Genomic DNA, 137599 nt, shown 5'->3' with positions numbered 1-137599 from the left:
TCTTCTCTTTGAGTTTGTAGGGCCGGGAAGAGGGAAGGGGGGCTGGTATTCGGGTCATACGGGGTAGGGGGGTGAGGGTGATATACGCCGTATTTATTGCATTAGTAGACCTAAACTGTATTCCACCACCATGTCGGGACTTCACCTTTATCAAATGCTTGGCCCAGCTTTTTATACATTTATTTAAAAAGTTATTGAAATTCCTATTCTCTTTCTCTGTGCAAGTGAATTCAATAAGCTAAGCATTTAACCGTATAATGTATTGGGGGGGGGGGGGGGGGGGTAGAATCAGAACCATTACTCGTTCAATCCATTCAAGATTTATTATTGGAGATTAATCGATGTTTAGCAGGTTGTAGGGAGAAGCGTATACACCTCGTGTCAATAAAATGGGAAAATGATACGTGTTTAATCGTGTTGCACCAAAACAGGCCAAATGGTGGGCGAGTTTATGTATTGCTCGAAAAGGGGTCGACATTTTTGGAAGAGTTTGTTCGAGGCTATGTTTTTGTTGGAGACTAACAACACCAGAATAAGTATGCTTGGGGAACGCCTGATTTTTGCTAAGACCAACAGTAAAAAAAAAAAAGGTTTGTATAGTGTAGGTTAGTACAGTAAAAACAGCACACACAACACACGCAGGGATGTACTTGATGTACCCAAGCGGCCAGGAAATATAAATAAAAGCCCCCCCCCCTCCCCCCCCCCCCCCCCCTCGCGATTTTAAATTATGTGCATTTTTATTCATCCACTACTGATGTTCGATGTCTAAAAAGTTACATACCGCTTTACAGATTGCCATGTTTGCAATAATAACAACCCAACAAATCGGGTTTAATTAAATAAACACATTTTAAACAATCAAAGCAGTAATAGCAGGCCCCTTACACTACCCACCGAGACGATTCCGGTGGGTACTGGGTGCTCATTTTTCCGTTGCGCATTTTTTGGTGCGCATTTTTTTTTTTTTTTGGCATTTTTTTATTGTGAACCATGTTTAAAATTTTTAAACATGGTTATAAAAACTCCCCATGTCCCAATCCAGCCCTACACCCATGCATATATTATGTATGTATGTTAAAAACGAGTTTCCGCTTCTGATGTGTGTGTGGGGGGGGGGCGCACGTGAAGGGTGGGCCACGAATGAGCGGACGGAAGGGGATTGCCACAGATTACAGTTCCACGCTACGGGACAATTGGATTACCATGGAGATTACTTTCAGGGGCGTGTCAGCCTAGGCTTGTTTGGGTGGGTATCAACGCCGCGTGTTGACTGTGTGCACAACGGATTAGTGCTGGGAATTATTTTTATCTGAGCTCGCTCGGTTCAGTGATACACTAAAGGATCTTGTGGCTCTTTGGTTAAACTTTCAAAGTTTGGAGTGGGGAGATATTTTAAAGAAATTACAAGAAACTTGACAATGAAAACGCGAAAAAGTATGTGAATTCTTAATTGAAGTTGGAATAACGGTATAAAAACGTTGTAAGAATTCCCATCTGAAGTCTAATCAAATATTCATCTCTATCGACATCGAGGGGAACTAACTGTTGATGTTTGGTGCCAGACGTAAGCTTTTTTGCAAGTCCTCAAAACGAAGTGTCTTTTCCTGACAGTGTGGTACATCACCCTCTCAACAGTGCCCTGCCCTCACAACAGTGCCCCGCCCTCATCTCGATGTGCCCCGCCCTCATCTCGATGTGCCCCGCCCTCATCTCGATGTGCCCCACACTCACAACAGTGCCCCCCTCACAACAGTGCCCCCCTCACAACAGTGCCCCCCTCACAACAGTGCCCGACCCTCACAACAGTGCCCCCCTCACAACAGTGCCCCGCCCTCATCTCGATGTGCCCCGCCCTCATCTCGATGTGCCCCACACTCACAACAGTGCCCCCACCCTCACAACAGTGCCCCACCCTCACAACAGTGCCCGACCCTCACAACAGTGCCCCCACCCTCACAACAGTGCCCCACCCTCACAACAGTGCCCCACCCTCACACCAGTGCCCCACCCTCACAACAGTGCCACACCCTCACACCAGTGCCCCCACCCTCACAACAGTGCCACACCCTCACACCAGTGCCACACCCTCACAACAGTGCCACACCCTCACAACAGTGCCCCCACCCTCACAACAGTGCCCCACCCTCACAACAGTGCCCCACCCTAACACCAGTGCCCCACCCTCACACCAGTGCCCCACCCTCACACCAGTGCCCCACCCTCACAACAGTGCCCCCACCCTACAACAGTGCCACACCCTCACAACAGTGCCACACCCTCACAACAGTGCCCCACCCTCACAACAGTGCCCGGCCCTCACAACAGTGCCCCCACCCTCACAACAGTGCCCCACCCTCACAACAGTGCCACACCCTCACAACAGTGCCACACCCTCACACCAGTGCCCACACCCTCACACCAGTGCCCCCACCCTCACAACAGTGCCACACCCTCACACCAGTGCCACACCCTCACAACAGTGCCCCCACCCTCACAACAGTGCCCCACCCTCACAACAGTGCCCCACCCTCACACCAGTGCCCCACCCTCACACCAGTGCCCCATTCTCACACCAGTGCCCCACCCTCACAACAGTGCCCCCACCCTCACAACAGTGCCCCCACCCTCACAACAGTGCCCGACCCTCACAACAGTGCCCGACCCTCACAACAGTGCCCGACCCTCACAACAGTGCCCGACCCTCACAACAGTGCCCGACCCTCACAACAGTGCCCCCACCCTCACAACAGTGCCCCCACCCTCACAACAGTGCCCACACCCTCACAACAGTGCCCGACCCTCACAACAGTGCCCGACCCTCACAACAGTGCCCCCACCCTCACAACAGTGCCCCCACCCTCACAACAGTGCCCCCACCCTCACAACAGTGCCCCCACCCTCACAACAGTGCCCCCACCCTCACAACAGTGCCCCCACCCTCACAACAGTGCCCCCACCCTCACAACAGTGCCCGACCCTCACAACAGTGCCCCCACCCTCACAACAGTGCCCCCACCCTCACAACAGTGCCCCCACCCTCACAACAGTGCCCCCACCCTCACAACAGTGCCCCCACCCTCACAACAGTGCTTCACCCTCACAACAGTGCCCCCACCCTCACAACAGTGCCCCCACCCTCACAACAGTGCCCCCACCCTCACAACAGTGCCCCCACCCTCACAACAGTGCCCCCACCCTCACAACAGTGCCCCCACCCTCACAACAGTGCCCCCACCCTCACAACAGTGCCCCCACCCTCACAACAGTGCCCCCACCCTCACAACAGTGCCCCCACCCTCACAACAGTGCCCCCACCCTCACAACAGTGCCCCCACCCTCACAACAGTGCCCGACCCTCACAACAGTGCCCGACCCTCACAACAGTGCCCGACCTTCATATTGACTTGCTCCGTCCCCATATTGACTTGCTCCGTCCTCATATTGACTTGCTCCGTCCCCATATTGACTTGCTCCGCCCTCATACTGACTTGCTCCGTCCTCATATTGACTTGCTCCGTCCCCATATTGACTTGCTCCGTCCCCATATTGACTTGCTCCGTCCCCATATTGACTTGCTCCGTCCTCATATTGACTTGCTCCGTCCCCATATTGACTTGCTCCGCCCTCATACTGACTTGCTCCGTCCCCATATCGACTTGCTCCGTCCTCATATTGACTTGCTCCGTCCCCATATTGACTTGCTCCGTCCCCATATTGACTTGCTCCGTCCCCATATTGACTTGCTCCGTCCCCATATTGACTTGCTCCGTCCCCATATTGACTTGCTCCGTCCTCATATTGACTTGCTCCGTCCCCATATTGACTTGCTCCGTCCTCATATTGACTTGCTCCGTCCCCATATTGACTTGCTCCGTCCCCATATTGACTTGCTCCGTCCCCATATTGACTTGCTCCGTCCCCATATTGACTTGCTCCGTCCCCATATTGACTTGCTCCGTCCCCATATTGACTTGCTCCGTCCTCATATTGACTTGCTCCGTCCCCATATTGACTTGTTCCATCCACATAGTGAATTGCTCCGCCCTCATTGACTTGCTCCGTCCCCATATTGACTTGCTCCGTCCCCATATTGACTTGCTCCGTCCCCATATTGACTTGCTCCGTCCTCATATTGACTTGCTCCGTCCCCATATTGACTTGCTCCGTCCTCATATTGACTTGCTCCGTCCCCATATTGACTTGCTCCGTCCTCATATTGACTTGCTCCGTCCCCATATTGACTTGCTCCGTCCCCATATTGACTTGCTCCGTCCTCATATTGACTTGCTCCGTCCCCATATTGACTTGCTCCGTCCCCATATTGACTTGCTCCGTCCCCATATTGACTTGCTCCGTCCTCATATTGACTTGCTCCGTCCCCATATTGACTTGTTCCATCCACATAGTGAATTGCTCCGCCCTCATTGACTTGCTCCGCCCTCACAATAAGTAATCCCACTCGCACAACCTACACGCATATTCCCTCTAAACGCCCCACCACCAAAGTAATAACAAAGCGTATTATAATTTATCTCGATCGTATCCTTAGCTATCTTGTACCCAAAAACCCAGAATAAACCGTAAATAAACATGCAAGCTAAAAGAACCGATCATACATTTTACTCTTTAGATTGCCAACCACGCTTAGTGGCTGTTATTCCTTCTAACAAATACATCGAGAGTTGGGCCGCTGGCGTGTTTAGTAGATCTCTATGAAATGAGACTAAGATAGACTTCAGCGATCGCCTAGATAAAACCTGTGTGTCATTGAGTCAGCGCTAAAATTACCGTGTGTTCACGTGAATCGTGCAGGTGGTGGTCTCTTGACCGATTAGTAGCAGGTCGCACCGGAGCTCTGAGGTGGCCCGGTGGGTTTCTGAAGTCCCCGGATGTCGCGTTGCATGCTTCTACATGACGTACAATACCTGTTGTGTTCGCGAGTTGTCGTATTTTGCGACACTGGTTGGCTGTGGCGTCACATTTATTTCACATACTGAACTTTGTTGCAACTAGCTAAATTTGAGGCGCTGAGTTAAATTCATGTTCGTATTGCATTCGCGAGTTGTTGTAGTTTTTCACACTTCCGTTTGTCCTCGGCTGAGGTACCACATCTAACTATGTATTCAGTGCGTGTTGTATTCGCGAGATGTCGTAGTTTCTGACATCATGGGTTTCAGTATGTCCACTCTATAGTGTGACGCCATGTCGACTTCGTATAAAGTGCTTGTATTTGCGAGTTTCGAATGCACGTGTTTAATTCGCGAGATATCGTAGGTTTTATGGCCCAGTCGGCACTTCTAATGCAACTTGCTACAATTGTGGCGCTACATTAAATGTATATAGCCTACGTGTCTAATTCGTGAGATACCGTAGGTTTTATGGACCAGTCAGCCCACTAGTGAAACTTGCTAAAGCTGGTGCCTACAGCTGCGACGCCCCATTAAAACTACATGATATAGACCTACTACAGTACGTGTTGTGTGGTTACCGTCGATACAGCAGAAATAAAACTATTCAAAGTCTCTGTATATCCCGACCCGAGCGTGTTTTGTAGTGTGATGACGTCACATTTAAATTAACATTTGATTTAGACCTCAATGGGGGGAGTGTGGTGTTATATTATGAGGTCCGTTTTTTTCCTTTTATATGTGATACTCTTTCCTGTGGATAATCAGATAGGAGTGTATCTAAACCGTATCTGTGCAGATTAGTATTTCTTTTTTTAAATATCTTTGATATCGTGTCGACTGGTCTTACGTTATCTTACTGTATGTGTATTCGTTTTATATGTGCCAATATGTCTATTGGCGCAATGTGTTGGCGTTATGTGCGTTGGCGTTATGTGTGTTGGCGTCATGTGTGTTGGCGTCGTGTGTGTTGGCGTTGTGTGTGTTGGCGTTGTGTGTGTAGGCGTTGTGTGTGTTGGCGTTATGTGTGTTGGCGTCATGTGTGTTGGCGTCATGTGTGTTGGCGTTATGTGTGTTGGCGTTATGTGTGTTGGCGTTATGTGTGTTGGCGTTATGTGTGTTGGCGAAGTGTGTGTTGGCGTTATGCGTGTTGGCGATATGTGTGTTGGCGTTGTGTGTGTTGGCGAAGTGTGTGTTGGCGTTATGTGTGTTGGCGTCATGTGTGTTGGCGTCATGTGTGTTGGCGTTATGTGTGTTGGCGTTATGTGTGTTGGCGTTATGTGTGTTGGCGTTATGTGTGTTGGCGTTATGTGTGTTGGCGTTATGTGTGTTGGCGTTATGTGTGTTGGCGTTATGTGTGTTGGCGATATGTGTGTTGGCGTTGTGTGTGTTGGCGAAGTGTGTGTTGGCGAAGTGTGTGTTGGCGTTATGTGTGTTGGCGTTATGTGTGTTGGCGTCATGTGTGTTGGCATGTAGTCCTGTCACCCCCAGCAGCAAGTGTTGTATACAAGAACCCCCAGAGAGTCACCTGACGCTCGGCTCTGACGCATTGGCACGTGCTGACACTTATCGATGCCCGTCGTTTGATTGACAGCTGTTTATTTGTTTAATTTCTGCAACAGTGGAATTTGACGTTTTTTTAATGGAGTTGGGCATTTATTACAATTAATACAAGTGATATTAGTATTACTTTAGTGTGAACGAATGGCGAGGATATTTTACATAAATAGTGTCGCGAAAGTTAGCTGACTTTCACCCCTACAAAAAAGTAAAAATTCAACCGAATTCCTAACAACGCAGCGGAATTTATATAGAAAACATATACTTTTACCAGTGTCCACCCCTGGGAAATTTTATCCGCCCCCCCCCCCCCCCCCCCCCCGAGAATAAAGTCTGCTGCAAGAAACACTCACCGTATTCCTAACAATCCGACCGTAATCCTAACAACCTAACCACACCGAAATTGCAATTAGTTTTATCAAAATAGCGTAATAATAGCAGTACAGGTTTTAAAAAGTTAAAAACATACGCACGCTCATTTATCTGTGCACCCGCCGCTACCCCTATCCCGAAAACCTGTATACGCCACTGATCCTAACTCCTAGCACTAAACCTACTAATCCTTACTCTAAGATAACCAACAACCATGGTATGGAAAATCCTCCACACAATTTCGTTTTATCATCACAGTGGGTTTATTTTTTTTTTATTCTCTTTTATTCAATGTTATCGCCGTAAAGAGAAGGACAACATAGCTTGTGTGAAGACTAAGTCGCGTCAGATACCAGCCTCCACCATCCATCTCTACTCGACCAATCGACCAGCCACTCCATCAACTTACCCACCCGCCGACCAATTTGTCGACTTTTAAACACCCCCAATCACAGCCCGCACCCCGAAGCCCCGGGTCTGTTAGTGTATGCCGTCTCTCAAGTCTGACAAAGGGTCCGCTATGTTGTGCCTGCTCCCCCCTTGGGTTAACGAGATCTCTCACCGGAAGTCAAACAGCCGCCATGATGGTTTTGCCATTTGTGAAGGACCAAATTCGGGTTGTTATGCAATGGTTATTTTTTTTTTACAATAACAAGCAAAAAAAAAAATATTATTTTTTATTTCCAAACTATGAATATTTTTTTTCTATAAAAAGCGATATGAAAATAGTTGCTTTGTAAATTAATGAATCTAAGACCAAATATAGCCCCTTCGGCCTTGATATATGAGATTCGACTTTCAAGAACAAAACAAGTGACAAATATAGCTTTGAGCACACGAACTTTTATACTCTTTTGAAAGTGTACTTTTCGGTTGTTGTTTTTTTGTGTTCTTTACAGAACGTTGTTAGCTAGAATTTAAAATACGGATGTTTGTTTTCTTAAATAACTTGACCTCTGATATCAGATTAGGGTTTTTATGCCTCGTTTATTTTTTAAAATTGATGTTTGCTTGTACCTTTAGAAAGGATAAAATGAAAGCTGCGCTAGAAATAAAAATGTTTACAAATTGAACTGCAAGACGAAGAGGGGGGAGGGGGACATTTTTAAATTCTTTAAAGGTGGATGAGCGGGGAGGGTGAGGGGAGGTAGACATTCGGATTCTTGCTGAGAAGTTAACGTGCACTTTCTGTATCCCATGTCTGATGAGGAGTAGCCGAACTATGCCAGCATTAATTATAGTCCCGCCCCCCCCCCCCCCCCCCCCCCACATACTTTCTGACACTAACCCTAGCCTTAACCTTGAGAGACTTTAACCTTCATCGTTTCTATGTCACTTGATAACCGAGCGTACCGTGTAACACACAACCACATCTATACTTCAACACAAGCTCCAGATTTCACATTTCATTTCAACAATTGCGTTCCGTAACAAAATACACGCGCTTTCCTTTTACAGCTGTCGTCCCCCACTGTCTCACCCCCTCCTCCATCCCCCTTTTCTCTCTCTCTCTCTCTCTCTCTCTCTCTCTCTCTCTCTCTCTCTCTCTCTCTCTCTCTCAGAGAATACAAAATTGACGGTTGACGCTTTTATTACTGAAGACTTTCCGTTCACTGTAGCAACACATTATCCCAGTTCGTTGTTTTATGTCATAGAGCGTTTTATCTTTCACCCACACGCCACAACACTCACACGCCACAACACCCACACGCCACAACACTCACACGCCACAACACCCACACGCCACAACACCCACACGCCACAACACTCACACGCCACAACACCCACACGCCACAACACCCACACGCCACAACACCCACACGCCACAACACCCACACGCCACAACACTCACACGCCACAACACCCACACGCCACAACACCCACACGCCACAACACCCACACGCCACAACACTCACACGCCACAACACCCACACGCCACAACACTCACACGCCACAACACCCACACGCCACAACACCCACACGCCACAACACCCACACGAAAACAAAACCCACACGCCACAACACCCACACGAAAACAAAACCCACACTCACCCACTCACCACAACACCCACTCACCTATACACCACAACACCCCACTCACTACATCACCCCCACTCACCACATCACCCCCACTCACCACATCACCCCCACTCACCACATCACCCCCACTCACCACATCACCCCCACTCACCACATCACCCCCACTCACATCACTCACACTCACACCCCCACTCACACTCACACCCCCACTCACACTCACACCCCCACTCACACTCACACACCCACTCACGCTCACACCCCCACCCAAACACCACAACACCCCACTCACCACATCACCCCCACTCACACCTCACCCAAACACCACAACACCCCACTCACTCTCGCCACAATACTCCCACTCACACCCCTACTCACTCAGACACCACAACACCCCCACGCCAGAACCTCCCCCCCCCCCCAAACGAAACAACACCTTGATCATTAGTGTTGTGTTCACTACCGGGTTTAATTTGCTGAAAACGAGTTTCACTTGTCTGAATAGTGGTCGGTTGCCCGATTCCGTGGTTCGGTTGTCTGATTCCGTGGTTCGGTTGTCTGATTCCGTGGTTCGGTTGCCTGATTCCGTGGTTCGGTTGCCTGATTCCGTGGTTCGGTTGCCTGATTCCGTGGTTCGGTTGCCTGATTCCGTGGTTCGGTTGCCTGATTCCGTGGTTCGGTTGCCTGATTCCGTGGTTCGGTTGCCTGATTCCGTGGTTCGGTTGCCTGATTCCGTGGTTCGGTTGCCTGATTGCGTGGTTCGGTTGCCTGATTCCGTGGTTCGGTTGCCTGATTCCGTGGTTCGGTGTCTAAATACGAAGTTATCAGAATACAGGTTCTATTTCCCTTAATCTGGCTTTAATCCCCCAAAACTTGATAACCATATCCCTGTTCAGTGTTAGTACATAAAGGCTTACAGTCCATTTGGGTCGTGTGATTTTAATGTACCTGAGTGATCGATTGGAAAATTTTCATTACGTTTTTTAGATGTGTCAGAGTCGTAATCGAACCGTTCAACTCGCCTTGTTGTAGTAATCGACTATTTAGTCTTGTGTTCTGTCGTCTGCTCCGGTCGTTGCTGTGTGCTCTTCGGCTTGACGAGAAACTAAACCCGATCGTATCAGTTAAGTTCTAGAACAATGTATTAGGGGAATTAGGTCATGTGATCAAATCCCACCCACTCCCACCCCTCTACTTGGTGTCTTTGTTGGCAAGGGGCGTTTCTAGTGGTGTTTCTGTGGGGTTTTTTTTCATTGGTAAAGGGGTGGGGGAGGGGGGATTAGTTAAATCGGTTGATATTTATTGAAGATAAGTTTAAATTAGGTTTCTGTTTCTCTCTTTTAAATAAGTAACAAGGTATTTTTAAAGCGAAAAATCAGTTCTTTAATATTGAAACACAATCGTGTCCTTTTCCTTTTTAAAAATGATAAATTGTACTAGTAAGAATAAAAACTATATGCCAGTGTCAACTTCTGAACATAGGGCAAAATATGCAAGAGCTCATTAGCACAGATTTGTTTTTAAAGTGCTCCATTACAACACACCAAAGTACTAATTATTGATGCAGTGACCTTCAACTTATGTAACCATTTCTGACGTCACAAAGAAAACAGGCCTAAGTAAGTTAAATCTTCGTTTCATTTTTTTACCCTAAACCCGGCAGACTTAATTTACATAATGCTCAATGTGTCAGTGCGTTTTTTAACTTACGCAATCTCCATATTCCATGTCTCTGCTTTAAACGTCACAACTGACTTCTTTATTAGAATAAGCGACGATCTTTAACAAAAAAACCAGCGCGCGCCACCTTTGCAGACTGCTGTGTCTTGTATCGTTGATTCGGCTTGTCATCGCGCTGAATCAGGGCTAAAAGTAGCCTGGCCTCTTAGTGCGATTGCGCGACGTCTTTATGACCTCATTTCTGTAGTGTTGGTCTCTAGTTTTGTCATCGTATATTTCTTCTATCGTGTCAATCTTTCTTTCAATTGAACCCATATATCTTTCTAAAAGTCACAAGACAATTGCTGTCACCCCCCCCCTTCCCCGATTAGTGTAATCTTTTAAGCTTCGCTTAAAAGTCGATAATTTATTTCCTATTTTCGTCTACAAAATATAGGCTTATATTAAATATAGAACTACTAGAATAAACCAACTAGATGCTATTTTTGTTCCGACTCTTTTTTTTTTTTTTTACAATCCAGTTTTTTTAATGTTTTGTACAAACCGGCTTTTTAATTTAGCAGACGAAATCTTAGTCACAGCACGATTTGTCTTGCCGTTTTTTTTCCCTCTCCCCCTTTCTCTTTCAAGTTCGATGTAGGCATTACAGAGGATGTAAGTGGTTGTTGTCCCAGGGGGTTGTCAATTAGGCCACTCCGGCTCCCGCGTTTTATTCTGAGTCACTGTTGATGATTTTAGTCATTCGTCTCTTGTTTTTAATGCGTCGTTAAAGTTAAAATTATAAACATTGTTGTCTTTGTAGCTCATTTGTTAAAAATAAATTCTCAAAAAAAAAAAAATAATATTTCAATAGATTATTTGTTCGAATCAGTCACTTCTTTTGTCAGCCTGTAAAAATCACGTTTCTATTTATATCAATCCTAAATCTGCTTTAAAAAAACGATAGTGAAAAGACGCCTGCACCGGGTTGACCTATGACACGCGAGTTTATGACAGAACGAGAGGCGGGTTGATTGAAAAGTTGAACACTTAGCATGTGCGTTGAAAGGAAAGGATCAAACTTTTGACTGTAATGGTCTATTCAAACAGAAAGCTGGTGGATATTTTTAATGTTATGGCGTAGGATTAGTTTGGGAAGGAGAGGTGACTTGTGAAGGGCGGTAAGTGCGTTATATTTTCTGGAACAAAGTGTCGTGACGTCATTGGAGAAAATAGGTCAGTGTGATTACATAAGTATCACAGCGTGTTGATAGGCGTGGCTTAACACGTGTAGCTTGATATGTAACTTTTGTGTTATTTCGATGACGAAATATTTGTTTTTTTTTATTAAACAAATACTTTTTTAAACATAAATTGTGCATTTTTTAAAGATCTTAATTATCCCTGATTGTATACAAGCAGAGTTTCTTCCAGGCATCTCTTCGAACGAAATAAAATGTATATAATTTATACAGAAAATATATACTTTTAACAGTGTCCGACCCCCCTCCCCAGAAGAAAGTCTACCGCCCCCCCCCCCCCCGGAGAAAAAAGTCTGGAAGAAACACGGTATACACGTGTGGGTGTTATTGTCTATCTCGTGAGAGCGCGAAAATATTGCGTCCATGATTGATAGTGAGTTTGTTTATGGAATGTTTGTGAGCTGGTGGTCATTGAACAGCTGGTGATGTAAGTTGATTTGTTACTGAGAGGATGGATGAATTTTGAAGTTAATCGTTGAGGCCATGAACTGATCTTGCTAGTCAGTTGTTGTTGTTGTTGTTGTTGTTGTTGTTGTTAATGTGTTGCTGCTGTAATGGTCGCCGTTGTTATAAAACAGTGGTTTGCTGGCTAGAGAGATGTAGTGCTGATGTGTGCTTAGGCTTGTTTCACGGAACTCCAACTACTAGATTGGAGGCACATCGTTGGATGGGTCTGTAGACACGAGATACTATTGGTCAGTGGCGTAGCGAGGTCGGGTGTCACCCGGTGCGGCACTTAATGGTGTCACCCCCCCCCCCCCCAGAGGCATAGAGACCCTTCCCAGGGACAAACTTTCAAATTTTCGATTTGCACCCCCCCCCCAAACTTTCGATTTGCACCCCCCCCCCCCTCAAACTTTCGATTTGCACCACCCCCCTCGAGTTTTTCTCTATATATTTTGCTATTTTTTGCCTTGGTGTCACCCCCCTAAATGGTGTCACCCGGTGCGGTCCGCACCCCCCCGCCCCCCCCCCCCCCCCTCGCTACGCCCCTTCCATTGACTTGCCCATATCATACGGGAAGATGTAAATCCTAACTAATCATATTGCTCGACGATTAGTGTTCTTTCATACATATCTCCTAGGGACACATTAACCCCCCCCCCCCACCCTCTCCCCTAGTCGGAGCTCGTCTAACAGACGAAATGGAAAACATAATTTGTTTTTAAAATACCTACTCTAATCAGTGTCCCTGTCTCAGTAGTTTCAAGTGTCCCCCTCCCTTAACCGGAGAAAAAAATTGCTGAAAGAAACACTGCTGGTGATGAGGGGCAGGTTCTAAATTTATAAGAGCATTCTGTTGGTCTTCTTCATCGACCCTTACCCTATTACACAGTCCACCAAATCACCTTGGTAATTGTATAATGACACGTGACTATGTCACATCTGTGGGTACACAGACACGTTTCCATAACCCCCGAGAGACGAGGTACCCATGTGGGTAGAGTACACAAACCACATGTGGGTAGAGTACACAAACCCCATGTGGGTAGAGTACACAAACCCCATGTGGGTAGAGTACACAAACCACATGTGGGTAGAGTACACAAACCCCATGTGGGTAGAGTACACAAACCCCATGTGGGTAGAGTACACAAACCCCATGTGGGTAGAGTACACAAATCCCATGTGGGTAGAGTACACAAACCCCATGTGGGTAGAGTACACAAATCCCATGTGGGTAGAGTACACAAACCCCGTGTGGGTAGAGTACACGAACCCCATGTGGGTAGAGTACACAAACCCCATGTGGGTAGAGTACACAAATCCCATGTGGGTAGAGTACACAAATCCCATGTGGGTAGAGTACACAAACCCCGTGTGGTTAGAGTACACAAACCCCGTGTGGGTAGAGTACACAAACCCCATGTGGGTAGAGTACACAAACCCCATGTGGGTAGAGTACACAAACCCCATGTGGGTAGAGTACACAAACCCCATGTGGGTAGAGTACACAAACCCCATGTGGGTAGAGTACACAAACCCCATGTGGGTAGAGTACACAAACCCCATGTGGGTAGAGTACACAAACCCCATGTGGGTAGAGTACACAAACCCCATGTGGGTAGAGTACACAAACCCCATGTGGGTAGAGTACACAAACCCCATGTGGGTAGAGTACACAAACCCCATGTGGGTAGAGTACACAAACCCCATGTGGGTAGAGTACACAAATCCCATGTGGGTAGAGTACACAAATCCCATGTGGGTAGAGTACACAAACCCCATGTGGGTAGAGTACACAAACCCCATGTGGGTAGAGTACACAAACCCCATGTGGGTAGAGTACACAAACCCCATGTGGGTAGAGTACACAAACCCCATGTGGGTAGAGTACACAAACCCCATGTGGGTAGAGTACACAAACCCCATGTGGGTAGAGTACACAAACCCCATGTGGGTAGAGTACACAAACCCTATGTGGGTACCCATGTGGGTAGAGTACACAAACCCCATGTGGGTAGAGTACACAAACCCCATGTGGGTAGAGTACACAAACCCCATGTGGGTAGAGTACACAAACCCCATGTGGGTAGAGTACACAAACCCCATGTGGGTAGAGTACACAAACCCTATGTGGGTACCCATGTGGGTAGAGTACACAAACCCCATGTGGGTAGAGTACACAAACCCCATGTGGGTAGAGTACACAAACCCCATGTGGGTAGAGTACACAAACCCCATGTGGGTAGAGTACACAAACCCCATGTGGGTAGAGTACACAAACCCCATGTGGGTAGAGTACACAAACCCTATGTGGGTACCCATGTGGGTAGAGTACACAAACCCCATGTGGGTAGAGTACACAAACCCCATGTGGGTAGAGTACACAAACCCCATGTGGGTAGAGTACACAAACCCCATGTTGGTAGAGTACACAAACCCCATGTGGGTAGAGTACACAAACCCCATGTGGGTAGAGTACACAAACCCCATGTGGGTAGAGTACACAAACCCCATGTGGGTAGAGTACACAAACCCCATGTGGGTAGAGTACACAAACCCCATGTGGGTAGAGTACACAAACCCCATGTGGGTAGAGTACACAAACCCCATGTGGGTAGAGTACACAAACCCCATGTGGGTAGAGTACACAAACCCCATGTGGGTAGAGTACACAAACCCCATGTGGGTAGAGTACACAAACCCCATGTGGGTAGAGTACACAAACCCCATGTGGGTAGAGTACACAAACCCCATGTGGGTAGAGTACACAAACCCCATGTGGGTAGAGTACACAAACCCCATGTGGGTAGAGTACACAAACCCCATGTGGGTAGAGTACACAAACCCCATGTGGGTAGAGTACACAAACCCCATGTGGGTAGAGTACACAAACCCCATGTGGGTAGAGTACACAAACCCCATGTGGGTAGAGTACACAAACCCCATGTGGGTAGAGTACACAAACCCCATGTGGGTACCCATGTGGGTAGAGTACACAAACCCCATGTGGGTACCCATGTGGGTAGAGTACACAAACCCCATGTGGGTACCCATGTGGGTAGAGTACACAAACCCCATGTGGGTACCCATGTGGGTAGAGTACACAAACTCATGTGGGTACCCATGTGGGTAGAGTACACAAACCCCATGTGGGTACCCATGTGGGTAGAGTACACAAACCCCATGTGGGTACCCATGTGGGTAGAGTACACAAACCCCATGTGGGTACCCATGTGGGTAGAGTACACAAACCCCATGTGGGTACCCATGTGGGTAGAGTACACAAACCCCATGTGGGTACCCATGTGGGTAGAGTACACAAACCCCATGTGGGTACCCATGTGGGTAGAGTACACAAACCCCATGTGGGTACCCATGTGGGTAGAGTACACAAACCCCATGTGGGTACCCATGTGGGTAGAGTACACAAACCCCATGTGGGTAGAGTACACAAACCCTATGTGGGTAGAGTACACAAACCCTATGTGGGTAGAGTACACAAACCCTATGTGGGTAGAGTACACAAACCCTATGTGGGTACCCATGTGGGTAGAGTACAAAAACCCCATGTGGGTAGAGTACACAAACCCTATGTGGGTACCCATGTGGGTAGAGTACACAAACCCCATGTGGGTAGAGTACACAAACCCCATGTGGGTAGAGTACACAAACCCCATGTGGGTAGAGTACACAAACCCCATGTGGGTAGAGTACACAAACCCCATGTGGGTAGAGTACACAAACCCCATGTTGGTAGAGTACACAAACCCCATGTTGGTAGAGTACACAAACCCCATGTTGGTAGAGTACACGAACCCAGCTAGAACAACAACAGTTTCACGTGAAGAAAACAATAGCATTCCCTCGCCCGTTGGAAGCAAGGAAATAAAATCTGCGCTAACACGTGTAGAAATATACACATAAGTAAATATACTACACACAGGCGTAGCTGGGGGGGTGGGGGGGGGGCTATCACGTTACAGCTCTTGGTGACGGTACGTTCTTGTTACTTTTAATACTTCATCATTTCCTGTTCGTGTATAAGATGCACAAGGCAGATGAAGCAGAGTTAATCTGTTTCATTGACATCGGTATACAGGGGATAGTTTGATCAGCATTATGCCCAGCCGTCTTAATTTCCCTAACGTGAATCAGGTACCCATTAGAGCTGGGTGGACTCAGGGACCTCCTACATATTTAACTTTTAATACCTGCAATTTCAAAGTTGTATCGCCATAAAACCACCATTTTCCGCTCTTAAAACCCTAATGTAAAATATGTGTATTAAAAAAAAAAAATTGACCCTCTTTCCTCCCCCCCCCCATCGAATGTAGTCTACGCCACTGAAAGAACGTGTTGTTGTACGTGGGTAATGTTTTCACACGGACAACTGTCTCTCCTGCATGTTTGTTTATTATGTTCTTATTGATAATCCGAAACTTGATACTCGATAAACCAGGTATCGCCGATAACGATACTTTAACCCTCAGTATTAAGTATTTGGTTGAAGAATAGTCCGTACGATTACTGTGGTATTGGTAATCAATCATCATCGTTCACGTGAACCCCTTGTGGAGCATAGGGACACAACCACACCTCTGCATTGTACTCGGTTCTGGACGATTCCTCCAAGTTGGGCCTACGATATTCCGTCTGCTTCAGCTGACCTGTTCCATGTTTGTTTTAGCCTACCTACTTTCCTATTTCCTTGAGGATTCCAATCTAGTGCCTGTTTGGTGATGTTGGTTTATGCAGGGTCTGTCCAATCCATCCCCATTTGCGCTATTGTATTTTTTGGTATTCAATGCGTATCCTTCATTATAGAGTCCGGTAGTGAAATTATAGCTGTGTTATTGTCATTTAATCATTGGTTAGTCATTGAAGATCTTTACATGAGGTACAATCATGTAGTGTTAATGTAACATTGCGCAATTTTCCCGGGTTGAAGAACATGCTTATGAGTAGAGATGTAAACAAAAGCAGATCTCGTCAGACGACGGGAGCCAAGCGAGAGTTAGACGTATAAATGTATGTTTAGGATGGCAGCACATGGCCGTTATCAATTAATATGGGATGGGGGGAGGGTAGATAAATTTAAACAATCTGGAAGCTATTTGTTTGTGTAATTGGCTTTAAAAGGTATATTTTAGTAGCATTATCACTTCATCATTGGGATTAACTTGAGTCGAAACCTTTGAATTCAGGTTCACTGCTCTAAAATTGATTTCAACATTTCTACATCTAATTTTACTTTAATCCGCTTAAACAAATTAATGTTTGATGTACATTTTATTACGGTTTACTTAGAACGGACTGCCATGGCCGTCTAAAATATCCGTGTACAAGCTGCACAAGCCTGTGTTAGTTTGATGATTTAGGACCCAAAGTCTAAAATACCGTCTGCAATTTCACGTGAGCTAGATTACTAAGTACCCTATCTAGTAGAGTATGCGTAGAGGGTCCTAAATAAGGCTCCTAACTTTAGTCGTTAGATCCAAAAAAGGGCCCTAATTGATGCGATCCTAAATAAGGACCCCAAACTCCTATCGGTATGTGTGCAGGAATACAGCGTTGTTTGTGCACACCACTGCCTCTTGGTGTCGGCGTGCACCGTGCAGCTGCTCGTAAAAGTGCACGCCACTGCGCACGATGCCTAGGTGTTGTGGCGCTGAAGGTTAAAGTTCACGTGGAACTTTAGAGTGGAATCTAATTGCTGCGATGACAAGACTGGGCTAACACACACGGCTAAAGATCCCCTCCCCCTACAGCTGTTTAGTTTTGAACAGCCCTGTTTGTTTTTTGCCAGCATCCGAGGTTTTGATGGTTCAAAAAAAAAATTTGGTCGATATAGACATCTCGCTGTGTAATTTTGAATGTACGTATAGATTAGTGTGTAGAATAGTTTAAAATAGTTTGTGTACAAATGTATTCTACTTGTTTAACGTTGTGTACAGCAGTACATATTTGTACACGCATGGTAAATAAGTAAATAACCTTTCGACCTTAGGTCTTCATCAGAAATACTGTAAACCTCTTGTTGTTAGCTTACAAATTCTCATTTCGACCCCGTCAGCTGATGTTGTTGACTGGTGACCCGACACGTATTTACAACCTTTCATCTTCCCCCACCCCCACCCTCTCATCACCTCTACACCCCTCATCCCACCCCCCTTCTTCATTTGACCTCCACACGTACCACCGCCGCCCCCGTGACAACTTATCTAGGTCATGTATTGACCGCGTCAGCTCGATCTGCATGCCTGTGTTGTTTACATGTGTTGTTGGTAGACGCGTGCTGTTTACATGTGTTGTCGGTGGACGCGTGCTGTTTACATGTGTTGTCGGTGGACGCGTGTTGTTTACATGTGTTGTCGGTAGACGCGTGTTGTTTGCATGTGTTGTCGGTAGACGCGTGTTGTTTACATGTGTTGTCGGTAGACGCGTGCTGTTTACATGTGTTGTCGGTAGACGCGTGTTGTTTACATGTGTTGTATGGAGACGCGTGCTGTTTACATGTGTTGTATGGAGACGCGTGCCGTTTGTTTACATGTTACATGGAGAAAGGTGCTGTTCGTTTATGATATACGGAGAAGCGTGCGGTTTGTTTACATGTGTTGTATGGAGACGCGTGATGTGTACATATGCTGTCTGTAGAAGTGTGCGGTTTGTTTATATGTGTTGTATGGAGACGCGTGCAGTTTGTTTACATGTGTTGTATGGAGACGCGTGATGTGTACATGTGCCGTCGGTAGAAGTGTGCGGTTTGTTTACATGTGTTGTCGGTAGACGCGTGATGTTTGTTTACATGTGCTGTCTGTAGAAGTGTGCGGTTTGTTTACATGTGTTGTCGGTAGACGCGTGCTGTTTACATGTGTTGTATGGAGACGCGTGCAGTTTGTTTACATGTTACATGTAGACAGGTGCTGTTCGTTTATATGATATACGGAGAAGCGTGCGATTTGTTTACATGTGTTCCAATGAGACGCGTGTCGTGTGTTCCACTCGTGTCATCACTCGCTGACTTATCTATTCTCTTAAACAAGTGGTAAACTCTGTCTATAATGGTCTAGTGATGTTTCTTCGTATGTCTTTTACACATGTTAGTTTACATGAGGGATACACATTAAAGTGGTATTTTTTGTGTGTATGTACTCTAAAACTCTGGTGACCCCGCGCGCATGTGCGGGGGGGGGGGGGTACTTTTAAAGTGTTAAAAAACAATGCCTGTACATGTTATCGTAATTGTGAATAGTGTTGTGTATCAGTTAACAATCTCAGGCACAGACGAACAATAAGCTTCATGTAACGCTGACTAAAAGAAAACGTCTCTGTGTAGAAATGCGTGGCAGTATCGATAGGGGAGGTGGGATTAGGCTCTAGTGTGTGCTCTCCTAACTCATGGAGGTGTGTGTATGACATTTATCTCTTATGGGATTAGGCCCTAGTGTGTGCTCTCCTAAATCATGGAGGTGTGTGTATGACATTTATCTCTTACCCCTAGTTGTTTTATTTTTTTTAAACCGTTATGCTGGGTCACGTGATTAGATTATCTTGTTTACGGTGGTTTGTCTTCAACGAATCTGATTGAAAACAGCTAAATTTGTTCGAATGGAGAGGTGGGGGAGGGGTGGGGAGAGCTTCGGTTAGCGATAATGAGAGCAGATGTGTTTTTGATTCCTTGTTGACGTCTGCTGCTAGCAGTACGACGTTGTTGTTTTTTTAAACTCAAAGAAAAACATCCACATCCAACAAGGCGTATTACTTACGATTGTCATGGGGGGGGGGGGGGGCTCAGAACACCTAAGGGGTGGGAGGGATTAAACCCCACGGGGTGGAGTGAGTGACGGAACGCTTATTAACGGTGGGGGTTAACCCTCCCCCCCCCCCCCCCCACACACAATACCCTCCCCCTTTCGTCCGACTATTTCAAAAACGTGTCAAGAAGTCAGCCGAGGCAATACATCGTAAAATCTGTACATCAGTATGCGATTACTAATTATATGACATTCATATGGGCTTAATTTACTTCATCGCTCAATTGGTGGGGAGGGGGCTCTACAAATGATTGTTTCCTTAGCCCAGCTCTGAGAACATAAGCTTACAAGGCTACTTAATAAGCCCTTTTACCGCAATATTTAGGGGCTTCTTAATACGTGGAGTTTGTCTCGAAGCCCATCATGACTTGACTGATCTTACCAAAAGGGGAATTTTTTTAGGCCTCTAATCCAATACTGCGGTCTGCGTCAGTGGTTGTCACTTAATGTGACGCTTTTACAGTCAGCTAGTGACACTGTAAGTCAGCTAGTGACACTGTCACAGTCAGCTAGTGACACTGTCACAGTCAGCCAGTGACCCTGTCAGTCAGCTAGTGACACTGTCACAGTCAACTAGTGACACTGTCACAGTCAGCTAGTGACACTGTCACAGTCAACTAGTGACACTGTAAGTCAGCCAGTGCTCTGTCAGTCAGCTAGTGACACTGTCAGTCAACTAGTGACACTGTCACAGTCAGCTAGTGACACTGTCACAGTCAGCTAGTGACACTGTCACAGTCAGCCAGTGACCCTGTCAGTCAGCTAGTGACACTGTCACAGTCAGCCAGTGACCCTGTCACAGTCAGCTAGTGACACTGTCACAGTCAGCCAGTGACACTGTCACAGTCAGCTAGTGACACTGTCACAGTCAGCTAGTGACACTGTCACAGTCAGCTAGTGACACTGTCTCAGTCAGCTAGTGACACTGTCAGTCAGCTAGTGACACTGTCACAGTCAGCTAGTGACACTGTCACAGTCAGCTAGTGACACTGTAAGTCAGCCAGTGACCCTGTCAGTCAGCTAGTGACACTGTCACAGTCAACTAGTGACACTGTCACAGTCAGCTAGTGACACTGTCACAGTCAGCTAGTGACACTGTCACAGTCAACTAGTGACACTGTCACTGTCAGCCAGTGACACAGTGACACTGTCAGTGTCAGCCAATAATGCTGTCACTACTGGTGTCGCACTAAGCAAACATTGAGTGTTGCCAGTCACGGTTCAGCTGTCCTCACCTAGATACGCCCCAGTACTCAACACTACAGGTGTGCTGGGTTACCTGAGTGGGGGGTGGGGGGGTAAGTCTGGTACAGGAGGTGTCTGAGAATTAGAGCAGAGTTTACCTGTGACATAGATTTGTGTTGTATGACCTAGATTGTGTGTGGGTATGTGTGTACCTTATGAACATAGGGTTTATCTCTACAGGCATGGACTCTGTTTTACTGTGGTTAATGTGTACTTGTATGTGTGTTCACTATTTGTATTTGAGGACGCTATTTGTGTGTCAGGTCACTAGTTGTGTGTCAGGTCACCAGTTGTGTGTCAGGTCACTAGTTGTGTGTCAGGTCACCAGTTGTGTGTCAGGTCACTAGTTGTGTGTCAGGTCACTAGTTGTGTGTCAGGTCACTAGTTGTGTGTCAGGTCACTAGTTGTGTGTCAGGTCACTAGTTGTGTGTCAGGTCACTAGTTGTGTGTCAGGTCACTAGTTGTGTGTCAGGTCACTAGTTGTGTGTCAGGCCACTAGTTGTGTCTCAGGTCACTAGTTGTGTCTCAGGTCACTAGTTGTGTTTCAGGTCACTAGTTGTGTCTCAGGTCACCAGTTGTGTGTCAGGTCACCAGTTGTGTGTCAGGTCACCACTTGTGTAGGGGTCACTAGTTGTGTGTCAGGTCACTAGTGGTGTGTTTCAGGTCACTAGTGGTGTGTTTCAGGTCAATAGTGGTGTGTTTCAGGTCACTAGTTGTGTGTCAGGTCACTATGAATGTCACTATTAGTGTGTAGGGGTCACTATTTGCCTGTTCACTTGTAAGTTGCCTGATCTTGAAAAGGGTTAAGTTCACTGTGTTTGATCAGTGTGAAAAAGTAGTTAATGTCTCCTTGATTGATCTAAAACTTTGATAGTTTTCTTTATATTCAGTCTAGTTTTTTTATAACTATTCTCTTATTCTGTCCATTGTTTTCATGATAGTTCTTTCCCTTTTTATTATAACATACTCTCCCTTTTTTAAAAGGGAGATAATGCTCTTTTACTTGACCATTCTCCCCATTTTTAATTAAATCTAAAATATTTTCCTCATAAAATACTCACTAAAAATGAGAGGCACTAAAAATAGGAACTATCAAGAAGAAAAAAGCATTTCATAAATAAAACCACAGATTCAGATTCCTAAAAACAATTTTAAAAGTTGTTTGGAAGAGTGTATATTCTGGAGTTACTGTATTAGATGTGTGCTTCTATAATTTCACCTTAGTTTATTGAAATTTTTACATTCATTTTTCATAAGATACTCCCCTTCCCCCCCCCCCTCCCCCTTATTTAAATAGCCTGGTTTGTTTATATTTTATGCTGGATAATACAATGCAGTCGTGGCTTCCCTCCCCTTTGTCTATCATTACTACTGCATACAACTACAGGCTCACAAGATCCATTATTCTGTTTACACTTTGTCTGGTTGTATAAAAACCTAAAGAAAGTTTAATTGATTTTTGAATTAGTCTGTAGAATGTAGTCAATAATGGTAATAGAAAAGTCTTTGACTGGGTTGTAGGTTTACTGTGGGTTTACTCTGGGCTTACAGGAGATAAGGTGGATTTTTAAGTTGTACTGTAGACTTATGGTCCATTAATGGAACAGATTAAATAAAAAAAATTAGCTGAATAGACTATGTGATCATAAAATGATTTTTACCAAACAAAAAAAAGGTAGAAAATTACCACAAATGAATAATGACTGAAGTGAATGAAAATATTGGCAAAACAATGTCATTATCTCTAAACAAGGAGAAATGGTGTAGGACTGATTTCATGAGGAACTATCACATTCTTCTTTTATTGTAATGGCTAGTCATCATAGAGATACTTTGGGACATTTTGATGTCAATTTTTTATGCTAATTTTGTGTAAATAATGTATGCTGATGTGGTGCCAATTCTTATGCTGATGTGATGCAAATTATGTGGTGTGAATTGTTTATGAAAATGTGGTGTAAATTGTTTATGCAAATGTGGTGTAAATTGTTTTTGCTAATATACAGTAAATTACTTTTTCTGAAGTGGTGTAAATTGTTGATGCTAATGTGGTGTAAATTGTTGATGCTAATGTGGTGTAAATTGTTGATGCTAATGTGCTGTAATTTGTTGATGCTAATGTGGTGTAAATCTTGAATCTCCCAGGAGAGGCCAGTGTGGAAATGGAAGAAGACTTGAAGGATCCCCTCCAGCTGGTCAAGGAGTTGGTCCTGCTGATTGTGGAGGCCAGGACCCCAGACCTGTCCATCAAAGGGAGGGTGGAGGGCCCACACTGTCCCGTCATTAGAGGACGTCCCGCACACAAGTGTAACGCAGAAAAGTTTGAGGTGAGTACACTGGTAGTCCATTCATTAACTTGGTTATTGATTTTTGTACTCAGTTGTTGGTAGTACACTGGTAGTCCATTCATTAACTTGGTTATTGATTTTTGTACTCAGTTGTTGGTAGTACAGTGGTAGCCCATTCATTAACTTGGTTATTGATTTTTGTACTCAGTTGTTGGTAGTACAGTGGTAGCCCATTCATTAACTTGGTTATTGATTTTTGTACTCAGTTGTTGGTAGTACAGTGGTAGTCCATTCATTAACTTGGTTATTGATTTTTGTACTCAGTTGTTGGTAGTACAGTGGTAGCCCATTCATTAACTTGGTTATTGATTTTTGTACTCAGTTGTTGGTAGTACAGTGGTAGCCCATTCATTAACTTGGTTATTGATTTTTGTACTCAGTTGTTGGTAGTACAGTGGTAGCCCATTCATTAACTTGGTTATTGATTTTTGTTGTTGGTAGTACAGTGGTAGCCCATTCATTAACTTGGTTATTGATTTTTGTTGTTGGTAGTACAGTGGTAGCCCATTCATTAACTTGGTTATTGATTTTTGTACTCAGTTGTTGGTAGTACAGTGGTAGCCCATTCATTAACTTGGTTATTGATTTTTGTACTCAGTTGTTGGTAGTACAGTGGTAGCCCATTCGTTAACTTAATTATTGATTTTTGTACTGAGTTTGTTGGTAGTACACTGGTAGCCCATTCATTAACTTGGTTATTGATTTTTGTACTCAGTTGTTGGTAGTACATTGGTAGTCCATTCATTAACTTGGTTATTGATTTTTGTACTCAGTTGTTGGTAGTACAGTGGTAGCCCATTCATTAACTTGGTTATTGATTTTTGTACTCAGTTGTTGGTAGTACATTGGTAGTCCATTCATTAACTTGGTTATTGATTTTTGTTGTTGGTAGTACAGCAGTAGTCCATTCATTAACTTGGTTATTGATTTTTGTACTGAGTTTGTTGATGGTGAATGATGCAACAGTTGGTTGTGTGCACCCAATGGCCTGTGTTCAATTTGTAAATAAATCATTCAGTAGGGCAAGATTTGTATTGGTTTGTGTACCAGCTGAATACACAAAGTTATGGGGATAGGGGATTTATGGAACAGCCATATACATAAGTTATGGGGATAGGGGATTTATGGAACAGCCATATACATAAGTTATGGGGATAGGGGATTTATGGAACAGCCAAATATATAAGTTATGGGGATAGGGGATTTATGGAACAGCCAAATACATAAGTTATGGGGATAGGGGATTTATGGAACAGCCAAATACATAAGTTATGGGGATAGGGGATTTATGGAACAGCCATATACATAAGTTATGGGGATAGGGGATTTATGGAACAGCCAAATATATAAGTTATGGGGATAGGGGATTTATGGAACAGCCATATACATAAGTTATGGGGATAGGGGATTTATGGAACAGCCAAATATATAAGTTATGGGGATAGGGGATTTATGTAAAGTTCCTCTTTAGACCTTTAGTGGTCCATTGGGCAGATTAAGTTGAGTTGATGTTTCTTGGCCAAGGCATGTGAAAGGATGGTTTGGTTTGGTCAGCACTATGCTGAGCCGCCTTTACTTATCCCAACTTAAGTCAGGTACCCATCAGAGCTGAGTTGACTCAGGGATATCCTACCGTCACAACGTTCTATGCTCTACCATTCAACCTTGCAGTCGCAGACTGAGCATTTAGTGGCCTCACAAGTCTAATATCAGCTAAACCTATAGGAAAAATATTTTCATTCTTACTCTTAAATGTACACAAAATTGCAATGGAAAAAATTAACAATATCAGAGTTAGTTTTTCCTTGACCAATGTATATAATAGAGCTGGCCAATTTAACTGTAGAGCTGGCCGTTATTTAAAGTGATGATGATGTGTGTCCCTCCCCAGTGTTTTGATGTTTGTCTCCCTCCCCAGTGCTTGCGAGCCAGTGAGTTCTGTTACCTAGCAACCAGACTCTGGCAGAACAACATCCCCATCTGCCTGGACATCCTCCTGTTCCCAGACTGCCCACACGGCAGGCAGGAGGCTCTGGTCATAGATGGCGCCGTGACCAGGTCCAGTACAGAGAGCTCCCTACTGGTGGAGAAGTGGATCATTGATGGCTCGAAAAGACGGTAGGAAAATAATTTATTAGCTCGTTTTTGTTTAACTATCTCAGTACTGGGCTGCCATTTGCTTTAGTTATTTTTAGCTACTAAAACTATTTATAGTTAACCTTTCAGATCTGGGGTTCGGCCGTGCAGTTGAAGTAGAGTTCACCTGTTTGTGTGATCTTTGTATTTGAAGGGATAGTGTGGACAGCACTATGATTAACCCTTTTTTTCCCTTACGTGGGTCAGGTACCCATAAGATCTGAGTGGACTCAGGGACTCTTATAGACTCTAGCCCAGAATCTGTACTCTGCACTACCATCCAACCAAGCCAAATGGGTCAGGTACCCATAAGAGCTGGGTGAACTCAGGGACTCTTATAGACTCTAGCCCAGAATCTGTACTCTGCACTACCATCCAACCAAGCCAAATGGGTCAGGTACCCATAAGAGCTGGGTGAACTCAGGGACATCTTTTAGACTAGCCCAGGATCTGTACTCTGCACTACCATCCAACCAAGCCAAATGGGTCAGGTACCCATAAGAGCTGGGTGGACTCAGGGACATCTTATAGACTCTAGCCCAGGATCTGCACTACCATCCAACCAAGCCAAATGGGTCAGGTACCCATAAGAGCTGGGTGAACTCAGGGACTCTTATAGACTCTAGCCCAGGATCTGTACTCTGCACTACCATCCAACCAAGCCAAATGGGTCAGGTACCCATAAGAGCTGGGTGGACTCAGGGACTCTTATAGACTCTAGCCCAGGATTAGTACTCTGCACTACCATCCAACCAAGCCAAATGGGTCAGGTACCCATAAGAGCTGGGTGGACTCAGGGACATCTTATAGACTCTAGCCCAGGATCTGCACTACCATCCAACCAAGCCAAATGGGTCAGGTACCCATAAGAGCTGGGTGGACTCAGGGACTCTTATAGACTCTAGCCCAGGATCTGTACTCTGCACTACCATCCAACCAAGCCAAATGGGTCAGGTACCCATAAGAGCTGGGTGAACTCAGGGACATCTTATAGACTCTAGCCCAGGATCTGTACTCTGCACTACCATCCAACCAAGCCAAATGGTTCAGGTACCCATAAGAGCTGGGTGAACTCAGGGACATCTTTTAGACTAGCCCAGGATCTGTACTCTGCACTACCATCCAACCAAGCCAAATGGGTCAGGTACCCATAAGAGCTGGGTGGACTCAGGGACATCTTATAGACTCTAGCCCAGGATCTGCACTACCATCCAACCAAGCCAAATGGGTCAGGTACCCATAAGAGCTGGGTGGACTCAGGGACATCTTATAGACTCTAGCCCAGGATCTGTACTACCATCCAACCAAGCCAAATGGGTCAGGTACCCATAAGAGCTGGGTGAACTCAGGGACTCTTATAGACTCTAGCCCAGAATCTGTACTCTGCACTACCATCCAACCAAGTCAAATGGGTCAGGTACCCATAAGAGCTGGGTGAACTCAGGGACTCTTATAGACTCTAGCCCAGGATCTGTACTCTACACTACCATCCAACCAAGCCGTCCCATTCCATTGTAAAAGTTAAATTAATATTATTTTTAAACCATTGACCATCCACTATACTGTAGTTCTGTGTCATCTGTTAAGGTAAAAAGTGTTTACACCTACAGTTTATGATGTACATCAGGGGTCTCCAAACTACGGCCCGCGGCCTGCGAGGTCCTCTCATCCGGCCCGCTGCGAACGTTTTGTCCACGGAATAAATGTTTATCAGAGGTGGCTGAGAAACTATGGCCAGAAAATTGAAAACAATTTGAAAATGTAGCTTTGGGTGCAAATACCATTGCCCGCCGTGTTGCAGACATTGGTGAAAATATTGTGACTCAAATAGCGAAAAATGCAAGCAAGTTTCGCCATTTTTTAATTGTAATGGATCAGTTGCTGGACAGCTGTTCAACTGCTTATGTTCATTAGAGGTGTGGATGCAGACATAAATATAACATAAGAGCTGGCTTCCCTACATAGAATGTGTGGCACTGTTACTGGAGAGAATATAGATAGTTCAAAGACATGTTAAAAGATAGAAACACAGAATCGCAAGATTTACCCTATTTCAGAGCAGTAAGATGGCTAAATTTTTCTGAGCAGAGTATTTAAGTTAAGAAAGGAAATAGGTGACTTCCTTGAAAGTAAAGGCAAGCCACAAGCTGATGTACTTACTGTCTGATGAAGAGTGGGTATAGAAATTGGCCTCTGCTGCAAACATAACTAGTCATTTAAATTTTCTGAACCCAAAACTACAAGAGATGGAAATTCAGTTTCTGATCTATACACCCACCTAAAGGCTTTCAGATCCAAACTTGTCATGTTTTTGGAACAAGTTCAAGCCAACAACTTACGCACTCTCAGTAGTGCAAGGTCTTTAGGCTGAAGCAACCACTGAGTTCCCCATGTCATTTGTATACGAGATCATCAAAGACTTCAAGCGGTTTTTTGACTTGGATTCAAGGGCAGAAAAAAGTGAGACTGTTTCAGAACCCATTTGAAGCAAATGTGGCTAGTTGCAAAGATGAACTGCAGCTGGAGGTCACTAGAGACACGTTCAAAGAAGGGCGGGTGGGTTTTTATAGGTTTTTTCAAAAGGAAGATTTTCCTAATATTAAAACTTTTGCATCAAAGTACCTTTCAAATTTTCAAAACAAGATACCTGTGTGAACAAATATTTTCAAGATTGAAATACGTGAAGAACAATTTGAGAGCAAACTTGGACCTCGAGGTGCTTTTGGCCACCGACAGTGTTTCTTTCAGAGTTTTTCCTCCGGGGGGGGGGGGGGGGGGGGGACGACGACGACAATTGAAATTTGTTTATATTTCTAGATAAATTATATTTCTTTAAGGGGGTGGGGGGAACTGCACACGTTCTTCGAAGAGATGTCTTGAAGAAACTCTGGCCCTTAAACTGATATGCGGCCCTCGGGCTGAAAAGTTTGGAGACCCCTTCTCTATACTGTAGTTCTGTTTACACATAGTTTATGATGGCTATGTAAATAGAACAGTACACATAAATGTTTTAATATTTTCAACTTGCAATCCTTTTATTTTAAATCAGAGTTATGTCCCATATGTTATTACCCAAAGCAATAATGTTTAGGTGAAAAATGTACACTTTTAGAATGGCCGTGTAAATATAAGATTGAACATAAATTAAAGTGCTGTTATCTTTGAACCTGCAGGCAAGATGAAGGCCTGTCGTCCAATATGCTGCTACAGGCTGTCAGGTCCTACCTGCATTTCTCACAGATCAGCTCCTGGCTCTACTCCATTGGTGGCAAGTTGCCTGGTACCTTAGCCTACAGGTGGGTTCACTATTGGTGGCAGGTTGCCTGGTACCTTAGCCTACAGGTGGGTTCTCTATTGGTGGCAAGTTGCCTGGTACCTTAGCCTACAGGTGGGTTCTCTATTGGTGGCAAGTTGCCTGGTACCTTAGCCTACAGGTGGGTTCTCTATTGGTGGCAAGTTGCCTGGTACCTTAGCCTACAGGTGGGTTCTCTATTGGTGGCAAGTTGCCTGGTACCTTAGCCTACAGGTGGGTTCACTATTGGTGGCAAGTTGCCTGGTACCTTAGCCTACAGGTGGGTTCTCTATTGGTGGCAAGTTGCCTGGTACCTTAGCCTACAGGTGGGTTCTCTATTGGTGGCAAGTTGCCTGGTACCTTAGCCTACAGGTGGGTTCTCTATTGGTGGCAAGTTGCCTGGTACCTTAGCCTACAGGTGGGTTCTCTATTGGTGGCAAGTTGCCTGGTACCTTAGCCTACAGGTGGGTTCTCTATTGGTGGCAAGTTGCCTGGTACCTTAGCCTACAGGTGGGTTCTCTATTGGTGGCAAGTTGCCTGGTACCTTAGCCTACAGGTGGGTTCTCTATTGGTGGCAAGTTGCCTTGTACCTTAGCCTACAGGTGGGTTCACTATTGGTGGCAAGTTGCCTGGTACCTTAGCCTACAGGTGGGTTCTCTATTGGTGGCAAGTTGCCTGGTACCTTAGCCTACAGGTGGGTTCTCTATTGGTGGCAAGTTGCCTGGTACCTTAGCCTACAGGTGGGTTCTCTATTGGTGGCAAGTTGCCTGGTACCTTAGCCTACAGGTGGGTTCTCTATTGGTGGCGATTTGCCTGGTACCTTAGCCTACAGGTGGGTTCTCTATTGGTGGCAGGTTGCCTGGTACCTTAGCCTACAGGTGGGTTCTCTATAGGTGGCAAGTTGCCTGGTACCTTAGCCTACAGGTGGGTTCTCTATTGGCGGCGAGTTGCCTGGTACCTTAGCCTACAGGTGGGTTCTCTAGTGGGCCCAGGTGGTTTATTCTGGATACTTTTTAGGATATACAGTTGGGGGTTCATGTTCTATCATGCAAAGAATGTTCGGTATATAAAGTAAGGGGTTTGGTGTTGGGTCATGTAAAAAATATTTTGGTATTTACAGAAAAGGGATTGGTGTTCTTTAATGTAATGAACATTTCAGTTTGTGAAGTAAGGGGCTGGTGTTCTTTTGTGTAAAGAAAGATACAGCAAAGGGGTTGGTGTTCTGTAATGTAAAGAACTTTTTAGTATATAAAATCGGGGGTTGGAAATCTTTTTATCTAAAGAATATTTGGGTATTTACAGTTAGGAGGTGGGTGTTGATTCATATAAGAACAGTTTAGTATGTAAAGTAGGGGTTTGGTGTTATTTTGTGTAAAGAATATTTTAAGCACCTACCTATTTGCCATTCTCATTTGACATATTTTAGAGTTACCTTGAGTTAAGTATAAAAAGTTAGTCAAGTAAAGTTCCCTTTTTGACCCTGATGGTCCATGGGGCAAGTGAAGTAGAGTTCACCTGTTTATGTGACCTCCACATATGAAGGTCAGCACTATGGTTAGCCACCTTTACTTTCCCTAACTTGAGTTAGGTACCCATCAGAGTTGTCAGTTGATCATAGACACTTTAAATCTGGATAAGAATTTTATCCTAACATCTCGCCTTTTTACGGTTAAGCTACAGGTTTTTTTCTAACTAAAAATAATTGAGGAAACTGACTAAAAAATGTGATCCTCCCTAACACAGGGTGTATGCACCAGGTGAAGACGCCAGCCTTGAATTCCCCCAGCCACCAGACCTGCACAAATTCCCCATATGCCACGCCCACCACAACGCCATCACTGTCAGTGTCACATCCTTGAGACGTCAGCAGAACGTACCCCAGATTGTCTGCGGGATAGAAGACCCAGCCCCCAGCCCCACCCAGGCTTGGGGCCCTGAAGACATGGGAGACCCCCACTCCAAGGGAGGCTGGACACACAACGGCACCCAAGCTTCAAGCGTCACGCCTAAAGGAGGAAAAGTAAAAATGAAATCAGTCGCTTCAGGAGACAGCACTGCTCTGCCTTCAAAAAAAAGTCCCGAATCTTTCAAAAATCTGGATAAGAAAAATATTTCTAAAACCTGCAGTGGGGATGTGTCTAAAGGAAGTTTGTTGCTTCAAGCTAGAACTAATGTCACAGGTTCCTTCATGTCTTTAGGGCAGCAGCCCAGGAAAGATAAGCCAAGGAGCCAGCAGGCGGCATCTGGCGCCAGTGTGGCTGGGAAGTTCTCCAGTCTGGGTGCCGGGGACGGAGGCGACTGCTGGCACTTGACCAGCATGAGAGAGTTTGTCAGGAAATCTTTTGGTCAGTCTGTCGAAGCGGCGCCGGAGAGTCCACGCTGGGCGGACGCTTCCGGACAGGAAGTGGTGTGTGGGCACGAGTGTGTGGGGTCGGACAGGTCAGTCCAGTGTGGGGGATCACCCCAGGCCAGGCAGCAGTTCGGTGATAAAGTTGATCTGAATAAAAAGTTTGCGGCAAGCTTGAAGAACGAGGAAGTGGGTTTTAATCTGGATGGCAACAGGCGAAAGGGGGCTAGGGTTAAGAAAAAGGATGGGGACAAAGACCTGCGGATTGAGCAGAGGAAGCAGAGTAGATCATATGACGACGGACATGTCACGAAAGAAAGTGCTGTATGTTTAGCGTGTGAAGCAGGGCAGAAGAGTCCTGATGATTCTCAAGCTTTCATTCACAAAAAGAAAAAAGAGCTCTACAAATTGCGGGATAACTCTGAGAGAGCTATGTTTCTGCCATACAGTTCTGGGAAAGACAAGAGCTCATGGCGCAGCAGACAAAGTGCCGGGAATATTTCCTCTGTCTACAACTGCCATGAAGACAATGGGTTTTTGCATACCAAGAAAGGCAGACCTGGTCATTTCAGGTCTAAGACAGAACCACAGACTTGCTATAATTTCTTGAAGAAGACTCCGAGCGACGGCTCTGACAAACAGAAAAAGCTGACCATCTCACAGAGAGAAGCAAACGAAGAAGAATTTATCCGGAAACTTTCCGACCGCCTGTCTCTTGTTAACCTGTCGCCTGAGGATCCGTGGCACCCTCGGACAGCCAAACAGCAGCACGTCCAGGAGCTGCTGGACTGTTCGGCTGTGTTGAGGAGTTCCAAAGACAGAAACCAGTGGTCAGTCCCGAAGAAAATTCCCCAAACAAAACCCGGTGCCGGTAGATTAAGTTCTAGCTCAGCCCTGGACATGAACCCAGGATACAAGACACCCCCTGCTGGGTCATCTGTTCTGTCAGAGCTGTCCATCTGTGTGACGTCGGATTTGGCAGAGGATTCTGACACGACGCCAGTGCCGTCACCCAATGAGACGCCGCGCTCAAAGTCTGTCAGTGAGAGCCTGGTGAAGTCTGTGGCGGAGAAGACTGTCAGACAGAACTGGCACGACTACCAGCAGTCGCTCGCAGACAACCAACCCTCTCTATACCTCTCTGACCAGGCTTCGAGAAGCCACGCCAACCATGACGCCAACCAAACAACACAGACGACTTACAGACAAGAAACATCTTGCCAACCTTCTTCCAGTCCAACTTTTCATGGACAAGCATTTCACCCATCCCAACACATCCCCAGCACATCCTATCATAACACATTTCAAGACAAGCATCCCACAGACTTCTTTGACCATCAGGACTACAACAAACATTCACTCTTCAAATCTAGCTTCACCCAGACATCCAATCACACAGATCCTGAAGATTTTGAGCCGTATCTTTCTAATCCAAGTTTTGATCCCACCCCACACAGCACCACCTCCGGCGTCAAACAAACCTCCAGAAAAATATTTGAGGAGAATCTGCTTCCCTTGGTCTCCTACGATGCAGACAGCGACTCGTTTCAAAAAGTGGAGCAGAATTCAAACAAGAACATTCTCCACAGCCCTAAAGTTCTGTTCTCCTGTGACGTACCCAGCAGGAGTTCTGTCCCATCTGGCAAGTGTATTGATTTCACTGAAACCTTGGAGTCGGATTTTTTTAAGTCTAGAATCTGTGACGTGGTCAGTCCGGAAGCGATCGGCAGCTACTTGTCAAATTTGTCAGCGTTGACAGTAGACGTTGATGTGGTTGATGATGTGACGGACACGGAAATTGTAAAAAATGGCGCTCAAGCTTCAGACGGCTTTGACAATGATCAGGTGATTAAAGCCAGCAACAGAACTCATACGAATGGAGAAATTAAAAACTATGACCATGACTCCAATCATGATATAAATAAAGAAACTAAAAACTATGATCATGACTCAAATCATGATGATAGATTTAGCAAAGTTTATAAAGAACATAGAAAACACGGGACTGGTGAACATGATGTGAAGGCTCGGCGACAGCTGAGTTATTGCCCCTTCTTTGATGAGAGTTCACCCCCTTTCTTTGACCAGTACCAAAAGTTCAAATCACCAGACGGCAGTGACCAAACAGTAAATGGAACCGACATTCATCAGTCCGAAACAGCCACACCATCCCCAACGATTTCATCCTTATCTTCTTCATCGTCATCATCCTCTTCGTCATCCAATTCATCTTTTCATGCTGCACCTCATTTGAACTGCTCCATGCAGAATGAGAATTCTAAGAAATACCAGACACTGAATGAAACTGAAATGAACAACAGACACATAGCTAAAAGTAAATCTCCACAAACAAAACATCTGCATCTTCAAATCTCTTCCTTGGAGACCAGTGGTCTAGACCGAACCAGGGAATCTCTTCACACGACTGTTCAAGATACTCTAGCCACTCCAAGTGAAGCACTCACCATTCCCCCACCACCCTCAACTTCGTCCATTGCAAACAACAAAACGTGCCATAATCCCACTAGTCTTTCACTGGCTGGCCAAGTGCAGCCTTTAACTCAGGACAAAATCAAACCTCAAGAAATATCTTACTCTGACCTTGACACCGCTACCTTGTGTGTGAGTAACATTGAAGCACCTGCACCTCATGACACCTACATCAGCACAGACGAAAGTGCCGAGACTGTTCCAGAATCTTCGCAGCTACCCGCTATCAAACCAGACGTGTCTGATACAGTGTTGTCTGAACCAGGAACATCACCATACCATGAGCTCCTTTCACAAGCTGGTACATCTTCAAAGGCAGCATCCAACTGTGCAGTACTGACGCACGTCGTATCACTGACACAGCATGTCTCTTTGACAGCTTCACAGCCAGATACATCACCACCATCATTGACAGGACGCTTGTCAGATCCACCATCACTGGCAGGATGCCTGCCAGATCCACAGTTCCAATCTAGTCTTTCAAATATCTGTGATAACCAGGACAGATCTTCCCCTGGTACCAAAACTCTTCCATCTACTGACTCAAACAGTGACTCAACCCCAGAAACTGGTGTCTACACGGATGATGTAGCTGCAGCACTTCATACCAGCTATGTTACCACCACCTTGACCACAGCAAGCCTCTCTGGGGTTCCAGAAACCCAAGTCAGGTCAAAGGTCACCATCTCAGACAAAGGTCACCCCCTGCCCAAACGTCCCAGCTCGTTAACTAATGGCTACAATTTAAACGACTGCTCTGACGCAAGCCCATCCGGCCTTAACTCCAGCCTTGATGGTGCAGACATAACTAATGAAAAAACACTGACCTTCACCTTGAGAGATGGACTTGACCAGTGTCCCAGTGAAATTGCCCCTGTGATAAAAATAACTGAATCTCAGACCAAATCCCCTGACCTGACTTCCTTTGCTCCGACCACAAATCCTGACCTGACTTCCTTTACCCACAATGCAATAACCGAACAGACCGATTTGAAGACAGAACCAATCTTAGTGCCTTCTGAGCAGAAAACTGGTCCACTATTGCTCATACCTGACCAGCTGACCACCACAGATCCCAAGGGTCAGTTAAACGCCTGCGACGGCTCAACCAAGGGTCAGTTAAACGCCTGCGACGGCTCAAGCAAGAGTCAGTTAAACGCATGTGACGGCTCAACTCTCCAGCATGGGAGGAGCCTGCAGAATGAAAGCCTGATCAGCATGGTCAGCGATGATGAAACTTTTAACGACAACGAAGACGACCTTGCAGACCACGACGTGGTCTTCTATTTGTCCGAGTCCAAAGAGAACAACGCGCAGGTCCACCCAGCGTTGTCCCAGTCATCCATGCTGTTATCTGTACTCAGCTCACACCCACAGTCACTCAACCCGCCCAGGTCGACCAGCCTCTCTCTGGAATACGACCTTGAGATAAGGTCACGGACAACTCTGGGGACCTTCAGGGCTAAGGGCAAGAATGTGGCCGAGCCCTTGTCTGGGTCGCCCCCACTGCATGGCGACCCCCCGGGGTGGAGCTCAGTCCCACCCCACCGCACTGTATCAACCCCCAGCTGTATGGATAGAGAGTCCCAAGTTCAGAGGTCACCATCAAAGACATCTGTGATTACTACAGTAAGGGTTTTAGCTTTAACTTTCAGATCTCATTCTCTGCACTATTTTCACAATACTTTTAGGCCTACTTTATTAAAAAAAATACTAAAGAAAAACAAATTCTGAAGACTGTATTTATAGTCTATCAATTTTATTTAAAAGATCTTTTCAACTATGAGTTCTTAAGAATAATTTTTAATTTTAAACACTTCTGGATTTTGTTAATTACTTTTCCCACTTCTATATCTCATATTATTTTTAAAAAAACAAATTGTTTATATAAAACTGACCAAATTTTTGACACAAGTTTTTCCAAATTACTTTTTTCTTTTCTTTAAGTTGGCCCCACTGGCAACAGCACAGTTAAGTAAACTACCGCCCTACAATTTTGATTCTTTCTCAAGCTCTTTAAAAGCTCAGCACAAAAAGATTTCAGGGAACATTTGAGATTTTTCAGAGTATCTAAATACCACTGGGACGACTAAAGCAATGTATTTCTCATGTATAATTATTTTTGTCTCCACTGTACTTAGTACTGAATAAATCTTGTTTGTTCTATAACACATCTTTTTCTCTCTGTTTCAACACATCTTTTCTGATCATCACACCTCTATTCCTATTTATTTCTTGTTCTATCAGTATGTCTATAAAAAATACTTAATTCTTCAAATCTTGGTTTTTGTTTCATATAGATTCTACGTCATTTTTTTTATGTTACTTAGGACAAATTTTTTAATGATTTTTTTTCTTCACATTTTGGATGTAATAAAATAAATTTTAAATAGTTATTGGAGATTATTGGTCTCTTTTTAAAAAAAAACTTTTAAAAAATATGATTTTTGCTGTACCTTACGTGTGAAGTTTAATCCCCAGCCTAACTGTGATATGGCCAGTCAGCTTGGCTTACGTAAGTTGGCGGCCAGAAGTGCCTCCATGATCTTTAACAGCCGCACTGGTCTGCCAACCCAGTCTAGTCCAGTAAGTCAAAACTTGTGTTAGTTTCAAGCAGTAAATCAGTTCTTGTGTTTGTTGTAAGGTGCTGTTTTATCACATGACTCAGGGTCCAGTAAGTCAGTTCTTGTGTTTGTTTTAAGGTGCTATTTTATCACATGACTCAGGGTCCAGTAAGTCAGTTCTTGTGTTTGTTTTAAGGTGCTATTTTATCACATGACTCAGGGTCCAGTAAGTCAGTTCTTGTGTTTGTTTTAAGGTGCTATTTTATCACATGACTCAGGGTCCAGTAAGTCAGTTCTTGTGTTTGTTTTAAGGTGCTGTTTTATCACATGACTCAGGGTCCAGTAAGTCAGTTCTTGTGTTTGTTTTAAGGTGCTATTTTATCACATGACTCAGGGTCCAGTAAGTCAGTTCTTGTGTTTGTTTTAAGGTGCTATTTTATCACATGACTCAGGGTCCAGTAAGTCAGTTCTTGTGTTTGTTTTAAGGTGCTGTTTTATTACAGGACTCAGGGTCCAGTAAGTCAGTTCTTGTGTTTGTTTTAAGGTGCTATTTTATCACATGACTCAGGGTCCAGTAAGTCAGTTCTTGTGTTTGTTGTAAGGTGCTATTTTATCACATGACTCATTGAGTGAAGTCAATGCTTCTTTAAGTTGTGTAGTGTTTTTTTTTTGAGGTGCTATTTTATCACATGACTAATCCAGTAGGTCAGTTCTTGTATAAAGTTTGTAGTGTTTGTTTTACCTCAGGGTCCAGTAAGTCAGTTCTTAAGTTTGTTTTAAGGTGCTATCTTATCACATGAAAAGAGTTGTCTTTTTACCTCAAATCTATGAGTTGTATTAAATATCGGTCAAAGTAAAGTTACCCTTTCAAACCTGGCAGTCCATGGGGTAGATGAAGTAGAGTTCACCTGTTTCTGTGACCTCGGATAGTGTGGTCAGCATTATGCCCATCCACCTTTACTTTCCCTAATGTAAGTCAGGTACCCATAAGAGCGGAACTCAAATCCAGAATCTGAACTAGAGCCTTGGATTAGCAGTTGTACTCTCCTACTATGATGTCCCATTAAATGGTGGTGGGCTTGAGGATAATTTTTTTAAATCTAATGATTAAGCTGTTTAAATAAAACTTTCAGTTCTTATAATTACATTTGGAGATATTGAATGTAAAGGTTAAATATGTTTAGAAATTTTAAAAATGTTTTGTGTTTCAGGCGCCACTGAAAAGAAAACCAGGAGGAAGCTTTGACTATGACTCCAGTCTTATCAACACCAGAGCTTTGAAAAGGTTTGTTTTATTCTTTCAGTCTTGTCTAGTGGTTTGTGCCTTGTCTAAATTATAATATACCATACTGGTTTTTTATTCTATATTAAGCTATTTTTTAGCGCAATTTCCATACGGACAATTGCGATTATTAACTCGTCAAGGATGTGTGTCCATGTGTGTCCGCAGCTTTAAGTCGTATCTCCTCCTCAACAAAGCAATATTGAGGACTAGTTCCAAAGCAAATATGTTAAGCAAGTTCCGAGGATGATTGTGGGCCAAAAAAATTCCCGGAATTCCTTCCTGGATTTCCCGGAAAAGCCAAAAAACCTCGAAAAAATGCAGTTTTTGGCCCATATCTCGGCAACCAGACCACTTAGCGACTTGAAACATTTACCAATCGATTCCTGCCATAATTTAGAACAATATTGCCGAAGAAAGTTTTCAAAAATATCCTTTTGTTCAGTCACAAAAAATTAATTAAGGAAATTGCGCTTAAATTGTCACTAGACTTTTTATTAACTTGTTTTTTACTCTTTGAAGTTTTTTTTTAACATTTTGAAGTTTTTTTTATTCTTTTTCAAAGACATTTTATGATTTATATTTTTATTCTGCTCCATAAATAACCTAAGCTTCTTAAATTGTTTTTTCAGAATATTTTTCATTTAGTTAGGATGTTTTTATGTAACATTAAGGTAACATGGATTTTTAAACTTTTTTTGCAGTGCATTTTCATGTTCGAAACTGTTGATGAACTCTTCAGAAAAGAAGGATGAAAATGAGGAGGACAAGAAAAGAACACTAAGCACCAGTGCTCCGGCTTCAACCAACTGTTTGCTGGGGAACTTTGAGGTGGGTTTTTTAGTAGTGGATTTTTATTTTAACAACCAACTGTTTGTTGGGGAACTTTGAGGTGGGTTTTTTAGTAGTGGATTTTTATTTTAACAACCAACTGTTTGTTGGGGAACTTTGAGGTGGGTTTTTTAGTAGTGGATTTTTATTTTAACAACCAACTGTTTGTTGGGGAACTTTGAGGTGGGTTTTTTAGTAGTGGATTTTTATTTTAACAACCAACTGTTTGTTGGGGAACTTTGAGGTGGGTTTTTTAGTAGTGGATTTTTATTTTAACAACCAACTGTTTGTTGGGGAACTTTGAGGTGGGTTTTTTAGTAGTGGATTTTTATTTTAACAACCAACTGTTTGTTGGGGAACTTTGAGGTGGGTTTTTTAGTAGTGGATTTTTATTTTAACAACCAACTGTTTGTTGGGGAACTTTGAGGTGGGTTTTTTAGTAGTGGATTTTTATTTTAACAACCAACTGTTTGTTGGGGAACTTTGAGGTGGGTTTTTTAGTAGTGGATTTTTATTTAATAACCAACTGTTTGTTGGGGAACTTTGAGGTGGGTTTTTTTAGTAGTGAATTTTTATTTTTAATGGGTTATTAGTTTCATTAATTTTTTTTAGTAGCTTAAAATATGTACAAAAACTAACCTTCAAAGAAAAAACCTGGCAGCTGCCATGAATTTTTTTTTTAAATCTTGTATTTGAGATGAAAAACTTAATAGGATTTAGTTTTCTTTGATATTTTACACCATGAATACAGAAGTCTCCATGTGCAGGATCCTTTGTTCTAACCTAGCTATAGTTTTGATGTAAGTTTTTATTGTTTGATAACTCAGTAATGGAGGAGTCTATTCCCTTCTGACACTGGTTAAATTTGTACCCAAGACATTTTACCAAAGTTTTTCTAAGTATAAACACAAATAGTAATTTTGTTTTGAAAAGTGTGTTGAAAGCATTTTTACCACACAAAATGGAGTTCAAGTTACAAGGTCCTAATTGAGATTGTGTCAGAAAGGGCAATACTGATTTTTATATAAAAATCAAGGATTTCTAGATGTTTTTACCATTATATTTTGAATACTAGAATCTATACCTTTTAATCAATACTGTATAATACTGAATACAGTCATCTGCATTGTTTGATAGTAAACAGGAGTCCATATTTTTTTTTATTATATTTAACAAAAATCTATACTTTTTTAATACTTAAGTAATATTCAGTTTGATAATTTACCAGGATTTACAGTTTTATAATATACAGGATATATACTTTTTCTTAATAATATACAAGAATCTATACTTTTATATAATATACAGGAATCTATACTGTTTTATAATATACAGGAATCTATACTGTTTTATAAAATACAGGAATTTATACTGTTTTATAATATACAGGAATCTATACTGTTTTATAATATACAGGAATCTATACTTTTTATAAAATACAGGAATCTATACTGTTTTATAAAATACAGGAATCTATACTGAATGGACGTATCGACCCTGTGGGTACAGTCGAGGGATTCACTGCGGAGATTGGTGCCAGCGGTACCTTCTGTCCTAAACACCTGCATCTACCTGTGTCAGCTTTTTTCTTCGCTCTCTCAGAGGACAACGCCCCCTCCCCCTATTTGGTGAGATTTTGTAGCTGTGTGCCACTTGACCATTGTTCTGTATCCTTAGCTTGTCCAAGATATATAAAATTATAAATTAGGGGTGGGGTAGTGGCTAGGTTTAGTCTAATTTAGTATTAGGATTGAATTAAGGGTTAGTTTTAGTCTAGTTTAGTATAAGAATTGAATTAGCGGCTAGGATTAGACTGGCATGTGGTTAGAATTGCTTTGGGGGCTAGAATTAGTCTAGTTTAGAATTGGGTTTGAATTAAGGCAAGTTTAATGTTAGGGTTGCATTAGGGTTGGCAACCATATTAAAGCGTTAGTAAATTATATCCAGAAAGAAAAATGGCAAGGAGATGAAGTGGTAATGAGCTATTATGTCCCTTGAAAATGGGAGTATGAATGTGCTTAGAGATGTGTGCAGTTCATACCCAACACACTGACTTAGGCAAAGTGTGCTAAAACAACTAAACCCCCCCCCCCCCATTAAACCATCAGAATGAAAGCTGTCTCTTGTTAATTTCAGCCTTGCCAATAGTAGTCTCTTGTTGTTTTTGTAAACCTTTTTAAAGTTTTGTGGATGGGGGTCATCCATAAATGACGTCACGCTTTTTTTGACGATTTTTACCTCCCCCCCCCCTCCCCTCCGTCACACGTCACAAAAAGCCAGACCCCCCCCTAAAATGACGTCACACCTCAACCTACAACCCCCCTCAAAATTGCAGTTGCATTTTTTTAAAACATCGATATTTTTCCAAAATCTAAACTATTGAAATTTATTAAAACAATTATCTAAAACGCTAAATAACGTCAAAAATTCGTTTTCTAACATTGCTTTTTTTTTAATGCAAAATTGTGACGTCACAACATTTAACCCCCCCCCCCCCCCCTCCCCCATCACACATCGTCACAGAATTACGGACCCCCCTACCCCCTACGAGTGTAACGTCGTTTATGAATGACCCCATGTCATAAGATGATAAATAATTCCTTTCTGAAAATGTATGGACCTCTCTGTCACTTCTTAGTAAACACATAACTATACTAGCTCATAGCCAACTGTAACTAACTTTAGACAAAGTTTATCAGTTTTTTCACCAAGGTCATCATATTTAAATTCACAGGGTCACATAAACCTTGAAGCTGTCAGTAAAAAAGGTTATCACATCCCCAAGAAAGGAACTCTACAAGTGGTGAGTGGCCAGAAAAATGTTTAGTTTTTGTGTTAAATACTTAAAGCCTTAATCCTGCTAAGTGGACAACAAAGCTGAGTTCATTTATCCACATCTATTCAATGCTTTAAGAATTTACCCCCCTTTAAAAACATTTTTAATTTCTTTTTTTATATTTTGTCTAAGCCTTTTATCCTTGTAATATAATTCCAAAAATAACATCTCAATCATTTAACCCCAAATTTTAATCAAAATAATTTAATCCCTTTTTAATCCCAAAAATATAATCCCACATTTTAATCCCTACTTCACCCGATTCAGCATTTGACACAACTTGTACATACTTTCCTGCTCCTAAATGCCAGCTCTAATCCACAGACCCTGTTCAACCCCAACAAAACTGTCGTCAAGATGTTTGTCGTCATGTACGACCTGTCAGACATGCCAGCGTCGTCACAAACATTCATCCGGCAGCGCACGGTCTACAGCCCGACAGACGAGAACTCCAGCGCCCCCTCCTTCCTGCGGTACCTCATTCATCTCAGGTCAGTACCTCATTCATCTCAGGTCAGTACCTCATTCATCTCAGGTCAGTACCTCATTCTCCTCAGGTCAGTACCTCATTCATCTCAGGTCAGTTCCTCATTCATCTCAGGTCAGTACCTCATTCATCTCAGGTCAGTACCTCATTCATCTCAGGTCAGTACCTCATTCATCTCAGGTCAGTACCTCATTCATCTCAGGTCAGTACCTCATTCATCTCAGGTCAGTACCTCATTCATCTCAGGTCAGTACCTCATTCATCTCAGGTCAGTACCTCATTCATCTCAGGTCAGTTCCTCATTCATCTCAGGTCAGTACCTCATTCATCTCAGGTCAGTACCTCATTCATCTCAGGTCAGTACCTCATTCATCTCAGGTCAGTACCTCATTCACCTCAGGTCAGTACCTCATTCATCTCAGGTCAGTACCTCATCCATCTCAGGTCAGTACCTCATTCATCTCAGGTCAGTACCTCATCCATCTCAGGTCAGTACCTCATTCATCTCAGGTCAGTACCTCATTCATCTCAGGTCAGTTCCAGCCCTTTGACTGACCTCATCTTCTGAGGTTTAGTGACAGTATTTTTGACATTTACAAATCAATTAAATGTTTCAAAGTTATTTTAATATGATAGCTAAGCTGTAGCTACATTTCTTTGTCAAAACCATGTCAGGGCCTAACCAAGGGTTCAAACAATCTATTTTTAAGAAAAGTGCTATTTTGTAAAATTATTTCTGAAAACAAAAGTAAATAATTACTGCCTTAAATCATTTAGATCGTCTATTTTAAATTGCAGTAAAGTAAAGATTCCTCTTTAGACATAGCGATCCTTTGGACATATGAAGTAGAGTTCATATGTTTTTTGACCTCAGTGTATGAAGAGATAATGTGGTCAGCATTATGCCAAGCCACCTTTATTTCCCTTACGTGAATTAGTTACCCATCAGAGTTGGGGGGACTCAGGGGCTTTCGTGTTAGCAGTCTAGCATTCTACCGCTAGACCGCGCTGTCCAGTACTTGAAATTGTAGGAACTAACAGAAATGCTAGTGTGAAACTTCTTGTAACCAATTAGTGGTAAAAATTAAATCAATATGCTAATCACAATTACCCTGCTTTAGAATTCACCCCCATCCCACCCTTTGTTCTCTTTTCTTCATCCATACAATAAGTTACTACACACAAGCTTGAAATCATGACATATTGTTTAAAGCAAAGACCAGCAAAACAACAGCTTAGCTCTCAGAGTTATGTTGCTTTACATATGTGTATGTGTTAGACATTGATATAATGTTTGTTGCTACATGTATGTGGATGTGTTAGATATTGAAGTGATATAATGTTTGAATGATCAAATTGTGTCGGTAATTATACTTTTTCTGGCTTAACATAAAAGTGCCCAAGTTTTAATTTATAACTGAATTAATTATATCTTTTCTTTCACCCCCCCCCCCCTCCCCACCTGTCCCCCCACAGGTGTGCCAGCAGCAGATCAGGTAAAGTCTACCTGCACACAGACATCAGGCTGATATTTGCCAGGCATAAGCTGGACATTGATGCCAAAAGTGTTCCGTACGAACTGAAATCCTACACTGAGGGACCTCGCAATCCGAAATATTCACCTAAAAAATAATAGTTTAAGTCTGTTTGCAGAGTTTGTGTGATAGTTTCAGCTAAATCAGCTGAGTTTGTGTCTTAAGCCTGGTGTGTGTAAAGGCATTGCGATTGTTTCAAATTGAATGTGGTAAAGACATATGAAATACATGAATTGTTTGGATAAATTTATTGACATAATAAGTGTTATAGGTATTTTAAGTGTGAAACTTTATATTAAATTTGTCAAAGTGAATGTTGACTTGGGAATGTGGAATAAATATAGATACAGAATATGTACTAAGAAATGTGAAATGAATGTATGGAACTGTGGAATATGTACAAGGAAATATGGAATAAATATAAAAATGTGAAATGTGTACAAGGAAATGTGGAGTGTAAAAAGAAATTTGGGTCAAATGTGTACAAGTAAATGTGGAATAAATATAAAAATGTGTACATGCAATCTGGAATGTGTACAGGGAAATGTGGGTGAAAAATGTGTACAAGGAAATGTGGAATGTTTATAAGGAAATATGGAATAAATATAAAAATGTGTACAAGAAAATGTGGAATGAAAGCACAGTCATGTCCGTTTATAGTGACTATGCCACTAAGATTGTTACAGTTATTTTAATTTTTTTTTCAAATTATTTTAAACTGTAGAAATATTTATTAAAGCAATACCCAACTTTAAAAAATGTATATTAATTTATAAATCAGAAAACATGTTTATAATCAACTTAACGAATGGTTTTGTATTTTGATTTTGCTGTGTCTAGCGTCCAGTTTAATACTTGACCCACACAAACATCAGTTGGTGATCAGCCACACATTAAAAAAGAAATTAGGACAGGTAAAGACTAGGTTTATAGTTAGGATTAGTTTAAACAGTTCTTCTAAGAAGTATCATGAAATATTAGATATGCCTTATCTATAAGACACAATATCTGATAGGTAGCAATTGTTACCCTTACCATTATGTCTGGGGTATAAATTGTGGTATAAACAAAATTAAAATAATTATCATTGGTTGTTTTTTTTTTTAATGAACAAACACTTTGAATAAGATTGGATAGTTAGAATAGCAAATATTGTATTTACCAAGCATTTTGGAACATTTTCAAGAATTCATTTGATTTTTTTTTTTTTTTTACAAAAAAATGTTTTTAAGCTGAACCTGTAAAAAAAAAAAAAAACCTTCTTACATTCTAAAGTGTACTTTATGATTTTCTCAATGATAATAAATTGCGAACAAAAAGTTTGACTTTTAGTCATCTATCAAACTTTGGCTGTATAATAAAGCAATGAGTTACTGTACCTCATTAATAAAGAAAAGTATTCAAATAGTATTTTACAATCCAAATTGATCAGGCTTATAAAAAAAAATTATATGATATATTTTTGTTTTACCAATCGAGTTCCAGTATTCTTAATTTTTTTTTAGGTAAATCCTTATTTTAGGTGAACTCTACTTCACATGCCCATGCTGTCAGGTTTAAAAAGGGAACTACCAAATCCCTATGCTGGGTACAGCATAACTGTATATATTCCAGCTTAGATTATACCTCTGTGGCACTTTAAATTATAACCACACAGCCAAGACAGACTTGCCGCATCTTAAAAACGTCAAGTATACAATATCATTAATTGCTAGTTGATATTTCAAATTTTCTAAACAATTTCATTGTCTTTAGAATTTTAGAACTGTAATTTTTAAAAATCTTAATGTTTATGATTGAATGTTGAATCAAATATCCTTTACAGTTGCCTTTCAATACTTCAAATCTCTGTGTTAATCTTTTGAAACCTATAAACTCTACACTTAAAATAATTAAAATGTATTTTCCCTGTGTTTTTTCTATATAGAAACATGTAGTAACCACGTATATTCTCAATGTAAAGGGAGGTAACCTTTGAAATTTGAAAAAAAAAACATTTCACCAGATTTACCTGAGGTACTTTTTGTAAAGTTTGATTTCTCAACTTACTCAAAGTCATAATCATGTTAGTTAGTTGTAAGAATTTCAACTTGCCTGATTATTATGATGAATTTTAAATTAATTGCTACCAATAATTTTAAAGCTCAAACTTGGACTGTGAGGGTTATAAAGTTATTATAAAAATTCTTTAAACTGTTTTGAATTACTTGAATGTGGGTTCTGTTGATGTAAATTAAGTTCTCACCTACATTTTACTTGCAGTGTGTTTGCACCAATATTTTTGTACTGTAGAAAGATTTTGTTTCATATTCTAAATTATTGAGTTAGTGATACAAAATAAGAATCATTATTAAACTTGAATTCTGTCCAATAAAACTGATTGCTTCTATTAATGTATTGATGTATATTTTATTTTTTAAAAAGTAGCTTATCCCATTAAAACAATGGCTGCCACAGTCCTAGCTCTTTATCAAGTAAAAACACATCTCCCTTTCCCCAAGCCTAGTGATATTGGTATGTTTGTTGTTTCTGTGGGGTGTTAAGTTTTCCTGCAAGGTGTCATTTCCTCATTCTTTCCTCAGGATTCATTTTTTTAAAACTAAGGCAAATCTAAGGATGGGACCAAACAGTTATGTCCCCTGGTGTTTGCTTTCTGTTCTCTAGAATCCCAATAATATCTGTGTATTAGAAAAATGATTTCAAATAATTGCATTGATTTAAAAGGAAATACAATAAAAAAAAATCTTAAATTTAAATCAGATTTATTTGTTACTTTGTTATGTGTTTGGTTTATTTCTTGATTTTGTGGGAGGTGGGATAATCTTTCCATTGTCTTGGGAGGGGGGGGGGGGGGTGATGGGGGTTCCGGGTGCTTGGATTGGGGGGGGGGGGGGGGGGGGGAAGGGGCAGCATTTCTGTTGGTCCCAGCAGGGTTTGATCATGAGCCTCTAGCTTGGGATGTTGATGGCCTAGTGTCTAGACCACACAGGATGCCCATTTAGTGCCTTGAACAAACTTATTTAAATTTTACTTTTAAATTTAAGAATGTTTAAAGGTGATTAACAAAGTTATGAATACTAGCTTACATCCAATGAATAAACTATGAAGCAACGAATTAAACTAGACAGGTAATTATATAAAATTGCATGTTCTATTCTTTAAACTAGATTTTAAAAAGCGAAAACAAAATATCATTTATATGCAGTCTGTGATTTTATTTGATTGATAGTAATGAAGTGATGAATCCATCATTTTTCAATTGTAATAAGTTGAAATAAAGTGAACTCAATGGAGAAAATCAGGAAGGCAAAAAATTATTCTGAAAAGTTGGCGCCCTTTGTGAAGTAATGTAAACAGGTTTAGTATCTGACACCATCTGTAAACAATTAGAGTAGAAGTCGAGTAAAAATGTACACAAACTTGTCTATGATTGTATTTTCTGTGACTAATCGTCCAATGAACACACACACACTTCTACAAAGAACCAATAGACGATAACAAAGGCTTAACGAGAAACTAATTACTTAAGCTAAAACTGGGACAATGTTTACTTCATTATTTTTAGCATATAGATTCTATTTTTAAACATAAATTCAGTTCTTTTGTGAAAGAAAATTATTATATGTGATACTGCGACAAGTGAATTTCCCTCAACTTGAAGATTGAATGAACAAGGTGTTGTGAATTGAGCTAGATCTAGTGAATGCAAGTCCATTTAAAAAAATAACAAGTCAATAGTTTACAGCAATGTCATAGTTTTAAAAAAAATGATACAGAAGTCAGGAATAAGTGTTATAGATTTATTTATAATTCACAAAAGGTATGTATCATACATATGTATATACCTGCTCATACATTGGGAGATTAGTTTCTTAAAGTAAATTGATACTTCAGTGATTAAGGTTTAGCAAACTTTTGGTCCATATAATACCAAGTAGAAGGAGAAGGGAAAAAAAATAATAAACCTAATGAACACATTAAAACAATGCCTAGTGTGAAATAAAAAAGACTTGATGGAGAAAACAGGGTGAACCAATTGACGTCAATGGACATTACCATCAACACAGGGTGTGTATCTCGACTGAGAAAAATTAAACAGGGAATGGATGAGATAATTAAAAATGAGGCTAAGGTGAAAAATGTGATGTAAAATTTGAATGGGTGAAAGATAACAAGGCAGATAAAAAATATACCAATTGTCTCCCATTACAGTGGAGAGTCTGGGCCCTGAGTTTAGAGAAGTCTTCAATAATAAATGTAGTTGTAATCAGAATACATGGTCATCATGAGTTGATACTGTAATCAACAAACTTCTAGCAAGTCAAACATGGTTAGAGGAAAATAAACAAAAAAGGTTGAAAACAGGTATTTTAGCTGCAGATCCCGCACACATTGATTTAAAAAAAAAAATTAGCCTTAAGACCCACTTACAAAATCTTTTAAGAAAAAAAAATATTTCAATTTAAAAATTGATAACATTGAAAAACAAACTGAAATAATTGATTCATAAAAAAAAAAAAATTAATTTTTAATAAATAAAAAAAATTTAACATTGCTTATCAGATAAAAAGATACGAAACAAAACTATGACTGAAGGATGGGATTTACAATAAAAGATGACCACAAACAACACACATGAACAAAAACCAGCAACAAATCAATGAAACAATTATATACAGTAGTACACTTTTTTTCTCCTTAAAATAGTGGTTGCTATGACAACACTGTACAGGCTCAAACAAATAATTTCCATGGCAACCAAGTCCATATATTCCCCCAGCATGACAAAATCCATCCTGCTGTTATTATGGCAATAAAAAAAAAATGAAAGATTACAGTCAAAGATGCAGATTGGTGTGTATTATGTTTTCTCTGATCATGTAGACACTTAAGTCTCCACACAGTACCCACTACCTGCCACAGTGAATAAAAAAACAAGGGCTGAAAGCATATTTACAATTACTGTGTGCTGAAGCCAAGACAACTCTCATACAACTAGATAAATGGCCCGTTGAGGAAGGGTACAACGGGCGCTAGGCTGATAGTGCTGTCTCTTTTCTCTAAACTAAAACCAACCCACCCCCCACACACCACCCCCACCCCACCCCCCCACCCCCACACACCACCCCCACCCCCCACCACACACCACCCCCACCCCAACCCCTCACCCCCACACACCACCCCCTCCACACACCGCCCCCCCACCCCCCACCCCCCCAAAAAAAACATGTCTACCGTCCCATTCAACGAAATATAATTATATACTTTTTCCAGTGTCCGCCCCCTCCCAGAATATTCTACCCCCGCCCCCGAAAATTTCAAGTACCCCCACCCCTCTCCGGGGAGGAAAAAGTCTGAAAGAAACACTGAAACCAACCCACCCCCCCCACACACCACCCCCCACCCCCCCCCCCCCCACACACCACCCCCCATCCCCCCCACCCCCCACACCACACACACTCCCCCCACACCTCCACCACCCCCCACCCCCCAAAAAAACATGTCTACCGTCCCATTCAACGAAATATAATTATATACTTTTTCCAGTGTCCGCCCCCTCCCAGAAAATTCTACCCCCGCCCCCCGAAAATTTCAAGTACCCCCCACCCCTCTCCGGGGAGGAAAAAGTCTGAAAGAAACACTGAAACCAACCCAACCCCCACACACCACCCCCCACCCCACCCCTACACACCCCCCCCACCCCTCCACCCCCCCCCCAACCCCCCCCCCCCCCAACCCCCCCCCCCCACCCCCACCCCAAAAAAAACATGTCTACCGTCCCATTGCAAGAAAACCACTTTTTAGATTAGACACATTAATTAGGCTGTAATTTTATTATAGAGTATCGATGAGGAAATTTCTTTTGAGTTGGGGAGGGGGGGGGGGCTCAGACGTTCTTACGCGGGGGGTGGGGCTTCGCCCCTACCCGAAGAATTGTATGCAAGAAACTCTTCACGCAAACCATTTAGATTAGACATTTCCTTTTTTTCAATGTTTACGCGATAATCAATGACGTCATTACATTACTGTGTGCACTCTCTGGTTTGAGATTATGTTCTACTCTACGCTAAATGTGTCGACGTCATATTTCGTTTTTCGAATTACTGTGCATGTTTTTAAATTGCTTGTGTTTTCTCTAGAGCGTTCTTGTCAGACAGAGCGTTCTTGTCAGATACACAGACAGCGAAACTATTAGTATTAATTCATCTCCATGCAAGACATTCAAAAACCTTAAAACAAATGTACACAAACATATGAACTATGAAGCTTTGCAGTTGTAGCAGTTTGAAAAGAAATGGGTGGTACGAGTGACCAGGGGATAGGTAACAATGACAGGTCCTTTCAAGCCGTTGATAACTATATAACATGTGATGAAAAAATCTGTATAAGGTAGAAAAAAAAAAAAAGAAAGTCACACACAAAAACAAAATATACAATTCCAATATCAAGGTGTGATTTCTATTCAAGGGAAATACAAACATGAGTTAATGCCAATGGGTTATATGTATATATATCATCATTTATAAAAACTGAAATCTTTAAAGATTGGGGAAAAAAAAATATAACTGAACTAATCTGAATATCAATGGTGAAACCATACAGTATATTGAGGCAAGCATTCACTTTGAATCAACAATGCAAATAAAATGTAGTCAAGTCTTTGAAGTGTACATCATTAGAATACATTATGGCAACAATATTTTTCTTTTTCTAAGGTGAGCAGACACATTGTGTCCAGGAAAACAAAATAACAGATCATGAGTGGAAACAAACCATTCAGCCATTCACAGCATTTGTTGACATTCTGATTCAACCATTCACAGCACTTGTTTGTATTCTACTCCAGCCATTCATGGCATTTGTTTACATTTTAATCCAGCCATTCACAGCTATGTTGACATTTTAATTCAACCATTCACAGCATTTTTTTTTTTACATTCTAGTCAATCCATTTATGGTATTTGTTTACACCCTAATCCAGCCACTCACATATTTTACCTAAATTGTGCTTCAACCACTCACAGCATTTGTTTACAATTTAAAACTTTACACTCATTTATTTACACATAAACTTCTTTTTAAAAAGCCATTTCTTTAGACTTAAAATTATCTTACAACAAAGTGTTTAAAGCATAATAAATGTAACAATATCAACCTGATTCTAGTCTTACAACTTGTGGTAAGTACATCCACAAGACAAGCTTCACATCTTAAATATGTGACAAACAATACAATACATGCAGGACAGCTATCTTGTTTAAAGAACAAGCACTGCATAATTTTTTAGGGGAGGAAAAATTTATATTTGACTTCTACAATGATGCATTGCAACAGAGTTGTTTCAGTATCTAGTTTGAATAATGGTAGATTTTTTTATAAACAAATATTGTTAAGGGGAAAAACCATCATCTAATCAGAAAATTCATTTTGAGTTGTCAAGTTATGATAAAGAGCTCTTTTTTTTTTCTTAATTCCATTATCAACTGATGTCTACTACTTTGTCATCCAGGCTATATTTCAAATTTTTTTAAAAAGAATAATTTAAGTTATCTCATCTGAAAGGGGCTAGTTTTTCTAATTGTCTCAATACTCTAAACAAAATTATTTAAAACTTTTTTTTTATAAGCCTGAATAACTTTTCATGTATTGGTACACAATCTTTTGGCAGTTCTCTTTAAACATGACACTAGACACTGTGATTATAGGGCTGGTCAGTCTAATCACATGACACTATGCCAGATGACATAACTAGACAGCAACATCTGCACATTTTCTCAGCTAATATTGTATGGTGGGGTGAAAAGAATTCTGTGAATAAATGTTTGGTACAACATGACAAACAATTAACTGTCTTATTGCTTATATTACAGTTCATCCAAAGCCACCATTAGTAAAGACTGGACTCAAGATACTCAGGGTCTAAACCACAAGTTGGTTAGCTAATATTTTTTTAGTTTATAATACAACTATCAGACAGGGATAAAATTCTAATGATAGTAGACAGAGCCAGAGACACACAAAAAAAACCTTGTGGATAAGTAATTAAAAAGTAACATTTTTTTAAAAACCAAAACAAAAAATATTTTTACATAGTTTTTCCCCCAAACATTTAGTGTGCAGATCTTTTTATTTAATAATAACATGTGAGGTAGCCTTAAAGATTATGACACTTGGTGATTTTAATACTTCAGTTTGGTAAATTTAATCTCTTTATGCATACACTTGGGCTTAACAATATAAGCATAGCCTGCATTACCCTTGTAGGTTTGGGCTAAGGTTTGTCTTAACTTAAACTTGCTGCAGTTAACTAGCCTCTATAGCTAATATCCTGCACAACTTGACAGATTTATTGTTTTGGTTAGGTTCTGTGGACACAATCACAATCTTAAGAAAGCAAACTTCAGTTTTCTGTAAATTATTATGGAATAGAAAATGTGCAGGGAGGGATAGGAAGGGTGTATTGTCTCAATGAATCAGGCTTTAAACAGATACAACTTTTTCATCTTAAAAAACTGGTTATCAAGCACTTAAAATATCCTTGAGGGATAGAGGTATCACTCTAAAAAAAATTTATTATGTATTTAAAACATCAAAACCACAGTGGAAAAAATGCATTTGTAAACACAAAACTTTACATTTATGTTATCTCATTCATGTAAAGAACTGGCCATTGACGAAATGTAAACACATTTTGTTTTTAATTGTTTCACATCTTTGGGGTGTTGACTTTTTATTGTATTTTAAAAACTAGGAATTATTGTGAGAAAACAAAAAGAGAGATCTAATGAGTGACATTTCATTATAACATTAGGCACAGAGTATATATTTGTACACATTTCATGTTTTCTATATTCAACTTTTAAAAAATTTATAATTTCATGTAATATGTAACACACTTAACAAAATTTAACCACTAGAAATAAGATTCTTATCTCAGATATTCAGTGCAACCCTTTAAAGTAAAATCATTTAGATAATTTGTGGATAAGCATAACTTAATTATGCAGAAATCAATTTTTATTAAATCAAAACAAAGTTGTTTTAAAATTAACTTGAAATTTCATGGAGTTTTTGACATTGCAAAATGAACCTGAACAACCATGACATGGAGGTCAAGGCTGTCTGGTTACCACGGTTACACTAGCTGCAGAATTCTGGGATCACATGACAACATTAAGGTTATATCACAATCAACACGGCGCACGTCAATGTAAGGGCTACACTTGTCCTGCTACAGCTGTGGCTACCTGGGGTAGCACTAAACCAATGGGGTGGGTAGCACTAAACCAATGGGGTAGGTAGCACTAAACCAATGGGGTGGGTAGCACTAAACCAATGGGGTGGGTAGCACTAAACCAGGTAGCACTAAACCAATGGGGTAGGTAGCACTAAACCAGGTAGCAATAAACCAATGGGGTGGGTAGCACTAAACCAATGGGGTAGGTAGCACTAAACCAGGTAGCACTAAACCAACGGGGTAGGTAGCATTAAACGAAACACTCTTCAAACACACCTTGAAAGATGAAAGAAAAACAGCTGCCACATTGTATTGTATGAATGAATATCTTGTAAAAATACTTTTATGTCCTCATGTCCATAAGCATCTCTGTAATGTCGTTACCACGGCGACAGTCCCACGTTACCATGGTGACAGTTCACTGTTGTTATCACCACAAGGGTAACTTCCTGTCTCCAAACAAACACAGTTGGGGGTGTGGTTCATGATCAAACACCATTCCCAGTGTTTGTTTACATGTTTGACACAACAGCCTCAGTTTCTATAGAGAACAGCTCCTTGTGGAGTGCTGGAAAATCAATATCCGGCGCCTCCTCCTTGAAGGCGTTGAGGACGCGGATGTGCCTGGCGCTGAGTGACCTCAGGACCCCGGCCTGCTCGACGAATCTCTTGAGGATGTGCTCGTCCCCGGCGTGGTTGACCCCCATCTCAAGCTTGAGCGCCGTCAGGATGCGGTCGTGTAACTGTTGAATTTCACTCACTTCTTTCACGCCTGGGCGATCTGACGGAGAGAAACAAAAAATACTTTAGGACATTTTAATACGGTGAAGTTTATCCATTGCATCCATATTGCAACATGTTTTTATTTCTGCTAATATTACTGTAAGGGTTGGGCTTAGGGCAAGGTGGAGTTAACACGGGGCCAGTGTGGTGGAGTAGTAGAGTCTTCGACTGTTCATCCGAAAGTTAAGAGTTGGGATCCCCAAATTTATATAATGTCCTTTGAGTCCAACCAGTGCTGATGGGTACCTGACTCAGGTTAGGTAAATGCAGTTGGGCATAGTGCTGAACACACTATCCCTTCATGTTCTAAGGTCACTAAAACAGGTGAACTCTGCTTCACCTGCCCAATGGATCATAAGGTTTGAAGAGGTATTTTTTTAAATTCAGGAGTCTATACAGGGCAATGGTATTTCATACTAGCAAACATAAAAGTAAAGTTGTTTTTTTTTGCACATCCACCTATTACTATAATTCATATTACAAGTGTGATAGAGAGGTGTTATTGTACAGAATGTGATGCCTAAGACAAGGTTCAGGTAATGACTAGCACATGTATTACAATGAGACAGCAACACACTAAGCAAGTTTAGGCAGGTAAAGACTGGGATGATGAGACAATCACAAAAAGAAAATGAACAGAATGGGCCACAAATGTCATATCAATAATGTGAGCATTCTATACCATTTTTTTTATAATGTGGTAAAAACAAATTTAAAAAAAAAACCTGTGGGAGTACCTGAACTAATGAGGATGAGGGCACTTAACATGGCCATTTCACTCTCTGTGATGTTAAGTAACTGGATGTTTTTAACAAATTCAAAGATGGCCGTCATCAGATGGAACTCTTCATCAGCTGGGTCAAGAGATAATAAAAAAGTTGTTAGAAAACACTGAAACAAATACACATGTTAAATACAAGAATTACACCTACACTTAAACAGTTGTCTGATACACTTTTTGTTTTAAAACTTGAAGTAACAAAGATGCAAGGCTAAATCAGTTCCAAGATGCGTTGAGCCGTAACAAAAGTTATACAATTTTAGTATTTTCCCATATAGAAACACTTCATTGCATGAGAAAAACATTGCTGCATTACACAAGGTGGTAATAAAAAAATATTTAAAAACATAGTTTTTTTTTAAAATTATGGTTTCAAGTCATCATAATTGTTTAAAGACACGCAGTAAGTAATCGTCAATATAGTTTCTAATCGGTTTTGTATTTTCTTTTAAGAACTTTCACATTATCATTGTTGATTTATTAAAGCTATTAAAGACAAAATCTTATTTCTTCTTACACTACAAATTAATTATGCATGCTTCCCAAATGTGCATCAAGTGTTCATGTTATGCACATGTTTTACTTGATCAGAACAAATGCTATACTTTTAGACTACATGTGAAACAATTGTAACCAGCATATGAGGATACTGTATTGACCAAATTTAACAAACATGATTTAAACAATTTGTACAATTGACATAAACACAGTTAATATACTTGATATAAACAGTTAATATTATTATACTTGATATAAACAGTTTATATACTTGTTATAAACGGTTAATATACTTGATATAAACAGTTGATACACCTGATATAAACACAATAAATAGACCAGATATAAACACAGACCCAGATAGACTGTTACAATGTAACAACTCACTTAAGGTGGCAAATGCTTCTAATGGCAGGAACATGTTCCCAAAAACAACTCTATTGGTTTCAGCATCAAACACACGACACAGCTGCATCAAGGCTAGCTCAAAACTCCCTGAAACACAAATTGTTGGGTGAAAATACATTCAACGTGTGTGTTGGCTTTCAGGAAAAAAGATAACACACAATTATTTTTAAAATGATTATGCAGCGTTAGCAAAAAATGCTATACTTTAATTTTCTTTTCTTCAAAATCTAAATGCAGTATTTATTGATTATTAATTTATATAAATTAAAATCTAGCTAATGTATGGCTAAAGTTGTTTGTTAATATGAGGCCAATTAAAATTATAAGTGTACATTGTTGGGTAAAAAAAAGCATTAAATTTAAGGATCAAATATTAAATTAAATTATTTACATTCTGTAGAACCATCTCAGGTTAAAAAATAAAGTAATTGACAGCTGTCTTATGGACTAAATGACCATCATCAGATATGAATGATCCAGCTGCCCCCAAGGCACAGGCTGACCTATGGTCATCTACCAGTAAGGACAGTCCAAACAGCTGGGCCTCACCTGCTTTAAGCAGCATGATCTGATCATCCTGGGACAGGTCCATGAAGCCAGGGATCATCTTGGCAAACTCTATGATCTGCTGCACGGCTAATGTTATCTTCTCCGCTATCTCAACCCACAGCTGGCGATGTGTCTGTCAACACAACAGTCAATAGTGATTAGGTTTGATAAATACTGTAGTAATTAAATTAAATTAGATTAAATTTCAGTTTGATAAATGCTGTAGTAATTAAATTAAATTAGATTTCAGTTTGATAAATGCTGTAGTGATTAAGTTTCAGTTTGATAAATGCTGTAGTAATTAAGTTTCAGTTTGATAAATGCTGTAGTAATTAAGTTTCAGTTTGATAAATGCTGTAGTGATTAAGTTTCAGTTTGATAAATGCTGTAGTGATTAAGTTTCAGTTTGATAAATGCTGTAGTAATTAAGTTTCAGTTTGATAAATGCTGTAGTAATTAAGTTTCAGTTTGATAAATGCTGTAGTAATTAAGTTTCAGTTTGATAAATGCTGTAGTGATTAAGTTTCAGTTTGATAAATGCTGTAGTAATTAAGTTTCAGTTTGATAAATGCTGTAGTAATTAAGTTTCAGTTTGATAAATGCTGTAGTAATTAAGTTTCAGTTTGATAAATGCTGTAGTAATTAAGTTTCAGTTTGATAAATGCTGTAGTAATTAAGTTTCAGTTTGATAAATGCTGTAGAGATTAAGTTTCAGTTTCATAAATGCTGTATACATAAATATACATTTCAATAATATAAATATATAAATAAGTAAATTCGGGAACAGATTAGTTTCTAGAAATAAAAACAATTTCCATTGATGTTGTTCTGTTGATGTATGTAAAATATACTTGCTCATTCCCCTAAAGATTAAGAACACAGAGATATATTTGTCATGAAAAGGACAACTTCTCCAAGTGTATGGTTAGTGTGTCCGAATTTTTTATTCTCTAATGTAACCTTTTTCCACTTTGACTTCTGAGTTTTATGGTACAAAGGTTATTTTAATTTTTATCATTTCTAAATCAGCAAAGAAATGTTAATGTCAAACATGGTATAGTTAATACATAGCAAGCATTTTGAATTGAGTACAAGGAGACTAATCTTTCATGAAATTTTTACTGAAGTTGTTATTGGATGTTACAGATTTCTTTTAACTTTTCCTGCCCCTCTCTTTAAAGCTGATTGAGTTGATTACAGTTTTAACACAAACTCAACCCAGCTAGGTACTAACTGCCATGATAGATTATAATCAGCAGATATTAAAACAGTTACTTGTTTAACTCAACCCAACTAGGTAATCAGCAGATAATAAAACAATTACCAGTCTCTTGTACAGGTCAACCTGCTCCTGTGGCAGGTGCTGGTGTTTTAAGTGGTCAATCTGTTCGTTACTGTACAAGCATGTCCGCAAATGAGCTTCTGTTATGGCTTTACCCAAATTTACTGAAAGTAGAGAAAATAATTAAAATGGCTTTCTCAGAGGGACTTCAGTGAAATTATGTAAAAGAAAAGATAATTTAAATGGCTTTCTCAAAATTGATGTCAGGGAAAATATGTAAAAGAAAAGATAATTTAAATGGCTTTCCTCAAAATGACTAAGAAGAAAAAATTATAAACAAAGAAAAGGTGACCACAAAGCTGAAACTAATACGTTAAGTTGAGACTAATACGTTTGATGTGAATAAAAAAAAGTTGAATTAATGCTGTCAGGTAAAGCCATGACAATGAACATGTTTACCTAGGTAGGAGACAAGACATTTATAAACACCATGACATAACAATCCTTCACCTGGAGTTCAAGGTGCAAGCCTTTCATCTAATTAAGCGAAAGGTTAACATATGACTACCTGATTACATCATTTGCTTACATATTTTAGCACACACTCTAGTCATGACTTATTGTTAATAATTTATACCAGCTCAAACTTTACCTGTGACAAGAACCTACCCCTATGTACTTACCTGTGCGAACCTGAGGTGGCTTAGTTGTCACATACACTTAAAGTTTTGCAGACTACTCCCCCCCCCCCCCACAAACACATAAACCTAGCTATGGTGGTATATAAACCTACCTAATGTTCTGTAAAGAAGACCTATCTAAGGTGCCATATAAACCTAACAGCAGTTTAAACCTACCCCAGTATAAACCTACCCAAGGTGCCATATAAACCTACCCAAGCTACCACATAAACCTACCCACGGTCCTGTATAAACCTACCCAAGGTGTCCTATAAACCAGGGGTCTCCAAACTACGGCCCGCGGGCCGGATGCGGCCCACGATGTCCTATCATCCAGCCCGTGGAGATCTTTTTGTGCACAGAAAAAAACGTTTGTTGGTGATGGCTGAGGAGCTTTGCCCAAGAAAATCAAAGACATGCCTGGAAGAAACTGGCCCCCGAACTGAAATTTGATAATTAATGCGGCACTCTGACTGAAAAGTTTGGAGACCCCTGCTATAAACCAACCTAAGATGTCATATAAACCTACCCAAGGTGCCATATCAACCTACTTAACATGCCGTATAAACCTACCTAACATGCATAAAAAACCTACCTAACCTGCAGTATAAACCTACATCAGATGCCGTATAAACCTACCTAACATGCATCAAAAACCTACATCCTACATAACGTTCAAAAACCTACCTGGGTTGACATCGATGGCCCGTGTGAGCAGGACAGGATGAGGTGCTGTTGGTATATTGGATGTGGGTGAGTAGATCTGGCCCTCGCTGATGAACTCTGTCTGTGGTTGTTGCTGTTGGGGCTGCTGCTGTTGTTGTTGCTGCTGCTGCTGTTGTGGTAATTGCTGTTGTGGAAAGTTGTTGTAGCCATTGGGCTGGTAGCTGTTGAATTGTCCTGGTAGGATCGTCCTGTGGATGGGTTCAAAATGTCAGTGCTTTAAACCAATATTATTAATTATATGGCAGAATTTTAAACCTGTAATGTATTAATCTTGTACAAATAGCATTTATTAAATAACACTTCATATAATTATATAGGCATATCATTTTTTTTTGTAAATAAAAGAAGTATTCTATTTAGATTTTTTTAAAAAGGACTAATTGCATTATCAATATTCAGCATTTTCAAATATTTTCTAATGACTAATTTATTACACAAATCATTATTAAAAATTTTGTTAAAGGTTACTTAAATTTTTGTAAAAAAAATTTTATACTACAGAATATTTGTATAATTAAAATATCATAAGTACTTGTAGGGTAGAGTTTACAACAAGAATAAACTTTACCACAAGAGAAAAGTTTACAGTAATACAGTTACTCAAAAGATGAACAATTTTAGAACAAATTTAAGCCCAACCTGTAAGACTGAATCCCTTACCCATTTAATCTGCTCTGTTTGACCATATTGGCCTCATCCTCCACCCTCTCTCTTTGTTTCTTTGACATGCGACCAAACTTGACAGCTGAGGAGGTAAACAACAGTTAAAAAACACATTTCTTGGATCAGATGGTCAGTAGGACAGATGAAGTACAGTTCACCTATTCGTAAACTCAGAATATGAAAAGGGGGTAAGGAATAGTTATAAAACTCTTTTGTTGGATCAGATGGTCAGTAGGGCAGATGAAGTTAAGTCCACCTGTTCGTGACCTTGGAATATGAAAAGATAGCTGGATTGATTCTGTACAGTCATGTTTACTTTCCACAGATATCTATCAGAGCTGGGTAGACTTAAGCCCAGAATCAAACTATGGACTTTTGATTTAGTATACTATCCCACCCATACACAATAAGAGAGAATATGCAGGAACATAATTTCAAAGTTAATTATAATATGCTAACTTTTAAATGAAAAGAAAACAATAGTTTTAATCTGAAACAATGTCTATTATCTACACATTTCTTTAACATGTACTACTTAAATATTGTCACAGTTACTCCACTCTTAAGTCATTTTTACTTTCTCGTATATACGTAGTATAGAGAAAGTATTGTAATCGTGCAAAAAAAAAAATTCGCGAGATTTGTAAACAAATCTCGACGTTTTACACCTCACTGATACGGAAAAAACATAATTTTGCAATCTTGTCCGTATGTCTGTGTGTGTGTGTGTCTGTGTGTGTGTGATAACTTGAGTACCGTTACAGCTAGGTTGATGAAATTTCATATATAAGTATTTTATCAAAATCGTAGATCCGTATCAACTTTTGAGCGGTTTCCGATAACCGGAAGTGGTAATTTTTCTACTTTGAATTCTTCAAAAGCCTATAACTTGAGTACTATTTCAGATAGATAAATGAAATTTCACTTGTAAGTAAAAAATCTAATTCTCTTTGTTCTGTCAAATTTTGAGTAATTTCCGTTGACGGGAAGTACTAATTTACGCTATTTCCGATTTCTCAAAATCGCATCTAAATTTATAAAGTACTAATAATATTGCGCACCATTATGAACATCTTTATTCGGCGTTCGCTTGGTGTGCAATATTTTTTTCTATGAGATTCTATTTTATCTTAAAAAGTGTAAGTATTTAAAATGGATTAAAAATCATAACTATATCCCGAGTTCCCATCCCCTGTTGTTTTATATAAGAATATTCGAGAAAGTTTAGGGGAGATCACTCCCGGTTTATTTCATGTTGTGAGTAATCTTTTTTAAAAAAGTAGAGAAAATAAGTAATTTTTGTTTTGTCTAAAAGGGAAACCCATTTTTCTAGATTTTTCTACATTGATGATTTCAATTTCTGCGCCATAATATAGAATAATGTGTGAACTACATAATTCATATATGAAATCATATATGAACTCATATATGAACTCCCCTAAGTGTGACTTAAGCAATTCTGGAAGGACCTAGACATATTAAGTAATGATGACCACTGACCATCCCTGGACATCCCCAAGGCCATACACTTCTGCAGCCTGCAATACTGGCAGCGGTTCCTGTTGACCCTGTCTATCACACAGTTTTTGTTCCTTGGACATTGGTAGTTCACTGGACCTGACTGACTCCGGCGGAAAAAACCCTGAAACAAAAAAAAATTCTTTTACTTTTTGAAACGTAATAAAGGAAAAGATATCATGAAGATCTTAAACATGAAATTCGACGTTTGAGAAATACACCACAATTTGTGTGCTTAAGTTCTTATAGGAGAAGCAAAAAAGATTCTTTATTAACTTTAATATCAGCAATTTTGTGACATAATGTGTTTAATGTATATTAGTAATGTCAAGCAGTGTTTAATTACTGCTCAATAATAGCTGAGCTAACTCAGATAAAATCTACAGATTTTAACCAGAAATCAAACCTTTGGTAATTTTAGCTTTACAAATCAACTACATCATCTTGAAAAGTTGTCTCACCTTGTATTAAGTAAAGATAAGTACAAAAAAAATGTGCCTTAACATGTAGTGAGTAAAGTAAAAAAGATGCCTTACCTTGCAGCCCTCACATGTTATAACCCCATAGTGAACACCTGAGGATTTGTCCCCACACACTTTACAAGGGATCACTTCTATTTGAGCTGCAACAATAGAGAACTACAATTAGACTTGCCATGCAATAAACCCGGGACAACTTCTAAATTTAAAAAAAAAATCATTTTTAACAATAGAAAAAAAAATCTTTTATAAAAGGAAATTATTCTAAAACAACTTTTTTTTTTGTACCCAAAAAATGTTCTTGAAAAAAAGTTTTTAAAAATTGCCTGACAATCCCATAATGCATTTCCCCATAGTAGAGTTAAAATAGTTCACAAAAATAAGACCTGTTATTATAGAGTTGTATAAAAGATATTTTTAGAAACACAGAAGGTGAAATGACATTAAGAAGTGAATTTAAAAAAAAATATATGTGCTAACTGTACGGAGCTGTTTTTACCATGACATTTTAAAAACAGAATGACTAGTTTATGCTGATGAAGCACCAACATACAAGGGATATTGGATTTCACAAGTATACACAGGAAGGAGTGGGTGGGGTAGACTGGAGATTTCTCATTGACATTTGATATGCTGCCTCACTGTCTGTCTAATGAGGGATTGTTGTTGTTGTTTTGTTTGTTGTATGTGAATTGGTTTACTGGTCCCATCAGAATTAGAAGGACTAGGCTGACCAAAGGGCAAGACAGATAATCCATTTCTAGGAAAACCACCACAGCATATTTTCTCCCTTAGGCAGGTGCATGGTTTATGGACAGTGTATAAACAATCCAGTCTAGTCATAACAAAATAAATATAGAGGATGGGGACGGGGGGAGAGAAGAGAAAAAGAATGAATGGACAATTCTTGAAAAATACTAACTTCATTATAAGAACAAAACAACTTGAGGGTGACCAAGTGTGTATTTATGATAAGCGTACATGGACTAGCTAGAAACTAGAAGAACTTTAAGATAGTAGGAAAAGCAATACAGCAATAATATGATAGCAAGGATATGTGAAAAGTACAAGCAACAGAAAGGGGGGGGGGGGTAACTCGTTGGACAGAAATTTTTTGCAAACTACATGGAAGAATAACGTAGACAATACAATAGAGAAAAATAAGAACAAATTTAGCATGTGCCTTCAAGGAGGAAATGGAATAAGAAATCAAGGAAAAAAAACGTGATTAAGGCGGACAGAGCTGGCATTGGTGAATGGGCAGTGATGGTGGGAGAAGGTGGTGGACTAGAGGAGTGGTCAGTGTGTGAGGGTGGGTGGGTGAAGGTCAGGGGATGTATTGATTTCTCAGGCTGCCAACATTTCAATGATTGCTGCCTGGAAGACTCTAAGCCTCCCAGGTTATTTCCATGTCAGGGCTGGCTTGGAATCATTTACTGGGCACAACACACAATAGCAATCATGTCGGCATCTTAGCCTTTATCAATTCTTTATCAATCAGTATAACATTGTTATTAGCAAACAAGAATGTTTGATTATGATAAAACTGAGAACAAATGTTAATGCTGGTAAACATAAAATAAACAAATACTACTTGGTGCTTTTCTTAAAATTTAAAACTGAGTAGGTGATATATCTATCTAATGGAACCTGAGTAGGTGATAGATCTATCTACTAGAACCTGAGTAGGTGATAGATCTATCTACTAGAACCTGAGTAGGTGATAGATCTATCTACTAGAACCTGAGTAGGTGATAGATCTATCTACTAGAACCTGAGTAGGTGATAGATCTATCTACTAGAACCTGAGTAGGTGATAGATCTATCTACTAGAACCTGAGTAGGTGATAGATCTATCTACTAGAACCTGAGTAGGTGATAGATCTATCTAATGGAACCTGAGTAGGTGATAGATCTATCTACTAGAACCTGAGTAGGTGATAGATCTATCTACTAGAACCTGAGTAGGTGATAGATCTATCTACTAGAACCTGAGTAGGTGATAGATCTATCTACTAGAACCTGAGTAGGTGATAGATCTAGATCTGTTTACTGGAATAGTGATTTGAAACTACATTAAAACAGATCAACTATAGGAGTTAGTCAAGTGATGAAAGTAGCATTGTAATCTGCTGCAGTACACGAACTGTGAAGGAAGCATTAAGCATTGAGTGAATGTTTTGACTCAGTTTTGAGAATGTCTATGCAAAAGAACAACCAAGTAGATCTAGAATCTATGTTTCTCAACGATACATTACAATCTACACAGTGTAGGGAACTTTGGGCTTAGAATAAATGTTCTGAGGGTGTCTATAAAGAACAACCACGTATTGTGTTTCTAAAAGATACAATACAATCTGCACAATGTGGGAAGAAGAAAAATGCACGGCCTTTAAGTCTGCAACACAATGGCTGCCTCTATCTACGTAACAGTTTTTATAATAGACATGAGGATAATAGAAGGCGTGCTATGAGTGGTTTGTTTGTGTGACGTCACAGCTCGTTGTTGTTATTATAGGCCTAAGAGTTGGATATTAGAAGCCTTGTCGGAAAGTGGGTTCCAGTGACTTCACAATCTATATATATAATTCTCTTCTTCGAGCCGTTAGAAAACAAGCTGCAAACGCTCTCCCTACCTACCCACCCCTACATGGTTTTAGTGAGCTGTGTTCACTCTAAATTAGACTAAATGTTTACAAGCAGAGCCAACGATTTTAAACGTAGGGGGGGGGGGGGGGGAAAGGAAGGGGGGGGGGGGGGTTATGGTCCTTAACGAACTACTTATAGTGTTTTAAAGAAATATTTTCAGTGTCAGCGTTGGTACTGTCGAATTCACAAATTATGAATTATTGAAAATTAGAAACAACTAAATAGCGGCGTATGTTATGCCGCGGGCCGGCTCGTTCTTTGTAATTGAAATAGGGGTCGTCCATAAATGACGTCACACTGGTAGGGGGGGTCCGTAATTTTGTGACGGTGTGTGATGAGGGGGGGGGAGGTGTTCAGATGGTGTGACGTCACTTCTTTGCATTATAAAAAAGCAATGTTAGAAAACGAGTTTTAGCCGTTATTACGCGTTTTAGAAAACGGTTTTAATAAATTGTAATAGGAATTGATGAAAATACTCTGTTGACAAAGTACTAACAAGATTTTGGGAAATTATCGATGTTTTAAGAAAAATTTAACAGCAATTTTGAGGGGGGGGGGGGGGGTGGGTATAGGCTGAGGTGTGGCGTCATTTTAGGGGGGGTCTGACTTATTGTGACGACGTGTGACTGAGGGGGAGGACGGAGGTAAAAAACGTCCAAAAAAGCGTGACGTCATTTATGGATGACCCCATATGGTTAATAGCAACTTTATGATAACGTGGTTTGTTCACCTCTGACGTAGATCTAGAAGCATTTTAGTTAATTTTTGCTCCCTAAGTATTTTTTGTTATTTAAACAAGCAAATGAAATAAAGATGTAATCGAGACTCGGCTTGCTTGTGATAACTCCAGCCACGATATCTGGGTGGACATAGCAACTGGCAGCTTAGCGACTCACCCCCGTAGTGTTAATCGTCGAGACTAGACGCTAAATGATAAGATACGTGGACCATACGTCTGGTAGGTAGGTAGTAAAATGTTACTTTGCTAGACTTTGTTATGCGTCTGTCAGGGTGGCAAGAAAATATGTATACATAAATCTAGTGTTATTTACGTTTTGAAATTAAAAAAAAAATATCAGTGGTACATTTTTCCTGACTGGGTCTAAATACTAGATTTCTGTACTAAAACACTATAGACGAAAAAAATAATCTCGAACAACAAAAATCCCTTTAAAAAAACAATTGAGAAACAAGGGCAGAAGCCCACGTTATTGTCGAGATGACGTCATCAGTTTATGTGTACACACGCAGATTCTAACCAATGAAGACACAGGAGATCAATTAAAGAAACTAAACAACTTTTTAAAAAAAAAACGATAGGATGTGAGAAAGGGGTGATAGGGAGAAAACCACAATTTTTTTTTTTAAATCAGAGTAATTCAAAACAAACAACTGATAATTTTACATCCCACGTATTTTTTTTTTCCTGACAAAAAAAAATCATTCCAGGTTGGTATTTAAAAATAGAGCCTATTATAAAATTCTAGCGACTTCCCGTTTACAATCGAATTTTAGCTAAATCAGGGTAGGTTATTAAAACATTTAAAGGGAGAAAACTTCTGTTTATAGAATGAAGGGAAATAATTCTGTTTGAGATGTGAGCGAGATTTATAGCGAGGATGAAAACAAGAATTTAGATATAAAAGAAAAAAACCAAACGGTGTGTTTAGATGTATTATCATCCCGAATGTGTATAATTTACAGTGAAAATAATGATGAAAATTTCACAGCGTTTCTATTTTAGTCGTTGAGATGTATTAATCAAACAGTCGAGAGACTGCTCTGATATGTAGATGTTTACATACATTTTAATTGTCCTGTTTTGGTGCGGCTTTCTGTACGTGGCTAACGATTAGTAGAAAATCAAATACTGGCTTAGACGGTCCTTGTGGCTGGCGTAGCTGAGATGTCGTGGCTGGACTAGCAAGTAGATCAAGTATATGCTTGCACATGATTTGGTCAATATTTGGAATCATTATTTCTTTTTATATGGTCCAAACCACAAGACACACCCCTCCCACTACAAACCACTGCCTTTCCATACCGAACCACAAGACACACCCCTCCCACTACAAACCACTGCCTTTCCATACCGAACCACAAGACACACCCCTCCCACTACAAACCACAAGACACACCCCTCCCACTACAAACCACTGCCTTTCCATACCGAACCACAAGACACACCCCTCCCACTACAAACCACAAGACACACCCCTCCCACTACAAACCACTGCCTTTCCATACCGAACCACAAGACACACCCCTCCCACTACAAACCACTGCCTTTCCATACCGAACCACAAGACACACCCCTCCCACTACAAACCACAAGACACACCCCTCCCCCACCAAACAACAACACCCCTACCTAAACACCAGACACACCCCTCCACAATTAAACCTCAAGACACACCCATCCCCCACCAAACCACAACACCCCCCCCCCCCCCCCCCCATCTCCACATTACGATAAACCGATTTGTAGGAAAACTGACCATTTGAAACATCTGATAAGCTTGACCTCGGCCAGCTCTGGTCAATATTAAATCCCCGTCTCTGATTGGATGCTCCGCGGCCGGTCATTAGGTGAGATGACCTAATTCCAGAGTTTTTGTCTCGCCACCAGGCCGGGGGAAAGGTTGATGGCCGTACACTATTCTATTAGTTACAACCCCTGGTTTGGTTTAACCGCATCTCTTCAGGCCGTGACCAAGCGGGCTATGTGGCATGCGATTGTGGGAGGTAGTGCGAACACGGTACTATGTTTACAATATTAATGGCACTCACAGAAAGAGAGAGAGAGAGAGAAGAAAAATAAACAAAGTCCATTTAGAAGTTTAAAATATTGGTTCGGGGCTTTTGTGCTGTGTAGTTGTAGGACAAGGCAAGATTTAATTGCACGAGTGACGCTGACTAATTAACAAGATAGTGAAGTAATTAAGCGAGGAGTCCACGTTTAGAACTTTGTTAAGCTCAGTATCTGATTAAAATGCTCGAAAATCTGATTAAAACATCCTGACGACAAGCGGCTTACAAAGCATCGTATACACACCCATCGAAATCATCACATCATTACTTTCTCGTATATACGAAGTATAGAGAAAGTCTTGTAATCGTGCAAAAAAAAAAATCGAGATTTTTGCAAATCTCGACGTTTTGCATCTCACTGATACGGAAAAACATAATTTTGCAATCTTGTCCGTATGTCTGTGTGTCTGTGTGTGTGTGTGTCTGTGTGTGTGTGTGTCCGTGTGTAAACACGATAACTTGAGTACCGTTACAGCTAGGTTGATGAAATTTCATATATAAGTATTTTATCAAAATCGTAGATCCGTATCAACTTTTGAGCGATTTCCGACAACCGGAAGTGGTACTTTTTCTACTTTGAATTTTTCAAAAGCCTATAACTTGAGTACTATTTCAGATAGATAAATTAAATTTCACATGTAAGTAAAAGATCTAATTCTCTACCTTCTGTTAAATTTTGAGTAATTTCCGTTGACCGGAAGTAGTAATTTACGCTACTTCCGATTTCTCAAAAAACTAATGTAAATTTTTAAAGTACTAATAATATTGCGCACTATTATGCGCTTTTTTATTCGCGTTCACTTGGTGTGCAATTAATTTGTCTACGAGATTTTATTCTATTTTTAAAACTTTAAGTATTTAAAATGGATTAAAAATCATGTCTAGAAGTCTATAGCCCGAGTTCCCATCCCCTGTTATTTTATATAAGAATATTCGAGAAAGTTTAGGGGAGATCACTCCCGGTTTATTTTTTCTCCGTTCGTGCCGAAGTAAAATTAGGCAGATGAAGTAGAGTTAATATATTTCAGAGACCTCAGTATATGAGGGGATAGCGTGGTCAACACTATGTCCAGCTGCCATTGTTTGCCCTAAGGTGAGTTAGGTACCCATCAGAGCTGAGTGGACTCAGGGACATTCAACTGACTTGACATTATACTGACTAGAACCCGGATTAGAATCCATCGAAATAGTACTTTCAAAATTTGCTTTCAGTTGTTTTTTTTTCCGGAGATGGGGGTGGGGGAGATGGTTTGTAAACACAGAATTGACTTTCATCACAGTACAACAGAACATTATAGAGGTGAGTTAAAATAAAAAAAAAGGGGGGGGGGGGTGTCTTTAAAACAAACAAAAAAGCCCAACCCTAAATAGTCACAATGATCTAGATATACAAGACGCTCTGGAAACTAGAATCAAGGAACAAAGAAACAAAAAATTCTATCGAGTACTTTTACCCCTTTGTCAGAATAATCAAAGAGACTGACCTAAAAATAACCATGACGTTTCACACAACTACGTCATTAACAGAGCAATCAGCCGGTGAATAAGCATAACCCAAATGTATCGCCCCCGCTACGGTGCGTTAACTTATTTAGTCCGCTCTTCCGTCAACAGTGTTCTAATTAAACGTGCCCCTAATCCTCGCGGTGCCATTATCCGGTGCTATTCCTGAACTCAAGTGCTTGAGAAAACAATGTAGCAGACGATAAAAAAAACCCTGACAGCCCGGGGTCAGTCCGCTACCTGTTGGCCACATACCAGGTCAGCTCGTGTGAGTCCGAATGTTTGCCTTTGTGTTTTTGTCTGCTGTTGAAAGCACTCCGGTCCCGAGGGGGGTGAGGTAAGTATAAACAAACGGCCCGTCTCGTTTTCTTTATGTCAGCATACGTCATCTGACCTGGATTCATTGTCTTCAACTGGGGGTCAACACCTCGCCCCACCCGAAAATAACACAACACCCAATTCACAAGTACGTGTATATTTTCGACATGACGGAATCACTTAAATATGTTACCACTTTCTTTTTAAAGGAAAACGCATCAGTATTTGAACAACGGGGAAACCCCTATGTTACATGCTGAACTTAAGTTAAATATACTTTAAATGAAACAACCAAAATGTTAAGCATTTATATATATAAAAAAATATATCTTGTCTAGTGTCTTGTGTATCGAATATCAAATTATATTTGGAAAAAGCCAGAATATAAGTTAACAAAGACAATAAGAAAACCCATCGAACCGTAGTGGGGAATGACGTAATACCGGGCAACCACCTGTTAAAATTCTAAGGAATTAATAACATCTGGGTCAGTAGGTCAAGCAGTATCCTCCATTTTTTTTTTAAAGTGTGTCGGGGGAGGAACTAAAATGTTTTGATTCATTGTTTCAACACAGCCTCGCGTTTTACCCGTGCAGTGGCGTCAGATTCGTGGCTTTAATAATTGAACGGGGGCTTTTAGTTTTCTGGGCATTAGCAGGGGGTGGCAAGTGATTGACTGGGGCTGGCACAGACAAGGGGAGTGGGGGGGGGGGGGAGGCTAACTGAGTTATAACAAACAGCTTGATAATTCACGGCCTGCCACTATGTTACTAGTGTGTGTATGTAACCACAAAGTTATAACAAACAGCTTGATCATTCATGGCCTGCCACTATGTTACTAGTGTGTAAATATATAACCACACGTGTATCACTCATCGGTTAGTTATTTTTTTAAAAGTGGTAAAAAACAACTGCCTCATTGCGTCCGTCCACAAATGACGTCAAATAACCTGAAAGGGGGGGAGGGGTTGTTGGGGGTAAGAAGGATACAGAAAAAAGAGAAATGTTTTTTCTCTTAAGAATTTTGGTAGGAACAATTTGCCATAATATCTTGTTGTCAATTATGGATGACACCTTAATGCGGATTAACCAAATATGTGTATAGTATAGTTAGCTTCGTCTCTAGTGATAATTAATAGCTAAACTAACCGTATGTGTTCAAATTTCGCTATCAGCGGTACCAGTAACACACACAAACGGGGTATAGCTAATTGAAAAGAACCAAACAGATAAAAAGCTCCATCGAATGAAAGAAAACCAATTTCTTTGTGAACATGGGTCTCTGATCAACCAGCTATATATTAATAGGGGATTAACTCTCACTGAGCTCGATTTAGTCAAATGAGATTAAGTTACTGATGATTAATTAAAGCAGGATTATTCGCTACTTGAAGCCGATGAATGCTGAAACCCAAAATGTACCTTTACTTTCTGTTATAAGCGACACCAACACAGTTACTAATACAAGGGTAGCCACCACCAATGTACGCCCCGATGTACTCTCTGGGTTACGCGCCCGAGGAATATTGTAAATATGCCGCGTAGTAATCCTAATTTATAAAAGGCCATGTGCGCTCTTCTCTCTCTCTCTCTCTCTGTCTGTCCGCAAAATATTTTCGCCGGACATCACGTCAGAAACGGCAGCGATATATGGAGAACTTTATACGGACTTTTGTTGAAAATAATATGTTAGATGTTTTAAATGTATAACCACAATTTTAGTTAAAGAAGAAAAATAAAAATTAAAGGCGTATTCGAATGTAGAGAAACAGTATTATTTATGCAACCGGAAAAGCATTAATAAATGTGAAAAAGAACGCATAAAACTGTGACGTCACTATTGCTTATACATTAACTAATGACGTCATCTGCCGTGTTTAGAATGAAAAGAAATGAACTATTTCATTCAAATTTGATTTAGATCTACGTACACTATGAAATGTATACAATACAATTTTTCCGGCCTAAACTCATAAAATTTATTTTATGTATTTGGATTCTAGATCTAGACTAAATCTAAATCTACGCAATAACTAGATCTAGACGTAGACGCTAAGATCTAGATTTAGACTCTAACTTCTCTAAAATCAATTCCAAAAATAAATTTCTATATTATTAGGACTAAACTATTTCAAGACTTATTTATTTTATACAAAATCTTTGTTTGGAACTGGCTAATTTGGGATAAAAAATTAATTTGAAAGAATAGGCATATTCGCGTAAGTTAAGATTTTAAAATACGTGTTTCATTCACCGTATTTTATAAGGTGCCTAAATAGCGGAGATGTTAGTGTACATTAAACCACGCAGGTGGTGCGGGTTCGAGACACAGCAAGTCAACTTGGTTAATGTATTCTTTTTTATTATGCTCGGGCTAAACTTTAAAAAAAAATTCTTTGTCGGGTGTCCGATAGGGCACTTCCCGGCGCCGCAGGCGCTTCAAATTTGGCATGATCTTGCCTTGGTGCGACAAAACACGGGGGCCGGTTGGCCGAAAAGTCTACGATGTGGGGGTCAAAACTGACCTCGACTGACCGGTACCTTATATGAGCTATAAATCGAAAAAAAATGTCCACGGAGGAACCTCTTCATAACTCTTGAGGTCGTAGACCGACCTTCGGGCGAATTAATTAAGCATTCAAATTCTCAATGTTTTCGAAAGCCTAAGCGAAGCTGGGCAGCATGCCTAGTCTTGTAATATCACAAATAACGTGTATAGTATTTTCAGAGCACAGCGCATACAAAATACACGTAGCACATAAATATTTGCTCTTTAGTGGGAATATTGGTTACCCCCGTGATTTGTGTTTGTTTTCCATTATGTGTTTAAACTTTGCACAAAATAGACATAATTTTTTAACCTTTGGGTACCGCTATTTTAACAAAAGACAGAACACCAGTCTAGAAGCATCTAGTCCCTAGCCTACCCCATAAGCCCAAGGATCTGGCTTAAAGAAGTCAGGGCTTAATAAGTCCGGTCCACCTTTTGTGTCGCCCCTAATACAAACTGCTCTCCTAGCTCGCCGACCGCGACAGTACAGCTATTTCTGGGGTTATGAATATGTAGCGGGCATCGCGAGTCTCACGGAGGCTATGACCGATTCGCCAGCCAACCGTGACGTTCGTTGACCGTCACGTCAAGCTAGGGGGGGGGGGGGGGGAGGTCCCGGTGTTGGGGGCGAGGGGGTGAGGTAAAAAAGCTGTGGAGGAGATATGACTGATCGTTACAATCAGATGAGATAAAGTTATGAGGGATTAATGGATATTACTAGAAAATAGAATGGAAGGGGTGAGGTTGATGGATAGACGTGGAAATGAGATACAGGGACAGTACCGGCAGGTGATAGCAACAATTGGTTACATTTTCACACGAGCTGGTGGTTGGCCTCGTCCCGTCCCCCCTCCCTCACCACCACCACTCCATCCTTTAATTTAAAGCTGTCGCCCATTTGTTGACTTAAGATAACTTAAATGGTGCAGAGAATAATTCAATCACTGGATGAAACTAAACATAACAGGTAATCTTTCGACCTTAGGTCTAAAAATAACACAAGTAATCTTTCGACCTAAGGTCTTCGTCAGATTTAGTGACAAGCTCTTTTTAATGTTGTTTTTCAAAACCTAGTACTTGTACCAAATCTCACATTTTGGTTTAAGCATATAAATAACTTTCAACGGTGATAAAAATAGGAATTGCGGGATAAATATAGTGGTTTTTTTCCTTGATTGATTTTATATTTCGTATCAACAATAGAAGTTCATGCTTATACCAGTAAAATGAAATCACGGAATCAAGTCCTATACACAGGTAGTTCGTTTATCTAAACACTTTTCTTAATTACTTGTTGTGGTACTACTACGTGATTTACTTATCTGCTTACATATGTATTGCTTGCTATTTGCGAAGGTTGGATACCATTCTACAGTCCCTAAAACAAAAGACAACATGTAAGTGCACATAGGTTAACTGCAATATATATTTTTTTCCCTTAGGTAAATGTATTATCTCTGATCCAGCGCTTAAAATGCTGCAGTAAGGAGACGGAGAGAAGCAGAAATCCAAAGTCAGATGTTTACATAACTGTCAACAATCACGTGATTTGGTGGGGGCCACGTGACGAGTCGTGCGGTGAAAGGTCAACGAACGTCTGGTGTGCCAACAGGCAGGTTCGAGATTATTTGTTTACAAGACAACAATCGCATTATCAGGGGAAACACACAAAAAAAAGTTGAGGGAGGGGAAGAATACAATCTTCCCTCCCCGGGGGTTGGGAGATGACGCGGCGAAGGGGGGTGGGATAAAAAAAAGTTGCCATGAGCTGGTGGTAATGTGTTTGTTATTTGACCTTACAGGTTTCTCATCCATGGCGGTGAGACACGGAAAATCTTCTCGCCTAATCCACTATGAATTAACAGAAAACGATGGCTATGTAATGGGTTTATCACTAACAACCGAATTCATTGTAATAGTTAGTTACCCGCCTTAATCAGCGAAAATATTTCGAGGACATTCCATCCCCTTTCCCAGGGAATATTGCGTATCCCTCTTCCAACAGAATAAAACTTTCACACTACAACCTTTCTCCCCAAGGGCATATTGCTTAGGCATTTCATCCATTTTCCAAGGTAATTTTACTTACACATTCTATTCCTTTTCCAGGGGAATATTGCTTACACATTCCATCCCTCTCCCTATGAAATATTACACTACATTCCAGCCCCCTTTTGCCTAGGGGGGTATCACGTCCCTTTCAATCATTGTATGAAATATTACATTAATTGTGTAAGTGAATAGGTAGAGGATGTTCAATACTTTTTAAAAAGATTAATGGTCTTATGTGACACCATGCATACATCTACACGACTACACACATCTAAACACCACACATGTACGCACGTCTGCACAGCACACCTCTAAACCTTTAATTATACATCTACACAAGCACCTAACACCACACATCTAAGCTAGTCTATACAGCACACCTCTACATGTACACACACATCTACCCACATGTACACACCAGTGTCAACACACAGGCCTCACCGAACAACAGATACAGGGACTTGAAGGACACTGACACAAGATCCATACCAATCTACGGGCTACTGACTGGTTGAGCAGGCCCGTTTAGTATTGTCTAGTCCAGGTTTTCGCCTGCTTTCTAATTATAGGCGGCAACTGGTGGATTAGCTAGGGAGCCATTGTTTGGTACAGTCTGACAATGGGGAGGTTGGTGCTACCTGTGCTCTCAGGGTTATGTTGTGGGGAGGGGGGGGGGCTATCAAGTGAAAAGGGTGGGATTGTGGGGGGTAGGACGAGCTGGGGAAATGGGGTGGGAGAAAGCACGCACATTGACAAAAAGTTATGTATATTACTAAGGTTTGGCGTTGAACTCTTTCATAAGAAGCCAGACAACCGTCCTCTAGAAAACACAACAGCATGTGATTATCTTTATTTAAAAAAAAAATAAAGTGCTATGTTCTGTATGGTCCAGGTCAGTTTGAACAATGACGCAATCCATGTGAAGTCAGAACAGTGTCCATCAGCTATGCTACACGTAACCTTGACACACATATGGTCTAAGAAAGTGTTGCATGAGGCCACAATGCTTTAACCTCCACCATGTAGGATAAAGAATATAACACCAGAACATAAAACAATGGATGTTTTACACCGCTGGATCGTCATGTTTTCTCATTCGTCATTAAAACACTTGGGGTAGATTAAGTTGATTTCATGTATCAACGACCTCGGTATACATGGGGATAGTGTGGTCTATATTATTTCCAGCTACCTTTACATTCCTTTAAGCGAGTTATGTACCCAATAGGGCTGTGTGGACTAAGGACGTCCAACAGACTACAAAACACGGGAACAGAACTAATGGATGAGGCACACAAAAACAAAACCGGACAACCTTGTTTGAAAGGAATACATACAAAAAAAAATTAATCCTTATAGGGTTTTACTAAGTGGTTTTGTGGCGGGAGTGGTCGAGTGGTAGAATGTAAGTCTGCGAGACCGAAGATCTCGAGTTCGGATCTCGGTTCTGACTTGAGACTGTAGGAAGTGCCTGAGTTCACCCAGCTCTGACCGGTACCTGACTTATGCTGGGGAAAGTAAAGTCGGCTTGACATAGTGCTGAAAACACCATCATATGCCGAGATCAAGAAACATGAACTCTACTTTATCTGCACAATGGATTGCTAGGTCCGAAGAGCAATGATCTTTACTTTTACTTTTTTTTTTTACATTGTGGTTTCAAACAATAATCATACAGCAAAAACAACGCTTTCCCATAGCAAAACTAAGTAAACAGTATCAAAAGTACAGAACATGAAACATGTTTGCCAATTGTATCTGTACTTGACAATCACAACACAAAAAAAGAAACAGCGAGTAATAGCTGCATGCAGCAAGCAATTAATAAGAAACATAAGACGCGAGCTTCAAGAGAACGTGTTGCGATACATTAAAGAACGGCAGGCACATGTGTGCAAATCATGCACGGGTTTTTTTTTTCTAGCTCTCTTGGGGTTAAATGTAATTACAATTTTACGTGCTTGGATCAACGCTTAAACCAGCTGGCTGACATAGAAAATCTTGTAAAGAAAATTTTAATGTTTTTTTTTTAATTATTTGACAGATGATTGGAGTTATTAACACTTTCTTGAAGAAGCCAAAGCTTAAGAACAGGGCTACGAAAGTGCAACAGTACTGTAAGAGAAGTGAAGCAGGGCGAAACCCAACAATTATATGTTATTCAATGTAAAAAGGGGAAAAACAACTGTTACATAAAGGTAATAGTGGGCCAGAAAACGACTGCTATACAGGCAAGTCACGGGAAAACTTTGGCACCGGTTCTGTGAAAACGTGTTTGTGTTTGAAGGCGGTACACGTCGTAACATACACAATCAAACAAGGTATGATTATATAGAATGTGAATGTCTTAGATGTGAATACTTCTTACACCATTCATAATGAGTCAAAAAATAATTAGTATACATAATAATAATCATAAACGACTTGATTGGTGCCTGTATCTCTAGTATACGGTCGTTAATGGTCCAAATGTAAAAGAAATCGGATGCACACAGAATGTATCTAAGTCTAGATGTACTTATGCTGAGGGCTGGATGCGATCAATCAATAGAAAACCTCGAGAAACTCGTCTAATTCTGACGCTACAGCGATATTCGGATCCTTAAATATGCCACGGGAAGCCCAAAAAAAAAAAGTATTACTAGTAGATACCCGGAGAAAGATACGGGCAGTGTGAGGCACGGGTGCCAGTACAATGGACAGTGGGTGGGCATGATGCCAATCTCATGACCTACATCCGCAGATATATTCCATCCAGTAACACCCCTCACCCCCACCCCGGGGTGTTGAACAACATTCGTCTTTTTTGACTAGTCTGAACCCGGTCAAATTCTTCTGGGGCTGGCATCGGGTCAAACAAATCATCAGCAAACGTCACTGACCGCTGGGGTTATGGTCGATGTGCGGGGCTGGGCCTGATATAGAACAGGATAAGGACAAGACGGACAGGTATTTTAATTCGCCTGCAAAACACGAGTCTCCACGAAGCTTCAAGCAACCCCCAACTACACACAACCTAACACGGGCCATAATTTAAATATGAACATGAGATACTAAAAAAAAGCATCATTTTTCCAATGAACAGTTTTCACTATAAACATAAATAGTACATTAAACAGATTAACTGACTTAATTAAGTTCTGTTCATTATATATACTTAAGGCCTATCTTTAATTTCAAAGCAACATAATCCTGTAGATAGCAACATTATTACTGAAGATTTAGCTACAAAACTTGACCATTTAGCTACAAAACTTGGCAATTAAAATACAAAAATAGACCGACCATTTAGCTAAAAAAAACTTGACAATTTAGCTACAAAACTTGCCATTGTTGTTGCAAAACGTAACAATTTCGCTACAAAACTTGACCGTTTAGCTAAAAAAAACTTGACAATTTAGCTACAAAACTTGACAATTTAGCTACAAAACTTGACAATTTAGCTACAAAACTTGACAATTTAGCTACAAAACTTGACAATTTAGCTACAAAAATAGACTAAACACACAGCCACAAATACAGACTGGTCAAAGTCTCGCCCACTACGCCAGCACGTTGATGGGATCTAAGTTGTTTCACCAAACATTTCATCAGTAAACCAAATCGTTTTTCCTCGATGCTACCCTCAACCCTAGATGACCCTTAGAAAAAGTACACGGCCCTAAGATGACCAGCCCCAGTGTAGACATTCCCTCAGTAATTAATTAGGATTCTAGCGGCTAGCGAGGCCGGCTGAGGGGGGGGGGGTGAGATCGATCGAAAGTGTAACCTTGAATCTATTGGATTGTGACGTGCCCAGAGTCATTTCACATGTCGGGGAGGGAGAGGGAGGGTTATAACAGGAAGTAGAATCAGGAAGGAAATGAGCAAGAACGTTTTTAGGAAGGAAGTAGGGTGTGTAGTGGGCGGGAGAGAAAGGGAGAGAGGGCGAGTTCCGAAAAGTAAAGGGCGGCAATTAGACACAGATTGTTGATAGAAAAACCGCACAATTTTTAAAAAAAAAAATATGATGTACGCTTCAGAATGTCCCGAATTCTGTTTGAAATTCCCAACAACAAACTGGTAGCAGATGTAAACATGAGCAATTTTTTACTGGCTGATCTTCATTCGTAGTTATTAAGGCCTGCGCCATATGGCATCTTACGTCCGGAAGATTATTTGGCGTGTACTTCTAGTAGATAATGGATCGTGCAATAATGAACCTAACACAAAGGCGCCCGTTTGCTGAAACCCTTTTGGAGTGTGGGGGATCTACAACATTTCACTACAAGAAATTTCGTGTCGGTATGCCGGTCGTGTCAGTACTATGGCCGTTACAACATACATGTAGTGTCGATATAGTTGTAATGTCAGTCTAATGGTCGTGACATCCTGTGGAATTTTTGTACGATTTAGCAAACTATCGTCTACCAGCTTTAGACAGTAAATTATCATGGGCAGACAAGATGTGAGCCGGCTCTCATCAGTGTGTAACTGTAACGCTGCTGTGCCGCCCAAAATAAACTATTTATCTGAGTACGTGTGGCTTGATCGATTGCAGGTCTCCGTAGTCTACCATAGTCGTGCTAGGACAGGGTTGAACCTTTTTTTTTTGTTGGTATTCGTGTACCTTCAGCTTAGGTTAGTAAAAGTAAAAAAAAAAGTAGTTCCCTTTCCAAACCTTACGATCTATAGGGCAAGTGAAGTAGAGTTCACTTGTTTCTGTGACATCGGCATATGAAGAGATAGTGTGGTCAGCACTATGCCCAGCCGCCCTTACTTTCCCTAACGTGAGTTAGATACCCATCAGAGTTGGGTGGACTCAGGGACGGTCTACTGACTTGAACCCGGATTCGAACTCTAAACTTGCGGGTTAGCAGTCCAGCTCTCTACCGCTAGAACACTCCGTCCCATTAGGTTAGTACTGCAACAAAAATCTTAGAGATAAAAGAAAATTTTAAAGGACATAGTGGTCGGGCAGGACAGCGAATGATTGCTAACTCACAAATTCCCGAGTTCGGACCCCCAAAGCAGATGATATTGTTAGCTGGGGATAGCATCCTATCTAGGAGAGAAGACTTCAGAATCAAACAATGGATGCCTAGCTAATTGTTCTTGAGCGGACTAACGCTATGGAAGCAAATCCAGAAAGAAATGCAGGCTGAAGTCGGAGTCAACTGGTCCTATAACGTATGACGACATGTACTAATAATTATGTTTGAGGGAATCACCTTTAATATAACATTACAATATAGTACGAAGAAACAAACGTACGAGCCTACAGTCTGGATATTCGATTAGTCGACACGTTCCAAAAAAAAAAAAAGACGGGCAAGATATTGTGCCTGATGTATGAGGTAAATTCAATGGAGAATACACGTATAAAAAAGGTATGCATAGACAGGTGTCTATGGGATGTACGTTCAATACAGATGACACGTACAAAAAAGTCATGCATCCTATTAAGGCAAGACTGGTGTCTATGTGGGTAAGTTCAATACACAAGCCACGTTGAAAAACATCGCACGAGCGCTCGATGCGTACTTCACTAAACAATGTCTTGCGCACACGCTAAAACAATGTTTGAGTTGAATAATTTGCGTGTCTGACGCACACACGGACCGGATAGAGAGGGGGAAAAGCAAAAAATATTTGTATTTAAAAAGTGCGAGGCGACTCTATAATTTTTTTAAGAAACATAAAGGATCTATTTTTGTTTTTTAATAGAAGACAATTCAAATAACAAAAAATATAAAAAGGGGAAATAATTGCATTCTCTGGCGTCATACGTCTTTAATTGCAGGGTATGAGAGGGGAGACAATACGATGAGGCATGATGGATGTTGTTAATGTAGAGCCGACGACCTTGGGTAGGCAGATGGCCAGGTAGAGGAGTCAACGTCTCGTCGTACAAAAGCTCCAACACTTTCATTTTTTTCACGGATCATGTTTCAACCTTTCATCAGATTCACGCGAATACTTGACTTAAAGGAAGCCACGAATTTTTAGAAAAAAAAATAAAATAAGTCCCTCCCCGTCCCAACGCATCGTACTTTTCTCGTTTATTTTCCACGCCCAAATTGGATTTGTAAAGTTGAATAAAATAAACGGGTGGCTATTTTTTTTTCTTTATTAAAAAAAAAACATTCACTACCCCACCCCTTTTTTTTCCAAGCGTACAAACCTTTTCATATGACATGTACTAGTCTGTCAACCCCTTATTTCGACCCCCACTGTCTCTGATCAGACCCCTTGAATAGAATTTTACATGTGAAAAGACGGCCGTTTATTTCTGACATGGATTCCATTGTCCCCTCTGCTCAAGGACTTTCCATTGTGCCTGGACAAAACCGAGGCCACGCTTACATTTATCGCCCTCGGACAGGACACCCCACATCCCCACACCCCAATTTCTGTATCCGTTTTTTTGCTCATTAAAAACTATAAAGTTTGATGACCGTTGAAAATTTTCTTTTCTTTGTCCTGACCGGGAGATTTTTAAAAATCTGGCCAGTCCAATCTTTTTTTTTTAAATGACCAAGTAACAAATAGAACACGTTTGCTTTCAAATACATTCGCTCTGTTAACGATCCTATGTTTGAAGCTGATATGGATATCCTAAAACAGCAATGGAATCAAACAAGAAACAACAAAAATTCAACATTAATTGTGGTTAGAGTTGATAATGGGACATCAGAACAGCCACTATACAGATTTCAGAACAGACCATATACGTATTCATGAACGATGATGATTTTTGTGAAAGTCGATGGAACTGAATCAGTCATCAATTGGTAACTGAAACTACTCAAGTCAATTGGTGTTGACATAACAAACTCCCATAATTATTCTATTTATTGCAACTTCAAAAGAAAAAAAAAAGGTTCGATTTTGTTCTGTCTTTGCTGTCCAAAAACTAGAAGTTATATATATCGGGAATTGGTAGCCTTACCCAAACACGAAAGTGCTTATTTCGTCTTACGTTAAGGTAAGAGAAACGTTGCTTATTTCATCTACTGTAAGACGAAATAAGCACTATCCCTAATAAAATTAAATATGAGTCTAATCGTACGATACTAGGATAAAACAGCACACAAAAAAAAACTATATACAATAATGTACTGCACATTTGAAAAACCACACATGACACATTTACAAATGTAACTTTTGACTGTATAAAACAACCAGTTCAAATCGAATCGGTGAGAAAGAAAAGCAAACTCCCTCATCACATCTCACACAAGAACGACAACCACTGTCAACAAGGCGTTGAAAAGCATCTTTGTTATCTCCCCCCAAGGTTCCCTTAAAAACCTTGATAACTGAGTTCCTTATCACTGATAGCATTTCCCGTTTGTCCTGAGCCCGGTGGTGTAGCATTGTGTCTTGTCCATTCGTTTCGTCTTGCGTCTTAAGCCCCCCCCCCCCCCCCCCCCACCGTACCTGGGGTCGGCCGGCGTGTGGGGGTGAATGACCGAACACGGTATCAGGCCCGCCTTGCACCCTATCTCGTTCAGATCATATTTTTTATGAGAGAGACAGGAGGAAGTCCTTTAACAAACAAAACCAAAAAAAAAAAAAAGCCCTTGGCAATACTAGTAATATGAGATAGTTGGCTGTTCAAGTTTTAAAATTTAAGAAAAAAAAAATACAAACAGGAAATGTATTGAAATGGTGAGGAGTTTCACATCACATTTACGCATGCTGTTTCTACATTCGTTTTTCTGAGTTTTTTAAACTCGGGTTTTTTTTTTTTTTTTGCTTTAAAACCTTTGTTGAGTTTTTGTTATAAAAAATCTGTGTTGGCTTTGGTAGAATAAAATGGCTTGTTTGTGCTGTTGTTTTTGTTATATGTATGGAGCAGATCCTGGCAATGAAAGAGATGAGGGACAACTTCTACTACCAGCCGATGTAGCTAATCCTATTAACACGCATTTCCATTCTATTTGACTTGTAAATCAATACTTATTTCAATGGTATCTGTCCACTGTCTTATTTTGGGGATATCTGCCCACTGTCTTTTTAGGGATATCTGGCCTTTGTCTTATTTCAAGGATATATCTGCCCATTCTCTTATTTCGGGGTTATCTGCCCATTCTCTTATTTCGGGGTTATCTGCCCATTCTTTTATTTCGGGGTTATCTGCCCACTCTTACTTTTAAGTGATGTGTTCTTAATATATTGCCACTTGTCTTATTTTAGTGATATCTGCCCACTGTCTTACTTCGGAATATCTGGCCACTTTGTCTTTTTTCATGGGTATCTGCTCGCTTTCCTTTTTCAGTGGTATCTGTTCAATATACTGTTTCAGTAATATCTGCCCACTGTATTATTTCAGGCCTATCTGCCCATTGTCTTATTCGAGGTATATCTGCCCATCGTCTTACTTCAGGGCTATCTGCCCATCGTCTTACTTCAGGGCTATCTGCCCATCGTCTTACTTCAGGGCTATCTGCCCATCGTCTTACTTCAGGACTAACTCCCATTGCCCTATTCCTAGGTCTATCTGCTCACTGTAGGTCCCTGACCCAGTGTCCTGGCGTGACCTTGAGTCCAGCGTGGTGTAACGTTACCGCCATCTGCCAGGTCCAGCAGAGACTGACCGGACTTGACCGACATCGGATATCAATGGTTAGGCCGTCAACTCTGACATTCCAATGGCGGATCTCCGGGTGGGATTTCGGGGTGTGTGAAAAGGTTCCACCTCGCTACAAGTGTCCTGTTTGACGTGATCGCGACGCTGACTTTTTAAAGGGAAAACGGTTAAATGGAAAATCGTCGAGTTATGGTGAAAGTAATATAAGGCGAAAAGAAAAATCATACAATGGTCACTTTATAACATTTTGAGCCTGATGCATTTCCTTGTGTTTGAGGGCAGACTTGATCAAACGAATTTTTAATTCATAGTTTTTCTTGGCAAAATGGTCAGTGTCATCCACACCAAATCGCACCGTCAAAGCATCACCCGCACCAAATCGTACCGTCACAGCGTCCACCAACACCAAATGACACTTACTACGTCACCCGCACCCAAATCGCACCGTCGGCGCATCACCCGCACCAAATCACACTCACTACGTCACCGCACCGAATCACATTGTGTGCGTCATTTGCACCGAATCACATTGTCACTACGTCACCAGCAGAATACCCCGCGGAGAATACCAGAAAACGAATGCTTTCTTTTAACTAAAAAAGAATTAACTTAAAAACGTCTCGGGTTACTAAGTGTATAACATCTTTTTTATCTGCTCGTAGATTGTGTAGTTAAATTAAACTGAACATCATAACTAGGGTGAGAACTATTTTATTGAATGGTGCGCAAAAGGATTTTTTGAGTGGCCTGAAATGAAGACAGGGCACTGTGACAAGAGCATTGGTGTAGCGAGACAATGCGGGGTGGCTAAAATACAGATGTCATTACAACCAGCATAGCGGGCGAGATATTATGACAGGTTTCAAACACAAGCTTTGGCAGACAGGAAGGGAGCTAATTCTTCGTGGGAGGTAGCAGGCACTGGAGGCTCGGTACACGGACAGGAAATTTTTTTTTTTTAATTTCCTAAATTATTCGGCTTTGGTGCTCAACTATATTGTGGTGACTGGGATGTATGCGATAGGTTGGTGCGGTCAGAAACAACGTACAAAAGTTGTGTGGAAAAACACATGACCATCTGAACTGGGTAAAATGGATACATTTCCTTGACCATCGAAACTGGATAGGGTGGATAAACTTACACTTGACCATCTAAACTGGGTAAAATGGATACATTTCCTTGACCATCGAAACTGGATAGGGTGGATAAACTTACACTTGACAATCTAAACAGGGTAAAATGGATACATTTCCTTGACCATCGAAACTGGATAGGGTGGATAAACTTACACATGACCGCCTAAACTGGATGCATGTATTAGCTTATATTTGACCATCTAAACTGGATAGGAAGGACAAGCTTATATTATGGATCCGTCTATCTGACCATCTAAACTGGAGAGAATATTTAAAACAATTTGGCCATCTACTCTGGATAGGGTAAAACAACTTAAACTTGACCATCGAAACTGGATGGATGAGTGAACATGCACATCACCATCTAAACAGATTAGAATGTATACATTTATATTTGATTATTGAAACTGAATAGGATAAACATATTTGACAATTTTAGTACGGTAAGATAAATATTTTTGACCATTTTAATACGGTAGGATAAACATTTTTGACCATTTTAATACGGTAGGATAAACATATTTGACCATTTTAACACGGTAGGATAAACATATTTGAACATTTTAACACGGTAGAATAAACATATTTGACAATTTTAACATGGCAGGATACACATATTTGACAATTTTAACATGGCAGGATACACATATTTGACCATTTTAATACGGTAGGATAAATGAATTGACCATCTCGTATTTGACCATCTAAACCCGGATAAGTCGGACATCTCGTTAAAGCGACTTGCCATAACAGCGGACACGAGATAACCAGCGCATTCATCACACCGCCATGACGGTGACCAGCACTGGCCACCTATAATGGACGAGAGTTCACTGACCTCCTGACGATCAAGGTGTATTCAGGTTTGCCGTGTAGCCGACGGGGAAGCCCCGTTATAATTATAATCATTAGAGGGTGAATTTTTTTTTATCCTCCAACGCTGATGAGAGCGATTCATATTTCACAGATTTAATTACAATTATTATGTACACTGAATCATAACTTGCTTTTTTAACTTAAATATTGCTTTTCTGGGACTTTATTATGTACCTGTGTCTACATTTGACGTTGAAATAAATAACAATGTCAACACTGCTATTTGAATAACAACACCTGCTTCTTGGATTAAATACAAGAGGTATTAAAACAACATGTATAACGAATAACAAATGTTAAACATAAATATATCCTGAACTAAACTCCTGCAGTAACAAATGTTCAAGTGTAAACAACCCGAGTAAACATTATATTTATGCATACACCACTACTACTACTTTTCGCCATAAACGAGGAGTAATTCAACCTTTATCAATACACAAAAGAATAAAAAAATATCTTTAACTAGTACCGTTCGAAACGATTTAACATAGGGACTTTTTTTTTTCATAATCAGACAAAGCCGGAGAATATAAAGTGTATTTTCAAATGGAGGGTTTTTTTTAGTGGCAAATACGTGGTTGTGTGTGGTGAAGGGGGGGGGGGGGGGATACAATTTAATATTTAAAAAAGAAGAAGAAAAAAAGAACCCCTCTCATAGCCTTCTTACACTTGAATAACTTCAAGACGCCAGCGATGTCCCGGGCGCAAGTTTTCCCACGCTATGTCCCTATTCAAGGCCCGGAGACTTCGTAGCGTCCCCCCTCTCTCTCTCTAACGTTAAAGGTAACTCCTTCACATTTATTTCACAGACGGGGAAACAACTGCGTCACAGGGCGAGCTATTCTCCGGCTCATTTTAAAACTCAGGTGTCGGGTACAGGTGGAAAAAAATGGGGGTGGGGGTTACAAGTATTTCAGGTGTACGTGTGCTGATAGTACTTGGGTGCAAGCTGTATACAACGTTGTGTTAGAGGTTGTTTTTTTTTATAAAGTGCTGCATGGTTGAGTGTGGCGCTAGGGTGTACACTATTTGGTGTCAAGGTCGTACCGTTTATACCGGAGCGTTCCGTCAAATGTGAAGCAGGCGGTCACCGGCTCGGGATTCGTGGCTCGTCAACAAGCGAATCGATATTTCTGAATCGCATTACTGAGGTGTTTGGTTGAATATCGATACTTCTGATTCGCATTACTGACGTGATGGGTTAAATATCGATACTTCTAGCATCATAACAGAAAGGTTGGGTTAAATATCGATACTGCTAACCTAATCTCAGAAGGGTTGGTTTGAATAACGAAACTTTTGAATCGCATTGCTATGTGAATATCGATTCTTTGATATTAGACGACGATATTAAAGAGCTAAATCGCTGGGGTTGAATAAGATATCGATACTTCTGAAATGCTAGACATCGATACGTTAGAATCGATTCGCTTGGATTGGCATATATATATATATATATATATATATATATATATATATATATACTTGTAACATGACAAAAACATACTGAAATATTAGTTATAGTAACATGACAAAGTATTGGGTTAGCATTAAAACTCTATACAATTCTAAAAATCGCGAAACATTAAATTAACATTTAAACTTTTAAACTTCCTAATTAAGTATGCTCGCACATAAAATTTTCGACTCCGGATAGATCAGGGGCTAAACAAAGCGGGCCATGTACAGTCTTCAACTAGTCAACTGATCAATGCTACTAGTCCAAAAATTATTTCCGTCAATTTCAATAGAAAGCAAAATGTGATAACTATAGGTTTCTTTTACAGACATATTCCCATTTAGTCTACATTATATGTGAAGTTAAGGTTTGTAAAAGCACAGTAATTTCTATCAGGACAAATTAAAGCTTTTTATAAAGATTAAAAGCGAGGACACGGTACATTAATCAAGGAAGGAAAATAAAATAACCGCCGCTCGCCTGAAATGCTCAAGGTCATGTCTTCCAATAGCGGTGACCTCCCCTGATCTCCCCTCCCACCCACGCATCCAGCAAGATTTGATGTAGCTAATAAAAAGACAACGGCGATTCAAATCAAAAGGAAATACGCGTTGTGTGGTGATGGTGGTAGGGGGTGTCCAGTTGTAGGTGGACACTTGATCCTCCCAGCATGGAACCAAGAAAAAAGACAGTGGCAGTTTACTGTTGGTCAGAGAGAGGTAATTTAACCACCCGGCACGTGCTATCAGGTCGGGCAGCTGGCCTCGTTTCAAAACTTTTTTTTTCACGTGCTTTAAAGTTTTCTTTTTTCCTTTTTAAAACAGATAAAGAGATTTTAAAATGTTGAGATTCCAGGTGCTAGGATGGCTTAGCAGCTGTGAGCGGTCAATTTAAATTATAGCCTGTAGCCAATTTATATAGAAGGAGATGGGGGGGGGGGGGGGAGATGGAAATTCTAATAGATGAGTGGCTGTTAGATTTTATGTTAATGAGATTTTTTTTCTTTAATTTGTTTTAAAATGATGACGGGAGCAGGCTGATGAAATGTTTGATACTCGTTGGCTGGAGAAAGATTAATACACCAATATCTTTGCTAAGATTTGGATGAGTGAAACAATACCGTGAAAATAACTAAGTATGTAGGCCTACTGTAGAATCTGTATAGTTAGTGTCCAGTAAACAGTGCTACAATTGTTTCCTCTTATACGTGTATTGTACCCTTTACAAAGTTTCGTACTATACACGTTTTACCTTGTATACACCTACTTGTATTTGTTCCCTGTAAAAAATTAATGAAGCTAATACCAAAAGTTTTCCACTGTAGTGCATACTTGTAGTAGTACTTAACTTTTTACTAGGCAATCTATCTTCTATCTAATATATAAAGCTCAGTTCTGTATGTAACGCATATGTTTGTCGTTGGTCTTCGATGGATTAAAGTGTTATAATATTATCGTGCGCATTTCTCTAAATTTATGAGTTGAAAAATTACTATTGAAAGTGTTGGGAAATAATTTTCATTTTTCAAATTATAGTAATAATTGTCGGCATGTTCATTTAACGCAAGTTTTAAAAAAAATATCATCTTTTACAACAATTCTAATTATGTCTTTATTTAGTCCTATAGCACTTACTTCCCTTTGATAAATTAGGAAAACACAATTACTTCCCTTTATAAAACCATTGCATTTTGTGGAAAATAATTTACTTTTTAATTACTTTGTTTTGGTGTTGGGAAAAAAAAATAATTACATAATTAGCGGGGATTGATCAAGTGCAAATGTTGTAGGTATTTTACGGATAAGCTTGGAGTATTAAAATTGTTCATTAAATTGAAACAGGCGCGTTCGTTTAAGTGAGTGCAAAAGACTATGAATAAGTTGGGGTACTATAGTCGTTCATTAAGCTAAAACAGGTGATTCCGCCCCGGGCGTTTATGTTCGCGTTAGTGTTTTCTTTGTGTTTAGGTGGGTTTGCGTTAGTGGTAGCGTTTTGATTTGGTTCGTTTTTGTTCTTTCTTTTTTTCGTTTTTGTTTGTGTTTTTTTCTTTGGGTTTGTATTTGTGTTTTTGGTTGGTTTTGCGTTTGGATTTGGTTTGTTTTCGTTTGCTTTTTCGTTGTTTTTTTTTATTTTGTTGGTATTGGTGTTTGTGGTTGGGTTTGTTGTTAGGTTTTTGTTTTCGTTTGCTTTTTTGTTTGTTTTTTCTTTGTGTTTGTATTGGTGTTTGTGGTTGTGGTTGGGTTTGTTGTTAGGTTTTTGTTTTCGTTTGTATTTGTAATTGTGTTAGCGTTATGTTTGCGTTTTGTTGTTTTGGTTGGTTGTGGTTTGGGTGGGCAATGCCGGGTTTATGATGATTACTAAACACACAGGTAATGGTCTTTAACAGAAAGTTTTTTTACAAAAGCCAGAGCAGGGCCTGGCCGGGACGGCTAGTATACATATATATAATTCTCTTCATGGAGACGCTAGAAAACAAGCTGTAAGCGCGCTCCTTAACACCCCCACCCCTACATGATCTGGTGAGCTGTGATTCACGCTAAATGTTTACAATCGTAGAACAGGGTTTAGTGACGACTATTAGGGGCAGATAATTTAGTTGGAAACGATTTTAAACTTAGGGGAGGTAACTAAAAGGAGTTTGCATTCACTGGGGGGGGGGGGGCGGTATCGTCCTACGAGCTACTGATAGTGTTTTAAAGCAAATATTTTTAGTGGCAGCATTGGTACTGTCGAATTCACAAATTATGAATTACTGAAAAGTAGAAAATAAAACAACTAAATAGCGGCGTATGATACGCCGCGGGTCGGCTAGTAATACATATTTTCGAAAGTTCCTTACTTGTATCTGTCCCCTGTAAAAAGATAAGTAGGCTATTACATGGATTCCCCTGTTGTCTCATACTTGTATATGTCCCCTGTGTAAAGTTTAGTACTACTACGTGTTTTCCCCCGTCGTCTCATACTTGTATGTGTCCCCTGTGTAAAGTTTAGTACTGTTTGTGTTCCCCTGTAGACAAATAGTTGTATCAATCCCGTCAAACATTTAGTACTGTCCCCCCACCCCAACACACACAAAACATACAACAGGATCAAAAACCAAAACACCAGTACGGGGTACGACAACGACTAAACCAAAGCAAACACGGGTAAGCCAGCAGGTCCAAACACACCTGATATGTCCTATTTGAGATGACCCGCTGTAATTGACCCACAAAGAAACTCTCACGTCCATCTATGCAGTGTCACGTCACGGACCGCAGATAAAGATGATTCACTTCTTTTTATACACACTCGCTCTAAAACGGAGATAGGCGATGGCTTTCACGGACATGGGGGAAGCCGATGCTAAATTTTCCAAAATCTATTCAGATAAGATTGAGTCGAAAATCCTTTAGCGTCTATAGTTCAAAGTACACCCGCTAGGTAGTGTGTCACTCCGTTTTATTTTATTTGCTAAAAAACGACGCGTTCTACGATTCCCATCTGGGCGTTGAGGGTTTTGACATGCTAGTAATTAACAACCCTATTATAAGCGTGGCATTTTATCAATAGTGATGTGATGGCCTTTGTAGTACAACAATTGTGGTCTTGATTTTTCAGTATCACACCACTCTATGTGAACATTTGGCACAACACCAGTATATAAGTAACTGGGAGAGTGAAAGGAAATTTGATTTCTTAATTTATAAGATTTACATTGAAATCTTTTCCTGTGTATTTAGCAATTTTTTTTCCTGTTAATTGAAGATTAGCAGTGCTTTCCTAAGAAATCATGTTTATTTTAATATCTAAACCCATCATAATCCGCAAATAAGAAGCGTTAATGCTAATCAGTTGTAGGAACTGGAGCAGTGCCAACAAAAGCTAACGTGTGCGTGGGGAAATAAGCTCACAAAACAATCAAGTGGAGAACCCCGGCTTCACAGTAAATGAGTACAATAAAGATTGTAATGGGAACAACTCGAAGACTGTGTTCTTAAAACAAAGCTTTAGTCTACCACTAAATATTTAGGACGTTTGGGTCGCTGCTTATAACGCCAATACATTGGGGGGGGGGGGGAATCGTTCATTAAATAGCGATCTAATACTATTATTATTACAAATGTAAATAAAATAATTCAAACTAATTATTTAAACTGTTTTTTATTTGGCTTTGATCAACCGTGATAGCTTCATAGTTTCTAGCCATTTCATCAATCGAGAAAATCGAGGACGACAAATTACAAGTGAAAATGTAAACAAACAAACAAAAACACAACTTTTCTAGCCTGGGCGGATACAAATCATGTACGACCTATCAGACAAAGAAACCACGAGGACGGTCAATGACCTTATAAGGACAGGACAATGTGCGGTAATAATTACATCAAACCTAAATATCTTCCCAACTGCTGACCGCTAGCACATTCACGTGACCACAGCGGCGACGACACCTAATCAGGGAGGCGGGTTTCGCTAATAACTGATTTACGCATATCAAATGAAAACTGCCCGTAACTCATCGGGTCAATGACCTGGGGTGAAAATGGCCAATTACGCAATCCACTGGTCACTCCAACGTGTGGCCGGCTGCCAACAATAAGCATTACTCGGCTGAATTCTACTCCCAAAGGTGGGTCGCCGCAGGACGAAATATGCCGTTCAACAAGCGCTAAGTTCAGGAGCCGCGAGGTCGTCGAACCTGCTTTTCCAGCGCGTCACGGATACTAGACACAACTGAGCTATCTGACTGGAATAAAACACTAGAGTTAAACCGCATTGGCTCTCTGCTGGTCGATGTGGTCAATTCCGGCCGGATTGCGGACTGTGGGTTAACTTTCTGTGCGGCAGCTTGATGATTGTAACCTTTTGGCACTGGTTAACGTCTTTAGCGCGGTACGCGGGTTGAATTGGGTTAATTTGGCTGAATTGTAACTCAAGTTGATTGCAATTACAGGATTTGGCTCCTTTGTGCCTCTACCAGCATGCGCGTCACTCGAATACCAGGGTTGTCATTTGCATGCTCGTCATTTAAACATCAAGTTTGAAAATCAATACATTTATTCTGATAGAGCCTAACTCAATTTAAAAAATACACATCCTATAGTATTGGCTTGAATAACAAACATTTGCGAATTAAGTAATCTACGTAATGAAATGGTAATGACAAAAATAACTGCAATATGTCAAAGTAAGAAAATCTTCTAACTAGCCTTATATATCCAATGTATATTTTTACATAGTGCAAGTTAGGGACACAGAACGCTCAATTAGTAAGTGCGCGCGCTACACCCGACAACGCCAACACTATAGAACCTTGGGTGTTTTTTGTTTGTTATTTTAATCCGAAGCCGGTATATAACAAAAATTTTATTTTTTATTTTATATGTCAAAGTAAATGTATAATTGGCACTCGTATAACCAGCTAATATCGCAAGATGATTCACATCAAGACCTAAACTTAACATTAAAGCAACGATTTGCCAAATATGTGGGTACGGCTAATCAATACCTTTATTTTAAAAACCACAACATACTTAACGTTTCAAAGCCAGATCTGACGAGTGGATAAAAATTATTAATTAATTAACTATACGAATGCGAACAAATAATAGCGTATAACTAAGGTAATGGTAGTTGGCACTGTGTTACCCGACACCACAGGACTAACCACATATTTGAACATTTCCCCCTTTGAAATCAGCCGAAACCAACACATTATATAGGGTCATACTGGGGAATAAAAGGGGAATAATTGAGCACGGTACGATCGGGGTTATGACCCTTTACTAAACGTCATCCCAGAGTTGAAGGAAAAAGGGGCAGGCGATTGGTGTTTGGAGTAGGACAACAAATATAAATGTCAGTAATTTGTTCGATTTTCGTCTGGATGAGGGTGGAGTTGTGAGAGAGGAGGGTCATTGTATAATGGATGAGGGTGATAATAAGATTAATTAATCCGGTGAATGGTCGGGGGGAATTAAAAGTATGGACTACTACCTTGAAATGGAACGGCGTGGTCGAATAGTAGAGCATACGACTGCTAAGTCTCGAGTTCGAGTCCGCAGAACGTCCCTGAGTAAACCCAACTCTATGGGTATCTAATTCACGTTAGGGAAGGTAAAGGAGGTTGGGTATGCTGCTGACCACAATATCGCTTCATATGCCGAGGTCACAGAAACAGGTGAACTCTACTTCACCTGCCCAAGGACCGTCAGATTTTAAATTGAACTTTGCTACCTTGAACCTTTTTATATATTTTACAAGTGGAAAAAATACCCAAAATCTGAAATGTTACCAGCTTTGATATCAAAACATCACAAATTTAACATTTTCTCAACAAAGGGCTAAAAATAGCTGGACGACAAACGTCCTTGACAACAAAGCCACGAGAGCTTACTGATCTGAGATAAACAAGAGAGAGAAAAACATGAAAACAAAAACTACACTCGTTTGTCTAGCCCGTCATACAAGAAAAAGTTGAGAATAATTGAATTCTCCGGAAGACGTAATCATAAACCCCGCCCCTCCCTCACCCCCGGGCTGGAGGGCGAGTCGTGTCGCGGGAGGAGCCTCATTCGATTAGTTATCTATACCCACGTGATGACCGTGCCGATAGAGCTGGGGGGGGGGGGAGCAAAAACTCCTACCCTAAGGAAATGCTCGAATCATGAAGGAAAGAATCGCGAGGGTTGAAATGTAGAACGAGATACGACTCACAGCGTTTCCAGCTGTTTGTCGAGAATCAATTTTGACGTCACTTCATATCCGGGTTACAAGATTTTTGTTTCTCAATTTTTCTAAAGTATTTTTCTTTTCTCAGTTTTCAAAAACCGAAATTTTAAATTAATTTATCTCTGCTCAGTTTTCAATCAAGCTTATATTAATTATTTTCCAATGCTCAGTTTTGAATAGTTTGTATTAATTATTATTCTCTGCTCAATTTTCACCGGGGTTTTTAAAAAGTATATTTACATATTTAAAAAAAACACACAGAGCAACTTTTCCAAACAAACAGTAGAAGCAGGGTAAATAAGACTAGGATGTGGAGCACTAGACAACCAAGACAGAAAACACCAAAGAATTAGAACAGCCATAGTATTTATGTCTATCTGTTGAAACTCTCCGCCCTAAAACCAGTTTGTACGCGTGTTTTTCCCCCACTAAAACTGTACTTTCGACTTCAAATCAGAATGAGACTTTAAACTTTTTTGTATTGATAAATACTAAATATTACAGTAATCCGGATGACTGGGGTTCAACAGAGAAAATATTTATAGCGCCAAGCAAACAGGAGGAAACCTCTTTAGCTGACCAAATATTAGACAAACAAGTGTCATCTATCCGTGGGTAAATAAGATTTAATTAGAAACAAATGTTCTCGTCATGTCCTCGGTACTTCTGACAGGATCGCATGATGTCGCTGTTGGTTTGGGATGTTGATCTGTTAATATAAATGTTGGACTGTTGATTCAAATGTTGTTGTTTTTTTTTTTTTTTATATTTAAGATGTAGGTCTAATGATTCAAATGTTGGACGGTTGATTCAAATGTTTGATGTTGATTTCGGATGTTTGTTGATTTGGGATGTTGGACTGTTAATTTGGGATGTTGGACTTTTGATTTGAGATGTTGGTCTGTTGATTAAAATGTGGGTTTGCTGATTTTGGGTTATTGTGCCTGTTCATCTGGGGTATTGGACTGTCGGTCTGTCGATTAGCTTAAAAATTATATTTGCTTCAACGTTTGTTTCCGTCGAGTCAACATATTCAATGTGATATCGCAGATATCACTTACGTAGCTTGGTATTTATAAAAGCTAATCGCTACAACAATATTATTTTTAAAACTACTTCACGGCAGTAGCGTAGCGAGGGGGGGGACATATGTCCCCGGGCGCCGACCTTAGGGGGCGCCAAAATGGGTTGGAAAAATGAAAGGTTGAGGGGGGTGCAAATCGAAATCTCGAGGGGGGGGGGGTGCAAATCGAAAGTTTGAGGGGGGGGGGGTGCAAATCGAAAAGTTTGTCCCCGGGCGCCGGGAAGGGTCGCTACGCCTCTGCTTCACGGGTCACTGAAAGGCAATATAGAGGCAGTGTAGAGGTTGGTTATTCTGTGGTGGTACCAATGGTAGGTTTACGGCCAGGGTTAGGGTAGCCAGATAAAAAAACAACGCTTCAATACGAACAGCTGGTGATGACAGAAGAAAAACCTAATAAACAGAACATAAACAGTTTGGTTCATCCAAGCCCTAGGAAGGCATAACTACAACAAAAGTAAACCATACACCATCTAACATCAATAAACACAAAAAATCCACAACTATATACTAAGTTGTGGGTGTCCAAAACAGATACCTTAAAAATATTCATTCATATAATATATATATATATATATATATATATATATATATATATATATAACCACCACCTGTCATCGCAATGAAAAAAAATATTTGCCATCACACCACATCTGTCTCAAACGATCTCATAAAAAAAAAACCGTCATTCCACCTGTTATACCCGTACTTTTTTTGCTTGACTGTATTCCAACTTAATTTCACATAAATAATACCGCCACCCTAACCCTATTTCAACAGTACCATCTTTGTACCACAACCGCTTAGTCCGACAAAATTTGTTTAACGGTCCATTTAACAGTTATTTGTAGCTTTGACAGTTCTAAAAGACGTTATACAATCTTTATATAAAGAAAATTGAACTTTTTTTTTCAAGTTCTTAAGCCGAGTCACCATTCAGATTATTATTTAAATCTTTCACCCGCCCCTACCAGCGTATAATGAAAACACCCCCCTTCCTCCCCGCGATCATGTTGGGAAACACCAGCAATCAGCCTTTAAATTGTGTTCACTTGTCAAACACTTGTTGGATTAAAGCCCTCCCCGCCCCCCTCGGTTCAAGCGGTAATACGGTTACTTTATTTCTCCCTATTCCTGACACGGGCTATGAAACGCCTGACAGCTGAAATAACGTCACGGATACCTTTGTGTGGGGTATTCACCCGTTATCTTTTCATCACCTATACCGTTACTGTTGCAATAATAAAAAAATCTTTCATTTAAAAAAAAACCGCCATTCTCACCCTTCTAACATCACTGGACAACGACGCCCATTTTTTCCCCACACAAGTTAGTTCCCACCTCGTCTCTCCCCTCTCTCCCGTATTTCTTGCATTGTGTCCATCTCTCTCCCACCAAACAAACCAGTGGCTTGGCTTGTTTCGTCCTCTCCCTCACGTCACGAGCCAACTGGCGAGGGCATTGACCGCTGTTGTACTGGTCTAAGTAATAACGACACATTATTTCCCAGGCAGCTAGTCCAGCTTAATCCCTGACCAGCCCCACCACCACACCCACACATACACACATCCAGCATCACACACAGCCTCTGTACTGTCTAACAACTCAAAGAAAAAAATCCTCGCCGTATGAAACAGAAACGGGAAGAAATAAACATACGCCAAGCAGCCAGTTGAAACACAACGGCGATAAACAACAATCAATAGCGGCGGCGACTATTTCTGTAGGGACCGAGGCTTGGCGAGTAAACATGCCATTCTGAGAGCGTCACATGGAGATAATTGCTGCCATTAGAACAAACGCATGCGCCAGGAGAATTTTAGACGGAGAAAAATGATTTTGTTGAAAGTAATGTGAGAACAGGTTTAAAAAACTCGAGCTTTGTTTTATTAATACATATTTGATAATGCCAAGTACTATACAAAACAATTACGTTATATTCATGACATATACAATTATACGCGTTATATAATCCACGTAATTGAAAATCAATAAATGTATATTTAAGCCATATGTATACGAATTTGAATTGTATTTACCCTATATGAAATCAGGTATGGTAAATTCAATCCGTAAGCATTAAATTAAGGTATATTCATTCTATCATAAACAGACAATTAAGCGAATACTCACTTCATTGTAAATTACTGACCCTCTTCTGTTAGCCATAACACACATAAACAAAGATGGAATAGTTGAGTAAGATATTTACGTTCAAATCTAACAATAACCCTGCTCTATAAACTACCCCAAGCCTAAACCTTTAAAAATAATTGACGATGTAGATTCGAGCTAAACCAATTAAAAGCTACAATTAATCATTGATAGTTAAATGCATCCCCGTGTTAAAATGAAATGACAATGTAGAAAGTATCGAAGAAATAGAAACATCACAATACAGGTATAAAGTAAGAATTAGAGGGAGGGAGGGGGTAGACAAAAACAAGTAGGGGTCACCGAGTACAACAACAAAAACAAACCCTCCTAGCTGGAGTTGGGGGGCCAAGGCTACAGAAGGCAGATGAGCATCTTCGTATCCTGGATACCCCGCTAAACGAAGGTCCGATTGTATCAGAGAGATCGATAGGACGGATAGACATGGCTAGATGAGATGGTGACGTGGGTGGGGGAGGGGAAGAGAGATCTACTCTCTCACTCTTGGTGGATGGTTTAGACTTTATAGCAGAATAGATCAACTTTTGGTGGATAGTTTTGACTTATGTACAGCAGAATAGATTAATTTATGGTGGATGATTTAGACTGATGTAGACTTATGTATAGCAGAATAGATCAACTTATGGTAGAAGATTTAGATGTAGTGAGGTTAATCAACCATTAGAGGATATTTTACTTAGGCAAATGTAGGTCCACTTTAGTGGTATATGGTGAGAGAAAATGGTTTACTGTGATATGTTTGGAAGATACAGTTTAAGTATTTCTGCCATAAAACACTAGCTATAGAACAAGAGGACAGGTTTAACTTAATGAGGATAAAAGAGCTGATGTAGACGAGAGACCTATGTATGATAAGACTAAGGTACTCACCACGTGTATTTGACACTCGGGTCTCGCCAGTGCTCGGTACTGGAGGCGAGAACTGTAGGGATGTTTCCTCTGGGGGAAAGAGAAAACAATGTTGTTAGTTAGACATAGCCCAGGGTACAACTAAAACGGCTCTGTAAACATATGACGTTGTAATTACAACTACATTGTGAACACGGTTAGTTTTAACTGCAACTAACGAATTCCAACAACACTTTAAAAAAAGAAGAAAAAAGGCGTTTGGGCGAAAGATTGAGAAAGAGCATTTTTTTCTTTACTGAACCGGGCATCTGGGTTCGAATTCTAGTCATGTTAGGACCTCTTCCCCACCCCTCTCCAACAAGCAGCTAAGAGCTGCGAAGGTGTAACTGTATTGGTCCAGCAGTCTCTTATTTTACTTGTTTTTTTTCAGGCATCGTACGATAGGGGTCATCCATTTTTGTGGACTTTTATAAGGAAAAAAGTGGGTTTTTTTTTTTTGGGGGGGGGGGGGGGGTAAAAAATCCAAAAAAAATTGTGGACGTCATTTGAATGACCCCCTACGACGGGTGGGGTTTGTGTCCCCTTCAGAGCACGCCCAAAGGGGGAAAGAAACATAAAAAGAAACCCTGATTATGTAAATTACGATATGCACTTCAAATGACCCATGGTTCCTTTAGTTCTTTAATGTCAGCGGTTTCTACAAAGCAGATTATAATATAACAAAACGAACATTGTTCTGTGTGCCACGGCACACTTACTGTAACCCGATGAGAAGACATGGTAGGGAAGGGGGAGACTCAAAGTCTACTGGTACAACTACACACCACTCTCCATAAATCAGATCGGATAAATCCTTTCAACTAAGTACCTATGCAGTCAAACCCCTGTAAATTTAGTGACAAAAACGGCGACTGCTGAATGGAGTGCAGCTGAATGAACGTAAGATGCATTAAGATGTCGCGCTAGTGGTTTACATGAATGGGAAGATATCTAGTCATAAGCTATTGATTAACGCCCTCTTTCAGATCTATATCAGGTGGGGGAATAGGCAATTAAACAGCCAGCTGACATTTATGGTTTGAGGTGGTGGAGGGGGGGGGGGGGGTGGTAACGGATGTTGACAGGTGAAGTGGTAGCGGTTTTAACGTTAGAAACGTTCGAGTTCACGGTCTGATACAGTTGTAAACACGGCACGAGGTGGGCTGTGGGGGTACGGTGGCGCTTGGTGGTCTTGGAGGTATGGTGGTTGGGGGGACTGTGCGACGTGCTGCTCTCGGTAGATCTGTAGAGCACGGTAGGCTGTATCTCGAGAAACATATGGTAGTTCATTCAACGTAGAGCATCGTGGTTTGTACGAAGTGGTGGTGTATATGACATTAAAGTATGTAGGAGAAGGTGGTCTTCAGAACATGGTGGTCTGTAAGATATGTTGGGCTTAAAGACATACTGTATACAACCTATGATATGGTAGTTTATTCAACGTCGGATATGGGGATCCGTATAGCAAGTTTTTCTGTAGGACTAGGTTGCCACTATACCCTGCACGACTAGGTTGCCACTATACCCTGTAGGACTAGGTTGCCACTATACCCTGTAGGACTAGGTTGCCACTATACCCTGTAGGACTAGGTTGCCACTATACCCTGCACGACTAGGTTGCCACTATACCCTGCACGACTAGGTTGCCACTATACCCTGCACGACTAGGTTGCCACTATACCCTGCACGACTAGGTTGCCATTATACCCTGCACGACTAGGTTGCCATTATACCCTGCACGACTAGGTTGCCACTACACCCTGTAGGACTAGGTTGCCACTATATCCTGTAGAACTAGGTTGCCACTACACCCTGTAGGACTAGGCTCCCACTATACCCTGCACGACTAGGATGCCACTATACCCTGCACGACTAGGTTGCCACTATATCCTGTAGGACTAGGTTGCCACTATATCCTGTAGAACTAGGTTGCCACTACACCCTGTAGGACTAGGCTCCCACTATACCCTGCACGACTAGGATGCCACTATACCCTGCACGACTAGGTTGCCACTATATCCTGTAGGACTAGGTTGCCACTATACCATGTAGGACTAGGTTACCACTATACCCTACAGAACTAGGTAGCCACTATACCATAGATCAGTTGTTTTTTTTCTGCCAAGGTGCAACTGGACTCATCCTGGTAATGTAGGCTTACAAACGCTACTGAGCTGATAGTTACACGTCATCACAATAAAGCACGGACGACTTGGGACGAAAACCCTCGCCATTTCGTAAGTTTTAACGAGCACCACAAGCAGCAACACCGTCTTCTCTTGACAAACACAACAGATGCATGGCTCAGTACTCGCCTCCCAGACGTTATTAGAGCACCGAGTTAATTTGTTTTATTATACAGTTATTATAAGAATTTAAATGATGGAGATTAAGCTCTTGATTTCGTTAGTGTAATCATCATAGAGAGCCCTACAGGCACAGTTTTTTAAGGGTGGGGATAGAGGAGTGGGGGGGGCGAGGATATTTGTCAATTTTTGCTTTTCTGTATTAATAGGTTGAAAACGTATCAACTTTTACTAACTTGGAACATAGATCTAAAAGTTAATAAGTGAATGAAACCTCGTCGAGGCACTCGCTGTTGACCAAAAAATACAACCCATTAGCTTACACTGGTAATGGGTGGAGGAATTGGTTGACTTATTCACTATACATTAGATATGATAATCGTGGTGAGTAGTTATACTATACACAACTCGAATGTCCAGGTATTATCATCAATAATTTCTAAAAGTGCCAGCAATATAGAATATACTTAACTGGGAACTACTAATCGACTTGTACCATAGATTGTTGACCGTGTACTCTTAAATCTATTTTGAAGCTTTATTGGGGTGGGTTGAAGAATAGGGGGGGGGGGGGGGGTTGACGAACACGAAAAAAAAAACCGCTTGAGATTTGAGATACACCGTAGGCTTGTTGGCAGTTGCCCTTTCAAGCCCGTGCTAATATATCGGGTGTTTGACTAGCCGGACCGAGCCTGCGGTCGAGTTCGTGTGGGTGGCGAGGGGTACGCGAGCTTGTCATAGCGAGGGCAATTTCACATTGAGATTTAGATAAGCTTTCACTTGTCGTTAGATGGGCTGATAAGGGAATGTTGTTAGTGTAGTGAAGGAATGTTAGTGTTGGGTGGGAGCTCGCTCGAACGTCGAAAGGCAAGAAGAACGAAGGGGGAGGGGGTGCCTGGACATGTTCATCATACTCATGATGTTGAAAAACATTGATAAGTAAGTTATTCGCCCCTGGCAACATTAGGTTAACACTGCTTTCGGGAACAAAGTTTAAGTGTAGTTTACATCAATCAACTTTATTTAGTGACTAATGACATTTGCAAATCCATTTCAGCATGTAACAAGTTATCAGGGGGATAAGCGTGAGAGCTCTAATATCCCACATCTTCTCGCTATTTTTTTTTTGACGGTTTCTTGTTACATTACTTTTAAAGATACTGCATTATATTACAAACCGTTTTTCACAATTCTGTACACTGTTTTGTGTGTATTTTTGTCTTCTTTACAAAAGAGACTGCGGATCAAACGTAGATTAATTTAAAACTACATCCGTCTATTACAGCGCAAGAAGAAAATGAATGAAGGCCGATGTGTGATTGTACACCATCCTGCCCTTTGGGCTTGTAATCCGTGTAAAGATGGGCTTTACAAAAGTTGAAGACAGTAATCTTCAACCGGACAAATAAATGCATGAACCATTAAAAAAAAACGCTGGCCTTCACGATAAATAGCTTGCTTCAACAATCATCATCCGAAAAACAGGGGGGGGGGAGAAAGAGACGTAAACTATACGATTCACGAAAGCCCAACACGCTTTATACGAGCATTTCTCATTAAGCCCCAAACCAAGCGAAAGGAAGACATGTTACCAGTAGCAACGCCTTTACTTCTAGAATAATCTACATCTTTTCCACCCTCCATTTTTTTTTACAACTCTCCGTAAATAATTCATCCCTTTCTCTGGATCATCCCTCCCTTATTTTTCTCTATGACAATAAACGTCTTTATCTCATCCCCTATCTCTTCTCCTCATAAGTCTCCGCCTCTTGCTGTCGCTATCCTCATTTCCTGTACGACGCTATCGATTGTACTCTAGTCAAAGGATATACCTTCATCGTCTTCAGCCCACAGCTACACATATGGTTCGCCCCACTCTGTTTGATACACTTTCTGTACAATCTATACTATATAATTACACTAACATACTATGTTTAAGGTACTTCAAGTTGAGCCGAAAACAGTGAAACTACTTAAAGCAGATTTAAACCCCCCTTCCTAATCCACAAAGCCAGACACCCCCTCCCCCTTTTCACCCTAGCATAAAACGACAGCATTAATTTCCACCTGGATATAATTATAATTGCATATTTTAAAAATTTTAATAAGTGATTTTTTTTTGCATGCCACCGTCTTATTTCTTGCCCCTTGACGTCATTTATCGATGATTCCCAAGGAAAGATTTTTATAGGATATATTTACTGTTATTGTTTAGTTTTGGTAGAAATCAAATTATATAAACAATCCTCCCCTTTTTTAAAAAATAATAACAAGTCCGAATGTCAGCTAAAATATTTTCTATTGACACTTGTTTTTCTTGAAATAAATAAAACAAGATTTCCCGTTACGAAAACACTTTGTCATCCCCCCTCCCCCATTATTTTCTAATCAAAAGCAAGGACGTGAACAAGACAAGACGGCCCTCGAGTTCATCTATTGAAGTTGTTGACGTGGCGGTGTCCTCGAGTGAGTTTTGACGAACGGAGCGAGCCTCCACGAGGGAGGAGAGCGCCGAGTGGTGTTTAGCGCTGCTGCAATTAAAAGATCACTCGAGAGAAAGAGAAAAATACAACCATCGTTAAATATCTGACATCAGCGGGTCTTGAGACTACGGGTAGAGGTGAAGTCAACAAGCCACAGGACACTAGGGTGAAATGGGCGGACAGGCGTACCTACATCCTGATTAGGTCAATGACCCTTGTTTTCACCTGTGATGTCAACTTAACTTAATATTTTGTAATTGTCTGATGTGTTCACATCCCACCTCACGTGCGGTGAGTATGTATCTTGTCAACAAGTTTCAATCAAAACAACAGGTCTACAGGTGTGTACAATTAGTCTACACGTGATCCTCTTTCGGATTCATGTACAAAGTGATTTGATTTTTATGGCGAATCAATCTTCGATCTCCGGCTATGCGAACGAGGTTTTTTTTATATCAGTTTCTGAGGTTGAAGTTAGATTTAGGGTCAGAATTAGTATTACTTTTTTGGTTGAGGTGTTGGGTAATGATAATATCTGAGAGGGGGGGGGGGGGTATTTTAATAACTGTTAATCATACAATTATTTGTATTTTACTAAAATAAAAGTTAAAAATAAATCTTCAGGATTAGCTTGACTTTTTCTAATGTGTTAAATCTTTTTTGTATGTCGGTTTATAAATACAACAATGTGTATGTAACTGCCAAATCCAAGAACATGTGTATTTTCAATTGGTCCGATCATTTCAATGGTTCCCAGAAAGATGTGCAACGGAAAAAAGCGCAAAACAAAATGCGCAACGGAAAAAAGCGCAAACAGAAAAAAGTGAGATCAAATGTGTGCGCAAATTTCTGTGTGCGCTTTTTTTTGGTTGCGCAATTTTCTGTTTGCGCTTTTTTCTGTTTGCGTTTTTTCTGGTTGCGTTTTTTTCTGTTCGCGCTTTTTTCTGTGTGCGTTTTTTTCTGTTGCGCTTTTTTCGGTTGCTCATCTTTCTGGTCGCCATAGGCAAATGTGGCTGAAAACTGGACAGCGGATGTCCGAAGTTTTATTCACTATGGCTATTTCGCTAGTGAGAACGCGAGCTATGCAAATATCACTGTTGTTAGGGTTACTGTTGGGTATTGGCAAAATCGGTTCAAAATTAAGGTGGTAATACTGGGGGATGGGGAGATTTTCAATGAGTTCTAAACGCTGTAACAAGTACCTATCTTTTTTTTAAAATGAAATCTTCAACCACAGACTTACAATGAGGGGGGGAGGGAGGGGGGCGGCTAGCAATTTTGAATACTCTAATTTAGCTACATCTTTTGATCAATATACGAATGTGTAAAGAATTCGCGAATTGGCCTCAAGTAATACTATGGTTTCAATGATGACACTGTAGAGGCTACAGCCCTTCATACTAGGCTACCGTGTAAGCTATTGGGTTGCAGAGCAAGCCATTTGGGGCTACAGTGTAAGGCATTGGGCTACAACTCAAGTCATTTGGGCTACAATGTAAGTCATTTGTGCCGCAGTGTAAGGCACTGGGCTACAACTTAAGTCATTTGGGCTACAATGTAAGTCATTTGTGCCGCAGTGTAAGGCATTGGGCTACAATGTAAGTCATTTGGGCTACAATGTAAGCCGTATGGGCTACAACGTAAGTCATTCGGGCTGCTGTGTAAGGCATTGGGCTACAACTTAAGTCATTTGGGCTACAATGTAAGCCGTATGGGCTACAAAGTAAGTCATTCGGTCTACAGTGTAAGGCATTGGGCTACAATGTAAGTCATTTGGGCTACAATGTAAGCCGTATGGGCTACAACGTAAGTCATTTGGGCTACAGTGTAAAGCATTGGGCTACAACTCAAGTCATTTGGGCTACAATGTAAGCCGTATGGGCTACAACGTAAGTCATTCGGGCTGCTGTGTAAGGCATTGGGCTACAACTTAAGTCATTTGGGCTACAATGTAAGCCGTATGGGCTACAACGTGTCATTCGGGCTGCTGTGTAAGCCATTGGGCTACAATGTTAGACACAGGCTATTAGGTTAGACATGTGTTAGTAAGTGTACATGAACAGGTTAGCGGTTAGCGTTACATTAGAACACGCCCAGACACAGGTCTGGTTGAGGATAGAAAGAGCTAGGTTTACCTGTTGGCGAGTACTGGACAGAATGAGGCAAATTAGCGTCATCTGAAACACACACCAGAATAACATTGGTGATACTTCAACATTAGCGCAAGTTTTTGTAAACTTACTAAATATACGGGAAACATACCTAGGGTGATACCTCAAAATTAGCGCAAGATTTCGTTAACTTACTAACTATACGGGAAATATACCTAGGGTGATATTTCAACATTAGAGCAGCTTTAGTAAAACTGCTAAATATACGGGAGACATAACTAGGGTTATATTTCAACAATGATGCAGCCTGATATATAGGAAATATACATTGGGGTAAGTTTTATCCCGCCACTAAAGCGTGTGTAATACTAAACAAAACGTGTTGGTTGCTAAATACGTACGTTTTCTTATAAGTACGAAATATTACTATATGTAATACCTGTTTTGTGAATAGTGGTAAATGCTATTACTGTTATAAGCTGTTTTATAAGTAGTTTCGTAAAACTACATGTAATTCATATTCAATGAATTGTTGGCAATACTGCATGTAATACTTATATAACGTATAAATAATTTATAACAATACTGTATTTTACAAACATTTAACAGTACAACAATACTTCCGGAAATCGACATTTTACTCGAAAGCAAAGCACCTCAACAAATAGGGAGGAGGAAGGTCACTGAAGTTCTCGAATGTACTCAGTTCGAAATCGAATTAGTAAAATATATTAAAATAGTGCAAGTAAAGTCAAGATCAGTGCATGATTCAGAAAACAAAATGTGTCAAGAACTAAGGTATTTTAATAATGGACCAAAAAAAAAAACGGATCTATTTCTTCAAGAGATAGCAGCCTCGTTATGTTTTGTGTGTTGATTTTTTTTTCTGTACACCCGCACTCGGTGCATGCGTCCTGTATTACACGATGATTGCTCACAAATTCATGACTAGTCAAAATGTCATTTTTCAAGGTGTTCACAGACACGACTGCTGTTAGCATTGAGTTTTCATATTAGTTTCTACAGGACAGTGACTCAACATTGGCAATAGCTCCTGTTACAGCTAACTTGGGACTACTACAGCAATGTATTAAATTTGACATGTCCACAGTACAACCACCTTGACATTTTTATCAATAATCAACTTGCTGTTGCATTAAATTTTGGCACTTCTTAAGTATTGATATTTGCATTTCTACAATCAGCTTGACATTCTTAGAGTCAATCCGTCATTTCTTCAGCTGAACAGTTAACTTGATATATCATCTACAGTAAACTTGGCAATCCTCTACTAATGACACTACAGTCAACTTGGCATTTGTACAATAACTTGCCACCTTTTAAAGTCAACTTTTCATTCCTCCACAAATGATACAACAGTCAACTTTTCATTCTTCCACAAATGATACAACAGTCAACTTTTCATTCTTCCACAAATGATACAACAGTCAACCTTTCATTCCTACAGTAATGACACTAGTCAACTTAGCATTTCTACAATAACTTGCCACCTCTAAAGTCAACTTTTCATTCCTCCAGTAATGACACCAGTCAACTTGGCATTTCTACAATAACTTGCCACCTCTAAAGTCAACTTTTCATTCCTCCAGTAATGACACGATAGTCGACTTGGCATTTCTCCACAAATGATACAACAGTCAACTTCTCATTCCTACAGTAATGACACTAGTCAACTTAGCATTTCTACAATAACTTGCCACCTCTAAAGTCAACTTTTCATTCCTCCAGTAATGACACCAGTCAACTTGGCATTTCTACAATAACTTGCCACCTCTAAAGTCAACTTTTCATTCCTTCAATAATGATGCAAGTCAACTTTTTACTCTTCCACAATTTTCATTCCTACAGTAATGACACCAGTCAACTTGACAGAAAATGTACCACTTCTACAGTCAACGTTTCATGCCTCCGCTAATGAAACCACAGTCAACTTGGCATTTCCACCAATACCCACAACCAACTTGACACTTGCACAACAGTGCAGCCCCACATCAACCGACCTAACGAGGCGGCACACGTTTTACTCCTTATTTCCGGCTCCTTTACTCCCCAAGTACCGACCACGACGTCCAAATTGAGAGAGAAAAAAAAACTATTTGCCAAATGTTTATGAAAAAACCTAACGAAATAGTCATCGATTTATAGTTGTTTTGTGCCGAGCTAGCTGACCTCGCGTGGGTTTCAATCTATGTGAAAGGTTTTTACTTCCTTTTTAATATTCGATGATGGGCGGATAGAACAGGCCGTGACTAAGTTTACTTATGGTAAAAAAAACAAGACATGAAAGTCTGTTTAGAATTGACATGGAAACTACTTTAAATGTTTAATAAACAATTATTATACAAATTAGCCTAGAGATTTATTTTTATGCATAGTTAAAAAGGTATACAAATAATAATTAAAACACAGAAAAAAAAACAACCATCACTACTATAAAACCTATGATGTTTTAAACAATTAACAAGGAGGCGAAGACACCACAGCAACTAGTTAGCATTACCTGTGATAAACGGTTCAAATATAAACCTCGGAATTGTAAGGCCTCAAGGTGTGAAGTGACCTTTTGACCCCGGCTCTATGTGATCAACGCGAATCTTAGTTTCAGGCTAACCCTGATACACCTGACAGCATCCTATCTCTTCAGTATTTACTTGTTTTTCGTTTATTGATTTGTACGAGACTGAATTTGTAAATTTGTACTATATTTATTTTATGATAGTCACTAATTTTTAAACGCCCCTCGCTATTTACTTCCTATTGTATTATTGTATCAAGAAAAAATAAGTTTAAATTTAGAAATTTAAATTTCTTTATTAAAAAAAAAATTGAATTGAAAGCAATGGCTCTAAACTCATGAAAAAAAAAAGAAGTCTATGTTTAAAACAAACAAAAAATCACCCACCTGTTCCAATGGACAACCGCCCCTCGCTATTGCTCGGGGAGTAGGGAACAGGGTGTGGTGTGCTGGACGCAGGATCCTCTGAAAACAACGAGCATCACACGAGTTTAGGCCTATGTTCTTGTCGCAAGTCTTCGGCGGAACCCGAGGTCACATAACACGGGCACTTACAGGGCGGGTGGTTTTCTTAATGTGATGGTATCGTGACCCTAAATTTAACCTTAACCCAAAACTTTAACAAACGTCACTAACATTAGGAGAATTAACAGCTGGATACGTTAGTTATTGCTGGTTAAGCGAGAAGAACTTCGTTATTATTTTATTTTTATTTTTTTGAAGGAGATATCCACCAACACTATCGGGTATTACGTGCCAATATTGCTAATTTGCCCGTTTACTCCGACTCCAACCCGCTTTTCCTTCTGTATTTGCTTCCATCCAAAAACAATATGCAAGGTTGCTATTGTTTTGGTTCTAGAGTTCTCTCTCCTAGATAGGTTGCTGTCCCCACCTAACAAACCTTATCTACCCGGGATCCGAACTCGGAACTTTTGGAGTAAACAATCACACGCTTTCCCTCACCCAGAAGAACAAACCATTTTGTAGTTTCAAGCTATCTACCAGTTGCGTGAAAAGTACTAGTCATACATTAAAAAACCTAGTGCGACATTTAAACTATAGAGGACCCGATGAATAAGTTTTAAACGCGATTTTAACACGCAAGGACCTCGGGTTACGCAATGTAAAATTTACACACCTAGAATGGAAACTAAACAAACTTCTACCGGGCGTTCTAATTAATAAACTACATGACTTAAAATCTAGAAAGATTGTAAGAGTGTCAGCATACAGGCGTATTGAATAAATGGTGGTGTGCATATCGGTTATGCCTAAGGAAAGGTGGTAGGCATATCGGTTATATCAGGGCATGTGGCGGGCATATCGAATATGTAAGGAGGCAGGTAGGGGCAGAACGAATATGATATTAAGCCGCCGGAAACTACGTAGGCGACGTAAAATAGTTAAATTATATAAGAGGCGTTTTAACTATAAATAGAACCGCTCCCGTGTGAACAGATAATTAAAATCGAGTCGAATATGAACCGGTGTTAACACAGAAACACTCCCATTGGAAGAATGTTTTTTTTTTAGACAGAGATAGTCATCGCTCTATAGGTTTTAACCTTATCACTCTTTGCTGCTATTGAAAAGATGCGTACAAAAAACATCTCTATTTTGTCGTGCACGATATACAATTTCTGTGTGGGAAGTAATAAGAGGGTGGGTGGGGGGGGGGGGGGGGGAGATCGCCTTAAGTGGAAAATCACTCATAAGGGGAGGGTAAAGGTAACACCTGTAAATTAAATATTTGTAACTAAAGTAAGTTAGAAAAACTGGACCAACAAAACTGTATCAAGATGTTTGACAATCTGGAAACTATTACTTTTAGAGTAAAAGTGTCATTAGGACATTGATCAACAGTTGAATTAAGACATTGATCAACAGTTGAATTAGGACCTAATTGATTATTTTTCATCTGAGAAGCCTAACCCAAAAGTCGGACGGATGGGTTAAACCTAGATAATGACGTGGACTCACCTCTGATGATGGTCATCACTGATTCACCCGACACGGCCTGAGACACGGGCGGGATGTACGATGCCCCATCTTCGTCTGAAAACGGTGGATGAAACCATGGTTAGAAAACGATGGATGAAACAATTGTTAGAAAACGATGGATGAAACAATTGTTAGAAAACGATGGATGAAACAATTGTTAGAAAACGATGGATGAAACAGTTGTTAGAAAACGATGGATGAAACATTTATTAGAAAACGATGGATGAAACAATTATTAGAAAATACAAACACAACGTGTCCTACTTTTACAGTGGCCATGATCCTACAAACGCCTTATTGTATGTTAATATTAGTGTTTTATCATTCAACAGTAATTTGCCACATGTGTCCTAACAGCTTGTATGTGTGTTGTGAGGGAGGGGGAGGTGATTTACAATCAAAATACGAGTTGTTGAATGCCAGTTATGAAAAACTTTTTTTTAAGGCAAACCTACGACTACAACACTGAATTATGTGTGTTTAAACTCATGATTTTCGTATAATTGAAGGATAAGAATAAAGGATACGTAAACAAGCGAAACTATGTTGACTACGTCTACTTTTCACAAAACCCGATACAGTTGTTTGCGCTGTATGGACTCAACTGCTGAGAAATATTGGTATTGTTACTTTTGTGCTTGTTTTACTGTTATCTACCCGGCAGGGGTAACAAGGTTGGCTAGACAACGCTAATACCTTGACTGTATCAGTATTTGAACCTTCTATTGTTGAGAAATGTATTTGCTTTACTGTCGGACTTGTTTACTGGGTGTCTGTGTGTATTTTTCGGCAGGGGTCATATTTTTTATGAGTAAGGTCAGCACGAGACTTCTCCGTTAATCTATAATGGTCAGATTGGGCTCATGAATAATCTCTATACTAAAATTTTAGCCGGATCGGTATTCAAAACTTAAATTCTTACGTTGGTAGTGAACTGGGACTTATTCATACTACTATAAACGTGTAAATTTTTTAACAACATATTCTCCGTGAAATAAACGCGTAATATCAACCGTTTATTACAGAATTGAAAACGGCGAACACGACAAAGTGAACCCAATTGAAGCGAGTTGCGCTCATCAAAGAGGATTCGATTACAAGCCGGGCGTAGATAAGGCGTAACTCTAGTGTAAGGACGAGTTTAGGGTGAAGATAAAGGGACGTCCGGAGTGAGGCGATTGGTTGTGTGTGGACCATGGCGAGGACGTGGTCAGATAATGGAAGGAGAGTCTTACTTCAAGTTGGTGGATGGTCTAGCCTGTCGCTAGATAGTGGGGGGCGGGTGGGGGCGTCGTCCTTACCAGGTGTGAGGGGGGGGGGGGGGAGGGAAGAGAACTTCACAATATAAAATTGTTTTATGGCACTGTTAATTTGTTTAAAGCATCAAAAATAGCTTGGATACAAATAAACTAAAAAAATTCAATTTTTTTTTTACAAAACAAAATTTGCCTTTCGCGTGTGGTGCCGTCAATAGAGATGAGAAGTTGCATTAGTAGTTGTGTCGGCATGAAAAAAATACGACTAAGTGCCTCACAGTTGTATGCCACTACTTATGGGCTACTTGATGCCTCTAAAGCAAGCTTGTGTTAAGGCGTGTATGTACGAGATACATACATTTTCATCATCTGTTGTTTGCCACACTGCATGCAGTAAAAACTAAGACGACCAGGTCGAGTATACAAAACGCTGACCAAAAGTGAGTTCGGTCTCCCAGAGTTCACCCAGCTCTAATTGTATTTGCTTTAAAACAGCGGCTAGGAATATTGTTATGTCAAAGTAATACGCGAACCTTACTTCATCAGTACAAAATCAAAGGACCATTTTTTTTCACACGTAATAAAAACAACTAAGAATTTCAAGTATGCGCTGCAATAAATTAGCGAACCATCGTCTTATTAAAATAACCAATAGCCCATAGCCTTTGATGAACGAGAATCATCCAATACTGCACCGGTGTGCAAAGCAGAGCGTAGGCGTGTCCGATGATTTGGACAATAAGCGTAGAACAAAAGTCAACAAAGCCCTATCTTAATTGAATAACTCAACAGGTGGCTGGAGTACTAAGTCCAAGGTGGACTTGGGTTTAAGTCAATCTCGTACGGGAGTCACGGGGTACACGCTAGAGTTCATAGACACCGAGATAACTCGTTCAATCAGGGTTTTTTTTTTAAACCGCTTAATTGGAATTGTTCGGTTCGAATAAATATACGCGCAAAAAGTAATCAACAGATTGATGATATGCTGAACAAAGTGGATTTATTTCTTAAATTACTTGATGAGTAACTGGACACTTTTATTTTACTGAAAATAGCGATATAACATATTTTACGCATTTTTTACTGGGCGAAATATGAAGTAGAATGTATTGTTTTAATATGACCGATAATGGGGAAGTATAAGCACAAAGGGACAACCGAACTGAAAACTTCGGATTGGCAATCGCGTACTATGCTTGACCACAATTCCATAATTTTCAAAATGACTAATCAATACTGACATCGTAATGTGTTGTAGATTATTTTTCAAACAATAAATTAGACACAAACACATACACATAATATACATAAACATATACACATACATATGACGAAAAAGACTAACTGTGAGGACACTACACAAGTGACTGACATATAAAATCATATCCTACACGAGGCTTTATCTCCCGAGTGACGTCTCTAGGACGAGACCGGCTTGGATTAACCGACAGAAAGACGGTGGCAAAGTTCAACGATGGATAGCGGATACCTTCACAAACACACGGGGCACGGTGTGACGGGCCCAACTGATTTCTTCTACACTGTAGGGGGGGGGGGGGTGAAATTATTCTATGAACTATTCGAAATGTAATATAACAGAAACAAAGCACGCTTTTCCCATGATCTTTTAATACAATGGTATTCAATGGTACAACCTTTCCGTGTATGTACGAGATCTAGGTTTGTATAGAAAAAGGTTGGAAGATTATATCTAACAGAATACTATCGCTGTTTCTGTATAGCATTCATCAAGGCCTAATGTGGTGTATCTCTAATTGGTTTACTGTAACTTTAGCCACATTTGTTATTATACTTTTTTATCATCCCACGAACTCAAGTTCAGTTGTTGAATATCAAAAAACACTTTCATTAAAATGCTAATGTAGTAATAGTAGTATACATTCCGAATTAATTCAATAATGAATACTTAGCTAAATATAAACATTGAAAGCTCGATATTTAGGAATAGGTCATTATATTGATCTCTACACTGAAACGCAATGAAAACATAGCTAAATATAACAAAGAAACCTTGATATTTAGGAATAGTTTATTATACTGATCTCTAAATTGAAACTAATACAACTGAAACGAAAACACATTTACTGTTGATCTTTACAAGAAAAAGATACAAACTTGCACTACAATAGATATTTTACAGTCTAACTCTATACACAACATATATCTAATAGATACTCATAAAGTAATAGAGAATAGATATCAGACAAACTAGATAGATCAGCACAATAAAGGTGAGTGAACTCTGAACTATTTAAAACAAGCCAAGAAAAAAAAAACGCCCTTCCTGCTGGTAGCAGCTTGGAATTGGGCCAAATCCCCCCTCCTCCCCTCCCCCGGTTCGGAGCAACATGGATTTGTCCCAATTTAAAGCGCTGAGCTACTAAACAGGTCAAGGCAATTTTTAGCTGATCTCTCTTGCTGGTTTATCTCTACTGACGTTGATGTTATTTGTGTTGGTTTCGTGCATTTATTTATACAGCATAGGATGAAGATTGGTGATTATGGCAATTTAGACAATAATATATCGAAACTAGTGGAGTTTTTTTGTGAGGGGGAGTGGGGTACAATTGACAGAAGTAAATTTAGTAGCAAGAACTAAAAAAAACACTATATGTACCGTGGCTTGAATGTTTTACCACCGCGATAAAAATGGACATGACAAGATTTTAACTAGTGAAATGTCAAGTAAATAATTTTAGATTACATTTACTTTATCGTATTTCCCAATACATCCTCCCATTATCAAACCAAGTAGATCTAGATCTAGTTGTTTACAACAAGAACCTAACGATACTGACATTGGCTTGGGTGCAAGGATTAGCTGTAAGGTAAGACAGCTGACATCTTACCTTGCCAGTGTTGAATTACTGAGTTACTGACATAGCTAATTAAACAGCGGGAGGTTCGTTAACGTGGGGCTTGCAGTATTTAATATGTAGACGAACATTCAGCGCTGAACTAACGAACGTATAATTTGGACCCCATGATATATCGATGATATAACTGATTTGTCTCTTATAAGTAAAGTAAAGTTTCCCTTCAAACCTGACGGTCTATGGGGCAAGTGAAGTAGAGTTCACTTGTTTCTGTGACCTCGGCATATGAAGAGATAGTGTGGTCAGCACTATGCCCAGCCGCCTTTACTCTCCCTAACGTGAGTTAGGTACCCATCAGAGTTGGGTGGACTCAGGGACGGTCTGCTGACTTGAACCCGGATTCGAACTCGAGACTTACGGGTTAGCAGTCCAGCTCTCTACAGCTAGACCACTCCGTCCCATATTTGTCTCTTATAGTCCCTCGTATATCATTGAACTTACTTGTCATTTACACCCCCATATGCATCGATACATTGACGAATTTGCCATTTAGACACTCATGATACATCAATGATTAGTTATTTAGATCCCCATATATCGATATATTGACGAATCTATCATATAGACCAGTGGTTCCCAACCTTTTTCGAGTGGCGACCCCCTTTTATAAAAAGTAAGTGACCCGCGACCCCCATAGAATTAAAAAGCCGAAATTAGTATGGAAATTAATAAGCACTAAAATAAGATTTTCTAGTAGACTTTCAATATGAACTACTCTTGATAACTGTTTTAATAGCGTGAGTAAAATTGCATACTATTCACTAAACCTTCGTGGTTAACTTTTTAATTAAATTTTTTTTTTGTTAACACCAACCTATGTCATTATAATTATCTTAATTTTGTTTTTAATCGAAGAATAGTGTTGAAAATGTATTCTCGAAAAGTCAATCAATCTTATGTTTGGGTACGAATGGTGAATACTACACCAAAATTGTGTCTGCCGTTTTTCATCTTACTCTGAATCATTCTGCAAATAAAAGAACTCATCTTGTAATTCAACGGGAATGCTGGCAACATCAAGGGAAGAAGAGAATAGGTAATGCGTAAATGCAGATTCTTCTTTTTTTCAGCTCAGAGAAATAGCGATGCAGTCCGTTTTCAAGAGATTCAAGATGCCCAGAAATCGCTTCTTTCGAAATTTTAAATAACTCAAATTTACAATATTTCCAAGATTTATTTTCTTCGCCGATTTTGCAGTTTTGATAAAAGTACCCCAAGATTATCATGGAAAGTTATAATATCCGTTCATTTTACCTGAAGCTTCAGGTTAAGCTTATCTTGATGTTCGAACACATCTGCTAGGTATGGTACTCTCTCCAACCACCACTCTATGTCGTTTTAAATATACCAAAAAGTCATGTTTTCTTTGCACTTCCAAGAACAATTTGATTTCAGATTTCAATAAAAAACTCAAGTTACAACATTTCGTTTGACAGCCAGCGTACTGTAGTGTAGAAGAGTAGAACCTCGTGATCTATATTAATGTTTTTTCTCAGTTCTTTGAAGGCTCCAGATTTTATATAATTTACGCCTTATACTAGCAATGAACTCTTGATGTCAATTGGTTAGGGTAGTGGTTAGGGAGCTAAATCTTTTTTGTTTTCTGAAAGCCCGATTTTGAGCTAAACATAGATGGCGCGCCATCCGTACAAACCCCCACAGCCGTTCTAACCCATTTTAATCATCCAGTTTCAAAAAGGTAGGCCTATTTATTTTCTCCATGTTATCTTCACAAAAGAGCAACTCTTCTTTGCTATCATCCGCATGAATATAGACACAGCAACTGCGAACACGAACTCACGTCTGTTAATTTATCAACTTGAAAAGCAAACAATGGTGAAAGCGTAATTTCAATAAAAATGTGTTATTTAACATTTAAGTACATGAAGCTTTTGGTGAGATTTTCTCCTATTGTTTTTTTTTTGCTTGGCGTTTTCTGTCGCGACTTCATTTGATGCTTGCACTAATGCTGGTGAAAACATCCTGTTCTGATCAAGTCTCTGGCGTCTGCAACTAGCTTCTTACCGACGAAAGAACTCCATATATTTCCGGTGTGTTCCGAATGACTTGTCTCAAATGACGTTTTAGTTTTAAAGATTTCATAGATTCGTGACTGAGAACAACTTTGTACAGTGCGCTTTGTTTCTTCTCTATTACATTTCCAGTGATGTTAATGAAGCCGAATTTCAAAAATTCTTCTAAATATTTATGTTGTGTTTCAAATTACTAAGGTTTAGTATACCAGTTGGCGACCCCCCAGAAAGACCTTCGCGACCCCCAGGGGGGTCGCGACCCCCAGGTTGGGAACCCGTGATATAGACCCTCATGATACATCGTTGATTAGTTATTTAGATACCCATATATTAATGAACTAAGTGATCGATGAAATAAGGGTGTTGTCATAAAGACCCCATACATCAATGATGTTATAAAGACTCTATACAGCGATGTGGATCCCCATATTTGGAAGAACTTACAGACTTATCATGTAGATCCCCTAACAAATCATGTTGATCCCCATAATAGGATTTAGACCCCCATACTTGGATGTGGACCCCCATGCTCGGATGAACACAGACTTATCATGCAGACCCCCATATTGTGATGAACTTAACAGATTTATCATGTAGACCCCTATACAACGATTAAAAATTATGTGGACCCCCATACTTGGATGTAGAACCTCATACTTGGATGTGGACCCCCATATTGTGATGAACTTAACAGACTTATCATGTAGACCCCTATGCAACGATTAAAAAATCATGTGGACCCCCCATACTTGGATGTAGAACCTCATACTTGGATGTGGACCCCCATATTGTGATGAACCTACAGACTTATCATGCAGACCCCCTATACAACGATTAAAAAATCATGTGGACCCCCATACTTGGATGTGGACCCCCATATTGTGATGAACCTAACAGACTTATCATGCAGACCCCTATATTGTGATGAACCTACAGACTTATCATGCAGACCCCTATATTGTGATGAACCTACAGACTTATCATGCAGACCCCTATACAGCGATTAAAAAATCATGTGGACCCCCATACTTGGATGTAGAACCTCATACTTGGATGTGGACCCCCATATTGTGATGAACTTAACAGACTTATCATGCAGACCCCCTATACTGCGATGAGCTCTCCCATTGACAACCAGGAGAGAAACTTGAATGAATGTGGCCCCAGCAGCTTGTGTAGAGAGTCGACATCCGATCTTAAGTGCCATGTAGGGCAAACTGTGATAGGCTTATCTTAATGTGGACAGTGCGTGGGTGAAGTCTTACACACACTGTCCAAACACACCAGATAGTGGACTTGATACTTGTTGATACAGATTTAGTTTTCATTTTTTTTTTACTTTACTTATATACATTTTCTTGTAATGTTGAACTGATTTTTTTTCCTTCAAAAGAAAACTTACTGCAACGTTACATATTTTTTTTTACATGTGTTACATAGTATACTCAGGGGAAAAGCCATAACAGCAACAACGCGGAAAGACTTTTAGCACAATGAAAACCTAACTACTAGTTGATACAGATTCAGTTTTCAATTTTTTTTCTTTACTTATATAGATTTTCTTGTAATGCTTAAATGATTTTTTTCTTTCAATAGAAAACTTACTGCAACGTTACATATAATGTTTTTCTACATGTGTTACGTAGTATATACAGGGGAAAAGCCATAATAGCAACAACGCTGAAAGACTTTTAGCACAATGAAAACCTAACTACTAGTTGCTTAAAGGTACAAGCAGTATGCCTGTAAAGCTTTGACAAGAATGACGGCAGATGTAGTAGAGTTCTTAATTAAAATTCTGTGAATTCGGTATTACTTATATAGATTTTCTTGTAATGCTTAAATGATTATTTTTTCTTTCAATAGAAAACTTACTGCAACGTTACATATAATGTTTTTCTACATGTGTTACCTAGTATATACAGAGGAAAAGCCATAATAGCAACAACGCTGAAAGACTTTTAGCACAATGAAAACCTAACTACTAGTTGTTTAAAGGTACAAGTAGTATGCCTGTAAAGCTTTGACAGGAATGACGGCAGATGTAGTAGAGTCCTTTATTGAAACTCTGTGAACTCGGTACCTGAAGGCAGAGTGTAGGCAGCACAATGTCCAAACATATATTTCACCACCCAACAAAATCCAGGTACCCATTAGAGCTGACTCCCAACGAACTATTAAAATTCTGTGAACTCGGTACTTGAAGGCAGAGTGTAGGCAGCACAATGTCCAAACATATATTTTACCACCCAACAAAATCCAGGTACCCATTAGAGCTGACTCCCAACGAACTATTAAAATTCTGTGAACTCGGTACTTGAAGGCAGAGTGTAGGCAGCACAATGTCCAAACATATATTTTACCACCCAACAAAATCCAGGTACCCATTAGAGCTGACTCCCAACGAACTAAAACTAACATTCAGGTTAGCAACTGCGAATTCTTGCCCACACGAGTTCAAAGCATCAGCGAGGAAATAACAGCTTATTGCATTAAAAAAAACACGAATGTTTAAACTTTGTAGTCATGTAATTTCGGCATGAAACCGTTAACGAAGAGAAGGCTACTCCTCTCATAAAGTTGGCCTGCGGTTATTCGCGTCAGGATGAAGAAAGGTTATCTACAGCGTTGTAGTTCTAGGCATGGGGAGGGAACTCGTTAGTTCTCTATTTACGTCGTCCCGAGAGCAACTATTGTTGACATGGTAAAATGGCGACTGCACCCAGGGCACTCCAAATGTCAGAAAGTCTTTTACATGGACATAAACTCCAAATGTCAGAAATTCCTTTACATGGACATAAACTCCAAATGTCAACAAGTTTTTACATGGACATAAACTCCAAATGTCAGAAAGTATTTTACATAGACATAAACTCCAGATGTCAGAAAGTCTTTTACATGGAAATCAACTCCAAATGTCAGCAAATTACATGGACTCCAAATGTCGGAAATTAAGTCGTTTACATAAACCCTTTAAATGCGTCAAGCAGATAAAAAAAAATTGCATGAATATGTGAATGTCATAAATGGACAAGCATTCCTAAAGTCTGGAAGTAAGACTTTCACGTAGACTCCATGTCAGGAAGTCTGTCGTTTACATGGATATACACAGAGCAGCAGAAAGTCGTATGGATCTGCACTTCCCATGTCTGGAAATAACCTTTAACCTGTCTTACGTCGGTACAGATTCCTTTTATGTCGGTACAAAGGTGTTCACGATATAAAAACAATAAGTGTGGAATTATCGCCTCTGATGCCGCTATTGATGAACGAAAATCGAAAAACTTAACACTAATACTGTATATCGATCCCAAAAGCCATACCCCTATAATCAACATTTTTATTAAAACTTGGTATAAATTGAATAATGGGCAGCTGATTTTATATTACTATTTTGAAAAAAATGTCTGAAGGTTATAATTATGAGAATTACACGCAAGTTTATACACGTACCTAACTTATCACGTTTTCAATTTGTTATATCTAACATAAAAATGCGAAGAGTAATGTTACAGTATGACCCCCCCCCCCCACCTCTACAAGAAAATTAAGCATCCTTACAACAGTGTAAGCCTATTACCATTTACCCCCCCCCCCCTTCCAGTATTTAAAACCCACAACTAAATATAGATCAGAACATCACCACACAGTGGCGCCTCCATTTCATCCCCTCAGTACACGTGACCCAATTCACGTTACTCCAGAAGAGAAAAAAATGAGGGTGGGGGCGTTTGATAAAGAGGACGTGTGGGGGGGAGGGGGGATATAACCACGCGCTATTCAGGTCAAGGTTTGAAGATGTGAGGTTCACGTGAGGTCTCGAACATCAGCAGTGTAAACACGACACTCGAGTATTTCCTACAGCTAACGACACGGCTCGTCTGAATTATCTTATTGCGGCTTTTTACATTGTTCAACATCGATCAATGATGTTTTGACAGCCAGGACAATAGCATAAAAAAAAAATAATGGGACATTGGAATTGATTTCATGGATTAGGTTTTTTTTTTGTTTTAATCCGTTCAGCTCTGTTTACAAACTTAAACCGGTGTTGTGACGCATTTTAAATCAGGGGGAAAAAATGACTGCAGTCAGCAAAACGAGACAAGTCCGGCTAAAATGAAGACGGGCTATTAATAAAGTGTACACAGATAGTAGCATTCTACTGGTACAGAGGGATGTTGACCAGGAAAGTATTAGCAATGTTAAGGGCATAAAAGGCACTTGTTGGATAGATGGTATGTAGTAGTAGCAAATGTAGACAAACGAGGTATGGAGTGCTGCGATAGGAGGGCTTCTTTCAGACATTTTGCTCGGGGGGGGGGGGAGCATTTAAAACTTTATAGGTGCAGTTATTAGTGTGGTTAAATTTAGTATCTTTCTTATTTCGTCCAGAGGGCGCCCCACCCCCAGATAAGCCTGAAAGAAACACTGCTAAATAAGTGTTGGTAGTCAGAGTTTACTATTGTTTTGTTCCCAAAGTTTATCCCGATTTATGTTTCCGAATATTATTATTTTAAACTTATATGCGTATTATAAAAATAGATGCAGAGTGTACAAGAGAGAGCAGTATGTTTTATGAGACTAAAAAGGGAAGCCCGCTACTAGATCAAAACTGAGCATGGCCATTGTCGCTCAATGCTGAAGGCTTTCATATGGCTGAATAGTTGTTTTTTAACTCAATGTAGGTACATTATTAAGTTATTTTTTAGAAACTTCCAACTAATATTGTATCAACGAAAATATGTACATAACTAGTATAGGTTGACTTTTCAATCTATATTATGAATAAGAAATCAAATACTCGAATAAGTATACACTTTAAATAACTTGCATTGTATACATATAAACACAAATTGAAGGCATAAAAAACTGTACACAACACTAACAGATACATTTACCAATACATCAAACCTATACCTAATATTGCACTATTGATTATTCCAGGTAAATTTAACATACCTGAATAGGTAAATCTGAGCCAAGATGTTAACCTATTTTAACTTTAAAGGTAAATTTAGCCAAACCTATGGGTTAAAAATACCTTAACCTTACATGTAAATCTGACCCTAGGGGTAAATTTACCCTTACCCTACAGGTAAATCTGACCCTAGAGGTAAACCTACCCTTACCCTACAGGTAAATTTAATGTCAACTTACACAAGTCATCTATCCAGCTGTGGTACACATCCGAGAAATTCCCCGTGGAGCCCCCCATCCCCCCTCCGCCGTGATGTGGCGGGAGGGGGTGGTGGTGGGGATGGTGAAACGGGTGGTGCCCGCTCACGCCGCCCCCATTGTTCGTGCTGCTGTTGTTAATATGCTGACCTATGATGCTGTTGCCGCCACCGTTGTGATGCAGGCTGTTGATGATGTTGTTGTTGGTGGGGCCGTTGGAGCCGAAAGGGGCGTAACTCCCGCTGCCGATGTTGCCGTTGTAGCAGGGGCCGGACTGGTGCATCTCGCCTACTGCCATCATGCTGCCCCACATTGATGGAGGTGACCACTGTCCTTCAGTGGAGGACGGAATGGTAGCCAGTACAAGTCCGTCATAGTGTCACCATCCAAACGTACATAGCGAAACGAACGCCGCAGGAGAAATCCCAGTCTACTAAGCCTAAACGCTCTGCCTTGGTTGCACAGAAGAGCATTAAAACAAACACACACACTGGCACCAACCGGATGCTCAACAGCACTTGTCTTTTAATTAGGGACAATTAAAAACTCAGCACCTATATGTAAACTGTTTTAGAGATGAAGCAAGGAGAAGGATAAAACTACGTGGATATACTTCAGCACAAATAAACAAACTACCACCAATACAGGGGGTCAATGAGTATCAAATAACCACAACACAGGAAATCAACCGAAGTGTTCTTATTTTAATTCAGAAATAAAACAGCAGTATCCAAGTGAATAGCGGCTAAACACAAAAACAGCAATGAAACTTCATATTAAATATTAACAGTAGTTAATGAACTACAAAACATTCCATCACTAAAACCTGAATACCAGACAGTCTAATTACTTAACGTATGTTGATGAACACTTTAATACGGCTATATTTTTTTCTACAATAACAATGTATCAAAGCGATGTTTTTGGCAATTATATTTTTTTTTTTACTTTACAACATATTTTAATGAATTAAATATCAAGAAGACCAAAACAACCTTAAACCTACATCAACCAACCTATGATACAAAACAACAAGTCTAAGTTTGCTTTTCCTCTCAACTTTCACTTGAAATACCGAGCAAATCTAAACGGAACCTTGACAATGTTTTTTACTTAAAACGTATATTTATGAATCAAATATAGCCACAAGAAGCCGATCACAAGAAGAGAAACCCTGCCTGGTGTAATAATAAGGGATGGGGAGGGAGGGAGGCCAGAGCCGAATAACAAGCTGTGGTTGTGTAAGAGTCGAAACCTGGCCGGCAAACTCGGAGAAGCCGCTAAAGTATGAAATGGGTTAATGGATGTGACACTGTACAACTTCCAGCACTCGATCAAATCTCAAGCGATATACAACATGCCCCCCCCCCCCCCCTCTCGCGTCATAGCGAGTCGCAAGCAATTGATCGCCTACGTCAACTCAATTTGTTTTCATTCTAAAACTCGGGTTTTAAAGTTATGGAAAGTTAAACAATAACTTAATTACTTAAAGGCCACTTCGAATACAAAATACAAGCAAACAAAAACGCCTTTAGAAGATTCAATTTGTATTTGTTATACTAATTACCTAATCTGATGAGGGCACAAGGTCGAAACATTATGTTTTGTGCCTCTCAAAATGTCTCCGTGGAGTTTATATTTAAACTACCTAGTTAAATAACCACTTCTTTAACAAACAGAATAACGACTGTTGCACAGATCTATGAAGGCAGTGATTAAGAAAATTTCACTTGAACAACAATAACAAGAAATGAGGACAAAAAATCTAAGTACGCGTTTAGTTGACGGCCGTGTGTTTTTAACCATAAACGTATGACTTAAAATAATTTCAACGTATCAGCTAACCTCGAAGCGGAATAATAAAAGAAGATTTCAGCCAAGGTATGCTAAAAAAAATTATTTTAAGAACGAAAAAAAAAACAGCGAGTCTCTCTTCTTCCACCCCCTCCCCCTTGTAATTTATACGAGTGGTTATAAAATTGGGGAGATTTATTCCTTGTAAGCTGTAGAGGGAGCCGTGTGTATTTTAGCGTGGAGACAAGTGTTTGCCGTACTAGACACATACGGCGTCAACCACGGAAGAGTAAAAATTACATCTGCACAGCGTAAAAGTAAAACACGGACTTGTCCCCGAGAGACCGACCCTAAAACTCACTGTCGTCCCAAAAGACTTTATGACTCATACATATCCAGATAAATCATATGACCCATACTTGTCCCGGTAGATGATATGACCCATGTCTGTCCTTGGACTCCCAATAGATCTCTATGATCCATGCTCATAATCCAATAACCCGTAACCCGTTCTTGTCCTTGTAAAAATATGCCCCGTGCCTGTCCCAGTACAACCTGTGACCCATACTTGTCCCGGTAGAACCTATGACCCATACTTGTCCACGTACAACCTATGACCCATACATGTCCCGGTAGAACCTATGACCCATGTCTGTCCCGGTAGAACCTATGACCCATACTTGTCCCGGTACAACCTATGACCCATACTTGCCCCGGTAGAACCTATGACCCATACTTGTCCCGGTAGAACCTATGACCCATACTTGTCCCGGTAGAACCTATGACCCATACTTGTCCCGGTAGAACCTATGACCCATACTTGTCCCGGTAGAACCTATGACCCATACTTGTCCCGGTACAACCTATGACCCATACTTGTCCCGGTACAACCTATGACCCATACTTGTCCCGGTACAACCTATGACCCATACTTGTCTCTGTAAAACCTATGACCCATACTTGTCCCGGTACAACCTATGACCCGTGCTTGTCCCGGTACAACCTATGACCCATACTTGTCTCTGTAAAACCTATGACCCATACTTGTCCCGGTACAACCTATGACCCGTGCTTGTCCCCGTAAAACCTATGACCCGTGCTTGTCCCGGTAAAACCTATGACCCATACGTGTCCCGGTAGAACCTATGACCCATACTTGTCCCGGTAGAACCTATGACCCATACTTGTCCCAGTAGAACCTATGACCCATACTTGTCCCGGTAGAACCTATGACCCGTACTTGTCCCGGTAGAACCTATGACCCGTACTTGTCCCGGTAAAACCTATGACCCGTGCTTGTCCCGGTAAAACCTATGACCCATACGTGTCCCGGTAGAACCTATGACCCATACTTGTCCCGGTAGAACCTATGACCCATACTTGTCCCAGTAGAACCTATGACCCATACTTGTCCCGGTAGAACCTATGACCCATACTTGTCCCGGTAGAACCTATGACCCATACTTGTCCCGGTAGAACCTATGACCCATACTTGTCCCGGTAGAACCTATGACCCGTGCTTGTCCCTACAGACCCCCCGGACTTACCCCCCCCCCCCCTATAGACAAACAGACATCAGGCAACAATGGTACGGGAATCCTGAGCCTATTGTGTAGCCTGGGACCTGAGGTATGTTGGAACTGGTCCAAAAAACTGCTGGGAGGTGGGGAATCAGGTACAGGCATAACTTACTGTTCTGGTTTACTTGAGTTATACTATACAGAACTGTTGTATCTTGGTAGATAAAGCTTTTAATGTGGCTTTATTTTATTTTTTAAACTATAAAGTAAATAAAATATCAATGAATTATTTAAATGTGAGTACGTTTGTCAGTTTCTGGGGGGGGGGGGGGGGGGACACGGACGGACGACGGAATTTTTCTAAGGCTAATTGAAGAATTTGTATCGTTACAGTCGATACCCATCTTCAAACTATCTAAGTAATTTTATTACCCACTTAAATAGCACATACCTTAACCATTAGGCAAATCAAGAGTATAAACAGAAGGAAAGTATCAAATCATATCCACAAACCATACAAAAATAAGTATAGCGTATAGACGAGAGTTGGGCAGGTCTATTTTTAAAGTGCGAGAGTGTGTATGTGGGCGGGCGGGCGGGAGGTGGTTGAGAGTGCACTTAAAGCACTCCAGTGCTTCAGCTGACTGTTGTGTTTAGGTCGCTTCCATATTAACAATGAACGCGTTATTTAATTAACATAATCTACTTAGATTGCGGTTTTATACGCATTGGAGTCAACTTGTTATCAATGAGATAGATTTAAAAGCAGAAACTTCAGTTTTAAAACGGATTGATTGGCTACAGTATACCGTTATAGAAACTGGGACTTGGGTCTAAATCACGACTTCACAACACTTAACTACAAGCACTAAATACAACCCCATACGTGATAACCTAGGGTTAATCTTAACGGATATCGCTGCAACATTAAACTCTAACCCGTTACCACATTTTAAACATGACGGACGGTACAAAGGCAACAATCAACCCTAACCTTAAGCGCACTAGTCTCAATAATCTTAACGTCTGATAGCACTACAGCAGCTTACCGCAACCTTAACAAGTTGCCAATAAAACAACAGCTAACCATAACCCGAACCCACTACCACATTATTAACAAGGTGTGGGTCAGCAACAACTAAACCGTAACCCTTACCCACTACCACATTATAAACAACTAACCCGTAACCCTAAACCACTACCACAGTATAAACAACTAACCCGTAACCCTAACCCACTACCACATTATAAACAACTAACCCGTAACCCTAACCCACTACCACATTATAAACAACTAATCCGTAACCCTAACCACTACCACATTATATTTATAAACAACTAACCCTTACGGCCGTAACCCTAACCCCTGCGGTGGTGTGGCCACGGCGGCGCCCAACGCTCGCGCACACGACGTGTTGCGTGCAATGAGAACGGAAACCTGTTTGATAAAGGTAAACGACCTCTGCTACCCGGGCTCATACAGTACGGCTGCGGATCCGACGAAACCGCAAACGGACGGGGTAAAGTTAGGCTAGGGAGAAGAGAAAAAAAATCTACCTCCCATGATCGGCTGTCAACACTCCAGGTCGTTCACCCGGAACGTTGCGTTACACTAAAGGACGATAATTCGTACGGCCAGAGTGGCAAAATAACAGATTCAGTCCCCTGCGGGCGGGCGAGTCCACCTGGGTGATTTGTGTGGGGGAGACGAGGCAAACAGATGGCGAAACACTATCGCCCACCATTACTGTACCGCGACATTCTTTCAGTGTAGGTAACACTAAACGGTGTCAGATCATCTAGCTGTAGTTACAACAGAATGATGCTAGCGTAAGCGGTTTAAAAATTATGAATTGCGTTGTGAAGAAAAAACAACCTACTAAAATGACCTATCGTTATATCTTTGCTAAACAGAATCTGACTTATTGTCTAAATTTGGCTAATCGGCTCTTAAAGTTCTCGAGGTATAGAAATTAAAGTATAAAAGAGACAATGGTTGGGGTAAAATGCAGTTAGTTTACTGTTGAGAACTAAGGTGAAGACTAGGTTTGGGTGTGGAAGTTAATTCTGAAAGTTATATATTCTAGATAGGCACATCCTCACAGCTAAATTGTAAAGAAGAGAAAAGTTAAATGCAGTGGTGTGATATTCTGGGCATGTACATCCATACAACTAAATGTAAAGAATTGTTAAAGGCAGTTAATTGTGGAAGAGAATTCTAAAAGTTATATATTCTAGATAGGCACATCCGCACAGAGAAATTGTAAAGTAGAGAAGTGTTAAACAGGCAGTGGTGTGATAATATGGGCATGTACATCCACATAACTAAATGTAAAGAATAGAATTGTTAAAACAGACAGTCACTGTGTGTGATATTCTGGGCAGGCACATTCATATAACTGTATGTAAAGAATTGTTAAATGCAGTGGTGTGATATTCTGGGCAGGCACATCCATATAACTGTATGTAAAGAATTGTTAAATGCAGTGGCGTGATATTCTGGGCAGGTAAATTCATATAACTGTATGTAAAGAATTGTTAAATGCAGTGGCGTGATATTCTGGGCAGGTAAATTCATATAACTGTATGTAAAGAATTGTTAAATGCAGTGGCGTGATATTCTGGGCAGGTAAATTCATATAACTGTATGTAAAGAATTGTTAAATGCAGTGGCGTGATATTCTGGGCAGGCACATCCACATAACGCTGTGTGTTTGTTCGGCATAGAGTCACGGAGTGTACGTGACCTATCATTTAACTGTAAGTAATGGTGGAGGGTGGCTCTAACGTTTGGGGCGATTGTTACACGACGAGAGGTCACCAAGGTCACGTCGGTGGCAGCCACACAGAAGTTGGGGGAGGGGGGGGGGCTTAAAAACACCAAATATTCTGTGGGGTGTTATAAACACCACATAAAGTTGACTGAAAGTTTGGTGTAGGAGTGTTTAACATCACATAATGATGTATGGGAATAAGAATCACCACACACAGTTGAAGAGTATCAAGATGTATACACAGCACAAAGGTGGGGGGGGGGGGAGGCTAAGTTGATCAATCAATCACCAAGATTTAAGCTTATATTATAACATGCCCAACGATCTAAGTCGGCACAATTACTAATCTGTGTTACATTTTAAAACTGAAACCGTAAATATTATATCCAAACACCCGTGAAAAAATAAATAGTTCCAATAGGGAAACTATATTATCTTCGCCAGAAACTAGATCTATTTTAAAATAAAAATCTAAGAAGATCTGGCTGTATTATTAATTATTAAAATGTACTATTTAAAAAAAAATTATATTGATAATAATATAAGCCTAGGTTTAACTCATCGTGTATAATAAGAATAAGATAACATTTACAACATGTTTTAAAGCGCCACTAGTGTAAAACAATGTTCTATAATCACGAAATTAATTATATTTAACCAGCAATCAACGGCAAGTACAAAAGGACCTACAAGCATTTTTTTTTTTAAATTAACAACCTAATCCTGAAGTAAAAATAGCACGTAACTATTTTTAAAGTTAAATTTAAAGCATCGATAAGAACCTTAACTCAGAACTACACACACAAAAAACTAACTAAAAATAAGATACATAACCGCTAAACCAAACCACATAGTACTCGAATATAACAAGGTTAAATAAAAGATAAATACTCTCAAGCCAGCAGAAAAACGGGAACTCCTTCAAAATCCGATTAACAAACAACACAGATCAATGGAAAAAAATTAATACACCGTTAAAACAATGAAAAGTAACAGTATCCTGTATCACTACGCGTGAGAATCTACACCCTCGATAAATAACAACTCATAAACATAAACGCTAGCTTCACAACAGCAGCGAGGGAATAAAACGAACAGTACAGTCCCGTATCACCTACAAGCCTCGTCACAGGCCGGCTTCAAAGTGACTTCAAGCATAGTCATTTTACTAGTACTGTACTAAACAAGAGGGGTGGAGGGGCGGAAAGCGGGGCGGGAGGGAGGGGGGTAAGTACGCGTAAGACGGGAGAGTGGATGGGAAAGATGAGATGGGGGGAGTGGTGGGCAGGCGAGCTAGCGGGGAGAGGACGTGGCTATTTTTATCTGCCGTCACGTGACACTGAAGGGATTTCGCGCGAAGAGCAACGAACGGTCGGTTTACTTGTCAACTGCTCACTGTAGCTGGTGGGTCACGAGAGGCATACGTTAAAAATATAGAGAGGCATACGTTAAAAATATAGAGAGGGCACACGTTAAAAATATAAAGAGGGCACATGTTTAACAATATTGAGAGGGGCGCACGTTAAAAATATAAAGAGAGGGACATATTAATAAAAAATATAAATAGGGGTACATGTTAAAAATAAAAGAGGCGCACATAACGTGTAATAATGAAGTGGCTGCGTGAGGGCTATGGAGGAGGCAAGCGTTAAAAATATATAGATCACATAATGAATTATTTAACATACAGAAAGTGGCTGAAGGGGTCAGCGAGAGTCACGCGTTAAAAATTAGTGATTAAATAAACAGGGAATTTTTAAACATGAGAAAACTGAGGGAGGGGGGGGGGGGGGTTGAGAAAAATAGTTTCTTAGTACTTAAAAAAAAACAATATGCCGGACCGTGACGCCGGCTATAATTTTATGTCTATTCTCTTGAGAATGCAGAATGTACTAAGAAACGCTGAGTCAGAGAGATACAGATACAGTTTCTACAGACACCAAGGAATATCACGTTACCTGGTGAGACTAAAGTAACAGTACTAGAACCTAACCCTACTGAAACAACGAGACAACACCATTTCGTATGTAATAGCCTACAATTCTCATGACGTTGGTAGTATGGTTAGCTCTCCTATTGCCTTTGACAAAAAATGACCATAACATCTACAATTGCAGTAGACATTCATAACAACCCACACATAAAAAAATTGGTTACAATGTAGAAATTATTTCAATTTTTTTAAAATGACATGGAGACGACGAAAACACTAAGCTCTCGTTTGGGATCTCTGTATACTCAACAGTTGGCGGCTGATATGACGCTATTGCGCCGGTCCGTTTATCTACCGTCCACCACACTATTCACTACGTCAAAGATAAGATAAAAACGAATTCGAATGCCACCGAGCAGCAAGCGAATACAACAGCGTATGAAATGTTCAGATTAGATTCCCGGTGTGATCAGCCACAAAGATAATCGCGACACTGCGTTTTTAAACTTGGTGTCAATGGTCGATTTAATTTTGTGTGTGTGTTATAGGCAGGGTTAAAATATGAAGGGGTTAACTGGCATTATATCCATTAAGACACGTGATTGAAACTTGGGTTAGGCGTTGTAGGGTTGAAGGGAAATATGAGGAGTTATTAAATATAAAGTACTTAACTGTACCTTAGGGGTAGGTTATGTAGAGTTTAAGTGAAGTACGAATGTGTTAACATAATGCCCATTAAGATATTTCAATAAAACATAAATGATGTAGATAATAAGTGAAGTATGAATGTATTAAAAACGACGACCATTCAGATACTTAATTGAAGCAGAGGATGCAGAGAATAAGTGAAGTATGAAGGTGTTTACACGACGTCCATTAAGACACATCATTGCAACATAGGGGTTGAAGATGCTGAGTTTATGCGGAGTGCTGTTGCAACAGGGGTAGAGTTTGAGTGTAGTAATGAAGGGGTTAACACAATGTGCATAACGATAGCCCAGTGAGAAGAAAAAAAAACGGTAGTAGGTAAAGTAGAGTTTAAGTAAAAAGGTTTACACTCCTATGAAACACGAAGGGGCTAACAGCAACACTCTCTAACGAGCAAAATACATCACCTCAATACCAAATCGCCTTAAACATTTCCTGATTACATCAAGCACTAGCTATTACACTGTGGATCCTATGACATTAATACCAATAGGAAAAGGTGGCTAATTAATGGCGTCTATAAAGGTATGTAACGAGACGATGTGATTACACCTCATTATATAACAACATTTAGTACTCGACAATAGGTACATATTTTTTTTTAATGGGGAAACACTATGTTAAAAGTCTATATTAAGAGCCTGATTTAAGTTAGCATGTATGAGAATGTAAGGATACCGATAAATGCTCGCTATATGCCTACACCAGAGGATAAAATGTATTTCTCATCTATAGCAAACAACATAAAAGGATCTATAAACAAACCCCCACAACTGGTACACAAGACAATAAATTTAAAAAACTACTAACCCGGAGCTGAGGTACATTCACTCTTCCGGCATATACCCCCCCCCCCCCCGGTCTCTAAAAACGATAGTTAAGGTTGACAGAGGTATCTTCCCCCCCCCCCCCCTCCACAGAACGATAGCGTGGCTTGGTTTACTTAGTCTGCGAGGGTTGACTTCCCAGAGTCGGCGTCTCGCAATGAACCAGGACCGACAAATGCCGAAAACACGAAACCCTACAATATTACGTATCCGTATTTGTAAACTTTATGTCCAGGAAATATTAATGTTTCAGTCAACAGAGTCCCGTCGAGATTTTCCATAGTGAGAATTATTGATTAACATTTGTGAACTAGATTATTGATTAACATCTGAGTACTAAAAGTTTACATGAACTGAGATACCTTAAATAACCGATAGAAAAGATGCGTAGAACCAAGAATATCCACATATACATGGATGAAATTATAAGACAAAAACACGGCCATCAATAAAAAAAATGGGATGTGAGCCCATAGCATCATGTCCGTATAAACTGTGCGGTAAGGAAGACAACCCATCACCAATACGAAATTCGCGGTAATCCAGAAGCCCTATCTATCCCTGGTCATCACCAATACGAAATGTGCTGTAATCCAGAAGCCCCAAATAAATTGTGATGTAACCCAGAAGCCCCATATAAAATAGTGCTGTTATCCAGAAGCCACATATGAATTATGCTATAATCCAGAAGCCCTCATCATAGGCCATACGAACGTAAACCAGAAGCCCCACCACCCATATAAATTGTGCTGTAATCCAGAAGCCCCATACAAATTGTGCTGTAATCCAGAAGCCCCATATAAATTGTGCTGTAATCCAGAAGCCCCATATAAATTGTGCTGTAATCCAGAAGCCCCATATAAATTGTGCTGTAATCCAGAAGCCCCATATAAATTATGCTGTAACCCAGAAGCCCCCATCATAGGCCATAAGAATGTATACTATACGTCCCACCACCCATATCATCTGTGCTGTGTACGACTGACAGCTGTGAACGATGCTTGAATCAGTGAGTGCCACACAAGCGTATATTTCCTCCACTTAGAACGTGGCAGGAGGCATGGAACCCTTAGCTACAGTTATAGAAATAACCACTGAGTGATAAACCCAAACCCCAAGCCCGTTGGTGAAATAACCTTAAACGGTCACTATATAAACCCAAACCCTAGACTAAATCATAACACAAACCGCATATATATATATATATATATATATATTCATGCATAAATATATATACACACATTCATACATACAGATATACATATTCATATATACATACACACACACACACACACATATATATATATATATAATATATATATATATATATATATATATATATATATATATATATATATATATATATATCCAACTAAATAACAAACCAAGGCCCACATTCAGCAAGCAGACCTACACTATATGTCAAAGCTTGTCTTAGTAAAACCGAAACCAGCTGAGCTGCAGCAGGATTTAAAGACGTACTTTAAACCGGACACAAAAGGGCCGATAGAGAAATGCCAGCGGGCGATCATTCACACGGTCAATTCATATAAAGTACAGACTGCCAGGGATGTAATGTTGTTTCATGATGTGTTGGTGAAAATGTAAACAAAAAATAATCGCATTGCAGGTTGAATATATACGGGAGAATTAAAAGCTTGTTTTTTTTTCAATACAACAGATAAAAGTTTCTTTCACTAAATCAATGTACGTGTCTGAATGGTAAAACGACAAATTACTAAAGTGTTTTTTAAACGCCGTGCTTTGGTTCAGTAGTGAAAGTGAAACTATTTTTTTTTTAAATGTCACGTGATCTGGTGTAGAGGACCGCATAAAATGCTGTTGGTACAAAACAAGCTGCTCGTACAAGTTCATGCGCACGATGGCAAGGGACACAACCGATAAAATTTTAGATCGCTCCCAGAGGAAAAACAATAGCTCAAAACAAAAAAAAACTGTGTTGTCAAACCTTTGAAATCTTTTTCATTCAACAAAATAACAAACAAAACAAAATAACCTTAAAAATGGGATAAACAATATTCTAAAAAACTTATATAACATACAAGATGCTGTTTTTTATGTAGAAAGTTTACTTTTAATTATTTTTGTTTTGTTAAATGTTTTTATGGATTGACAAACACCAAGGGTATTAACACAAACTAGCTGAAAATATTCTGTATATAAAAGGGACAAGAAGTCCCCTAAACAATTTTTACTTTTAGCAATTAGACGAAACTAATTTTCAGACATAAAAGTAAATATTGCAAACATAAAAAAAAATTGTGTTGTCAAAACTTTGAAATCCTTTTCATTCAACAAAATGACAAACAAAACAAAATAACCTTAATAATGGGATAAACAATATTCTAAAAAACTTATATAACATACAAGAATGCTGTTTTCTATTTAGAAAGTTTACTTTTAATTACTTTTGTTTTTAAAGGTTTTTATGCATTGACAAACACCAAGGGTATTAACACAAACTAGCTGAAAATATTCTGTATATAAAAGGGACAAGAAGTCCCCTAAACAATTTTTATTCTTAGCAATTAGATGAGACTAATTTTCAGACATAAAAGTAAATATTCCAAACAAAAGTGCATGATCTAAAAATCGCTGCGAAAGAAATATAGCTGCAAAATAATCTTTTAAAATTATATGTAAGATTTCAACAGTAGTTAGACAAGAGGCAGTCATAGGGATAATTTCAAGGTTAGGTGTCTGAGATGCTGACACAAAGGACCAAGGAAATTGGCTTAGCATTTGGAGGCATTTAGACAAGACTTCACTGTTGAGATTAAATTATGTTACCATTTGTCTTTTTTGTCTAGTCTTGTGTGCTGACAAGGACCTTAAACGACCATCGTACCAGTGATTGTCTTTAATTTGAGAGCAGATGAACGCTAACCCATTTTATTATTACTTAGCCTAGCTGAAATTGTCAGGAAAGTATCAAACGCAGACAAGTGGAGAGCCAGGTCAAAAAGTCAGTGTCAAGACAAGTGGAGAGCCAGGTCAAAAAGTCAGTGTCAGCAAATCCTGACACAACATACAGTATTTCTACCAGGGCAGTGAGGTGGTTGTATACAATATGATACAAGTTTACAAAGTACCACTCCTAAATCATCTTTCCTTTAAAAACCTTTAAATTTATGTTTATTTCTGATACTATTTTGCTACCCTTATTACAAGAAGCCACAAAAGCACAGAATTGTTTACTAGAAGCTGAAGAACACTTCTAGTAAATGTATTCACCTTCATATTCTGGTACTTTATCATCTTATTCTTATATATTTTTTATATACTGAAGCTTAAATTGCACAACTTTACGTTGACTAACAACTATTCAGAAACAATGTTATTGTTGTTCAGAAGTAAACATGACATGTAGATCTACATCTTTTTTTTTAATCCTTAAAATGAGTTTGTAATGTAATCAACAACATCAGTAAGATGAAAATAATAAGAGCTACTATAGAAGTGTAATTTAGTGATCAATTAGTTAATTGTACAGGGTCAATACATACTCAAAGTAGGGCAAGTCTAGAGAGGGTTGAGTGAAGATAATTTTTGTATCAGTCAAGGAAGAAAATTAAATTGAAAAGAAAACATAGGCTACATGAAATTCTAACTAGAGGGGAGACATGATGTATTGTGTATACCTCAAAACAGCCTGATAAGTGCACCAATAAATTAAATATTAGGCTACTTTTAGAGAGAGGGCAAACTTCTTTTTAATTTAACTAAGATATGGCATAACCCCCCCCCCCCCAACTTAATGTTTTATATGGGATGGTGTAAATGTTTGCAAACTGGCAGTGGCACATCCTAGTTCTACAACAATAACCAACTGATTGCTAAATGTAGAGTCAAAATATTGCTAGTTCTATAGTTAGTAAGTATTTAGGATACAGTTTAATAATTTATTTTACAAATACACTAGTTACAGTGTCATTATGCTGCACACATAGTGACATACAACACCACATTGCCAAATTTTGATAATAATAGAGTTGCAGCAGGAACAGGGTGGGCTACATCTAAGTGGATCATGTGATTTTACCTATGCCCACAACCTTCAACCAGGTATAGATCAAGATCCATGTATATTATCTAATAGATCTAGAATCTATGTTCTATTCTATTGCAATTGAATTATATATTTATATAATAGATCTAGATCTAATAACTACTGATATCTAGACTAGATCTATTAACCTAGCCAGGGATGCGCAATAAAATGCGTCGTTAGAATGACATTTTGAGTAAAAATGTGTGCATATTACAAGCATAGTCATTCAAATAATAGAGATCACATATTGAACGATGTTAAATTGGATTGGTCATAGGTAAACAAAGCATTTCTTTTCATGGGTGTTTCCTAACCTAGCACACTGGCCGTTCCACTCGAGCCCGCCTCGGCACAGAACGGTCAGCATGGCCGTTTGTTATGTCGGCCGCGGTGATCCCCTTGCCCTCAAAAAAATTACGCAGGAACAACATACGATAACAGTTCGTCTTACACCATGCACATGTTAAAATATTAGCCTAAGCATGTTTTAAATGAATTATAAACTATATTTATGTAATCAGTGTGTGCATTTTAACTAAATAAGAGCTAAATTGACGTTTGAAAACTAATGTGTGGCAGAGTTGTTGCTTTGCGCCATTTTTCCTCTGCACAGACCACGAGTCCACGTAGGCATGTTGCAAAAATTGCGATAATCAGGCTAAATTTACATCAGCGAGCTACAGATATACAAAATACAACTTCTAAAAGTGTTTGTGCTTACCTTTTGGACTTGAAGACATATCGTTCAGCTTTGCATTCAATGAATTATTCTTCAAAAACAACGGCGACCTACTAAATTAGTTGAAAACTGTCACATAGAAGGCCAAGGATAAAAATAGACTACCCGCACTACTTTAGGTCACGCATGCAGCACGGTACAAATGCCTGTTGCTATGTGTTGTTCGACGATTTGCTTCTGCTAACCTTTTAAACCACTAATGCATCTTCCGATTCTTTCAAAGTCAATGAAAATACACTTTATTAGTAAGCACAACCGAATAAATGGCCAGTGACCATTGACCTAGTTTAATTATTTATGGACTATTTAATGCGGATTGAGACCAGGGAAACCTGACCCATTTCCTGATAAAATGGAATGGAGGGTGCGAGTGAGAACGTTGCATAGCGAAAAGTAGCACAGAAAAACCCTTTGACCTTTGGTTGTCACTCATTAGAACCAAAGCACCCCAACCTATTTTTCGCGATTTTCAGGTCAATAATCTATTCCTGATCTTTTTTTAGTAGTGTACTCGGAAAATACCTAGATCTAGACTCCTGAGTTCTTTTTCCCATCGAATGCCGTTCTATAAAAGATATATATAAAAATCTATATTTTATTTTGTGTCTTGTTAAATGTAAAGAAAAGTATTCAAATGCCTATTAAATGTTTTTTAAAGTCCTTTTATTTATAGTTTGTTTTTTTAATTATTTAATAAAATAATAGCCATGCATTAAGAAAAGAATAGGCCATTACACTGTTTAAATATGTAGGCTTATATTCTTTATAATTCAAAATATATTCTTTGGTAACTTCATAATTAAATGTTATCATCAGAAGGAATTTTTTTGTGTTTGCTGTTTCTACTTTAATTATGTTATTGCAATAATTACTGTGTGTTAGCATCGTTATCGTGCATTTCATGTCACTGAATTTTTTTTTTCGAAAGGGGTAATCTATAAAAGACCTCACGGTTTTATTTTTTTCGACGATTTTACCTAGCGCCCGTCATTGTCCAAAAAAAAAAAATATAGCTCCCCTTCAAAATGACGTCACACCTACAGCCTACAACACACACCCTCGAAATTGCAGTTTTTATAGCTTGATTTATTTCAAAAATATTGAATGAGCTCGGCTAATTTGGGATTAATCAGTTTCTATTACAATTTACAAAGAACTTTTTTAAAAGTGAAAATGAAATAACGGCTGAAATTCAGTTTCTGCAGGGGCGTAGCAAAGGGGGGGGGGTGCTGACCGCACCGGGTGACACCATTTAGGGGGGTTACACCAAGGCAAAAAATAGCAAAATATATAGAGAAAAACTTAAGGGGGGTGCAAATCGAAAGTTTGAGTGGGGGGGGGGGTTGCAAATCGAAAACTTGAGGGGGGGGGGGGGTGCTAATCGAAGGTTTGAGGGGGTGCAAATCGAAAACTTGAAAGTTTGTCCCCGGGAAGGGTCCGCTACCCCTCTGGGGGTGACACCATTAAATGCCGCACCGGGTGACACCCGACCTCGCTACGCCACTGAGTTTCTGACATTACTTTTTAGCGCAATTTCCATACTGGCGATTGCATTTAATAATGCGTCATTTCTGGATGGATGGATGGATGGATGGATGTGTGTCCGCAGCTTTAAGTCGTATCTCCTCCTCAACGAAGGAATATCGAGGACTAGTTCCAAAGCAAATATGTTAAGCAAGTTCCGAGGATGATAGTGGGCCAAAAAAAAATCCCGGAATTCCTTCCTGGATTTCCCGGAAAAGCCAAAAAACCTCGAACAAATGCAGTTTTTGGTCCATATCTCGGCAACCAGACATTTTAGCGACTTGAAACATTTACCAATCGGTTCCTGCCATAATTTAGACCAATATTGCCGAAGAAAGTTTTCAAAAATATCCTTTCGTTCGGTCACAAAAGATTAATTAAGAACATTTAAACTGAGCATCGTGTAGGCCTAGGATGATATTTACTACTTTTTTAAACAGAGCATCTTGTAGGCCTACTCGTTAAAATAAAACTATTTCCGTTGATATAGGTTAATATAGTTGTCTTTTTTTTTACTTATTAATTCAAACGTTATTTTGTACCCTATTAATTTATTTATAATTTAAAAAATTAATTCAGGAAATTGCGCTTAAATTGTCACTAGACTTTTTATTAACTTGTTTTAATGTTAGAGTCTCGTCGCACTATCTGAACACAACGCCCCCTCCATCATACATCATCACAAATTTACGAACCACCAGCCCCTAAGAGGTTGACATCATGAACGACCCCAAAGGTTTTTTTTAGATATATTAGGTTAGACCAGAGGCGTAGCGACCCCTCTCAGTGCCCGGGGACAAACTTTCAATTTGGCGCCCCCTCCCCTCCCCCCCCCCCCCCATATATGTTGTTAACTTATGCTGATAATTCCCAAAATTGTTATAGAAGCCTATTAGAAAATAGTTAGTCCTATTTTAGGCTGGGCTACACAACGATGGTACGCAAATCTCAATAATGGCGTCACTTGGGGGTGCCAAACGCAGCAGCAGATGCTATCTAAATGGAGAACGACTAGTTTCTTTCAGACTTTTTTCTCCTAGGGGAGTGGGGGACACTTGAAATTTTCGGCGGAGGGGTACTGATACTGGTAAAAGTATATATTTTCTATAATAATTATATAATAATTATATTTCATTCGGGGGTGGGGGGCGGAAGACGAAGATATGCCTAAAAGAAACGCTCAGAACGGCGAATATGACTAACACGATGTTGCACACTTTGTGACAATGGGAAGGGGGGAATTTTAAAAAGAAGCTAAAAGAACTTGTATTTACTAAAGGGCGCCCCACCCCCCCACATTATTTACATTCAAACTTGTTTGGCCTAAATTTTGATTAATTTTAAACTTGATCTCACAAACATTAGTTGAACTTAATTGTAGCGATCATAGAAAATGTGTAAAACCTGTTTTCTTTGTCGAATGTCTAAATAGGAATTGACGAAATCTGAAACCCACTATAGAGTCTGAGCAATTATTTCCATATTATAACAAGGTAACTCATTTTTTTTAGTAATAGTTACCATGCGGGTGGTACGGGTTCGAGATAAGTGGCGTAGCGAGGTCGGGTGTCACCCGGTGCGGCACTTAACCCTTTATTTACGGAATTATGTTCTGAATGAGATTTTTACTTAAACAATGTGTTACTCTATTGCTTTTGGCACATTCAAAGCATATGTCGAAGGAAATTTCGTTTCATAATTTTTTAATGGCCCAAACAGATATTGGTACTTATAAGTACCGTCAGTAATCTAGGACATTTTTTTTTTCAAAATTTTTTTTTTACAAAACAGGAAAAAAACTATACAATTTATTAACTAATAACATGGCAATCATCATAACAATCACATTTTGTAAGTTTCACACATAGATACAGCACATAAGTATATTTTGAGTACGATTTTTACTGGATTTTCTATCGGAACACATCTTAGACCTCATACACATAGCAAAAGTAGTCGACATGTCATCAGAGTTTCTTCCAGGTATCTCTTCGGGGGAGGGGGGGGGGGTCGGGGGGGGCTAAGTCCCCCCCCCCCCGAAAATTTTTTACCGCCCCCCGAATGAAATGAAATGTATTTAATTTATCTAGAACATATATACTTTTAACAGTGTCCGCCCCCCCCCCCCCCCCCCCGAAGAAAGTCTACCCGCCCCCCCCCCCCGGAAATTTCAAGTGCCCCCCCCCCCCCGGAGAAAAAGTCTGGAAGAAACACTGCATGTCATGCTCCCTTAATCTTGTCTGTGGTCTTTCTGGTGTATCAACGGTTGCCAGAATGAATAAGCTTTTGCTTGAAGCTTCCAATAACTAGTACAATGAGCCGCATAAACAAACAAAAGCCTAGTCATTCAGCACACAACTACTAGTAATACTAGTATAATTGTAGCCTACTAGAATGTTATGACAAGTCTACACTACAGTGCAAAGTACATAAATAGAAGTTAGCTCAATGTGTTTAGGATAGCCGTAGTGGATTACTCTTTTCTGTTTGCTGATTTAAATTTACCTTATAGATCTATACTATATGCAAAAGTATGGACTATTACTAGTCTACAGGTATACATTACGTAAATGCTAGTTATTGTTGGCAAGACAGTTTATTGCAGTAAATATAACTAACAAATTAAATCTTATTACTAGAACTAGGCCTTTGGTATACAATTGCAGTATACAAAACCTTGTAAACGAGCCTGCAACTGATACCTTTATTCTTGTTATTTTTTACTACTAGAAATTAACATGTAATTACAATATTTCTTAGGTAAACCTTATGCAAACCTTCTTATAAATGTGTAAATATCATTTTTTGAGTAAATTTTTCGATAATTTATTATCAAGACAATATTTATGTAACTCCACCTAACAAATCTGCCATTTTCTAAAAATCCTAAAAAAAATGACCGTGTGCCCTGACGGTACTTATAAGTCCACTTGTAAACATCGATCTAATACAAAGACAATTTGATTAAAAGTGTATAACTAGAAGTTAAACGCGTTTGCCTGACTATTGAAGGTGCCAATAAAAAATATTTGGGGTTGAAAACTTGAAAAATA

At 39.9% G+C, this 137599-nt stretch overlaps 3 protein-coding genes across 3 annotated transcripts; 1 reads left to right on the top strand and 2 right to left on the bottom strand.

Moving 5' to 3' along the window:
• Nucleotides 1–3378: 3378 nt before the first annotated feature.
• On the bottom strand, nucleotides 3379–4386 carry LOC131957270 (filaggrin-2-like). The gene has a single exon (XM_059322004.1). The coding sequence runs from the start codon at nucleotides 4384–4386 to the stop codon at nucleotides 3379–3381; it is 1008 nt and encodes a 335-aa protein (XP_059177987.1).
• Nucleotides 4387–11607: 7221 nt separating this feature from the next.
• Nucleotides 11608–44661, top strand: LOC131957268 (uncharacterized). Its single transcript, XM_059322002.1, has 12 exons — nucleotides 11608–11719; nucleotides 23452–23633; nucleotides 25573–25772; nucleotides 28964–29086; nucleotides 30826–35548; nucleotides 36401–36505; nucleotides 37695–37768; nucleotides 38470–38596; nucleotides 40066–40224; nucleotides 41331–41399; nucleotides 41757–41923; nucleotides 43396–44661. The coding sequence occupies exons 2-12, from the start codon at nucleotides 23469–23471 to the stop codon at nucleotides 43550–43552; spliced, it is 6069 nt and encodes a 2022-aa protein (XP_059177985.1). The 5' UTR covers nucleotides 11608–11719; nucleotides 23452–23468; the 3' UTR covers nucleotides 43553–44661.
• Nucleotides 44662–52944: 8283 nt separating this feature from the next.
• Nucleotides 52945–118697, bottom strand: LOC131957269 (putative nuclear hormone receptor HR3). The gene is made up of 14 exons (XM_059322003.1): nucleotides 118638–118697; nucleotides 107271–107345; nucleotides 105675–105752; nucleotides 102776–102817; nucleotides 95834–95902; nucleotides 61117–61202; nucleotides 60563–60704; nucleotides 59060–59144; nucleotides 58361–58587; nucleotides 57036–57157; nucleotides 55712–55844; nucleotides 55142–55249; nucleotides 54213–54329; nucleotides 52945–53473 (listed from the first exon to the last, which is right to left on the bottom strand). Exons 1-14 carry the CDS (start codon nucleotides 118693–118695, stop codon nucleotides 53205–53207), a joined length of 1611 nt encoding a protein of 536 aa, XP_059177986.1. The 5' UTR covers nucleotides 118696–118697; the 3' UTR covers nucleotides 52945–53204.
• Nucleotides 118698–137599: the final 18902 nt, after the last annotated feature.

This window comes from Physella acuta, unplaced genomic scaffold (assembly GCF_028476545.2).
Source record: "Physella acuta isolate Inbredline_101_S28 unplaced genomic scaffold, ASM2847654v3 ptg001228l, whole genome shotgun sequence".
In the NCBI taxonomy this organism is placed as follows: domain Eukaryota; kingdom Metazoa; phylum Mollusca; class Gastropoda; family Physidae; genus Physella; species Physella acuta.
The sequence above is the reverse complement of the archived record's forward strand: the minus strand, read 5'-3'. Positions and strand labels throughout refer to the sequence as shown.

Coding starts and splice junctions, on each gene's coding strand:
- LOC131957270 (XM_059322004.1), bottom strand. CDS start 4,386: ATGGGGACGGAGCAAGTCAATATGAGGACGGAGCAAGTCAATATGGGG.
- LOC131957268 (XM_059322002.1), top strand. CDS start 23,469: ATGGAAGAAGACTTGAAGGATCCCCTCCAGCTGGTCAAGGAGTTGGTC. Junction 29,087..30,825: donor CCTGGTACCTTAGCCTACAG/GTGGGTTCACTA, acceptor TCCCTAACACAG/GGTGTATGCACCAGGTGAAG. Junction 37,769..38,469: donor AACACCAGAGCTTTGAAAAG/GTTTGTTTTATT, acceptor CTTTTTTTGCAG/TGCATTTTCATGTTCGAAAC.
- LOC131957269 (XM_059322003.1), bottom strand. CDS start 118,695: ATGGGGGGCTCCACGGGGAATTTCTCGGATGTGTACCACAGCTGGATA. Junction 61,203..95,833: donor CCGAGTGTCAAATACACGTG/GTGAGTACCTTA, acceptor CTATTGTTGCAG/CTCAAATAGAAGTGATCCCT. Junction 54,330..55,141: donor AGAAGCATTTGCCACCTTAA/GTGAGTTGTTAC, acceptor CTCTTGACCCAG/CTGATGAAGAGTTCCATCTG.